This window comes from Dendropsophus ebraccatus, chromosome 1, assembly GCF_027789765.1.
Source record: "Dendropsophus ebraccatus isolate aDenEbr1 chromosome 1, aDenEbr1.pat, whole genome shotgun sequence".
NCBI classification, from domain to species: Eukaryota; Metazoa; Chordata; class Amphibia; order Anura; family Hylidae; genus Dendropsophus; species Dendropsophus ebraccatus.
The window spans coordinates 223,283,251-223,421,321 of record NC_091454.1 but is presented as its reverse complement, the minus strand read 5'-3'; the positions used below and the strand labels follow the sequence as shown (position 1 = coordinate 223,421,321).

The 138,071-nt window shown below is 45.7% G+C and overlaps 12 protein-coding genes and 1 pseudogene across 20 annotated transcripts in view; 2 read left to right on the top strand and 11 right to left on the bottom strand.

The window, feature by feature from the left end:
* Nucleotides 1-49,001: 49,001 nt before the first annotated feature.
* LOC138785219 (olfactory receptor 5V1-like) lies at nucleotides 49,002-49,949 on the bottom strand. Its single transcript, XM_069960907.1, has one exon. It carries the CDS (start codon nucleotides 49,947-49,949, stop codon nucleotides 49,002-49,004), a length of 948 nt encoding a protein of 315 aa, XP_069817008.1.
* A 5,083-nt stretch (nucleotides 49,950-55,032) lies between these two features.
* LOC138785213 (olfactory receptor 6F1-like) lies at nucleotides 55,033-55,998 on the bottom strand. Its single transcript, XM_069960892.1, has one exon. It carries the CDS (start codon nucleotides 55,996-55,998, stop codon nucleotides 55,033-55,035), a length of 966 nt encoding a protein of 321 aa, XP_069816993.1.
* A 3,371-nt stretch (nucleotides 55,999-59,369) lies between these two features.
* Nucleotides 59,370-61,484, bottom strand: LOC138785205 (olfactory receptor 6C74-like). Its single transcript, XM_069960880.1, has 3 exons — nucleotides 61,400-61,484; nucleotides 60,421-60,527; nucleotides 59,370-60,326 (listed from the first exon to the last, which is right to left on the bottom strand). Exons 1-3 carry the CDS (start codon nucleotides 61,482-61,484, stop codon nucleotides 59,370-59,372), a joined length of 1,149 nt encoding a protein of 382 aa, XP_069816981.1.
* A 4,215-nt stretch (nucleotides 61,485-65,699) lies between these two features.
* Nucleotides 65,700-66,617, bottom strand: LOC138785198 (olfactory receptor 10J4-like). Its single transcript, XM_069960868.1, has one exon. The coding sequence runs from the start codon at nucleotides 66,615-66,617 to the stop codon at nucleotides 65,700-65,702; it is 918 nt and encodes a 305-aa protein (XP_069816969.1).
* Nucleotides 66,618-74,097: 7,480 nt separating this feature from the next.
* Nucleotides 74,098-82,273, bottom strand: LOC138785195 (olfactory receptor 6F1-like). The gene is made up of 3 exons (XM_069960855.1): nucleotides 82,171-82,273; nucleotides 81,719-81,810; nucleotides 74,098-75,045 (listed from the first exon to the last, which is right to left on the bottom strand). The coding sequence occupies exons 1-3, from the start codon at nucleotides 82,271-82,273 to the stop codon at nucleotides 74,098-74,100; spliced, it is 1,143 nt and encodes a 380-aa protein (XP_069816956.1).
* Nucleotides 82,274-83,735: 1,462 nt separating this feature from the next.
* Nucleotides 83,736-84,665, top strand: LOC138785192 (olfactory receptor 6Y1-like). The gene has a single exon (XM_069960840.1). It carries the CDS (start codon nucleotides 83,736-83,738, stop codon nucleotides 84,663-84,665), a length of 930 nt encoding a protein of 309 aa, XP_069816941.1.
* Nucleotides 84,666-92,621: 7,956 nt separating this feature from the next.
* Nucleotides 92,622-93,575, top strand: LOC138785185 (olfactory receptor 10R2-like). The gene has a single exon (XM_069960826.1). The coding sequence runs from the start codon at nucleotides 92,622-92,624 to the stop codon at nucleotides 93,573-93,575; it is 954 nt and encodes a 317-aa protein (XP_069816927.1).
* A 494-nt stretch (nucleotides 93,576-94,069) lies between these two features.
* Nucleotides 94,070-99,037, bottom strand: LOC138785180 (zona pellucida sperm-binding protein 3-like). Its single transcript, XM_069960812.1, has 9 exons — nucleotides 98,864-99,037; nucleotides 97,970-98,088; nucleotides 97,470-97,573; nucleotides 97,217-97,394; nucleotides 97,027-97,147; nucleotides 96,259-96,350; nucleotides 96,048-96,181; nucleotides 95,389-95,475; nucleotides 94,070-94,128 (listed from the first exon to the last, which is right to left on the bottom strand). Exons 1-9 carry the CDS (start codon nucleotides 99,020-99,022, stop codon nucleotides 94,070-94,072), a joined length of 1,053 nt encoding a protein of 350 aa, XP_069816913.1. The 5' UTR covers nucleotides 99,023-99,037.
* A 6,899-nt stretch (nucleotides 99,038-105,936) lies between these two features.
* LOC138785173 (zona pellucida sperm-binding protein 3-like) lies at nucleotides 105,937-110,406 on the bottom strand. Its single transcript, XM_069960799.1, has 8 exons — nucleotides 110,089-110,406; nucleotides 109,746-109,864; nucleotides 108,770-108,873; nucleotides 108,515-108,692; nucleotides 107,955-108,075; nucleotides 107,263-107,354; nucleotides 107,017-107,150; nucleotides 105,937-106,178 (listed from the first exon to the last, which is right to left on the bottom strand). The coding sequence occupies exons 1-8, from the start codon at nucleotides 110,239-110,241 to the stop codon at nucleotides 105,937-105,939; spliced, it is 1,143 nt and encodes a 380-aa protein (XP_069816900.1). The 5' UTR covers nucleotides 110,242-110,406.
* Nucleotides 110,407-114,232: 3,826 nt separating this feature from the next.
* LOC138766855 (zona pellucida sperm-binding protein 3-like) lies at nucleotides 114,233-117,848 on the bottom strand (annotated as a pseudogene).
* A 3,063-nt stretch (nucleotides 117,849-120,911) lies between these two features.
* On the bottom strand, nucleotides 120,912-124,029 carry LOC138785169 (zona pellucida sperm-binding protein 3-like). The gene is made up of 8 exons (XM_069960786.1): nucleotides 123,820-124,029; nucleotides 123,482-123,600; nucleotides 122,678-122,781; nucleotides 122,425-122,602; nucleotides 122,234-122,354; nucleotides 121,576-121,667; nucleotides 121,363-121,496; nucleotides 120,912-121,168 (listed from the first exon to the last, which is right to left on the bottom strand). The coding sequence occupies exons 1-8, from the start codon at nucleotides 123,970-123,972 to the stop codon at nucleotides 120,912-120,914; spliced, it is 1,158 nt and encodes a 385-aa protein (XP_069816887.1). The 5' UTR covers nucleotides 123,973-124,029.
* A 5,058-nt stretch (nucleotides 124,030-129,087) lies between these two features.
* LOC138785163 (zona pellucida sperm-binding protein 3-like) lies at nucleotides 129,088-132,208 on the bottom strand. Its single transcript, XM_069960771.1, has 7 exons — nucleotides 132,174-132,208; nucleotides 131,514-131,617; nucleotides 131,261-131,438; nucleotides 131,070-131,190; nucleotides 129,737-129,825; nucleotides 129,518-129,651; nucleotides 129,088-129,329 (listed from the first exon to the last, which is right to left on the bottom strand). Exons 1-7 carry the CDS (start codon nucleotides 132,206-132,208, stop codon nucleotides 129,088-129,090), a joined length of 903 nt encoding a protein of 300 aa, XP_069816872.1.
* Nucleotides 132,209-132,560: 352 nt separating this feature from the next.
* The window catches only part of LOC138766282 (zona pellucida sperm-binding protein 3-like), a 13,075-nt gene continuing 7,564 nt past the window's right edge, over nucleotides 132,561-138,071 (bottom strand). For all 9 annotated transcript variants that reach the window (XM_069943806.1, XM_069944136.1, XM_069944209.1 and 6 more), the window contains exons 4-9: nucleotides 138,003-138,071; nucleotides 137,811-137,931; nucleotides 136,741-136,832; nucleotides 136,519-136,652; nucleotides 136,207-136,339; nucleotides 132,561-132,622 (exon numbers count right to left, since the gene is read on the bottom strand). The exon at nucleotides 138,003-138,071 is cut by the window's right edge and continues 109 nt beyond it. In XM_069943806.1, coding sequence (XP_069799907.1) covers nucleotides 132,619-132,622; nucleotides 136,207-136,339; nucleotides 136,519-136,652; nucleotides 136,741-136,832; nucleotides 137,811-137,931; nucleotides 138,003-138,071 — 553 coding nt within the window. In that variant the 3' untranslated portion in view covers nucleotides 132,561-132,618. The remainder of the gene's footprint in view (nucleotides 132,623-136,206; nucleotides 136,340-136,518; nucleotides 136,653-136,740; nucleotides 136,833-137,810; nucleotides 137,932-138,002) is intronic.

The window sequence follows — 138,071 nt, the reverse complement described above, 5'->3', positions numbered from 1 at the left end:
TTTAGCGTTCAGGTTCGAGTTAGCATTCGAGCGCTTTTTTGCCAACCAATCCGTGCCAGAAACGTCATGGTGTAGGGGTCTCATTGGCTGCTAAAATCACATGACCTAAAAGTCACTGTGCTGCGTTCTGGATGCCATTTTCAGCTCACTGTGCTAGATAGAGTGCTCTCTCAGTGTCTCATTCCATGCTGCATGCTGGCATTTCAATTAGACAGATAGGTAGTGAGATTAGTGGGGTGTTTAGCAAGGTTAGTCTAGCATATTTGCAACAAGCATTTTCCTGTTTATAGACAGCATTGCAGTCACAGCAATACTTAGCTTTGGTATTGCAGACTGCATATTGGATTTGACAATTTATACATAGTGCCCAAAAGTGTATTTTGGTTCGCTCACATCTGTTATACAGTAATAAACATACATCTCATTTGTGTACATGCATTTGTTTAGTAATTGCAACTGTATTCCTATAAGCTAAAAAACGTCCTCTGTCCTTCACCAAAAATACAAAATACTTGACATCTGTTATACAGTAATTAAACTTACATCTGATTTGTGTACATGGATTTGTTCAGTGATTACAGTGGTATTCCTATCAGCTGACATACGTTCTTTGTCCGTCATAAAAAAAATACGGAATACTTCACATCTGTTATACCCAGTAATTAATCGTACGTCTGATTTTTGTACGTGAGTGGGTAGATCTGTTGATTTTTTTTGTTGTTGTTGTATCTTCTAAGATTTCATACCTATCTTGTGAACATGGTGAGAACCAGAGATGGTAGGCGAGCAATATCAGGTGTGGGAAGGGGAGATAGAGGTAGTGCACAAGGCACTGCTTCTAGTGCTCCGGCCAACATACAAGCAAGAACATCGTCAGTAGCAGGACCATCAGGCCTGTCCTCTCTTGCTAGGTTTCCTGTGCGCCTTATTAATGAACAGCGTTTTCAATGTGTTCTTCAGTGGTTATCGGACCCTGAATCAAGCGCTTTGACCTCCTCTTCCTCTCAGTCACGGCCACAAATGTCATCATCATCATCGTCAGTCCAACTGGAAGTAAACATGGGTAGAATGTACAATATCCAGGCCACTAAAAATAATCCACATTCTGAAGAGCTCTTTGACCACACAATGCAGTTGGGGTCAGAAGGCGGTTCAAAAGATCAAGAGGCCAAAGAGGATGATTTAGTCTGCTCTGATGCCCATATGCTGATGCCCTCAGAGGAGGATCAGGAAGCTGGTCTGTCGTCAGAAATACAGAGCGGTCAGCAGTGCCTGTGGTTTCTAGCCCGCAGTTTGAGGATGTAGACTGTCAGATAGAGGAAGTCACCTGTGATGATGATGACATTGTGGATCCAACGTGGAGGATGAGGTAGTTACAGTGCGGGTCCGACTTATGAAAGGGAGAGGGTGGTCGCACAAGTCCGCTGATATTACTGTGCCAGCCATGGTCAGTGGTGGCAGTGGGGAGACCGGCACTAGGTTTTCGCTATCGAAGAAGTCCCGAACCTGTGAAGCCTGGGCCTTTTTTAAACAAGCCTCTGATTCTCAGACTGAGGTGATATGTTGTATTTGCCGGCAACGGAAAAAATGAAAAGTGTTTAAGTACCACGAGCATGAACAGGCACATACAGGGAATGCATGAATTGCTGTGGAATTGTCACTCGGAGTTAAAAGGCCACACAGGTCCTGGGTTTCCAACTACCATGATAACTGCTGCCTCCTCCTCCACTTCCAAGCCAAAGCGGCCCTCTTCTGCCGATGTGTCGGTGCAGGACAACCAAGCACCATCTCCACTCAAAGATACTGTCGGCCGCTCCCCACCGCCACCAACACGGATGACACCTTCTCCTTCTACCAGTGTGACCTGCACAGCGTACAGCTGCTAGTCCAGCAGCCAGCCTTCTGTGTACCAGGTGTGGGAGCATAAGGAACGCTTTCACCCCAACCATCCCAAAGCCAAAAAACGTAATGTCGGCATTGCCAGGCTGTTAGCTTTGAAAATGTTGCCTTTCCGCCTGGTGGACACAGATGGCTCCTGCCAGGGCCGTCTTAACAGCATTATGGGCCCCTGGGCAGAGGTGCGAATTGGGCCCCAGCCCCCGCGGCCGCCGCCATCAAAACCCCCCCCATCTTTGCAACCCCGCCCCTAGCCAGTACAATTACGTACAATAAAAAATACAAATTATTGTTAACATAAACTTTAATTCACAACACAGTCTCTCAGCAGCGCAAAAACAAAAAATAACCGTGCGTGCCGCCTCACCAAACCAGACCAGGTTGGCTTCAAAGTATCCAAAAAACGCAATGGAGACAGCACTTCCAACAGCAATCTGCAGGGCAACATGTCTCATATATACAGAGGGGCAACAACATGACTATTATATATGAGAACCATGTTGTCTCCCTGTATGTATACTGTATAATACAATATACAGGGAAACAACACGGCTTATATATAGAGAAGGGCAAAACAACATGTCTCATATATACAGAGGGGCAACAACATGACTATTATATTATATATGAGAACCATGTTGTTTCCATGTATACAGAATACAGGGAAACAACATGGTTCATATATAATATAATAGTCATGTTGTTGCCCCTCTGTCTATATGAGACATGTTGTTTTGCCCTTCTCTATATATATGCCAGATAACAAGCAACAAATATTACCACCGCATACTGACTAACACCACCGCTGCTACTGACTAATCCACTGTACACAGATCACTATCACCTCATCCAGTCATATAGAGGTACCCAGCTCTACACAGGTTCTGTACACCATATACATTACAGTGCAGATACATCAAGTGACTCACAGGGGACGTCTTCTCTGATCGGAGTTCTTCCCTTTTCATCTTCTTCTCCATCTTCCCAGGGCCGTTATGAGAACTTCTCCGAGCCACGAATCCACAGAATCTGCCAGACAGACATATTAGGCTCCACATTCTGTCACCATCCTCATCTCTCTACACACTGTACATCTGTATTGGCCCCTTATAGATATCTCCCACTGTATTACCCCCATATAGATGGCTCCCCCCTGTATTACCCCCATATAGATGGCTCTCCCCCTGTATTACCCCCTTATAGATGGCTCCCCCCCTGTATTACCCCCTTATAGATGGCTCCCCCCCCTGTATTACCCCCTTATAGATGGCTCCCCCCCTGTATTACCCCCTTATAGATGCCCCCCCCCCTGTATTACCCCCTTATAGATGGCTCCCCCTGTATTACCCCCTTATAGATGGCTCTCCCCCTGTATTACCCCCTTATAGATGGCTCCCCCCTGTATTACCCCCTTATAGATGGCTCCCCCTGTATTACCGCCTTATAGATGGCTCCCCCCTGTATTACCCCCTTATAGATGGCTCCCCCCTGTATTACCCCCTTATAGATGGCTCCCCCCTGTATTACCCCCTTATAGATGGCTCCCCCTGTATTACCCCCTTATAGATGGCTCCCCCTGTATTACCCCTTATAGATGGCTCCCCCCTGTATTACCCCCTTATAGATGGCTCCCCCTGTATTACCCCCTTATAGATGGCTCCCCCCTGTATTACCCCTTATAGATGGCTCCCCCCTGTATTACCCCCTTATAGATGGCTCCCCCCTGTATTACCCCCTTATAGATGGCTCCCCCCTGTATCCCCCCCTATAGATGGCTCCCCCTGTATTACCCCTTATAGATGGCTCCCCCCTGTATTACCCCCTTATAGATGGCTCCCCCCTGTATTACCCCCTTATAGATGGCTCCCCCCTGTATTACCCCCTTATAGATGGCTCCCCCTGTATTACCCCCTTATAGATGGCTCCCCCCTGTATCCCCCCCCCGTATAGATGGCTCCCCCGTATTCCCCCCTTATAGATGGCCCCCCCTGTATCCCCCCCTATAGATGGCTCCCCCGTATTCCCCCCTTATAGATGGCTCCCCCCTGTATCCCCCCCTATAAATGGCTCCCCTGTATTCCCCCCTTATAGATGGCTCCCCCCTGTATCCCCCCCTCGTATAGATGGCTCCCCCCTGTATCCCCCCCTATAGATGGCTCCCCCCTGTATCCCCCCCCTCATATAGATGGCTCCCACCTGTATCCCCCCCTATAGATGGCTCCCCCCTGTACCCCCCCCCCCTCGTATAGATGGCTCCCCCCTGTATCCCCCCCTATAGATTGCTCCCCCCTGTATCCCCCCTCTCTTGTACAGATGGCTCCCCCCTGTATCCCCCTATAGATGGCTCCCCCTGTATTTCCCCCCTTGTATAGATGGCTCCCCCCTGTATCCCCCCTATAGATGGCTCCCCCCTGTATCCCCCCCTATAGATGGCTCCCCCCTGTATCCCCCCTATAGATGGCTCCCCCGTATTCCCCCCTTATAGATGGCTCCCCCCTGCACAGCAGATAAAAACAAACAAACACCCAACTCACCTACCAGCGCTCCCCCGTCGCTGCTTCCTCTCCTCTTCTGCCCCCGGCTGATGCGTCGCTCCCTGGGGGATTCTCAGGGAGCGCACACATCCGGAAGCTCAGTGTGCGCCCGGGCCGGGACTTCCGGTACAGGAAGCCCCAGCGACGCGCACTGAGGTTCCGGATGCGTGCGCTCCCTGAGAATCCCCCGGGGAGCGACGCATCAGCCAGGGCCGGATTTCCTCTTGCGACCGCAAGCAAGAAAGTGCTTGCGGTCGCAAGAGAAGGGGAAGGGGGGGGGCGTGCAGGGCCGTCTTACCCATTGGGCATGGGAGGCGGCTGCCCGGGGACCCCTGCGTCCTAGGGGACCCCTGCCCGCTGTGACAGCGGGCAGGGGCCCCCTAGGACGCAAGGGCCCCCGGGCAGCCGCCTACCATGCCCAATGGGTAAGACGGCCCTGGCTCCTGCCACATTGTGGCCCTGTCATGTCCTCAGTATCAGATGCCTAACAGGCATTTATTTGCAAGAAAAGCTATCCCTGCCCTGTCCCAGCACGTTGCAGAAAATATCTCAAGCACGTTGGCTGCTCTGTGTCCACCAAGGTCCATCTGACTACAGACACATGGAGGAGACGATGCCCTTATCAGCATCACCGTTCTGGTGATATTTTTAGTGGAACAAGCGTTAGGCACTCTGCGGCAGCAGGTCTCAGCAGTGATGGAAGAGGGGTAGGCAGACACGGAACCTTACTCACTGGAGGATGCAGAGGACCCAACTGTTTCACAGTTGTATAGGTCTCCTTTAGGCACTGGTTCTAGGTCAAGGGCGGGTGCAGGTCGGCAGTAGAATGCATGAGGCTAGCCAGGTCTCTGGTGACGGTCAGGAGGAAAAAGTGGAGGAGGATTAGGAGGCAGGGGTGGACACCACCGGTACTGATTCCCCTTCACTGCTAAGAGGTTGTCACAGATTACAGGGGGAGGAGCAGGAGGAAGAGGAGGATGAAGATCCTGTTAGTGCCCCTCGACCCCGAGGCTTGGGAGATCCCGGTAGCATCTCACACGAGTGCTTGGATGCTACATTACTTCCAACATGATCCACGCATCAGGGCAATAAAAATGAACAGCGATTACTGGGTGGCAATCCTCCTTCATCCACGGTACAAGACCAAAGTGAGCAATTTCCTTTCACCCACAGAACTTGATAGTAGAATGCAGGATTTTGAGACAGTGCTCATTGACCAACTCGAGACATCTTTTAGGTCTTCACATTCTAATGTCATGGTGGAACAGCGTCAGCAACGCGGCAGCAGTAGAATTAAGTAGCCGCAGCAGGCAGTATGGCAGAACCCTACTTTGACAATCAATTTTTACCACCTCACCAACGCCGACAAGGTAAGGCAGCATTTTGACACACAGAGACCGCCTTAAGATCATGGTCCATGACTATCTGCGCATTAACATCGATGTTTTTGGACTTGGCCTTGACCCATTCAACTTCTGGCTGTCCAAACTGGATGAAAGGCCTGAAATGTTATCTTGCCCAGCAGCCAGTGTTATCTCGGAACGCACATTCAGCACAGCTGGCGGGGTGATAACTGACCAACTTATCCATCTATCCACTGACAATGTGGATCGTTTGACATTTATAAAAATGAATCAAGCGTGGATCTCTGACCATTTAGTTGCCCCAGTTGCTGATGTGACTGACTAGTAAACTGTAGCATGTCTTCTTGACAATGTGAAATACACATTTCCACTACACTACATATCACGTCTGTAGTTCCTATGCCTGCTGCTTCTAAAAATTGGATTCTACTGCTGCCCACAGCTAGTGTTCCAAGTGTTACAGCTGAATGTATTTTGAAAAATACACCAGTATGAGCTTGATGCGCACTGCATACACCTCTTTCTCCTCATCCTCTTAGGCCTCCAAATGGTTATTTTTTAAATGCCTCCATCTCTCCTGCCATGTTCTGCTGCATAATTTAGTTGAACCGCAACCTCCGTGTTCCCCGTTGGGCTCTTCTCACTGCAATCAATTTAACCAATTTTTCATGAGTGTGTAAAAAGCCCATTTTTGTCAGTCTGCATTGCAGAATAATTTTTTTTAAAATTAATTTAAACATCTGTTAGATTAATCAGTCAGGTACAGAGGAGTTGGTGGTTAAATTTTTTCTGAGTGGGCAAAAAGCCCATTTTTGTCAGTCTGCATTGCAGAATAATTTTTTTTTTAATTAATTTGAACATCTGTTAGATTAATCAGTCAGGTACAGAGGAGTTGGTGGTTAAATTTTTTCTGAGTGGGCAAAAAGCCCATTTTTGTCAGTCTGCATTGCAAATGTTTTTTTTTTTTTTTTAATTATTCTAAACATATGTTAGATTAATCAATCATTGTTACAGAGGAGTTGGTGGTCAAATTTTTCCTGAGTAGCTAAAAAGTCCATTTTGCTCAATTTACATAGCTGAATAATTTTTTGAAAAATCAATCTCTTCATCTGTTAGATGTATCGATGTTTCGTACAGAGGAGTTCCCAAGTATTTTTTTCCCATAGACTATAATGGGATTCGATAATTGTTCGAATATGCGAATATCGGGAGCTATTCGATTCGAATTATCGAATATTTCACTATTCGCTCATCTCTTTCATTCTTAAAGTCAAATTTCAGGCTATAAGTTGCTCCATGTTTGCAGTTTACTCTTCTGTATGATAATTACAGTTTCTCCTACTAATACATATAGTTGTCAAAATTAACCCGAAAATCTCCCATTGACTTTAATGGGGTTCGAGTTCGAGTCAAACTTCGAACCGAACTTCACTATTGTTTGAGGTTTGACTCAAACCCGAACATTTTACTGTTTGATCATCACTAGTAGCTAAGTGTCCGGGGGTGTCCCTGTTACCTGCACTGCGCGATAGGATATATAGGCCTATGGTACTTGCTGCTTAGTTCCTTGTGCTTCCAGATACTGCCCTGCTTAGATGTGTTCTTGCGTGGGTCAGGGTGTTCCTCTGTGACCTCTCCCTTTAAAATGCATAGCACTCCATAGTAGATATAGTAGAACTTGTGAAGGAACTGGTTGTCTTTTGCTGCATCTATACAGTGCGGTGTCTACACTAGACTGCTCTGAACTGACTTCTCTCACACTGAGCTAACTAACTCCTCCTACAGGGGGTGAGTGTGTAGAGAGCAGGGATAGGTAGAAAGAGAGAGAGCACCTCCTAGTGGTTAGCACAAAACACATGGTACAACAGAAACATTAACCCAATACTGACTTCAGCTGTGCATATAATAACATAGGCATATAGAAAACACTGACATCTAGTGGCGAAACTTTAGAATACCTCATCACCACTTTAACCTGAAATGAGAACTTTGCAACAGGTGCATAAGACACTCAATAGAGGGACACCACATTAACCTTAGAAGAATATGTATGGAGCCTTGCACAACTTATTCTGTCTCTATTGCCTTAAAGTGGTTTGCCGAGTTGTTTTTCTTGTCCCCTATCCATATCATAGGGGACAAAAATGAGACTGTGTGTGTGTGTGTGTGTGTGTGTGTGTGTGTGTGTGTGTGTGTGAGCCCTCTGGGGATTTCTAGAACGGTGCCCTGACTTCCCGTACCTGGTTCAGCTTATTCTCTCTATAGCTTTATGAAAAATATGTTTGGGGCCTTGTACAGCTTATTCTCTACTCTTTATCTATATGTTTGAGGCCTTTTCAGTCTATTCTCTCACTATAGCCTAAGAAGAATATATATGTGGCCTGGAACAGCTTATTCTTTACTCTATTGCCTTTAAAGAATATGTATGGGACTGGGTACAGCTCATCCTCTCCTTTAAAGCCATAAAAGAATATGTTTGGGGCCTTGTACAGCTTATTCTCTTACTATAGCCTTAAAGTGGTTTGCCAAGTTATTTTTCTTGTCCCCTATCCATATGATAGGTGACAAATATGAGATTGTGTGTGTGTGTGGGGGGGGGGGGGTCCGACCTCTTAGCCCTCTGGGGATTTCTAGAATGGTGCCCTGACTTTTTTTTTTAATTGAGGCTTGGGTGGGCACGTGACCCGCAGTTCCATTCATTCTCTATAGATTCAACGAAATCAGCCGGAATTGTGTGCTCGGATTACTTGGCAAGGGGGATCTTTACTTGTTTGGTCTTAATGGACCCAAATATTTATAATATTTATAAACTACCGTTCTGATCTCCTGGTTCCTCAAGCTGTAGACAAGAGGATTGAACAGGGGAGGCACCAGTGTGTAGAGGACAGACAGACCCTTGTTCAGGTCTATGGAATTATCTCTTGGTGGGAAAATATAAATGGACGTCAGTGTCCCGTAGTACGTGCACACGATGATCAGGTGGGAGCTGCAGGTGGAGAAGGCTTTATGTCTTCCAGTGCTGGAGGGAATTTTAAGGATGGTCCGAATGATAGAAACGTAGGTGACTATGATAAATATGAATGGTGACAGAAGAAGGGGACATGACAGCACAGCAGTGACCAGCTCTATGGCAGACGTATTGGAGCAGGACAACCGTAGAAGAGGAGCGATATCACAGTAGACGTGGTTGATGGTGTTGAGGGCACAAAATTTCAAGTTCCTGACGAAAATATAAACAAATAGAGTCAAGCTAACCCCCAACAACCAGCAGGAGACGACCATCTGAAGCTGACGAGTGAAGGTCATCATGGTGGCATAGTGTAATGGTCTGCAGATGGCCACACAGCGATCAAAGGACATGGCCGCCAACAGCAGACACTGAGCAATGGTTGGAACACCTAATAAGTACAACTGAGCTATACACCGGGCTACCGATACTCTTCCTCCTCCCACCAGGATCAGCCATAACATGTTGGGCACAATGTTACTGGTGAACAGGAGTTCAGACAAGGACAACTGGCTGAGGAAGAAGTACATGGGGGAGTGGAGGCTCCTGGTGACCCCGACCAGGACAATCACCAGGACATTAGCGGTCAGGGCCATGATGTGGACGATCAGGAACAGAGTGATTGTGATTGTTGATTGATTTCTGTTGTCCATTCCCTAGAGGGCAAAAGATGGAAGAAGATCAGAGTAGCCTAAACTATATCGTCTCCTATTCTTTTATGCAAACCTCAGACCCAATCTGCAATAGGAAATTTAAAAACTGTATTTGTGCAAGATTTCTTCAAGACCATAAGGGTACATGCACACTACGGAATCCTGACGGAAAACTTGTTGCGGATTCCGCAGCTCGCACCCGCTCGTGCGGAAAATGGAATCCGTGGGTGCATAGAATGGGTTTTCCGTTAGGATTGCGTAGTGCGCACGTACCCATACCAGTCATTATCACCCGTGTGTGAGTATAGGAGTGCAGACAAATGCAGTGTCCTGGTACCTGCTTCCCAACTACTTCATGGATAAGGTTGTCGTGTGACAGGAATACCTTGCTTAATATTAGTGTTTAGGTATGTCCTGTGTATGTGCTGCTGCTTTACTTGTCACACTGCCGGATATCATTAGTGCAAGTGCTAACGTTTCTGCTGTGTGTTTACCACACCCAGTGTCACATGTATGGAAGATGCTTTGGTCACATGATGTATATCAACCAGTAAGTGAAGTCCCTAATCTAGCTCTTTAACGTCAAAAGGGGTGGAGTTAAATCTGTGTAAACCTGTCCGACGTATGGCCAGTGCATGTATGCTAGCTCAGCTCCTGCTAGTCAGACCATTTAGTAAGCTGTAAGTTTTCTCAGTATCCTGTGTAACAATGTATGCAGAAAGAGACAAGCAAATAGGAAGATATTCCGGGACAAGTTCCAGCTCCTAAAGTTGCTTCTGAGCTCTACCTGGTAGTCTGCAAAGGTCAGGCCAAAGAAGATGATCTTCTCTCAAAGAGACATGTTCTCTCTTCAGGGCCGGAACCTGCCACCAACCAGTCCACACTGCTAGGATAAGCTATATGTTCTACAACCTTCTTCTTATGGTCCAAGGTTGGATAATTTGCTCAAGGGCCCTCTGGTATTTACCATTTTTCTTGGAGCTGCAGGGAGCGGCACAGAGATCAAAGGCAGCCGGTGTATAAGCCGAGTGCCAAGCAAACAATTGTAACATTTCTAATGTAAATTCGCTCAACTCTAGTGATATTATAGGAACGTTGTAATGTAAAATTGCTTATCTCTAAATATCACCATACTACAGTGCCCCCATAATATTACTGCACTACAGTACCCCCATATCACCATACTACAGTGCCCTATAATATTACCATACTACAGTGCCCCCATAATACAGTGCCCCCATAATATCACCATAGTACAGTGCCCCCATAATATCACTATACTACAGTGCCCCATAATATCACCATAGTACAGTGCCCCCATAATATCACCATAGTACAGTGCCCCCATAATATCACCATACAATAGTGCCCCCATAATATCACTATACTACAGTGCCCCATAATATCACCATAGTACAGTGCCCCCATAATATCCCCATAGTACAGTGCCCCCATAATATCACCATACAATAGTGCCCCCATAACATCACTACTACAGTGTCCCCATAAGATTACCATAGTACAGTTCCCTCATATTACCTTAGTACAGTGCCCCCATAATATCACCATACTACAGTGCCCCCATAATATTGCCATAGTACAGTGCTCCCATAATATTACCATAGTACAGTGCCCCCATAATATCACAGAGCCCCCAGCAATATGACGGGCTGACTCTGATGAGACAACTCTGTGACATATGTGAAACCCCATAGATTTTTATAGGTGCTTTATAATGACCCATAACATGGCCTTGAGCATGAAGTCTCCATCATTTCTGGACTTGGGGGTGGTAGTGGTAATTTCCGCTGTAAGTTCAGCTGTGTCTCTGTCCTGTGACTATGTTTGAGAAATAAAGTTGGCTGAGATTAACTTTGGTGAGTGCCGCAGCTCCTTTCTTCTGCTGGAATACTTTACGTTGAGTATAGCAATGCAACCAGGGACATGGATGTAATAAATGTAACAGACTTTACTTAGAAAACTTGGCAATAAATCTCCGCTCGGTATCCCACTTTCCTCAGTGTGTTAATGCGATGTCTCACACGCCTTCACTCTCTGTTCAAAGAATTAAAATGTCAGTTTATCGAGCGGAGGTGCGCAAGGCGCAATGACGTATTGAGGCAGGCGGGATTCTGAGCGGAGTCTGCAGAAGGGGCTCCTCATGGAATATCACCTGTTTACTAAATGTGAACAGGCCCTAATTGTACAATTTCTGGAAGATATAACAGCAGTTTATCAGCTGGAATGCTAAGGTATGCCTAATATTCAGCATAGAAAAATATGGATGGGGCCTTGTACAGCTTATCCTTTCCTCTATAGTCTTATGAAGAATATGTATGGGGCCTTGAACAGCTTATCCTCTCCTCTATAGTCTTATGAAGAATATGTATGAGGCCTTGTACAGCTTATTCTCTCTCTATAGCCTTATGAATAATATTTATGGGGCATTATACAGCTTATTCTCTCTCTATAGCCTTATAAATAATATGTATGGGACATTGTGCAGCTTATTCTCTCTTCTATAGCCTTATGGAGAATATGTTTGAGGCCTTGTACAGCTTATTCTCTCTCTATAGCCTCAGAAGAATATGGATGGGGCCTTGTACACTTTATCCTCTCCTCTATAGACCTATGAAGAATATTTATGGGTCCTTGTACAGCTTATTCTCTCTCTACAGCCTTATAAAAAATAGGGTTAAGGCCTAGTACAGCTTATTCTTTCCTCTTTAGCCTCACGAATAATATGTATGGGGCTTTGTACAGCTTATTCTCTTTCTATAGCCTTATGAATAATATTTATGGGGCCTTGTACAGCTTATTCTCTTTCTATAGCCTTATGAATAATATTTATGGGGCCTTGTACAGCTTATTCTCTCTTCTATAGCCGTATAAATAAAAATATGTATGGGGCCTTGTGCAGATTGTTCTCTCCTTTATAGCCTTATGGAAAGTATGTATGGGGCCTTGTACAGCTTGTTCTCTCCTCTATAGCCTTATAAATAATATGTATGGGGCCTTGTACAGCTTGTTCTCTCCTCTATAGCCTTATAAATAATATGTATGGGGCCTTGTACAGCTTGATCTCTCCTATATAGCCTTATGGAGAATATGTATGAGGCCTTGTACAGCTTATTCTCTCCTCTATAGCCTTATGGAGAATATGTATGAGGCCTTGTACAGCTTATTCTCTCCTCTATAGTCTTATGGAGAATATGTTTTGGGCCTGGTGCAGCTTATTCTGTCTCTATCACCTTAAAGGGGTTTGCCAGGTTATTTTTCTTGTCAGCTATTAATAGGATAGGGGAAAAATATTACATTTTGGGGGTCCAACCTCTGGAACCTCGGAGATCTCTAGAACACTGCTCCAACTGTTTTGAAAGGAGTCGCCAGAGACAGCCAAATGGACCTGTACCTCCTCACTAGCTGACTACAGACCCGGAAGCCATACCTCACGATCCTAATGGATAGAACCGGATAGGGTCCGGACGTCTCTTTATCCAGCCAGGCACATCTAGGATGGAGAGAGCCCCTAGATATACAACATCCTAAGGTACACAGCTATTCCCTAGGTTCATCCAGCATCCTAGCTCACACGGCAACTTCCTTTATACATCTACTCGTCTGGGACAAGATATCTGCACTGCCTACAGTGACCTTCCCTACCTCTGATGATGTCAGTAAAATAAATTTTGACCCACTAACTCCCTGAGGAACCCAGCACCACTGACTGCGGGAAACGCGTCGGAAACAGGGTCAAAAACAAGTCCACACATCGTTGGCTTGACCATGCAAGATGTCCAATACTTTGTAACAATTTATAATCATTGATTGCTAGAAGGGTATACATCCCCCCATATATCTAAACATTCGAGGTCACATGTAACCACATACCCATATACTTTTCACAATACATCATCCCTTTAGGGTATGTAGGGATAGTCGCGCCTGGCCTAGGGGACGCCCACACGAGGCGGTCTACAGTAGTTATATGCAGGGACTCATCAGGACCTAGGCCCAAGTATCCTTAATCATCCACAGAGAGCACTGTGGATTCGTTTGTAATGTTCGTCCATTCATGTAACTGATTTTACAACACTAAATAAAAGCTAAGTTTTATCATACTTACTGTCAACCACATTGTCACTTGAATACTCTAAACTTAGTTTAGGCACCTGTCGCAAAAGCCGTGTACTTCAGCATAGCGTGGGGATAAAGGGGTATGTAAGTTTCACCACTAGATGTCACTATGTATTACTATGTATGTATTGCACAGATGTAGTCACTATAGGGTTACTGTCTTATTATGTGATTCTGTGCACCAATGAGAGATACTCTTTTCTTCCTACCTCTCTATTGTCTTTTCTTGGCACACTTTTCTTCTTCACCACTCACAGGGACAGTTACACACCCTGTAGGAAGTCGTCACATGGGTAGAGGAAGTGTAGCGTCAATTAATTTTCCCTCTGATTCTCTGAGGAGTAAGACACACACAGACCCGGCATCTCTGCTGTACTTAGTCAGGGCCTGGCTCTGCCAGGTTCCCTGTCTGAGACAGATGAGCTGTGGTAGTGGACACAGGTGTGGAGAACACAGAGACTTTCTTTCTAAAAGCTACACTTACTGAAAAAATGCAGTGCTAAACAGCTAAGGAGGACAAGTCAGAGATCATCCCAACCCACACCAAGAACCTTTCTTAACAGTGCAGGATGGTATCCTAGACAGAGGAACTGACCCGGATAGAGCAAAGCCGTATCCAAGGCCTACGTACTGTATCTTGCATCTCAGGTGACACCGTGACACACTCTGACACTTTGCTCAACTCAGGTAACCAGGACTGGGGCTTTTGTCACTCTCATAGGACGGGTAACCCGACACTGCAGGGCAGAAGGTGGTTTAGCGACACTCAGGATCGACACACAGGCACAAGTATTCTTCTCACAAGTATTTCTTCTTTAAGTATTTCTATTCACAAGTTCCGGCAGAGCACATTACTAAACTTTGTTGGGGCTCTCCCGACAAACTCCTCTCCACTCCTCTGAACTCTCCTATCCTACCTCAGCGTGTCAGCATTTCTCAGCACAGATTAAGGGAAGGCAAGTCTCTACCTCAGAAGCCACTCGATACCCTACTATCCTGTATTACAAGAGACTTGTCAGTAAAGATCAGTTTATTAATTTTACTGGGACTCAGTGAGAATTACATCAGCACCTTTACACACCGCCTACACTGTACTTGGGATATTTTCCCCTTTCTGTGGGTAGCGGTGCAGACAGTCCAGGTGGGTCATCTCCCCACTCTGGACCACCATTATAAGAGCCCAAGGGACCCCTCACAGCCCGGCAGGTCACCAACCATTGGGATCAATACAGCCAGGCACAAAAACTAAAAGCAGGTATACCATCACACCTGTGTGCTGAGCACTGGCATCTACATACGACTACATCCTCACTGGCTGAGCTATATTTCAACCACCGACATAACATCATCCCAGCGGTTGAGCGCCGGATCACCCAGTGCACCACCATATCTGTGACATACAGTACAGACCGAAAGGTATGTCAAATCTTAAAGCTGTTTGTGTTAGCCATAGGCATCCTGTACAGCACCCTATAGCACCTCCATATGGCACTGCTTCCATTGTAGAGATTGTTCTAGAATACCTCTATAATACAGCATCTGTAGAACAATTACTGACACCTCTCTATACTTCTGTAAGAAGCCGCTATACGATATGGGCCCATAGATTTTTATAGGTGCTTTATAATGACCCATAATATGGCCTTGAGTATGAAGTCGCCATCATTTCTGGACTTGCCTCCCCCCTGCCCACAGCAGCTGCCCCATTGGACCTATGATCAGATCTGGCCGTGTTCACATGGAAGGTTATAGATCAGCTGATCCCAGGTAATATCCAGGCATAGGAATAGAACATAGACCCTGCAGCATCTTACCTGACATAAGACGTATCATCTATAGTTACACAGATGAAGCCACTTTATACAATGACAAGACCCTCCTCCTCCTCCTCCTTCGCCTCCTCTTTTCCTCCTCTGCAGCCCGCACTATTGTCAAGAGGATTAATATCGGCTCTATATTCTACAACAAATGTTTTAATTGTAATAGGGATGTGTATTGCTTCATAGTGCTCTAAATTAAATGAGTATTTTTTTTTTTTACACAGGGGGCATGACGTCAGCAGTCTTCCTGCTTTACTGACCCACTGCACAGTCTCTAGTCTGCAGGGAGTCTGCTCCTCCTCACACTTATCCAGATCAGGAGAGAGAAGGGGGGTGGGGGTGCACTGATAATAGGGGTGGTAGTGGTAATTTCCCAAAGTTCGGCTGGAAAACTTTACCTTTACAATAGCAAAGCAACAAGACACACAGACGTAATAAATGTAACAGACTTTACTTAGAAAACTTAGCAATAAATCTCCGCTCGGTATCCCGCCTGCCTCAATGTGTCAATGCAATGCCTCACGCGCCTCCACTATCCACTCAAAGAATTAAAATGTCAATTCATTGATTGGAAGCGCGTAAGGCATTGCATTGACACACTGAGGCAGGTGGGATTCTACAGAATTCTGTCTGTTTTACTCAGTGCGAACAGTCCCTAAGTTTATCAGCTGGAATGCTGAGGTATTCCCTAATGTTGAGCATAGAAATATATAAAGAGGTCCTTGTACAACTTATCCTATGCTCTATAATCTAATGAAGAATATGTATGGGGCTTTGTACAGTTTATTCTCTCTCTACTCTCTCTATAGCCCTATGAAGAAAATGGATGGGGCCTTGTACAGCTTATTCTCTCTCTATAGCCTTTTCAAGAATATTTTTGAGGCCAAGTACAGCTTATTCTCTCCTCTTTAGCCATGGAAAAATATGCATGGGGCCTTGTACAGCTTATTCTCTCCTCTATAGCCTTATGAAGAATTTGTATGGGACCATGCACAGGTTATTCTCTCCTCTATAGCCTTATAAGAATATACATGGGACCTTGTACAACTTATTCTCTCCTCTATAGTCTTTGAAGAATATGGATGGGGCCTTGCACAGCTTATTCTCTCTCTATAGCCTTATAAAGAATATGTATGAGCCTGGTACAGCGTATTCTGTCTCTATCGCTTTAACCCATAGCTGCACCAGGACGTTATTGAACGTCCTCGTGCCGCTATGGGAGTTCAAAGGGGGGTCGCGCGGCGACCACCCTCTGAACTGCCGCGATCCCGGGTGCCGCGAGTAGCCCGGGCTCGCGGCTATTAGCGGGCACGGTCCGATCGCCGTGCCCGCTAATTAAGTACTTAGAAGCAGCTGTCAAAGTTGACAGCTGCTTCTAAATACTTGCTGTTATACATGCCTGGTGGTCTAGTGGGGGGATCGCCCCCCTGCGGCGCGATTGCGGGGGGGGCGATCCCCGCATCCATCCCGGGCCGGGGTCTGCTCCGTAATGGCGCTGATCCCGGCTCGGCATTCTATTGCTTTTGGCTGCAGCAGCCAAAAGTAATAGAACACCGATCTCATGGATTCATGCAGTATAACTATACTGCATGGATCTCTATGAGAGATCAGAGTGCATATACTAGAAGTCCCCCAGGGGGGGAATAACCCTAACCCCAGGGGGGGAATAACCCTAACCCCAGGGGGGGAATAACCCTAACCCCAGGGGGAATAACCCTAACCCCAGGGGGGCTTCTAGTATATGTGTAAAGTAAAAGAAAAATGTATTTTTAATAACACAAAATCCCCTCCCCTAATAAAAGTCTGAATCACCCCCCTTTCCCCATTTTATAAATAAAAATAAATAAATAAATTAATAAACAAACATGTTTGCTATCGCCGCGTGCGTAATAGCCTGAACTATTAATTAATCATATTCCTGATCTCACACGGTAAACGGCGTCAGCACAAAAAAATCCCAAAGTGCAAAATTGCGCATTTTTGGTCGCATCAAATCCAGAATAATTGTAATAAAAAGCGATCAAAAAGTCATATATGCGCAATCAAGGTACGGATAGAAAGATCATATCATGGCGCAAAAAATGACACCTCACACAGACCCATAGACCAAAGGATAAAAGCGCTATAAGCCTGGGAATGGAGCGATTTTAAGGAACATATATTTTCTTTAAAAGGTTTTAATTTTTTACAAGCCATCAAATCAAATAAAAGTTATACATGTTACATATCGTTGTAATCGTAACAACTTAAGGAACATATATAACGAGTCAGTTTTACCCCAGGGCGAACATAGTAAAAACAACCACCCCCCAAATAAAAAAAAAAACATTTTTTTTTTCAATTTCACCACACATATAATTTTTTTCTGGTTTCCCGGCACATTTTAGGCAAAAATTACATCTGCCTTAGCAAAGTACAATTAGTTGCGCAAAAAATAAGGGCTCATTTGGGTCTCTAGGTGGAAAAATGCAGGCGCTATGGCCTTATATACACGAGGAGGGAAAAACGAAAACGCAAAAATGAAAACTGGCTGTGTCCCCTAAGGGTTAAAGGGGTTTGCCAAGTTATTTTTCTTGTCTGCTATCCATAGCATAGGGGACAAATATTAGATTGTGGGGGTTCAACCTTTGGGCCCCCCGGAGATTTCTAGAATAGTGTTCCAACTGTTTTGAATGGAGTTGCCGGAGACAGCCAAATGGTTCCCACGGATTACTGCGGCAGCTCCATAGAAACCCATAGGTGGGCCGCATGCCATAGCTGGGTCATGCACCGACCTGAGACTCCTTTCAAAACAAAGGAGATGAAGAACCATTCTACAGATTGGGCCCTCTCCATGAATACATATTTGTCCCCATCCTGTGTATAGGGGACAAGAAAAAATAACTCGGCAAAGCCCTTAAAGTGTAGCTATAAATTCTACTTTGCTGGGGGGATCTTTACTTGTTGGGTCTTAATGGATTGAAAATATTTATGAATGGCGGCTTTGATCTCCTGGTTTCTTAAGCTGTAGATAAGAGGATTAAACAAAGGAGTCACCAGTGTGTAGAGGACAGACAGACCCTTGTTCAGGTCTATGGAATTATCTCTTGGTGGGAAGATATAAATGGACGTAAATGTTCCATAGTACATGCACACAATGATCAGGTGGGAGCTGCAGGTGGAGAAGGCTTTATGTCTTCCAGTGCTCGTGGGAATCTTGAGGATGGTCCAAATGATTAAAATGTAGGTGACTATTATCAATAAGAATGGTGACAGAAGAAGGGGACATGACAGCACAGCAGTGACCAGTTCTACGGCAGACGTATCGGAGCAGGACAACCGTAGAAGAGGAGCCACATCACAGTAGAAGTGGTTGATGGTGTTGAGGGCACAAAATTTTAACTTCTTTACAAAAATATATACAAATAAAATCAAGATGACCCCCGACAACCAACAAGAGGCGACCATCTGAAGCTGACGAGTAAAGGTCATAATGGTGGCATAGTGTAATGGTCTGCAGATGGCCACATAGCGATCGAAATACATGGCCGCCAAAAGCAAACACTGAGCAGCAATTGGAATGCCCATTAAGCAGAACTAAGCTATACACCGAGCTACCGATACTCTTCCTCCTCCCACCAGGATCAGCCATAACATGTTGGGCACAATGTTACTGGTGAACAGGAGTTCAGACAAAAACAACTGGCTGAGGAAGAAGTACATGGGGGAGTGGAGGCTCCTGGTGACGCCGACCAGGACAATCACCAGGACATTTGCTGTCAGAGCCATGATGTGGACGATCAGGAACAGAGTGAATACTAAAATCTTAGCATTCTGAAGGTCTCCAAATCCCACGAGGAGAAATTCTGTGATTGTTGATTGATTTCTCCTGTCCATTCCCTACAGGGCAAAAGATGGAAGAAGATCAGAGTAGCCTCTACTCTAGTCTACAAGTCTCTGTAGTACTAACTATACTAAGTGTGTCAACTATTCCTCAGACCAGACCTGTCTATAACTGTAAGGCACCTGGCTGCAGCTACCCCCCCCCCTTAGTGCTCTGCAATAGGAAACCAAGGGCATAAAGCTCCATCTCAACAAAATGAGGTGCGTAAGGCTCCATCTCGTTATCACTAAAGAGTGAGTATAGGGCTGGGAGTCCCGATACCCGTTTCCCAGCTACTTCACATATGAGGTTGTTATGTGTAACACCTTGCTTACCATTTTATACGGTGTTTGCATATTGTATATTGTTTGTATGTGCTGCTGTTTTAATTATCCCACTGCTTAACATCATACATAGAAGGGTCACCTCAGTGCAAGGGTTAATATTTCTGCTGTGTCTATACCAAACCCAATAGGGAGATAGTCCTGGACGAGTTCCAGCCTCTGAGGATTAACCTGATCGTTTGTAAAGATCAAGCCAAGGGAGAAAATGTTCTCTCTGTATAAAGAGACATGTCAGCTCTTCAGGGCCTGAAACAGCTAAAAGCAGGTCACTTCTCCACTACTACACTGTGAGGATAAACTTTATAATTAACAAACACCTTCTACTAGTCCAGGGTTGGGTAATTTGCTCAAGGGGCCCCTGGCGTTGTTTTCTCCTCAGGTTTCCAGTCAGTGATGGTACTGATGGGCTTCCACCTTGGCTGATTACACTCCTGCATACTTAACCCAAGGTATCATGTGACAGATTTGCAGAGTTCTCCTTAAAGTACAAATGCTTCTTCTTAACCACAGTCAGCCAAACTGTGAAGATCCTCATAAGCAGTTTAGTCTAATTGGACTTCAAGTAGATACGAAAACTATAGCAGTTAAGCTATACATCTACCAAAGTGCCAGTACCCCTTTCCGCATAAGGACACACCAGCACGTCCATTGTTTCCCCCCTGTTCCAGCATATGGACATGGTTCGGATGAACCCGGGACAGAAGCTGTAGTCTATATGAGAGAGGGGGAAACATGAGTAGGAATCGCGGACCTTAAGTGGGATCCTATGTGGAATTATAGGCCTATATTCTCTGTCAAAATTCTAAATCTACATTCCATGTCAAAATTCTACACCTAAATCCTATGACAATATTCTGTGTCAGAATGTAGGCATAGAATGTTGATATAGAATTTAGGTTTAGAGTGTTGATATAGAATGTAGGTTTAGAATGTTATGCCAACATTCTAAGTCAACATTCTATGACAAAATTCAGTGATGGCATAGAATCCTGGCCTAGAATGCTGACCTAGAATGTTGGCTTGGAATGTTGGCTTCAAATGCTTGTTTGGAATGTTGACTTAGAATGCTGGTCTAGAATGCTGGTCTAGAATGTTGGCTTACAATGCTGGCATAGAATGTTGGCTTAGAATGCTGGCCTAGAATGTTGGCCTAGAATTCTGGCTTAGAATGTTGGCTTAGAAAGCTGGCTTAAAATGCTGGCCTAGAATGTTGGCCTAGAATTCTGGCTTAGAATGTTGGCTCAGAATGTTGGCTCGGAATGTTGGCTTGGAATGCTGGCCTAGAATGCTGGCTTGGAATGTTGACTTGAAATGTTGGCTTAGAATGCTGGCCTAGAATGTTGGCTTAGAATGCTGGCCTAGAATACTGGCCTAGAGTGCTGGCCTAGAATGTTGGCTTGGAATGCTGGCCTAGAATACTGGCCTAGAGTGCTGGCCTAGAATGTTGGCTTGGAATGCTGGCCTAGAATGCTGGCTTACAATGTTGGCTTGGAATGTTGGCTTGGAATGCTGGCCTAGAATGCTGGCCTAGAGTGCTGGCCTAGAATGTTGGCTTGGAATGCTGGGTTAAAATGCTGGCTTAGAATGCTGTCCTAGAATGTTGACTTAGAGCGTTTTCTTAAGGTGCTGGCTTCTATGACAGAATGTAGGCTTAGAATGTTGACATAAAATGTAGGTTAAGAATGTTGATAGAGTGAGATTTATCAAATGGAGTAAAATATACACTGGCGTATACTGCCCACAGCAACCAATCACAGCTCAGCTGTCAGCTCCTGTAAAATGATAGAGGAGCTGTGATTAGTTGCTGTGAGCAGATTAATCTGGGCCATAATGTTGGCATAGAATGTTGACATAACATTATAACCTCTTAGTGACCACTTATACACCTTTTTAAGGCAGTTATTAAGGTGCTGCAGGCCTCCTGTGCGGGGATCGCAGGAGATCATCTTTCAGCAGATTAACTCCGATCCTGATAGATTTACACGCAGCTGTCAAATTGTGACCGCAACATGTATACACTCTCTAGATCCATACTTCCTATCGGCATCCGGGTGGTGTTGTCTCCCATGTTGATCGGTCTCCATAGCAGCTGCGGGGCCCTGCTAAGGATGCCTGTCTGCAGCATGGCCCGGTACATTGCCTGTGGGCATTTTTCTGACAGGCTGAATTAATCCTGTAACATACTGCACTAGATGAGTAGTACAGTGTATTACAGTAGTGATCTAATGATCACAGGAAAAGTCCCCTTTAGGGACAAAAAAAGAAAAGTAAAAAAAAAGTACATAAAATTAAATGTCATAAAATTAAATCCCCCCATCTCCCCAAATAATTTTTCAATTCTCTTTTTCTAAATAAAACACACCAATTTTTGTAAAAAGTACCCCTGCTAGGTATCTCCACCTCCATAAGGGCCTTAACGATAACATTATTTTATCATTTATCCCGAACCGTGAACGCAGTAAAAAAAATAAAAAAAGATAAAGAATTTTAGGACTTTTGTTTTTTGTTAATCGACTCCCCCCAAAAAATGGTAAAAATAAATAAAGAAATAAAAAAGTTATATGTATTCCAAAATGGTGCCAATAAAAAGTTCTACTTGCTGTGCAAAAATAAGCCCTTATGTGGCTATGTTGATGGAAAAATAGGAAGGATATGCCACTTGGGAGGCAACCATGAAAAAATGAAAACATTGACTTGGTCATTAATGCCCAGAATGTATGTTGGGGAAGGGGTTAAACCTACATTTTATGACAACACTCTATGTAAACATTATTCAGTATGTAAACATTTCATGTCAACATTCAACATATTAAACCTACATTTTCAGCCTATTTTCTCAATCAAAAATCTATGCCAACATTCTATGCTTACATTTAGTGCCTACATTCAACATTCAATGCCTACATTCTTTGCTTACACTCTAAGCCAACATTCTATCTCATCATTTAGTGCCTCTATTCTATGCCTACTTGATATGCCAACATGCTATAACAGCATTCTATGCCAACATTTTATGCCTACATTCAATGTCTACATACTATGCCAATATGCTATGCCAACATTCTATGCCTACATGCTATGCCAACATTCTTTGCCAGTATGCTATGCCTATATGCTATGCCTATATTCTATGCCTACATGCTATGCCAACATTCTATGCCAGTATGCTATGCCTGTATTCTATGCCAACATGCTATGCAGTGTCGGACTGGCTACTTGGGGCCCACCAGGGAAAATGATCCTGGGGGCCCACCAATGAAGAACCATTGGTGCTGACCCAATTCTATGCTGATTGATCCGTGTCCACAACTAGTCAAACTACAACTCTCAGAATGCCCTACACTTATGAAGCTCTCAGGGTATACTGGAAGTTGTAGTTCCAGAGAGGAGAATCCTTTAACAACTGAAGATCCATCAATAAATCTACAGTACCAGATATTAGAGGATTTTCTATTCAGATATACTACAACTCCCACCATATCCTGAGGACTGTGTGCTGTCAGTAAATGCTGGGAGTTGTAGTGTTTGCAGCTGTTGTAGTAGGAGGATCCTGGGTGCATTGTACACTGGATGCTGAGTGGGAGACCAGAATACACAGAATAGTTCTGTGGGGGCTGAGTGTATGGAAGTGACCCCAGCACTAATAGCACTAATAGGGGATAGAACAAAAAAAAAATTACACACACACATATATTTTACATATATATATAATCTTGTTGCTATATTATGACCATACAGTCACACTGTTACTGACCAAATAAAAAAAAAAAAGACCAATGTTATTACCAATGTACTACTCCAATACAGCAATGTAGTGCTGGCCTATACAAGCATATATGTATCCTGTTTGTAGGCTGCATGGTACATATATGCTTATATAGGCCAGCACTACATTGCTGTATATACCTATATATATATATATATATATATATATAGGCCAGCACTACATTGCTGTATATACCTATATATATATATATATATATATATATATATATATATATATATATAGGCCAGCACTACATTGCTGTATGTACCTATATATATATATATATATATATATATATATATAGGCCAGCACTACATTGCTGTATATACATATATATATAGGCCAGCACTACATTGCTGTATATACACACACACATATATATATATATATATATAGGCCAGCACTACATTTCTGTATGTACCTGTATATACACACCCTGCAGAGTCAGTCAGACATACACATATATACCCTCTGCACCCCACACACATTATGCCTGTATACACACCCTGCAGGGTCAGTCACATGCACACATATATACCCTCTGCACCCACACACATTATACCTATATACACACCCTGCAGAGTCAGTCAGACATACACATATATACCCTCTGCACCCCCACACCTTATACCTATATACACACGCTGCAGAGTCAGTCACATACACATATATACCCTCTGCACCCCACACACATTATGCCTGTATACACACCCTGCAGAGTCAGTCATACATACACATATATACACTGCACCCCACAACTTATACCTATATACACACGCTGCAGATTCAGTCACATACACATATATACACTGCACCCCCACACCTTATACCTATATACACACTGCAGAGTCAGTCACATACACATATATACACTGCACCCCCACACCTTATACCTATATACACACGCTGCAGATTCAGTCACATACACATATATACACTGCACCCCCACACCTTATACCTATATACTCACTGCAGATTCAGTCACACAAGCACACATATATACACTGCACCCCCACACCTTATACCTATATACACACGCTGCAGATTCAGTCACATACACATATATACCCTCTGCACCCCACACACATTATGCCTGTATACACACCCTGCAGAGTCAGTCATACATACACATATATACACTGCACCCCCACACCTTATACCTATATACACACTGCAGGGTCAGTCACATACACACATATATACACTGCACCCCCACACATTATACCTATATACACACACCCTGCAGGGTCAGTCACACATACACATATATACACTGCACCCCCACACCTTATACCTATATACACACTGCAGTCAGTCATACATACACATATATACACTGCACCCCACAACTTATACCTATATACACACGCTGCAGATTCAGTCACATACACATATATACACTGCACCCCCACACCTTATACCTATATACACACGCTGCAGACTCCGTCACACATATACACACTGCACCCCCACACACTATTATATCTATATACAAACACTGCACCCCACACACTATATCTATATACACACACTGCACCCCACACACTATTATATCCATATACACACACTGCACCCCACACACTATTATATCCATATACACACACTGCACCCCACACACTATTATATCCATATACACACACTGCACCCCACACACTATACCCCACAAACTATTATATCTATATACACACACTGCACCTCACACACTATATCCATATACACACACTGCACCCCACACACTATTATATCCATATACACACACACTGCACCCCACACACTATATCCATATACACACACTGCACCCCACACACTGCACACCACACACTATTATATCCATATACACACACTGCACCCCACACACTATTATATCCATATACACACACACTGCACCCCACACACTATTATATCCATATACACACACTGCACCCCACACACTATTATATCTATATACACACACACTGCACCCCACACACTATTATATCTATATACACACACTGCACCCCACACACTATATCCATATACACACACTGCACCCCACACACTATTATATCCATATACACACACTGCACCCCCCACACACTGCACCCCACACACTATTATATCCATATACACACACTGCACCCCCCACACACTGCACCCCACACACTATTATATCTATATACACACACACTGCACCCCACACACTATTATATCCAGGGCCGGACTGGGACTTAAAATCAGCCCTGGCAATCAAACCCCAGCAGCCCACACACCATATCATGGAAAGCCGTGTAAAATATGCGATGTAGCAAATTCTGCTTTATTTAGCCGTTAAAGGGAACCTGTGGGGTCTATACCAGGTACACAGCTGTAGATCCCAGCGTACAGATAAGGGACTGGATCTTTAGTCCAGTGTAAACTTCTATAATCATTATTTTCATTACCAGCTGAAGTGTCACAGAGGTGGAGCCACAGCAGCACCTTCTGCCCCCGCCTGCTCTGACTGATGGACATATAGGGTGCTGCCGCTGCTGTTCTGAAACGTTAGTTAGTAATGAAAAGGACAATTATAAAAGTTTACACTGGACTAAAGTTCAGTGATATCTCCCTCACATCTGTCTGCTGAGATCTATAGCCCTAGACCTGGTATGGACCTCACAGATTCCCTTTAAAGGAGAAAAACATGGCCACTTTCTTCCAGAAACAGTGACATACTCTTTTTCAGTTTGTGTAAGGTATTGCAGCTCAGTTCCATTGAAGTGAATGGAGCCAAGCTGTAATACCACACACAGTCTGAGGACAGGGTGGTGCTGTTTTTGGACAAAAGTTACTATATTTTTTAAATCTCTTTTATCCTGACTATATCTGCACTCCATATAATGGTGGTATAAGTAGTAAGGTTTTAATTATTAAAATGTGTCTGCTGGTTGTGATCTCTTGTGTAATCAAAGCTACATAATAAGCTGCTAGATAGCCATTTCCTACTGGGTATCTATCTATCTATCTATCTATCTCTACATTATCAGTAGGGCCCCAGGACAAGTTTTAGGATACATATTGGAAACATAGGTAAGAATTTTCTGTGCATGATACTCTCATAGTTAATAACACCAGTAAGCAAATATCAACACACTGTACACGTTACTGCCATACTGTTACTAAGCAAACCCACCAATATTGCCAATACTACCAGTATATAAGTAACAAATAATATCACCACACCATGAGCACGGCCATTACCACCACATAATGACTAATACCACTACACTGTGACTGAATACAATCCACTATATGCAACACTTATATTACCAATAATACCAGAATACACAGGACGAGAAATACCATACCATACCTACCCTCACCATACAGTGACTGGATAATACCACTATACCATCACACCATGCCCACTACCCTCACCATACAGTGACTGGATAATACCACTATACCATCACACCATGCCCACTACTCCCACCATAGTGTGACTGGACAATACCACAATACTGTCATCAAATAATAGCCACTATATAAAGACCAATATTCTACCACAGCAGTGACCATAGAACACAGGTGTCACACTCCGGCCCTCCAGCTGTTAGAACACTACAAATCCCAGCATGCCTGGACAGCTAAAGCATGTTGGGAATTGTAGTTTTGCAACACCTGGAGGGCTTGAGTTTGACACCCCGATATAGAGGTAGATCCCAGCTGTGTAAAGGTTCTGCAGACTTTGTAAGTGATAGTAGTGCAGTTACATCATGTGACTCACAGTAGGCGTCTTCTCTGCATGAAGAGACGTCCACTTTTCCTTTTCTTCTCCATCTGGCTCCGGCCATCATGAAGGCTTCTCTGGCCATGACTCCTCTCCACGGGATCTGCCAGACAGACATTTTAGGCTTCATGCTCCAGCAACATCCTCATCTATACATCCCTCCATATAGAATAGCCCCCTCTGCATCCCCCATATATAATAGCCCCCCTGCATCCCCCCATATAGAATAGCCCCCCTGCATCCACCAATATAGAATAGCCCCCCTGCATCCCCCCATATAGAATAGCCCCCCCTGCATACCCCCATATAGAATAGCCCCCCTGCATCCCCCCCATATAGAATAGCCCCCCTGCATCCCCCATATAGAATAGCCCCCCTGCATCCCCCAATATAGAATAGCCCCCCTCCATCCCCCAATATAGAATAGCCCCCCTGCATCCCCCCATATAGAATAGCCCCCCTGCATCCCCCATATAGAATAGCCCCCCCTGCTGTACATCCCCCATATAGAATAGCCCCCCTGCTGTACATTTTCCCATATAGAATAGCCCCCCTGCATCCCCCTCCCATATAGAATAGCCCCCCTGCATCCCCCATATAGAATAGCCCCCCTGCATCCCCCTCCCATATAGAATAGCCCCCCTGCATCCCCCATATAGAATAGCCCCCCTGCTGTACATCCCCCCATATAGAATAGCCCCCCTGCTGTACATCCCCCCATATAGAATAGCCCCCCTGCATCCCCCCATAGAGAATAGCCCCCCTGCATCCCCTCATAGAGAGTAGCCCCCCTGCATCCCCCCATATAGAATAGCCCCCCTGCATCCCCTCATAGAGAATAGCCCCCCTGCATCCCCCCATATAGAATAGCCCCCCTGCATCCCCTCATAGAGAATAGCCCCACTGCACCCCCCATATAGAATAGCCCCCCTGTAAAGCCCCAGACAGACAGCCACCACCCCCCTGCATCACAGCATAAAAAATAGCCGCCCTGCATCCCCTCATAGAGAATAGCCCCCCTGCACCCCCCATATAGAATAGCCCCCCTGCATCCCCCCATATAGAATAGCCCCACTGCATCCCCCCATATAGAATAGCCCCCCTGCATCCCCTCATAGAGAATAGCCCCCCATGCACCCCTCATAGAGAATAGCCCCCCTGCATCCCCTCATAGAGAATAGCCCCCCTGCATCCCCTCATATAGAATAGCCCCCCTGCATCCCCCCATATAGAATAGCCCCACTGCATCCCCCCATATAGAATATCCCCCCTGCATCCCCCCATAGAGAATAGCCCCCCATGCACCCCTCATAGAGAATAGCCCCCCTGCATCCCCTCATAGAGAATAGCCCCCCTGCATCCCCTCATAGAGAATAGCCCCCCTGCATCCCCTCATAGAGAATAGCCCCCCTGCATCCCCTCATATAGAATAGCCCCACTGCATCCCCCCATATAGAATATCCCCCCTGCATCCCCTCATAGAGAATAGCCCCCCTGCATCCCCTCATAGAGAATAGCCCCCCTGCATCCCCTCAGAGAATAGCCCCCCTGCATCCCCCCATAGAGAATAGCCCCCCTGCATCCCCTCATAGAGAATAGCCCCCCTGCATCCCCCCATAGAGAATAGCCCCCCTGCATCCCCCCATATAGAATAGCCCCCCTGCAACCCCCATATAGAATAGCCCCCCTGCAACCCCCATATAGAATAGCCCCCCTGTAAAGCCCCAGACAGCCAGCCACCCCCCCCCCCTGTATCACCGCATAAATAATAGCCCCCCTGCATCCCCTCATAGAGAATAGCCTCTGTAAAGCCCCAGACAGCCATCCCCCCATATAGAATAGCCCCCCTGTGGAGACCCCCCCATATAGAATAGCCCCCCTGCATCCCCCCATATAGAATAGCCCCCCTGCATCCCCCCATATAGAATAGCCCCACTGCATCCCCCCATATAGAATATCCCCCCTGCATCCCCCCATAGAGAATAGCCCCCCTGCACCCCCCATATAGAATAGCCCCCCTGCATCCCCCCATATAGAATAGCCCCACTGCATCCCCCCATATAGAATATCCCCCCTGCATCCCCCCATAGAGAATAGCCCCCCATGCACCCCTCATAGAGAATAGCCCCCCTGCATCCCCTCATAGAGAATAGCCCCCCTGCATCCCCTCATATAGAATAGCCCCACTGCATCCCCCCATATAGAATAGCCCCACTGCATCCCCCCATATAGAATATCCCCCCTGCATCCCCCCATAGAGAATAGCCCCCCATGCACCCCTCATAGAGAATAGCCCCCCTGCATCCCCTCATAGAGAATAGCCCCCCTGCATCCCCTCATATAGAATAGCCCCCCTGCATCCCCTCATAGAGAATAGCCCCCCTGCATCCCCTCATAGAGAATAGCCCCCCTGCATCCCCTCATAGAGAATAGCCCCCCTGCATCCCCTCATATAGAATAGCCCCACTGCATCCCCCCATATAGAATATCCCCCCTGCATCCCCCCATAGAGAATAGCCCCCCTGCATCCCCTCATAGAGAATAGCCCCCCTGCATCCCCTCAGAGAATAGCCCCCCTGCATCCCCCCATAGAGAATAGCCCCCCTGCATCCCCTCATAGAGAATAGCCCCCCTGCATCCCCCCATAGAGAATAGCCCCCCTGCATCCCCCCATATAGAATAGCCCCCCTGCAACCCCCATATAGAATAGCCCCCCTGCAACCCCCATATAGAATAGCCCCCCTGTAAAGCCCCAGACAGCCAGCCACCCCCCCCCCTGTATCACTGCATAAATAATAGCCCCCCTGCATCCCCTCATAGAGAATAGCCTCTGTAAAGCCCCAGACAGCCATCCCCCCATATAGAATAGCCCCCCTGTGGAGACCCCCCCATATAGAATAGCCCCCCTGCATCCCCCCATATAGAATAGCCCCCCTGCATCCCCCCATATAGAATAGCCCCCCTGCATCCCCTCATAGAGAATAGCCCCCCTGCATCCCCCCATAGAGAATAGCCCCCCTGCTGTACATCCCCCCATAGAGAATAGCCCCCCTGCATCCCCCCATAGAGAATAGCCCCCCTGCATCCCCCATATAGAATAGCCCCCCTGCATCCCCCCATATAGAATAGCCCCCCTGCTGTACATCCCCCCATATAGAATAGCCCCCCTGCAACCCCCATATAGAATAGCCCCCCTGTAAAGCCCCAGACAGCCAGCCACCCCCCCCCCTGTATCACCGCATAAATAATAGCCCCCCTGCATCCCCTCATAGAGAATAGCCTCTGTAAAGCCCCAGACAGCCATCCCCCCATATAGAATAGCCCCCCTGTGGAGACCCCCCCATATGGCCACATGTGAAGGGGTTAAAAAAAAAAAAAAGAAGAAGAACATTCTCACCTCACCTCGCTCCCAGCAGCTTCTTCCTCCTGGTCCCGGATCTTCAGTCTGCAGCTTCTTCTCTATGCTGCAGCGCGGCGGCGGCGTCTCTCCTCACAGGCCCTCAGCGGCGCGTCAGGGAAGTGACGTCACCGCTGGGGGCCTGGCAGAGGTGCCTGCAGACGTGCCTGCGCGCGGCACGTCTGCGACCCCGGGCCGGCCCTGACAACTTTCAGCCGCGAAAACCGGCCCGGGGGGGCACATGCCACAGGAGTGACTGGCAGGGCCGGGGGCCAATTATGGCTCCCTGGCTCTGTCAGTCAGAGCCCGGCCACTGCAGACTGTGAGCGTTCATCTTGAACGCTCACAGTTAAAGGGCCAGGGCACCGGCCCTCTGCAGAGGCTGAATGAATAGCGCAGCGGCCGGCTGCGCTATTCTTGCAGCCTTTGCTGAGGGCCGGTGCACATGGGGGGCAGGACCGGCGGCCCCCGGACTGGTAATCCTGGCAGCCCAGCGGGCATTTGCCCGCTTTTCCAGATTACCAATCCGGGCCTGATTATATCTATATACACACACTGCACCCCACACACTATATCCATATACACACACTGCACCCCACACACTATATCCATATACACACACTGCACCCCACACACTATTATATCCATATACACACACTGCACCCCCCACACACTGCACCCCACAAACTATTATATCCATATACACACACTGCACCCCCCACACACTGCACCCCACACACTATTATATCCATATACACACACACACTGCACCCCACAAACTATTATATCCATATACACACACTGCACCCCCCACACACTGCACCCCACACACTATTATATCCATATACACACACACACTGCACCCCACAAACTATTATATCCATATACACACACTGCACCCCCCACACACTGCACCCCACACACTATTATATCCATATACACACTGCACCCCACACACTATTATATCCATATACACTGCACCCCACACACTATTATATCCATATACACACTGCACCCCACACACTATTATATCCATATACACACTGCACCCCACACACTATTATATCCATATACACACACTGCACCCCCCACACACTGCACCCCACAAACTATTATATCCATATACACACACTGCACCCCCCACACACTGCACCCCACACACTATTATATCCATATACACACACACACTGCACCCCACAAACTATTATATCCATATACACACACTGCACCCCCCACACACTGCACCCCACACACTATTATATCCATATACACACTGCACCCCACACACTATTATATCTATATATACACTGCACCCCACACACTATTATATCCATATACACACACTGCACCCCACACACTATTATATCCATATACACACACTGCACCCCCCACACACTGCACCCCACAAACTATTATATCCATATACACACACTGCACCCCCCACACACTGCACCCCACACACTATTATATCCATATACACACTGCACCCCACACACTATTATATCTATATATACACTGCACCCCACACACTATTATATCCATATACACACTGCACCCCACACACTACTATATCTATATACACACACTGCACACCACAAACTATTATATCCATATACACACACTGCACCCCACACACTATTATATCCATATACACACACACACTGCACCCCACACACTATTATATCCATATACACACACACACACACACTGCACCCCACACACTATTATATCTATATACACACACTGCACCCCACACACTATTATATCCATATACAGTACACACTGCACCCCACACACTATTATATCTATATACACACACTGCACCCCACACACTATTATATCCATATACAGTACACACTGCACCCCACACACTATTATATCTATATACACACACTGCACCCCACACACTATTATATCCATATACAGTACACACTGCACCCCACACACTATTATATCTATATACACACACTGCACCCCACACACTATTATATCCATATACAGTACACACTGCACCCCACACACTATTATATCTATATACACACACTGCACCCCACACACTATTATATCCATATACAGTACACACTGCACCCCACACACTATTATATCTATATACACACACTGCACCCCACACACTATATCCATATACACACACTGCACCCCACACACTATTATATCTATATACACACACTGCACCCCACACACTATTATATCCATATACAGTACACACTGCACCCCACACACTATTATATCTATATACACACACTGCACCCCACACACTATATCCATATACACACACTGCACCCCACACACTATTATATCCATATACACACACTGCACCCCACACACTATTATATCCATATACACACACTGCACCCTCACACACTATTATATCTATATACACACACTGCACCCCACACACTATTATATCTATATACACACACTGCACCCACACACTATTATATCCATATACACACACTGCACCCCACACACTATTATATCCATATACACACACTGCACCCCACACACTATTATATCCATATACACACACTGCACCCCACACACTATTATATCTATATACACACACTGCACCCACACACTATTATATCCATATACACACTCTGCACCCCACACACTATTATATCTATATACACACACTGCACCCACACACTATTATATCCATATACACACACTGCACCCCACACACTATTATATCTATATACACACACTGCACCCCCCACACTATTATATCTATATACACACACTGCACCCCCCACACTATTATATCTATATACACACACTGCACCCCCCACACTATTATATCTATATACACACACTGCACCCCCCACACTATTATATCTATATACACACACTGCACCCCACACACTATTATATCTATATACACACACTGCACCCCCCACACTATTATATCTATATACACACACTGCACCCCCCACACTATTATATCTATATACACACACTGCACCCCCCACACTCTGCACCCCACACACTATTATATCTATATACACACACTGCACCCACACACTATTATATCCATATACACACACTGCACCCCACACACTATTATATCCATATACACACACTGCACCCTCACACACTATTATATCTATATACACACACTGCACCCCACACACTATTATATCTATATACACACACTGCACCCACACACTATTATATCCATATACACACTCTGCACCCCACACACTATTATATCTATATACACACACTGCACCCACACACTATTATATCCATATACACACACTGCACCCCACACACTATTATATCCATATACACACACTGCACACCACACACTATTATATCTATATACACACTGCACACCACACACTATTATATCCATATACACACACTGCACCCCACACACTATTATATCTATATACACACTGCACCCCACACACTATTATATCTATATACACACACTGCACCCCACACACTATTATATCTATATACACACACTGCACCCCACACACTATTATATCCATATACAGTACACACTGCACCCCACACACTATTATATCTATATACACACACTGCACCCCACACACTATTATATCTATATACACACACTGCACCCCACACACTATTATATCCATATACAGTACACACTGCACCCCACACACTATTATATCTATATACACACACTGCACCCCACACACTATATCCATATACACACACTGCACCCCACACACTGCACACCACACACTATTATATCCATATACACACACTGCACCCCCCACACACTGCACCCCACACACTATTATATCCATATACACACACTGCACCCCACACACTATTATATCCATATACACACACTGCACCCCCCACACACTGCACCCCACACACTATTATATCCATATACACACACTGCACCCCACACACTATTATATCCATATACACACTGCACCCCACACACTATTATATCCATATACACACTGCACCCCACACACTATTATATCCATATACACACACTGCACCCCACACACTATTATATCCATATACACACACTGCACCCCACACACTATTATATCCATATACACACACTGCACCCCACACACTATTATATCCATATACACACACTGCACCCCACACACTATTATATCCATATACACACACTGCACACCACACACTATTATATCTATATACACACACTGCACCTCACACACTATATCCATATACACACACTGCGGAGTCAGTCACACATCACACATACAGTATAGTCACCCTGCACCTCCCATTACCACTATACCTGTGGAGCTTTTTCTCTTCGGACCCCAGGACAGCAGAGGGGGGAGGGGGAGCTGACTGACCTCTGCCTGACTGTTCAGCAGCCACATCTGACCCCCTGGACGCTGCTGATAAGATCTTCTTTCCCTTCTGTCCGAGCAGGAGGCTGGTGAGGAGAAGAGCAGCCAGAGCTCCTGTCACAGCTGCAGCCTCCTGCTCCTGCACATCCCGACACCAGCATCTATGGCAGGCCCAGGGTGAGGAGGACCAGCGTGCAGGGGCCCACTGAGGGCCCTAGGAGAGCTGCCCACAGATCTGCCTGTATCAGGGGGCCCTGGAACTTGCTGTCATCTGGCTGGGAAACATCACCCAGGGCCCAGTCAGATGACAGCAGCACACACCTAAGGCTGCTCTGCAGGGGCCCACCAACAGGCAGGAAGGGGGAGGGGCCCACCGGGGAAACCCCCGGCTCCCCGGTGGCCCAGTCCGAGCCTGATGCTATGCCAACATTCTATGCCAGTATGCTATGCCTGTATTCTATGCCAACATGCTATGCCAACATTCTATGCCAACATGCTATGACAACATGGTATGTTAACATTCTAAGCCTATTTTCTTTGCCAACATTTTATGTCAATATGACCTCTGACCATATAAGTAACTGTTCCTGTTCTGCACATTTTTACTTTCCTTTATTCCTGACGGTGTGGTTTACATATTTTAGGAAGTGGTTTGCAGTGTAACCCAGTACAGCACAATTCACCACAGTCTTTTTTTCCCCATAACTTCTTTACTAAGCAGCGTACTTGACACAGGTCCAAGATGGTGCCCGTCTCCTACCTGTGTCCTGTATATTGAATGTATATAATGTGTGGTGTGTATTCTCTAATAGCAGTGTTAGCAAAGGAGGGTTACACACTGTCACACACACTTACACCTAGATGTTAGGCAGCTTGTCATCGTTGAGTTTGGTCCCTGGACCCATTATGGCTCCCAATCTAAGATTACCTGTAAGTGTTAGCGTGTGGGAAGAAACTGGAATATTCGGAGGTAACCCACACAAACACGGGAAGAACATACACACTCCCTGCAGATGTTATTCTTGGTGGGATTTGAACCCAGAGCCCCAGCACTGCAAAGCAACAAAGCTAGCGCCGAGCAATCATGCTGCCCAACCCATGGCTCCAAAAAGCAGCAAAATGAACAAAATCCCTGTGCTGGGAGCGGCAATGTGATGGGTGCTAGGAACAGCAATGTGATGGGTGCCGGGAGCGGCAATGTGGTGGGTGCTAGGAACAGCAATGTGATGGGTGCCGGGAGCGGCAATGTGGTGGGTGCTAGGAACAGCAATGTGATGGGTGCCGGGAGCAGCAATGTGATGGGTGCTAGGAACAGCAATGTGATGGGTGCCGGGAGCGGCAATGTGGTGGGTGCTAGGAACAGCAATGTGATGGGTGCCGGGAGCAGCAATGTGATGGGTGCTAGGAACAGCAATGTGATGGGTGCCGGGAGCGGCAATGTGGTGGGTGCTAGGAACAGCAATGTGATGGGTGCCGGGAGCAGCAATGTGATGGGTGCTAGGAACAGCAATGTGATGGGTGCCAGGAGCGGCAATGGGACGGGGGACGGGGGACGTGAGTGGCAATGGTATGGTTGCCGGGAGCAGCAATGTGACGGGTCTGTGACAATTGTGAAATCATGAATCTGCTATCCCACCCCTAGTCTAAGCAATAGGCATCCTGTACATCACCCTCTCTATACTTCTGTAAGAACCTTGAATACCCAGTGATTGGAGACCCTCACGGGACCCTCGTCCTCTGTGGCCCCTGCTAGTCTCAGGAGGCTCATTACTGGTTTTATGTTTATTCTACAACCAATGTTATAATTATCTCTTTATAATGAAGTGGGGTATTTTCAGAACGCCCAAGGGGGTCGAGGGGCATTGCATCCACAGTCTTTGTGATCGGGAATAACTATACCTGACTCACTAGACTCCAAGGTGCAATAATCTGCAGTTCAGCATTGTAGCTACGCTACTCAATCATCTCTGGACCTGATGACACAAGTCAGGAAACACTCTATCACTGTCATCATCTCCCAGTGCTTTACAACACAACAATACAGAACAACATCTCTACAGATGGTGGAGCCCACCATAGGGAACCACCAGTATTATTTGGGCATGGGAGACCCCCAACATGGGACACTCACCTGCACCCAACAGAGAACTGATTGTATCAACAATTATAAAGAACGAACTGGGTCATTCAGACTGGAAGATGCTTCATTAGGTCACCAAGATGGTGGAGGTCCAGGCATGTGCCCTATATGACCTCCTTATAATATGGTCCTAATGGGGTTAAGACAGACAGTGGTGGAAAAGGATTGGAGACCAACATCAGAAATACCGAGCCCAAAATGAATACATACGTGTTCACGACTCCATTAAAAGAAAGAGACTGGAAAAAAGTGGGATTCATGATAAGGGAGCAGGGAGGACTTCAAGATACCATCAGTGCTGGCAGTGTGTGGACCTCTTGTGCCAATGGTACTGTGATGGTGTGCCAACACCAAGACTTCTGGTACCAATGGTACTGTGATGGTGTGCGGACACCAAAACTTCTTGTGCCAATGGTACTGTGATGGTGTGCTGATACCAAGACTTCTTGTGCCAATGGTACTGTGGTGGTGTGCGGACACCAAGACTTCTTGTGCCAATGGTACTGTGATGGTGTTCGAACACCAAGACTTCTTGTGCCAATGGTACTGTCATGGTGTGTGGACACCAAGACTTCTTGTGCCTATGGTACTGTGATGGTGTGCAGACACCAAGACTTCTTGTGCCAATGGTACTGTGATAGTGTGCGGACACCAAGACTTCTTGTGGTGATGGTTGTTTGATGGTGTGCAGACCTTATAGAAGGAAAGACCCACATAGAAGGTGATGATCCCAGGTAATACCTGGGTGTAAGCTTTCAATGTAGTCCCTGCAGCATCTTACCTGACATGAGACCAGCTGTATTGAATACACTTGCACAGGTGAAGCCACTTTATACAACCTAGAAAGACCCACCTGGGACCCTCCTCCCCCTCCGCCACCATCACTAGCCTCGTGAGTCTCATTACTGGTTTTATGTATATACTACAACTAATAGAATCATTATCTCATTATAGTGAAGTGTATGGTTTACAATGCTCGAGACTTGATGGTACTGTGATGGTGTGTGGACTCCTTGACTTCTTGTGTTCATGGTAGTGTGATTGTGTGCAGACCTGTAGACTTCTTGTGCTGGTGGTGCTGTGATGGTGTGCAGACCTGTAGACTTCTTGTGCTCATGGTAGTGTGATTGTGTGCAGACCTGTAGACTTCTTGTGCTGGTGGTGCTGTGATGGTGTGTGAAATTATGGACTTTCTGGGTGAAGCCTTAATTTACCTTTGAGGACCATTGTGGATTAGCCTTAACAGGCAGACAGCTAGCAGGTAAACAGCCAGGCTTTCTTTCACTCTCTCCTGCACATTGCACTTGATAAGTCCCCACTCCCCCAATAAACACACTTCTTGTACACTGTTCTGATCTAGCTGTTACTAGAGACAGATATCTCCTAACAACAAGCAGTGGACAAAATGTTGAAGAGACACCTAGCGGCTAAGACTTTAAGAAACTTGTTTGAAACAACAATAAGCCCGTAAATATTTTCATCTAGAGGGCTACAGAATACAACTTCTGAGCCTCCTCCATCCCTTTGGTAACTTTAGGATTAAGTATACAGTGATTTGGGAGCCTATGGATTAGCTGAGCAAGATGATGAGCATAGTCGTGTTTTAGGTCATCAAAGATGATGTCACAGAGGAATCTTGGAATCTATTGGTTCTTTAGGGCCCCCCTTGTGCTATGTCAGGTGGTTAGAACACATTGTTCCCTTGGTGTTCAGAGTAAAGCTATGCAACCAGACACATAGATATAATAAATGTAACAATCTTTACGTAGAAATTGTCCAATAGTACAGTCTCTGGGAGATATTACAGCAGTTTAGCAGCTGGAATGAGGAGTCAGCCCTTACACAGAGCAAAGGAGAATATGTATGGGGACTTGTACAGCTTATTCTCTCTTCTATAGCCTTATGGAGAATATGTATGGGGCCTTGTACAGCTTTTCCTCTCCTCTATAGCCTTATGAAGAATATGTATAGGGCCTAGTACAGCTAATTCTCTCTCTCTAACCTTATAAAAATATATATGGGGCCTTGTACAACTTATTCTCTCTATAGCCTTATTAAGACTATATCTGGGGCCTTGTACAACTTATTCTCTCTCTCTCTAACCTTATGAAGAATATATATGGGTCTTTGTACAGCTTATTCCCTCTCTAACCTTATGAAGAATATATTTGGGGCTTTGTACAGCTTATTCTCTCTCTATAACCTTATGAAGAATTTACATGGGGCCTGATACAGCTTATCCTCTCCTCTATAGCCTTAGAACAATACGTATGGGGCCTTGTACAGCTTATTCTCTCTCTCTAACATTATGAAGAATTTGTGTGGGGCCTTGTACAGCTTATTCTCTCTCTATAACCTTATGAAGACTGTGAATGGGGCCTTGTACAGCTTACTCTCTCTATATAACCTTATCAAGAATATGTATGGGGCCTTGTACAGTTTACCCTCTCCTCTATAACCTTATGAATAATCTGTATGGGGGCTTGTACAGCTAATTCTCTCTTCTATAGCCTTTGAAGAATTTGTATGGGGCCTTGTGGAGCTTATTCCCTCCGCTTAAGCTTTATGAAGATTATGTATGGGGCATTGTACAGCTTATCTTCTCCTTTAAAACCTTTTAAGAATATGTATGGGGCCTGGTACAGCTTCTTCTCTCCTCTATAGCCTTAGAAAAATATCTAGGGGGCCTTGTACTGCTTATTCTCTCCTATATAGCCTTCAAGGATGTTTGCCAAGTTATGTTTAATTTCCCCCTATCCACAGCATAGGAAACAAGCATATTATCAGCACTGGTCTGTCTGAGAATGAATGGAGCTGCAGGTCACGCACCAACCTGCGGCTCCATTCAAAACAAAGGAGTCAGGGCACCATTCTAGCAATCCCCGGGAAGGAGGAGGGCAGAGATTCTCATGTTCTCATACTTTTTAGAAAATGTATCAGAACATGACTTCTCATACTATTTAAATTTAGACTTTTTACCCTTTGGACAGAAGTAATAGAGTTGACACCCCAACTTAAGGAGCAACACCATCTATCAGTACGGTATTTATTAATATTAATATTATCATATTCTCTTGTTATAACATTGAATTGGGTTTAGGCAGGATATACTTTGCCCCAGATATTCAGGAGATGAAGGTGGGACCATGCATATGTTCTGGTGATGCCCTAAGCTTACACGGTACTGGGAGGGAGCTGCATCCATGATACATAAAGAATATATAGTCACTTTACAGAATAACCCTCTAATATTTATCCTTATGTAGGTGGATAATCTTCATCTGAGACAGCATGAGAGGCTAGCAGTTGTCCCCATGCTTTTAATGGCAAGGAGAACCATTGCACGATTGTGACCAAAGCGTGATCCACCAGAGGTCGGCAACAATGAGAGACAAAGTGGACCGGCACTACCATTTGGTGCAACAAGTGAGAGAGGCAGTCTATCATGCAAGAAAAAGGGGTGCTCTTCCAATCAGGAAGTAAACCATGTGATCCAGTAACAAAAGGAGAAAAATGGAGGCACTCACCGCATAAAGTCTTCTTCATTCAAAAATCATATTAAAAAAACAGAGTTGCTAGCAGTTGCGGCTGGGATGCCAGACAACATTAAAATGTTTTAATGTTGTCCAGCGTCCTTGTCGTCTGAAAGCAACTCTGTTCTTTTACGATATGATTTTTGAATAAAGAAGACTTCATGCGGTGAGTGCCTCCATTTTTCTTCTTTTGTTACTGATCCACCAGAGGTGTCTGCTTTTATTGCTAAGATAGGAAGGCATACCTATGAAAAGCGTGAGAAAATGTGGGTGCGGTGGCTTGACACCCCAGGTTTGGCACCACTAGCCCTTACTAGAGAGCGATCTGTCCCTACACCCTCAACCTGAACCCCACTATAAGATGCCCCAAACACCTCTAACACCTTTGTATAAACCACACTGGTAGGGAAGGCTTATGGAAAGATGCTTCGTCACGGGTTTAACAGGTGACTACAGCAGAAATGTGGAGATGCTTTAGAAAAATATATAGTCCACATTTAGCAATTCTGTGGAACATGGTCAGAATCACAAGGTTACAGCATGGACGTAAGGGGTTTAAAATGACACGGATCGTTCAAGGATTGAAAATATTTAAAAATGATCTCCTGGTTCCTCAAGCTATAGATAAGAGGATTGAACAAGGGAATCACCAGTGTGTAGAGGACAGACAGACCCTTGTTCAGGTCTATGGAATTATCTCTTGGTGGGAAGATATAAATGGACGTCAGTGTCCCGTAGTACATGCACACAATGATCAGGTGGGAGCTGCAGGTGGAGAAGGCTTTATGTCTTCCAGTGCTGGAGGGAATCTTGAGGATGGTCCGAATGATAGAAACGTAGGTGACTATGATAAATGAGAATGGTGACAATAGGCAGGGAAATGTCTCCACTGCAATGACCAGCTCTACGGCAGACGTATCGGAGCAGGACAAGTGTACAAGAGGAGCGATATCACAGTAGAAGTGGTTGATGGTGTTGAGATCACAAAAATATAACTTGCTTAAGCAAATATTCACAGAAAGGGCCACAGTGAACCCCAACAACCAGCAGGAGGCGACCATCTGAAGCTGACGAGTGGAGGTCATAATGGTGGCATAGTGTAATGGTCTGCAGATGGCCATATAGCGATCGAAGGACATGGCCGCCAACAGCAAACACTGAGCAATGGTTGGGACTGCCAGTAAGTACAACTGAGCTATACACCGGGCTACCGATACTCTTCCTCCTCCCACCAGGATCAGCCATAACATGTTGGGCACAATGTTACTGGTGAACAGGAGTTCAGACAAGGACAACTGGCTGAGGAAGAAGTACATGGGGGAGTGGAGGCTTCTGGTGACCCCGACCAGGACAATGACCAGGACATTAGCTGTCAGGGCCATAATGTGGACGATCAGGAACAGAGTAAAAACTACAATCTTGACATCATGGAGGTCTCCAAATCCCACAAGGAGAAATTCTGCGATTGTTGATTGATTTCTCTTGTCCATTCCCTAGATGAGAGAACATGATCAGAAGATATCAGGCCAAAGAAATACAAGTAGCCGCAAAGTTGCATGTCATGTGGTCCAAACCATGTCCTCGCGTGTACAATAGCTGACCAATGTCACATCAACATTAAGCAGCTATTGGACATGCAGAGCAAACCACCATCCTCATGACATGCCCCCCTCCTGTTCTCATCTCGGAAAGTATACGTCTGAGACGGGCAAGGAGAGGAAGTGAAGCAGAACCGTTAAGACTTTTCTGCTCTCCAGACAACCCCTTTAAAGTGACTCTGTACCCACAATCTGACCCCGCCAAACCACTTGTACCTTCGGATCAGATAGCTGCTTTTAATCCAAGATCTGTCCTGCGGTCTGTTTGGCAGGTGATGCAGTTATTGTCCAAAAAACAACTTTTAAACTTACAACCCCATGCCCTACGGGAGTATCCGTGCCCTAACTTTGCACCACCCCTCCGTCCCTCCTCCCCGCCCTCTTCATCATTAGGAATGCCACTGGAACATTCTCTCCATGCTGAACATTGCACAGGTGCTTAACGATCCAGCCCACGTGCCGAGCTGGCACAGGTGGGGAATAGTAGGCAATCTGCCTGGAGCATTCCTAATGATGAGGAGGGCGGGGAGGAGGGACTGAGAGGTTGTGCCAGCCTAATGCATATACAATCTAGGCCACTCCTGTAGGGCACGGGGCTGCCAGTTTAAAAGTCATACAGCTCTATCCTATAGTCACATAGCTCTACCCTATAGTCACACAGCTGTATCCTATAGTCACACAGCTCTATCCTATAGTCACACAGCTCTATCCTATAGTCACACAGCTCTACCCTATAGTCACACAGCTCTATCCTATAGTCACACAGCTCTATCCTATAGTCACACAGCTCTATCCTATAGTCACACAGCTCTATCCTATAGTCACAGCTCAGCAGGATATAGGATAGAGCTGTGTGACTATAGGATAGAGCCATGTGACTATAGGATAGAGCTGTTTGACTATAGGATAGAGCTATGTGACTGCTGAGCTGTGACTATAGGATAGAGCTGTGTGACTATACGATAGAGCCGTGTGGCTATAAAGTACATGTACCCTCCATATACACACATACAGTACATGTACACTCCATATACACATATGCCATACATACCTCATATACACACACAAACAATATGGGGGGGGGGAGGATTTATGAAGACCGGCAACATCTTACCTGACATAATCTGTACATCCAGAGATCAGATGAATTACATTACAGAAAAGAAGCCACCTTATATAACAACACTAGACCCTCCCGTTAGCCGCCCCCTCTGCCATCACCCTCACTATAGTCAGGAGAGTTATTACTGGTGTTATCAATATTCTAAAACTATTAATAATCTGATGATTATAAAGGTTATGGATTTGTTAATATTGAAACGTAATGCCTGGTCTGTTCTCTTCCTAGGTCTTTAGTTGCTTAGTTTCTCTTCTATAGATTGTACAGTTTGCAACATGAGCTCCATTTTCTCTATATACTTGTACAAATGCACATGTGAGCATGTAACAGGGTAGTTGAACAGTTTCTCCTCTCCTCAAGGTTATGGATTTGTTTATATTGAAATTACAAGCCTTGTTCTTGTTTTGTACCTATTGTGGTAGTAGCTATAATCTCTTCATAGGTCTATATAAAAAATGTATTTGCTTAGTTTCTCTTCTACAGCCAGTTTGCATCATGAACTCCGTTTTCTCTATACTTGTCCACAATCTATATAATATTGCGGTGAGCACAAACTCAAAGGGAACCAAACCAGAAGAACCTGCTGGGGGGAACAGTGGTGGATTACCTGCACCATGGTTCAAAGGCTGCTCCCCCCCCCATGTCATATCTATAGTTCACACAGGGGCAGGCCACTTGCTTGTAGCTCCTCTTACAGGTACAGAAGCTTTTAGAGGCAATGGGGAAGATTTATCAAACATGGTGTAAAGGGAAATTGGCTCAGTTGCCCCTAGCAACCAATCAGATTCCACTTTTTTTACATGAAAAATGAAAGGAGGAATCTGATTGGTTGCTAGGGGCAACTGAGCCCGTTTCACTTTACACCATGTTTGATTAATCTCCCCCAATGTCTCTCTGTTTGTAGCTTGTCCATCTTGCAGGCACTACAGGAACATTTAATTTGGCTTGGACTGCAGGTTCAGAGGCCCTGGAGGTAAAGTCTTCTCCTTTTGCTTGACCTTAGACTAGAAACTTCACTCTCAGGTTTAGCTCAGAGAAAATGTCACAAGGCTAGAACTAATACTTCACACTAAATACATGAGAAAACTTAGCTAAATAGCTGACTGACTGATGTGAGTAGCAGGAGCCAAGCTAGCGGATGCATCCACTGGCTCAGACAAATTTTAGAATCACCCTTATCCTGTTTAACATTGAGCTGGATTAGGGACTACTCTTAGTAGTTTAGAGAAGCATGTGACCAAAGCATCTTATTTTCATACATGTGTGGTAAAGACAGAGCAGTAAAGCTAACCCTTGCACTTACAATTTACCTCACTTTATACTGTTTGGCAGTGTGATAATTAAAAATAGCAATACACACAAAGAACATAGGAAATCCAAACCAATAACTTTAGGCTCATTAGAGGCCTCTTTGCCTGTCAATCAACCCCTGCAGAGCATGCTGACAGGCAGAGAGCCATGACTAGTCACGGCTCGACCACCGCCCAGATGGCACTCCAATACACTGTGCGACAACTTTTTACTGGGATATAAAGCTACTAGAGATGAGTGAGTAGGAAAATATTCGAAGGTTCGAAATTTGATTAGAATAGACCAGGATGCCCTACTGTTCGATTGAATAACATTAACGTCAATGGGAAAAAATGCTAGTTTCTTGGAAACCTAAATTCGACCACTTGGAGGCCACCAAGTCCATAATGTCACCTTTAGAAAATGATGCCAACACTCCTCTGGAATAAAACTAGGAAAGCAGGGAAGCGGTATTACATCACTATCACAGGGAGCGGTATTACACCACTATCACAGGGAGCGGTATTACACCACTATCACGGGGAGCAGTATTACACCACTATCACAGGGAGGGGTATTACACCACTATCACAGGGAGGGGTATTACACCACTATCACAGGGAGGGGTATTACACCACTATCACGGGGAGGGGTACTACACCACTATCACAGAAAGCAGTATTACACCACTGTCACATGGAGAGGTATTACACCACTATCATGGGGAGCGGTATTACACCACTATCACGGGGAGCGGTATTACACCACTATCACGGGTAGGGGTATTACACCACTATCACAGGGAGCATTATTACACCGCTATCACCAGGAGCGGTATTACACCACTATCACAGGAAGCAGTATTACACCACTATCACTGGGAGCGGAATTACACCAATATCACAGGGAGGGGTATTACACCATTGTCACAGGGAGCAGTATTACACCACTATCGCAGGGAGCAGTATTAGCAATAATACCGCTCTCTGTAATAGTAAATATTTAATTCCAAGAGCAAATTGTCATTCTAATATTGATTTTTTTAGTTTACAATAACAAAACTGAAGCAAAAAAATTATGTTTCATATAAATATACTGTAAATAAATATATATATAAAATATATATATTTTTCCTTTATTTACAGTATATTTATATGAAACATCAATTTTTGCTTCAGTTTTGTTATTGTAAACTAAATATACCAATTTTAGAACAAAAATTTGCTCTTGGAATTAAATATTAACTATTACAGAGAGCGGTATTATTGCCGGGGAACGCTAATACTGCTTCCTGAAATAGTGGTGTAATACCGCTCCCTGTGATAGTGGTGTAATACTGCTCCCTGTGATAGTGGTGTAATACCGCTCCCTGTGATAGTGGTGTAATACCGCTCCCTGTGATTGTGGTGTAATGCCGATCCCTGTGATTGTGGTGTAATACCGCTCCCTGTGATGGGGGTGTAATACTGCTCCCTGTGATAGTGGTGTGATACCGCTCCCTGTGATAGTGGTGTAATACCGCTCCCTGTGATAGCAATGTAATACCATATAATGTAATACCAATAACATAGTAACATAGTAAATAAGGTTGAAAGTACACAAGAGTCCATCAGGTTCAACCTAGGGAAATTCTACTGTGTTGATAAAGGAAAGGCAAAAACCCCTATGAGGCAGACGACAATTGCCCCATCACAGGGAGAAAACTCCCTCCCGACTCCAATGGCAACCAGAATAATCCCTGGATCAACGTATCACCGGAAATCTAATGCCCATAACTTGTAATATTACATTGTTCAAGAAAAGCATCCAGGCCTCCCTTGAACTTATTTAATGAATCGGCCATGACAACATCATGTGGCAGAGAGTTCCACAGTCTTACCGCTCGTACAGTAAAGAACCCGCGTCCATGCTGATGATGAAATCTTCTTTCCTCTAGACGTAGAGGATGCCCCCTTGTCATGGTTACAGACCTAGGGGTGTGATACCGCTCCTTGTGATGGCGGTGTAATACCACTCCCGTGATAGTGGTAATAATACCACTATCGATAGAAAACAAATCTTTGAAGTAGTGCAATACTCGATTGAATAGGTACTCCATCGAGTATTGCTCACTCATCTTAAAAAGCTACCAAGCAAGCAACTCTGACATGGTGGGAGACCTGTCTACAAGATGTGTGCAGCATCCCTGGGAGCTCAATCAACACAAATGTACTGACTGGTTCCCTTTAACATAAAAGCCAGGGCAGGAAGGCTGGTAGAGACCCTGTAGGTCACCAGGGTGGTGGAGGCTTCAGATGTTCCCCACAGCATCCGTACAATATGGCCAGTTATGGACTTTACCCCCCCAATGACACAACCAATTGTCATTTAAGCATTTTCATTGTGGGCCATCATACATGTATCTATCATAACTGGATGGATCCTAAAACAACATTGAGGGAACGTCCATTCTCCTGACAGGTGGTGATACTGGTTGTATCACTTTGCTTCTCACTCTGAAAATAACCTTCATCTTTAGGGTGACCCATGGTTATTCTTCACTTCTGCTCTAGTAAGACCATCATCTTCAGGATTCTAGAAATAGACTCTCCAACCCTAAAGCCAATTCATATCTAACCCGGTCAATGATAGAAATTCACTACAGTGAGAGCATGATATGACTTTATATTGATAGACTCGCATCCTAAGTTTTTATTTCTTTCCACACCCTTAAAGGAGAAGTCTGACCACAGGACTTTTTTTTCCCAAATGCTGAGGCAATGGTGCTGGAGGGAATATTAAGAATGGTGTGGTGTCCCACCACGGGTGTTTCTTGTACCACACCTGTTGCAAAAGCCCTTCACTTAAAGTCAGCTGTTGATGAAGGTATTTATTGGTTTTACCACTAGATGTTAGTTTTGTATGTGAACCTGTATCTATTGCACATCTGTAGTGAACAATGGGTTACTGCTCTTTCCATGTTATGTATTTTGCTGACCAATAGAGATACTCTTCTTTTCTAACATATTCTTTTGCACACATTCTTCTCCACCACTCACAGGGCCCCTTACACCCCTGTAGGAAGTAGTCACTTGGTGGGAGGAAGTGTAGCTTCTGTTTCCCTCAGATTCTCGTGGGAGGAAGACACTCACAGAGTAGGCACCCCTGCTGCAGCTAAGCCAGGGCCTGGCTCTGCCAGGACCCTTGTTCGGACCCCAGAGACTTTCAGTTCAGACCCCAGAGACTTTCAGTTTCTTTAGTCTAACAATTTCCACTATGCAGTGTTAGACGCTACAAAAAGGACAAGTCGGGGATCAATCCCAGCCCACGCCAAGAACCACTCTACACAGTGCAGGGCGGTATCCTAGCTACAGAGGAACTGACCCGCATAGAGCAAAGTTACCGTAACTAAGGTCTATGTACTCTACCTCGCAGCGCAAGTGACACTGGAAAATTTTGGACACTTAGCTTCACCCAGGTTACCACGACTAGGGCTTGTGTCACTCTAGTAGGACAAGTAACTCGACACTGTAGGGCAGAAGGTGGTCAGACAAGACAGTCTAAACACAGGCACAAGTATCTCTCTCTCTCTCTCTCTCTCTCTCTCTCTCTCTCTCTCACGTATCTCTCTAAAGTTCCGGCAGAGCACATAACTACCTTGGGTTGGTCCTCCGTTGACAAACTCCTCTCCTCTTCTCTTCACTGCTCAACTCTAAACTCTCCCACTACCACTATATCTACCTCTTATATCAGCACTTATAGGTATCTCTCAGCACAGATCCAGTGAACAGAAGCTGGTATCAAGTTATTTACTGCCAAAGTGTTCTGTATGCCAAGAGACCGTCTAGTAAAGCCGTTATAATTATTCAACATGGACTCAGCACCTACACACCTCTACTACACTCCTTGGGTCATTTTCCCCCTTTGTGTGGGTGGCGGTACTGATATTCCGTGTGGGTCAATTTCCAGTCAGGACTACCGTGACAGGAGCCCAAGAGACCCTTCAGAGCCCGGCAGGTCACCGACCATTTGGGGACATAAACCGGTAATATATAAAACAGGTACCAACATCACACCTGTTTGCTAAACTAGCATTGGTGTCACGACAACCACCATCACTAGCCGTACACCACAAATTGGCATCACAGTGAGCTCAACTACTGGCCAAGCACCCCAATGGTCCGAATGATAGCAATGTAGGTGACTTTGATAAATATGAATGGTGACAGAAGGACGGGAAATGCCTCTACAATAATGACCAGATGTAAGTGGTTAAAAAAATGGATGTAAGAAGAGCCAAGGTGACCCTCTACAACCAGCAGGGGGCGACCATTTGAAGCCGATGAGTGGAGGTCATAATGGTGGCATAGTGTAATGGTCTGCAGATGGCCATGTGTCGATTTAAGGACATGTCTAAAGTAGGAGACCAAGAAATTTATTATATATGACTTTATATCTCTGGACTTTTGGCTAAAATCATTTCTCTGCTTTCCATTTCTTGAAAGATTGAATATAGTTAAAAATGGCGGCTCTGATCTCCTGGTTCCTCAAGCTGTAGATAAGAGGATTGAACAAGGGAGTCACCAGTGTGTAGAGGACAGACAGACCTTTGTGCAGCTCTATGGAATTATCTGTTGGTGGAAACAGATATATGAATGTCAGTGTCCCGTAGTACGTGCACACAATGATCAGGTGGGAGCTGCAGGTGGAGAAGGCTTTATGTCTTCCAGTGCTGGAGGGAATCTTGAGGATGGTCCGAATGATACAAATGTAGGTGACTATGATAAATATGAATGGTGACAGAAGAAGGGGATAAGTCACCATAGCTACGGCCAGCTCTACAGTACAAGTACTGGAGCAGGAAAGTTGTAGAAGAGGAGCGACATCACAATAGAAGTGGTCAATGGTGTTGAGGTCACAGAATTGTAACTTTCTTAAGAAAGTATATAGAAAAAGAGCCAAGATGACCCCCAACAACCAGCAAGAGGTGACCACCTGAAGCTGACGAGTGACGGTCATCATGGTGGCATAGTGTAATGGTCTGCAGATGGCTATGTGTCGGTCAAAGGACATGGCCGCCAACAGCAAACACTGTGCAGCGCTTGGGATACACAATATGTGGAACTGAGCTATACACCGGGCTACCGATACTCTTCCTCCTCCCACCAGGATCAGCCATAACATGTTGGGCACAATGTCACTGGTGAACAGGAGTTCAGACAAGGACAACTGGCTGAGGAAGAAGTACATGGGGGAGTGGAGGCTCCTGGTGACCCCGACCAGGACAATCACCAGGACATTAGCTGTCAGGGCCATGATGTGGACGATCAGGAACAGAGTGAAAACTAAGATCTTGAAGTTGTGGAGGTCTCCAAATCCCAAGAGGAGAAACTCTGTGATTGCTGATTGATTTCTCTTTTCCATTCTCTAAAGGCCAGAAGACAGAAGAAGATCAGAGGATACATACAGTATATGTACATTCCATATACACACATACCATACATACACATTCCATATACACACATACAATACATGTATATTCCATATATACACATACCATACATACACATTCTATATACACACATACAGTACATGTATATTCCATATATACACATACCATACATGCACATTCCATATACACACATACAGTACATGTATATTCCATATATACACACATCATACATGCACATTCAATTTACACACATACAGTACATGTACATTCCATATACACACATACAATACATGTATATTCCATATATACACATACCATACATACACATTCCATATACACACATACAATACATGTATATTCCATATATACACATACCATACATACACATTCCATATACACACATACAGTACATGTATATTCCATATATACATACCATACATACACATTCCATATACACACATACAGTACATGTATATTCCATATATACACATACCATACATGCACATTCCATATACACACATACAGTATTAGTGTCACACATTCTGCTTATTTACAGTCACTATTCAGCTCCATACAGGCTTCCACATATCTATTATGTGCAATTCCATACTGCACAACGTCTCGGCATTGTCATATGTTATTGCTCTCTGTACACACGTCCCACAATCTCTCTATTGTTATCTCATATAAGATCCCACATGAGAAAGCAAATGAATATGAACCCTGCAGCATCTTACCTGAAATAATCTGTACATGTAGAGATGAATTACATTGCAGAAAAAAGCCACATTATATAATAACACGAGACCCTCCAGGGATCCTCCTCTGCCGCCGCCCTCTCTATAGTCAGGAGATTCATTACTGGTTTTAGCCATATTCTAAAGTTATTAATATTCTGATAATTATAAAAGGTTATGAATTTGTTCATATTGAAACTTAAAGCCTTGTTCTTGTTCTTTCTTTGTCCATAATATGGTACTAACAACAATCTCTTCATGGGTCTTTATTAAAAATTAAATTGCTTAGTTTCTCTTCTACAGCCTGTACAGTTTGCGACATGAGCTCTGTTTTCTCTATATATTTGTACAAGGTCTATATGATATTATGGTGTGCTAGAAATTATCCAACTTTAACCTCAAAGAAGGCTGTAGAACTTTGAACTTTTCCTTAAAGCATGGACTGGAGCAATAACTTGCTTTGGGAAGTGCTGGAGTTGACTCCAGACAGTATTTCTTCCTTGTAGCTTGTCTTACTTGCAGGTACAGAAACTCTCAGAGACCAGATATCTCTATTTGTAGCTTGTCCGTCTTGCAGGCACTACAGGGGTGTTAAATTTGATTTGGACTGCAGGTTCAGAGGCCCTTGAGGTAAAGTCTTCTCCTTTGGCTTCACCTTAGACTTGCAACTTCACTGTCAGATTGAGCTTGGAGGCAACATCACAAGGCTGAAACTAATACTTTAGACTAAATACTTGAGAAAACGTACCTAAAAATCTGACTGATTGGTCTGAATGGCAGGAGCCGAGCTATTAGACATGTGCAGTGGCTCAGTTGCTCAGGGTGTGGGTTGGAGGGTATGCCCTCCGGGGAGTTTTTTGTTTGTATTGGGAGAAAACTTGTTTTGTAAAAAAAATTTCAATAAAAATAATTTTGATTAAAAAAAAAAGTTTCTGCAAGTAAACTGTTCTACTTTTCAAGTGTTGGACTCTGGCCTATTTTTGCACACCCGCACCTATACACACCTGTACACACTTGGGTTAAACCTATCTCTGCAGGTGGGGTGCCAAACTGTCCAGGGTGGCTCCTATACCACTCCGAGCAGTGTGGGATCAAAATATTAAGGTGCTAGAACACTCTTTCTAAGTAGCCTGTTCTTGTAAATACTATTCCACTATGTATTACATGCAGAAGTACTACAGGCAGGGCCGTTTCTTCCACCGGGCGGGCCGGACGACGGCACGGGGCGCCGAGAGTTAGGGGGGCGCTGGTGGCTCCCCGGGACCTCACACAGCCTGGGTTGGATAGCGCACCACGCGCCCCCACACCCAGACCGTCACCCGGCCGCCCGGCATCTCGCCCCCCCGGTCTGTCAGATGAGCGGCACGGGACGCTCATGTGAGCGACAATCCCGTCTGCAGCTGCCGCGACCGTGCTCATGTGACTTGCCCCGGCCGTCCCTGCTCCTCACCTACTGCCCGCACTCCTCCAATCAGAGCGGGAGCGTGGGGCCGCTGCGGCCGGCCGTGGCGAACACGTTGATTGGCTGCGTGCACCACGGCCGGCCGCAGCGACCCCACGCTCCCGCTCTGCGCTGATGGGAGGAGTGCGGGCAGTAGGTGAGGCGCAGGGACGGCCGGGGCAAGTTACATGAGCACGGTCGCGGCAGCTGCGGACGGGATCTGACAGACCGGGGGGGCGAGATGCCTGGCGATGTGCACTACTCTGAGAGGTGAGAAGGCAGCCATCTATGTAATATGAAGTGGGGTAATGTGTATGTGTGAGGAGAAGGGGGGTCAGGGGGATAGTGTGTGGAGAAGGGGGGTCAGGGGGATAGTGTGTGGAGGAGGGGGGGTCAGGGGGATAGTGTGTGGAGGAGGGGGGGTCAGGGGGATAGTGTGTGGAGAAGGGGGGTCAGGGGGATAGTGTGTGGAGGAGGGGGGGTCAGGGGGGATAGTGTGTGGAGGAGGGGGGGTCAGGGGGGATAGTGTGTGGAGGAGGGGGGGTCAGGGGGATAGTGTGTGGAGAAGGGGGGTCAGGGGGATAGTGTGTGGAGAAGGGGGGGTCAGGGGGATAGTGTGTGGAGAAGGGGGGGTCAGGGGGATAGTGTGTGGAGGAGGGGGGGTCAGGGGGATAGTGTGTGGAGAAGGGGGGTCAGGGGGATAGTGTGTGGAGGAGGGGGGTCAGGGGGATAGTGTGTGGAGGAGGGGGGGTCAGGGGGATAGTGTGTGGAGGAGGGGGGTCAGGGGGATAGTGTGTGGAGAAGGGGGGTCAGGGGGATAGTGTGTGGAGAAGGGGGGTCAGGGGGATAGTGTGTGGAGGAGGGGGGGTCAGGGGGATAGTGTGTGGAGGAGGGGGGGTCAGGGGGATAGTGTGTGGAGGAGGGGGGGTCAGGGGGATAGTGTGTGGAGGAGGGGGGGTCAGGGGGATAGTGTGTGGAGGAGGGGGGGTCAGGGGGATAGTGTGTGGAGGAGGGGGGGTCAGGGGGATAGTGTGTGGAGGAGGGGGGGGGGTCAAGAGGATAGTGTGTGGAGGAGGGGGGGGTCAGGGGGATAGTGTGTGGAGGAGGGGGGGGCAGGGGCATAGTGTGTGGAGAAGGGGGGTCAGGGGGCATAGTGTGTGGAGAAGGGGGGTCAGGGGGGATAGTGTGTGGAGGAGGGGGGGTCAGGGGGATAGTGTGTGGAGGAGGGGGGGTCAGGGGGATAGTGTGTGGAGGAGGGGGGGTCAGGGGGATAGTGTGTGGAGGAGGGGGGGTCAGGGGGATAGTGTGTGGAGGAGGGGGGTCAGGGGGATAGTGTGTGGAGGAGGGGGGTGGAGAAGTAGGGGTCAGGGGGGATAGTGTTTGGAGGAGGGGGGTGGAGAAGGAGGGGTCAGGGTGGATAGTGTTTGGAGGAGGGGGGGTCAGGGGGATAGTGTGTGGAGGAGGGGGGTCAGGGGGCATAGTGTGTGTGCTGGAGGGGGGGCGCTTTTATCAAGATTCGCCCTGTAGTCAAAATTACCTAGAAACTGCCCTGACTACAGGTCACTTGTAAACATTGACTGTCATAGACACTCACTCATCTTACTACTGCACCGGCTGGAGCTGTCCCTACGTACGTTTCGCCGTATTAGGCTTCTTCAGGGAACAAGCTGATCCGGCAGTAGATCAAAGCTCCAGGCCATCGCAGGTAGCTGTAAGGAGATTGTTCAGATTGTGCCAGGAATAACTGAGCGTAGTCGGTCCATTACGGTAATAGGTCCATTGACATGTTATGTAAGTGTAGCACAAGGATGAATGACTAGACACCGTCCTTGCAATGAATGTTTAATGGTTACAAAGGCTCAGATACAGGCTGGAGACACTATTGTGGCAATGTCCCGGTACTCCTCCCTCTGGTACTACACCCCTGTGCAAGGTAACCCTACATTGTATGTGGACGTGAGATCCAACCCCCTCCCTCACAACAGAACGGTGCACCCACCAGACACTGCTCCACCTGATCTACTTGCTACTTAATAACTGGGTTTAATAAATCAGCCAGGGGCAGGAAGCCTGGTAGAGGCCCTGTGGGTCACCAAGGTGGTGGAGGCCAAAGACACAGCTTCCTTTTATGCATCCTTAATGAGCTTAACCCTCATTTTTTTCAGTTTTATAATTTTAATAATCTATTATAACTTGATAGGATCCTAAAACAACATTGAGGGACCCTCCTTTCTCCTGACAGGTGGGAGCCCTAGAATTAAAGGAGTTGTCCGGCGTTCTGTATTATTTTATATACTGCTGGTGGTGCATAGAAAACAATAAGCATGTTATCCTTACCTCTCCATGCTTCCTCGGTGTCCTCTTCTGGTGCAGTGCCTCCACTTTTGCAGCAAACTTGTTTTGGGAGTGACAGCCCCTCAGCAAATCCCTGTCTGAGATAGGGACCGCGCTATGGCCAGTGATTGGGCTATCACTCCCGAGACAAACTCGTCTTGGGTGTGAAGGCTCTGCAGACAATGGTGGAGACCAGTGTCACCAAAAGAGGACATTATGGGGGGAGGTGGGGTGTAGATGTAAGGATACCATGTGTATTGTTTTATATGCACCAGCAGCAGTATATTAAAAAATACCAAACTCTAGACAATCCTGTTAAGTGATGTATGCACTATCCATACAGATAGTGACTACCCGGGGTATAAGTATCTAAAGATAGATAGATAGAACAGGTCTGGACAGTGGGAGGGCCCATAGGATCCAAGGATGGTGAAGACCCCAGACACATGCCTCTTGGTTTTAGTAAGACCATCATTTCCAGGACTCTAGAAACAGACTCTCCAACCCTAAAGCCAATTCATATCTAAGCATATGACTTAATATTCATAGACTTTTGTCTTTAGTTTTAATTTCCTTCCACACCCTTAAACATTGAATATATTTAAAAATGGCGGCTCTGATCTCCTGGTTCCTCAAGCTATAGATAAGAGGATTGAACAAGGGAGTCACCAGTGTGTAGAGGACAGACAGACCCTTGTTCACATCTATGGAATTATCTCTTGGTGGGAAGATATAAATGGACGTCAGTGTCCCATAGTACATGCACACAATGATCAGGTGGGAGCTGCAGGTGGAGAAGGCTTTATGTCTTCCAGTGCTGGAGGGAATCTTGAGGATGGTCCGAATGATAGAAATGTAGGTGACTATGATATATATAAATGGTAACAGAAGGACGGGAAATGCCTCTACAGCAATGACCAGCTCTACAGCAGACGTATCGGAGCAGGACAAGTGTACAAGAGGAGCGATATCACAGTAGAAGTGGTTGATGGTGTTGAGGTCACAAAATATTAACTTACTTAAAAAAATTGATGCAAAAAGTGCCAAGGTGAAGCCCAACAACCAGCAGGAGGCGACCATCTGCAGCTGATGAGTGAAGGTCATAATGGTGGCATAGTGTAATGGTCTGCAGATGGCCATATAGCGATCCAATGACATGGATGCCAACAGGAAACACTCTGCAATGGTTAGACTGGCCAGTAAGTAGAACTGAGCTATACACCGGGCTACCGATACTCTTCCTTCTCCCACCAGGATCAGCCATAACATGTTGGGCACAATGTTAATGGTGAACAGGAGTTCAGACAAGGACAACTGGCTGAGGAAGAAGTACATGGGGGAGTGGAGGCTCCTGGTGACCCCGACCAGGAGAATCACCAGGACATTTGCTGTCAGGGCCATGATGTGGACGAGCAGGAACAGAGTGAACACCAAAGTCTTAACATTCTGGAGGTCTCCAAATCCCACGAGGAGAAATTCTGTAATTGTCGATTGATTTCTCTTGTCCATTCCCTAGATGGCGAAAGGTGGAAGAAGATCAGAGGACATTAGCTCCCTACTACTGGTCTGTCTACAATATGAGACCAAGCACTGAAAATGCCATTCAACAAAGCCCTGTCCCACCTATCAGCCCACAATCGAAATGATTCTCCAGTCTGATCACCCATGTGTGAGTCTAGTGTGAGCGGGCCTGGGGGAGGTGTGTAAACTGAGGCCGATGTAGTTGTGGTCTGGTCACAGTTTTATTCATAGCTGCTTACCTCCTCCTCAACAAAAGAAGATATACTGTATTATTCAAAGCAGTAAAGGCAGCACGTAATAGAGAAGACCCAACAAAATGCAAAGAACAACTGTGCTCGGTAAACATTTCAAGTAAATAAGGGAAAACAGTGACAACAGGTGACATGGGGATGGGTGATCATCAAGAGGCTCCACTAGTCATAGGGTGGTATTCATACATCATGGATTTTACTAATTCAAATAAGGTCAAGAATATGATCTGAGAGTCAGTTCCTTTTTTTTACTTTAAGGGTCAAATTACACCATGGAAATCGTGTGGAATTACAAGCGGAGTCAGCGCCACGGACCCCGCTTGAAGTTTTGCCTGCTCCATTGATTGAATAGGATGTCTCACCCGCCCTCCGCCGTCCACCCCAAGTAATGGACATGATCGATTCTTTGGGCGGACAGCGGAGTGCGTGTGAAACATCATATTCAATTAAAGGAACAGGTGCGACACGCATCCCGCTTGAAATTCCAGCTTCTGCACGAACCGAAATCATACTATACTTCTGACCAGACATGGTCTCAACCCCCCTCCCCCCCCCCAACAAAATGGCCAAAAGTCACAGTTTTGTTTCAGTTCAAGGAGCTTCTGGTGACATATAAGACATATGTACTAAACCCTCTATATACATCCGTAAGATATTGGACCGTAGTGGCTCACAAATTTAGTTGGAACATAAAAATGGCCTCCATAACACAACATATAGATACCTCAGATTTACCTGGTGTAAATCCTTTGGACGCACCTGATTCACCTAGGTGACAAATTTAGTGCAGATTTGTCTAGTTGTTTGGCCGTGCATAAAGAACGGACATTCATTCTTACATAAGGTATGTATATAGACCCTGCGGCATCTTACCTGACATGATGTGTACAGCTGGAGACCAGATGTATTGTACTGAATTACACAGATGAAGCCACTTTATATAATAACACAAGACCCTCCTGGGACCCTCCTCAGCCTTTCCGCGATAGTCAGGAGATTCATTACTGGTTTCATCCATATTCTACTATTATTAGAAATCTGATGAATGTGAGGAGAATTTATATTGATTCAGACGTAATCGATAACAGTCACATAAACATTATAATAAATTGTAGATTGTATATGTATGAAGTAAATCTAGTTAGTTCATTGCCCACAATGGCTCGGTCAGCAGGGGGTAAAGAAGCCCATGACTATATACAGTACAGCCAATCTTCAGGATTTTAAGCAGGCCTATCTTATCTCCATAGTCCTTTCCAGCGTTGAGATATAAGCTTTGTTGATAATATGTAAATGAGGCTTAAAAGCCCAGGGGGTGTTCCTTAGCACAGTAAGAGCCCAGGTAGGTCCAGCCCATCTCCTCTTATTCCCCACCTCTATGCCTGCCACATCTTCCCCCCTTTGATTGACAGCAGGCACAGAGGTGGTGAGTAAGTGGACATGGGCTGGACTTACTTGGACTCTTTATGTAGTGGGGAACGCCTCCTGGGCACTTGACCCTCATTTACACATTAACAAAAAGGCTGACATTTTGGTTCTGAAAAGGATTATGGGGATAATAAAGGTATGCCTAGAACCCTGAGGACTAGCGTTATCTAGCTATGGCTCTATCTACCTTATGTACAGGGTGTATAACTGCTGACAGGACCTCTTTATGTTTATTAATCTTAGTTGCATATTGTTGTATTGAGTAGGGGACAGGGCAGCCATGAGCTGAGCCCAACTCACCCATTTTACATCCTACTTGAGTGGCACATTCCATCTGACGACACACTCTATCAGGAGAAACAGGCACAAGTCACAATCCAGGCACACACTAAAGATATAGAAGACGGCCAGTGATGGCGCTCCACCCAGTCATGGAACGTGTGCATAGACATTTTTGTGTTACTGCATTTCTGCAAGAGCCAAACTTATTTTCTCACGTTTAGCCCTTTGATGGTTTGTTTCTTGCTGATTTATGGTGTAGTGCCCCAGTACGGGTGGTTATTTCCTGGTGGGAGGTCTTCTTCTTCAGTCAGTAGATGGTGGGAAGAGAGACACAGACAACAGAGAGAGGTCCTACTGCACTGAAGCTGGGCCTGGCCCAGGGCAGGACCCTTGTCAGGGACTATAGACTTAAGTATTCTGCTACACACAGTAGTAAAGTCTTGGGGTGCATACTACCTCACAGGGCGGCCACCAACATTGTGGAAGCAGAAGGCGGTAAGGTAAAAATTAAACGTGAGAGCGAGTATTTTTACACTCTTCAGCACTACTACCAAACTACTCTAAACTATCTTAGCTGCTTTTCCTATTCTTCACTTCTGTCACGTGCTCTTGAAGTTGTTAATATTTTAGACTCGTATTGACTTGTATAGTCCACCAAGGTGGTGGAGGCCCCAGTCAAGTGTCCTTCCAATATGGTTCAAATGGGCTGAAGGTATGGGCCCGTAGGAAGCTTTGTAGTGTCTGCTGGTGTTTCCCCTGTGTTGAATGATTGTGTAAAGGAAAATAAGGAAAGAAGAACATCCATGCTTGTCTCTTCACTTGGATGGAAGTGGAAGAAGATGTTCTTTATATGTGACCAGTGACATATGTAAAGGAAATACAACAGTTACCAATTCATCCCTTGTAGTGATGGTGGGAGATATGGTGTGTCGATTACTGAAGTAGTGATGGTAGAGAGATGGTGTGTGGACCTCTGGACTTCTTGTAGTGGTGGTGGTAAAGAGATGGTGTGTTGATCCCTGGACTTCTTGAATGATGGTAGAGTGATGGTGTGTAGATCTCTGGACTTCATGTAGTGGTGGTGGAGAGATGGTGGGTGGATCTCTGGATTTCACTTGCCATTGTGTCTCAATCGAACTTTATACCTGTAGTATCAATTTGTGACATCTAGCTCAAGGTTTTTGTGTGTAATTTCATCAATATCACCAACATATTCATCTCTAAGGCTATCTAAGACCTGGGCTAGCTTTACTTCTGCATTATTAAGACTATCATCTCCAGGACTATATGAAATGGGTCCTCCTGTCCTGGGGTCAAGGCTTCAATCATCATACCATTGCTTATAAGACTAAATCAGACTAGATCACAAAAAAATACTATGGTAAAAACGTTTTATGACTATATATCTTTGGACTCCACTGGTTTCCACAAAAATGTAATACAACTAAAAATGGCAGCTCTGATCTCCTGGTTCCTCAAGCTGTAGATTAAAGGGTTGAACAAGGGAGTCACCAGTGTGTAGAGGACAGACAGACCTTTGTTCAGATCTATGGAATTATCTCTTGGTGGGAACAGATAAATGAATGACAATGTCCCGTAGTACATGCACACAATGATCAGGTGGGAGCTGCAGGTGGAGAAGGCTTTATGTCTTCCAGTGCTGGAGGGAATCTTGAGGATGGTCCGAATGATAGAAATGTAGGTGACTATGATAAATGAGAATGTTGAAAGAAGGACGGGAAATGCCACCAAGGCAACGACCAGCTCTACAGAAGATGTATCGGAGCAGGACAATTTTAGAAGAGGAGCAATATCACAGTAGAAGTGGTTGATGGTGTTGAAGTCACAAAATTCTAATTTGCTTGAGAAAATGTACAAAAAAACGGCCAAGATGAACCCCAACATCCAGCAGGAGACGATCATCTGAAGCTGATGATAGGAGGTCATAATGGTGGCATAGTGTAATGGTCTGCAGATAGCCACATGTCGATCAAAGGACATGGAAGCCAAAAACAAGCACTGAGCAATGGTTGGAACAGTCAAAAGGTACAACTGAGCTATACACCGGGTTACCGATACTCTTCCTCCTCCCACCAGGATCAGCCATAACATGTTGGGCACAATGTTAATGGTGAACAGGAGTTCAGACAAAGACAACTGGCTGAGGAAGAAGTACATGGGGGAGTGGAGGCTTCTGGTGACCCCGACCAGGACAATCACCAGGACATTAGCGGTCAGGGCCATGATGTGGACGGTCAGGAACAGAGTGAACACTAAGATCTTGACATTATGGAGGTCTCCAAATCCCAAGAGAAGAAATTCTGTGATTGTTGATTGATTTCTCTTGAACATTCTCTAGGTAACAGAGAATATGTTAGATTAGTAATATATGTAGATTAGTGGAAATCAGGCCAAAGAAATACAAGTAGTCTTAATATTAAATGTGTACCAGGAGATCAGCCAAGATCTTGTCCTCCTTCTTACAAAGCTCAGACCATATCTGCCTATATCTGTTAGGCACCTGGCTGCCGCAGGAGCTCTCCCCAACTACTCTGTCTGTAATAGGAGACCAAGCACACCAAGCTCCATCTCAACAAAGACTTACTGCAATGCCCACCTGTTCCCCAAGTCCTACGGGAAATCCTGTTGATGCCCAAAAACATGGCAGAAGGGAAGAGTATGGTCACCATTTTTATACTCAAGGCAGCTATTATTAGATATTAGACAGCCACAATATTGAGACTGTGACAGCCCCAATGCCCCTATAAGAGGGTAATTCAGCATGCTATTGGTTAGAGCTACGGTATTCCCATAACACCGATTAGGCCAATAACATTTCCATACATCACTCCCGCAAGAGTGTCAGCCATGGTGCCTCTTTAACAGTAACACATAACTTACCACAGTGCCCCCATAACAGTGACAGTATCAATGCTAATACAACTGTTTTAGTCCCATTACCCCATAATAGATTCTCGGTACACCTATACCAATGACCTTCATATAATATTATCATATCACAAAGTTCCTATAAGTAGCAGTTGTAATGGACTCCAATGACCGCCAGCCATACTCTCTATAATACACTAGTCATAGAATTCAGTTATCTGATCCCTGATCCTCCTATTCTGACCAGTTGAGGACAGATAGTATGGAGCTTCCCTCTATGAATGACTTGGGAGTGCATTATGATGTGTTACCCTCGGCAGAGGAGATGGTGGAGACCACACAATGGAGAAGACAATTAGAACTGGTAAAAAACGTTCAGTGTTGGAGAGGACAAGTAACCAGAGGATGGTGATCGGGGGGCTCCTCTGTCATGGATTATTCATTGATTCTTACTACCTCTATTGTACTGAAGAATTAGATTTTAAAGAGTAACCTTTTACGGGGGGACAATTATTGGTCTAATGAACGCTTGTAGGAACCTTCGTTCTTGATACTTGTTAAAGTGCCAGCAATAAGGATGGGAAATGCCTGGTTCTTAGTTGGGATAAGTTCACACATCGTCATTATTCGAAGCCAAATAATGTCCGTTATTTTGCAATGACGTCCGTGATTTTAAAATGATGAGCGTCCAAATAGAGTGTGTGAACCTAGCTTTTGTTTGTCAGCTGATTCAGTTATTTATGCAGGCCTGAAAATCATTGATGGCCGGCTCCACATTGCCCTGTGTAAATGGGGGAGGATGAAAGTAATAGGCAGTACTAGTTATCCAGCGATCACTCCTGTGGCCCTGCCTGCTTACAGATTCAGCTCCTTAAATGAGCAACAATCTAATGGATGACTGCTGGTTTCGTGCATGTGTCGTTGATCTAAAAAAAACAAAAAAAAACATGACTTTGGTCTTCAAAAACCAACACCTCGCTTCTGTATTATATTCTAGTTTACCCCATGCACTTCAGTGGAGCTTAGCTGCAGTACCAGACACAACCCCTAGACATGTGTGTCGCTGTTTCTGTAAGGGGTTTTCCCAAGGAACTCCCAGCTCAGGACTCTGTATGTCGGTGTGAGAACAGAGATCTTTAAGAGTCGCTCCCACTGCTGCGATCTGTGTTACATAGGTAGTGTACCATCTGGAAAGCTGATATCAGACTATCACAGAGGCTTAAAGCTAAGTGCCATACGGCTCTGTTATGTGGCCCAGTGCATGAAGCCTAAAGGTTTCTGAACTTAAATCCCCCCCCCAGATCTAAGTTATGCTGATCCTTCAAATGAAAGAATACTGATCCAATTTGACTGAAGGAAAAGGTAATGCACTCCATATACCGTTACTGTAATAATAGAGTTTCCCTATCGTCCCATTGGCATTACAACGTATGGGGGGTATTATCGCCCCTGTGAGCCCCTGGGACGAAGGAATATTTTAATGAAATGAAAAAAGTAAACTTTTATTCCCCTCCTCCAGGAAGTAAATAGGCCCCACCTCCCCACACACCTCAGTCTTTTTTTTCTTCGTTTCTGACCAGCCCTATGGGGCAGGTACATACCTGACGCCTATACCTCCCTCCATTTGAACCTCTGGAAGAAGCAGATTATAAATACCTTTCTTTAAAAGTTACTTTCTTGCTGGCAATTACATCTGCCAAGAGGGTGGGGGAGCTACAAGCACTGGGATCCTCCCCATTCTGCGGTTTCTTCCTGGATTCCTCCCAAAGGTGGCAACCTTTGCTAACATTAATCAGCCTATCATATTACCAGTTTTTTCTCCTGCCGGAGCAGCCCGAGACGAACTGAATCTTTCCCGTCTGGACGTATCATGATCTATCAGAATTTATCTGAACAGGGTGGCCTCCTTCCGCAAGCAGGAAAACTTTTTTATTCTCTTTTCAGGACAGAACAAGGGAAAAAAGGCTTCCAAACCAACTATATCCCGATGGATCTGTGATACCATCGCTCTATGTTATTCTTCTGCCGACCTAACTCCTCTGGAGTTCACTAAGGCCCATTCTACCAGGGCGGTAGCTTCCAGTTGGGCCGAGCGTGCCTCTGTACATTGGAGGATATATGCCAGGCGGCAACCTTGTCGTCTCTTTCAACCTTCGTAAAACACTACAGATTAGAGTCTATCCTGGCAACCAGAACAGCTTTTTCAAGATCTGTGCTATCTGCAGCTGTAATTGAGAACCCACCCAATGAGGAGCATTCGTGCTAATTCCCCATACGTTGTGATGCCAATGGGACCATAGGGAAGCGAAAATTATTACCGTATTTTTCGCTTTATAGGACGCGCCTTTTGATAAGACGCACCCCTGATTTTAGGGGGGAAAATGGAAAAAAAAATATTTTGTTCATTGTCACAGTTTGGAGATAGCAGCAGTGTGATTGGTGCCAATCCCCCCATATAGTGCCCCACATAGTAGCCAATGCCACCATATAGTGCCCCACATAGTAGCCAATGCCTCCATATAGTGCCCACATAGTAGCCAATGCCCCCATATAGTGCCCCCATAGTAGCCAATGCCCCCATATAGTAGCCAATGCCCCTATATAGTAGCCAATGCCCCACATAGTAGCCAATGCCCCCATACAGTGCCCCCATTGTAGCCAATGCCCCCATACAGTAGCCAATGCCCCCATACAGTGCCCCCATAGTAGCCAATGCCCCCATACAGTGCCCCCATAATAGCCAATGCCCCCATACAGTGCCCCCATTGTAGCCAGTGCCCCCCATAGTAGCCAATGCCCCCATACAGTAGCCAATGCACCCATACAGTGCCCCCATAGTAGCCAATGCCCCCATACAGTGCCCCCATAGTAGCCAATGCCCCCATACAGTAGCCAATGCCCACATATAGTGCCCCCCATAGTAGCCAATCCCCCCCTGCGACCAGAAAAACAACAAACAGGCTACTCACCTGTCCGCCGGCCCCAGCACCTCCTCTCCCGACACTCCGGTCTCCTGTCATCCTCCGGCACAGGCAGCGGGGGACAGAGAGACTGCCTGTGCCAGAAGTGTCCTGCAGCCGCTGCAGAACACTTCCGGGACACAGGCACCGTCTCTGTACCCCGCTGCCTGTGCCGGAGGATGACAGGAGACCGGAGTGTCGGGAGAGGAGCTGCTGGGGCCGGCGGACAGGTGAGTAGGACAGCGTTCCCCTCCGCCCGCCCAGCCCGCCCCCTCCATCGCCGCTTAGCCGATCAGGAGCCCAGGAAAGTGCTGCTCATTGCACTTTTCCGGGCTTCTGATCGGCTCAGCTGAGCGGCGATAGAAGGGGCGGGCGGGGCGGGCTGGGCGGGCGGAGGGGATCGCTCAGGGCCGCTCAATATGCATATACATAGTGAGCGGCAATACAGGGGGCGGGCGGGACGTCTTCCATGCGGTGCTCGGCACTGCTTGGGAGCCGTCTTCGCTGTATAGGAGGCACTTGGTTTGTCCTCCCACTTTGGGAGGAAAAAAAGTGCGTCTTATAAATCGAAAAATACGGTATGTTAATTTGTTTTCCCTGAGACCCATTGGCATCACAAGTCACCCTCCCTAGTTATGTCCGTTATAATTGACTGAGGTGTGTGGGGAGGTGGGGCCTATTTATACTTCCTGGAGGAGGGGAATAAAAGTTTACTTTTATCATTTCATTAAAATATTCCTTCGTCCCAGGGGCTCACAGGGGCGATAATACCCCCCATACGTTGTGATGCCAATGGGTCTCAGGGAGAACAAAGTAACATAATAATTTTCGCTATCAACTTCTTACCTGACATGATGTGTACAGTTGGAGACCAGATGTATTGTATATAATTACACAGATGAAGCCGCTTTATATAATAACATGAGATTCCACCTGGGACCCTCCTCCTCCTTCCTCTACTGTCAGGAGATTCATTAGTGGTTTCATCCATATTCTACAACTATTAATAATCTTAATGTGGAATGAATTTATTCATGTTAAAACAGACTTAGAGGCTAAGGACACATTTTTTATTATTCATGCTTTGTACATACTGTATTATGCTGCATGTTCTCCATAGGTCTTTATTAAAAACTGTGATTAGTTTCTTTTCTACGGCCTGTACAGTTTGCTGTGTGAGCTCTATTTTCTCTCTTGTACACAGCCTATATGGATGAATTGTTTCTGCCTCCCTCTCTATCCACAGCCGATGTGAGCTGCCCCATCCCCTTTCCCTATACTGAGCTGGTGTGTAACTTCCTCCCTGACGTCAATCTGATGGACTTACCATTCTCTGAGTAGAAGTTAAATTCTAGGAAATATTTAAAAATGTCTTTTTTGGGCACAGATGGGGCTGTTTGGCCTTAAAATATTCGCAAGGGGAATTTTTGCGAATATTTTTTTTGCCCTGGCCCCATCTGTGCCACCTTCGCGATAGGGGCGGAGAGGGGGCGTCACGGGGTGTGTGGCAGCACGCAGAGGGGGTGCAGGCTCTGAGTGCGCCGCATTTATCATTTTTTCCGTGGAAAAATGATACTGAAACCTATGAGCTCTGAGCTGGTGTAGGTTTCAAAATTTTTGCACGGACAGGCTCCGTGGAATAGGGATTTATGTAGCAATCGGTCTCTACATAAATCCCCTGAGCTCCGGAGTTGAGGGGACATTTGTAAGCCCGGTGTAAAAAACGCCGGACTTCATAAATGTCCCCCATAGTGTATTCTCTGATTTGTTCTATAGCTAAATCCATGTCTAAAACCTGTTTACACTTTATGTGACCAAGCATATATTATGTCTTTATATCCAGTCCATACGTTTAGTTTGTTTTCCATACCCTTTAATGTTAAACATATTTCAAAATGGCGGCTCTGATCTTCTGGTTCCTTAAGCTGTAGATAAGAGGATTGAACAAGGGAGTCACCAGTGTGTAGAGGACAGACAGACCTTTGTTCAGGTCTATGGAATTATCTCTTGGTGGGAAGATATAAATGGACGTCAGTGTCCCGTAGTACATGCACACAATGATCAGGTGGGAGCTGCAGGTGGAGAAGGCTTTATGTCTTCCAGTGCTGGAGGGAATCTTGAGGATGGTCTGAATGATAGAAACGTAGGTGACTATGATAAATATGAATGGAGTCAAGAGGACTGGGAAGGAGACCACAGCAGTGACCAGCTCTACGGCAGTCGTACCGGAACAGGACAACCGTACAAGAGGAGCGATATCACAGTAAAAGTGGTTGATGGTGTTAAGGTCACAAAATTTTAACTTGTTTAAGAAAATGTATATAAAAAGGGTCAACATGAGCCCCAAAATCCAGCAGGAACCGACCATCTGAAGTTGATGTGTGAAGGTCATAATGGTGGCATAGTGTAATGGTCTGCAGATGGCTGCATATCGATCAAAGGACATGGCCGCCAACAGTAGACACTGAGCAATGGTTGGAACTCCCAATAAGTAGAACTGAGCTATACACCGGGCTACCGATACTCTTCCTCCTCCCACCAGGATCAGCCATAACATGTTGGGCACAATGTTACTGGTGAACAGGAGTTCAGACAAGGACAACTGGCTGAGGAAGAAGTACATGGGGGAGTGGAGGCTCCTGGTGACCCCGACCAGGACAATCACCAGGACATTAGCGGTCAGGGCCATGATGTGGACGATCAGGAACAGAGTGAAAACTAAAATCTTAGCATTCTGGAGGTCTCCAAATCCCACAAGGAGAAATTCTGTGATTGTTGATTGATTTCTCTTGTCCATTCCCTAGAGGGCAGGCAGGAATTAGTCAATTAAATAAAATAAGTCAAATTTGTACTTGATGTGTCCCAGGACACTAGACCAGACCTGTCTATGGCTGTAAGGGAACTGGCTGCAGCACAAGACTTCTCCACTACTCTATAATAGGAAGCCAAGCATACAAAGCAAACCCCAGTGTATCGTCTAAACGTCAGCCTAAAATAGGAAATATTAGCAAGACCTCTGCGAGATTTCTATGTTAAGTTAAAGATATGTCATAGTTTCAGTTTAATTTTCTTGGACACATTTGAAAATGTCTTGTTTGTATTATTATGGTGCAAGCAAAAGTCTTTATTAAACATTTTGCTTAATTTCTTTTCTAAAGCTTTTGCAGCTTTGGGGTCCTTACTGTCTCTCTACACTTGTACAAAGCCCCTGTGATTGCCTCTTTTGTATGCCCCCCTCCCTGTGTTAGCTATTGTTCTTTTATCAGCTAAATAATAGAAAATTTTAATAAAGACTATTTAAAAAGTTGCTTTATTTTGTATCCAGGAAATAAGTAAAAAAAAAAATCAGTGCAAATATGTTCATGGCCTTTACGTTCTAAAGACATTCTTCCCTAAAATCTTGCAGAAGGTAAAGGTATACTGACCATTTTGTGCTATTTTACATTTTATAAAAATGTACAAAATATAAATAAAGAAAATTACAATCAGAAAATTACAAAAAAGATTAATTAAAAACAAACGACAGAGACGATTAGCCGATATCATTCATGTGGGCTGATCGTTGCCCTCTATTACGCAGGACGATTATCGTCTGTAACGGCCTATAATCGTTTAGTGTAATAGGGCCTTAACTGAAAAACCAGATGGGAGGCCTACTGGTCGAATAGTCTGATACTGCTCTGTTTATTAGGCCAATTGATCAGCATTAATCAGTTGATCTCATCTTTTAATTAGTTTTAAAAATCAGTGTTCATTGGCTGCACATTGATACAGCAATTGTTGGCGTAACCCCACCCACATGGTATTCCAGCTGCGGAATTGGCTCCTCAACCCCTTCCCAATCCACTGAATTTCCTCCTCACCCTCACACCAATAGGTGGATTCATGTTTGCTGGACAAGTTTTACAGGTAATGTATCACAAAAACATTTTTTGCAAAAAGTTTTCCACCTCTGAAGCTGTGAGCTGATTTTTTGCTCCCCAGTCTGTAGCTGTTATTAACACTTACTTGTGACTTTTTGATCACTTTTTATACCTTGTGTTTTTCTTTTATTTTGTGATATGACTAAAAATCTGCAATTTTGGTGTTTGCTGGTTTTTTCCTCCTCCTTTAAGCCGTTGACCGTGCAGGATCAGGAAGGAGATAATTTACTGGATATGAAGATGTTTTAATAATATTGACTAGATAGGATGTTTTCGGGGCTTCCCTATTTGGCTGGATACAGTGGTGTGTGAGGGGTCCCGGCTCCGGGAGGTCAGACGGAGCACATGGAATGGAATGAGTTTGTCTGGTTGTTTTTGCTTCTTCTCAAATGTATAAAATACAATGTATATACCTCTGCCAGAAACTGGGGTATTGTTTGGCCCAGCAGTTTCCAAAGGTGCCTTATTATAGATGGATACAACAGAGATTCATAATATGGCCCTGTGCATGAGGCCTGAAAGGGAACCCCCGAGCCTGTAATCAGCTGCACAACCAGACCTATCATGAGCTGCCTGATCAGACTTATCAGCTGCCAACTAGACCTACCATGAGCTGCCTGACCGGACCTATCATGAGCTACCCAACCAGACCTATAATGAGCTGCCTGACCGGACCTATCAGCTGCCCACCCAACCTACTATCAGCTGCCCACCGGACCTATCATCACCTGCCTTACTGGACCTATCATCACCTGCCCCAAGGGACCTATCATCACCTGCCTTACTGGACCTATCTTCAGCTGCCCAACCAGACCTATCATCAGCTGCCCACCCAACCTATCATCAGCTGCCCAACCAGACCTAATCATCAGCTGCCCAACCAGACCTATCATCAGCTGCCCACCCAACCTATCATCAGCTGCCCAACCAGACCTATCATCAGCTGCCCACCCAACCTATCATCAGCTGCCCAACCAGACCTATCATCAGCTGCCCAACCTGACCTATCATCAGCTGCCCAACCAGACCTATCATCAGCTGCCCAACCAGACCTATCATCAGCTGCCCACCCAACCTATCATCAGCTGCCCAACCAGACCTAATCATCAGCTGCCCAACCAGACCTATCATCAGCTGCCCACCCAACCTATCATCAGCTGCCCAACCAGACCTATCATCAGCTGCCCAACCAGACCTATCATCAGCTGCCCACCCAACCTATCATCAGCTGCCCAACCAGACCTATCATCAGCTGCCCAACCAGACCTATCATCAGCTGCCCAACCAGACCTATCATCAGCTGCCCACCCAACCTATCATCAGCTGCCCAACCTGACCTATCATCAGCTGCCCAACCAGACCTATCATCAGCTGCCCAACCAGACCTATCATCAGCTGCCCAACCAGACCTATCATCAGCTGCCCAACCTGACCTATCATCAGCTGCCCACCCAACCTATCATCAGCTGCCCAACCTGACCTATCATCAGCTGCCCCACCTATCATTAGATTGTCCATGTCTTCTTGGAAGACTATCTGAGACTACAGATAACATTGGGGTGTAAGATGTAAACGCGGCAGTATCTTACCTGACATACTGGAAATGTATTGTAATCAATTATAGAAGAGAAGCCACATTATATAATAACACCAGACCCTCCCGGGACCCTCCTCATCCCTGTCCTCCGCCGCTCTCACTATTGTCAGGAGACTCATTACTGCTTTGTCTGTATTTATTATTTTGTCATTGTGAAGTGAATTACCCACATCGATGTAGACGCTTTCCTTGTACAGGGTGGTGGTGGCCTCCTAGTTCCTCAGAGTGGTAGAGACCCAATATGGCCCTGGTGGTCTTAGGTTAGAGGGTGGTGGGAGTGATTTCTTGTGTCTGCTGGAGTTTCTATGACTATGTGAAGGGAAGCTAGAAATTTGGAGCAGTGAAGCAGAAACATTGAGCTGTGGCCCCAATAGATGAGCCAAGAGGGGGTGTGGGGGTACAATAACTGGATACATGGAGGAACTTCATACTCGCCAGTCACGCACACATTTAGACTGCAATACATACTGAGTGTTTTACACCCCTTCAGGCTTTGTAATCACATGGTCCTATAGTGTGATTAATAATTGTCTCTGGGTGTAGCGCACCTTCTGTTCCAGTCTTGAAGAGGTGAGACCTCTTGCAGTCATACCACATGGGAGTTGGTCTGCAGTGGTGGCATAAGAACCATTGGTAACTTCTGCATAGGCTATGATAGTGTATACAGAATAAGAGACCCATGATGGGGCTTGTGAAGACAATGAGTGGGGACAGGGTATCATGGGAAGACAAGGCCTGCCAACATGAGACAGGTGACCAGCCATATTGGAGACAACAGAAGAGAAATGCCATCATGAGGAAGCCATGTCCTGTGTTAGTGAGAAGCCCTGTACAGTAGATGTTAGGCAATGGGACCTGTAGGGATACCAAGCCACAGTATAGCTGATTCAGAGTGTGGTGTGTGCTCGACCGGTCACTTGCTAGATGATACTGTGTGACGCCACTTCTGTGGTGGTTGGTCGGAGTATAACTCCAGATGTTAGTTTGTCGTGACGCCATGCCGGTTGGGCACACAGGTATGGGGGCACACCAGTTTTTAGTTTTAAGTGGCTAACTATACCCTTTCCCCTGTGATCGGTGACCTGCCGGGCAGTGATGGTGTCATGAATGTGCCTGGGATGAACTCCGTGCGCCCCTCAGCTCGTGCTGCGCGGCTGAGATGGCGCTGATATTCAGTGTTTTGTATGTCTTGTGCAGTAACCTGAACCCTGTCTGAACACTGGCCTATTTCTAGTATTGTGTTCAGCCCCACCCGTCTGCTGTGTGCTCTGGCTATTAAGGAGTTATGGTGTGTTTACACAGACAGATTTATCTGACAGATTTTGGAAGCCAAAACGAGGAACAGACTATAAACAGGGATCAGGTCATAAGGGAAAGACTGGGATCTCTCCTCTTTTCAAATCCATTCCTGGCTTTGGCTTCCAAAATCTGTCAGATAAATCTCTCTGTGTAAACGCACCCTAACACTGCTGCCAGTTCTGATCCGCAGGTGATTCTGTTTGGAACCAGGAGCCTTGTCCAATAGGGGGCTGAAACTGTCTCCTTGTTCCCTATAAGTATTTGGCTGAGACTCATTCTAGTGCCGGATATTGAGCTTGTCTCTGCCTGGTTCTGTTTCTGCTACTCTTGCTATATTTATTCTGACCCTTTTGCCTGTATTTGTGACCATCCCTGCTTGCTGCCTGCCCCTGACCATATTGCCTGTTTATTGACCTTGCTTTTTGGATTGTGTTTTTGTACTGTGCTGCCCGATTGTTGTGACCCGGACTGTCAACCATTCTTTATTGTGTTTTGTCTGTCTGTCTTGTCTTTGTGTCCCACGAAGCCAGTACAGGGACAGCCGCCAAGTTGCCCGCCGCCATCTTAGGGCGGATTGCGGCAAGCAGGTAGGGAGAGTGGGCGGGGTTCAGCGTCAGGGCTCACTGTCTTGTATTGTCCTGCTGTCCGGTTCCTGACAGATGGGGTCCCTTGGACGCTTATCACTGTGGTCCGGAGTGGAGTTGTGACCCATCTGGACTATCGGTACCGTCACCCACAGAAAGGGGAGATGAGGGTGCAATTGCTGTGTAGGTGTTTGAGTAATAATCACTGAGTCCTGTTACAATAAATAAACTTGTTTTTTTCTTCAATACAATAGTAGACAATAACTTCTGACTTGATAATATACTTTGGACTTGGCTGACAAGACTTGTGCTGAGAGCTTGAGAGGTAGTATAGCTGTACTTGCTTAGTAAGTTCAGAGAAGTGGAGTGGAGGATGTCACGAGAGTCCCAACGCAAGTAGTAATGTGCTCAGCCGGAACTTTTAGAGATAAGAGAAGTAGAATACTTCAGAATAGAGAGAATACTTGTGCCCATGTTTTGACCGTTGTCTTTGCACCACCTACGTCGGGTAACCCGTCCTCCTAGGGTGACACAAGCCCCAGACCCTGTTTCCTGGGTTGAGCAGAGTGGTCAGAATTTCCTGGTTACACCCGCACCGCGAGATAGAGTACGTAGGCTTCTAGCAACTTTGCTCTATCCGGATCAGGATACTGTCCTAGATATGCTCACGGCGTGGGCTGGAATGATCCCTGATTTGTCCTTTCTGTGAGCGTTTAGCACTGGATAGTGTGTAGAAGTGCTGCTTTCAAGAAACGGGTGCCTGTTCTTCCCATGTGTATTTGTCCACTACTTCGCTTCAGACTACACTGGAGTCGTCCTCTCCCAGGGGACCTGGCATAAGACAGGGCCCAACTTGACTTGACTGCTGAGTTCTGGCTTGTGTCCTCTCTGTACAGGAACCAGACAAAGACTGACTAAGTGTGGGTCTACACTTTTTCTCCCCATGTGACAACTTCCTACAGGGTATGTAATACCTGTTGTGAGTGGGATAGAATAGAGTGCAAAAGAAGAAAGAGAACAGAGATAGGTGGAGAAGAGAAAAAAGCTCTCATTGGTGCACAAATCACAAAAAAACACTTGTAACAACATGTAAGTACAAGCTATACATGCTAGCAACATCTAGTGGCAAAACTTAGGTACAACTTCATTACCACTTTGACTTAGAGTACAGGCTTTTGCGAGGGGTGTATAAAGTAGCAACACCCATGGTGGGACACCACAAGAGGACAGAGACAATTTGTCACCAGTGAATCGGTGATAATCATGAAAACCCAGGAGTACAAGTCCAAGGAGCTACTACTGCAATTATTTCTTCCACTCTGCTGATCGAGAGAACCAAGTCAGTTATCCAGCAGTGATAAGAGTGTATACAAGTCTCATTCCAGGACCTGCAGGGCCTCTGGCCGGGTCTGGTAATATAAACTGGCTGAAGAGGTATGAAGGAATGATGGGAGTTAAGGGCGGCAGGAACAACTCAGTCATTATTTGTACAGCACCCCGCCTTGAGCATAGTTAAGCTGTGTAAAGGATCACTATATGAGTGCTGATCTAGACGGGGGCAGATCGGCGCTATGGGGGCTGGCAGTGCATCTAATGGTCTCACCGGACCGTGGAGCACACAACTAAATGCACCACTATGGTGCTGAGGTAGAAGGTAAGACACATACTGTCCTCCTCAGCATCTCCTGTGCAATAGGGACATATAAGCAGATTACATTTGTCTAATCTGCTGATGGTTCTCCTTTAACCCTCCCTCGTAATGCCTCAATAAATAGCGATCGCCACCCCAACAATGTTGTTGCAGGGTGCTGATCCGTTACTATGGCACCTGAAGCCTTTCATTAGGCCTCCATGCATATGATATTAAGGGCCCTATTACACTAAACTATTGTTGGTCGTACTTGGCTGATTACCGTTGTTGAAAGGCAATGGTCAGCTGACATGAACAGTATCGGCTGATCGTTGACTTTCACCATGTTCTAAAATCCCAATCATGATAGCAATGGTTTGCTGCACATCACCCCAAGTAACAGGAGCGCCGGCAGTAAACCGCCGCTCTCTTCTACGGGTCACCTGGACAATCAGCCCGTCCTGGACAATAAATGAGTGCCCATCTACCACATTGGTGCTCATTTACATTACTAACCAGGCTATGTAATGGGGCAGATGCGAAAAAAATATTAGCAAAAATACCCTTTGCGAATATTTTTACGCCAAACAGCCCAATCTGCGCCTAAAAATGCATTTTCGCCTTTTCATAAATGTCCCCCATAGTCTGTTCTATTTAGTTGATGAGATCTTCTCTATTAAGTTGAGATCTTTTTTTTGGTTAAGGAGATCTTCTCTTAGATTAAGAAGATCTTCTCTATTAAGTTGAGGAGATATTCTCGATTAGGTTTATGAGATCCTCTTTATTAGGTTGAGGAGATCTTCTCTATTAATTTGAGGAGATTTTCTCTATTAGATTAAGAAGATCTTCTCTAATAAGTTGAGGAGATAGTCTCGATTAGGTTGATGAGATCCTCTTTATTAGGTTGAGGAGATCTTCTCTATTAATTTGAGGAGATCTTCTCTATTAGATTATGAAGATCTTCTCTATTAAGTTGAGGAGATATTCTCGATCAGATTGATGAGATCCTCTTTATTAGGTTGAGGAGATCTTCTCTATTAATTTGAGGAGATCTTCTCTATTAGATTATGAAGATCTTCTCTATTAAGTTGAGGAGATATTCTCGATCAGATTGATGAGATCCTCTTTATTAGGTTAGGGAGATCTTCTCTATTAATTTGAGGAAATCTTCTCTTTTAGGTTAAGGAGATCTTCTTTATTAAGTTGAGGAGATCTTCTCTATTAGGTTGAAGAGTTATTCTCGCTTATGACTTTTGCCACAGTTTCAAGATGTGAACATATTTCCTAATGGCGGCTCTAATCTCTTGGTTCCTTAAACTGTAGATTAAAGGGTTGAACAAGGGAGTCACCAGTGTGTAGAGGACAGATAGACCTTTGTTCAGATCTATGGAATTATCTCTTGGTGGAAACAGATAAATGGATGTCAGTGTCCCATAGTACATGCACACAATGATCAGGTGGGAGCTGCAGGTGGAGAAGGCTTTATGTCTTCCAGTACTGGAGGATATCTGGAGGATGGTCCGAAAGATTAAAATGTAGGTGGCTATGATAAATACAAATGGAGTCAAGAGGATTGGAAAGGAGACCACAGCAGTGACCAGCTCTACAGCGGATGTACTGGAACAGGACAACCGTAGGAGAGGAGCGATATCACAGAAGAAGTGGTTGATGACATTATGAAAGCAAAATTCTAACTTGCTTAGGAAAATGTAAACTGGAAAAGGAAACGTGAACCCCAACAACCAGCAGGAGGCGACCATCTGAAGCTGATGGGCAAAGGTCATCATGGTGGCATAGTGTAATGGTCTGCAGATGGCTGCATATCGATCAAAGGACATGGCCGCCAACAAAAAGCACTGAGCGATGCTTGGAACACTCAATAAGTAGAACTGAGATAAACATCTGGACACCGGTAGACGACCTTCTCCCACCAGGATCAGCCATAACATGTTGGGCACAATGTTACTGGTGAACAGGAGTTCAGACAAGGACAACTGGCTGAGGAAGAAGTACATGGGGGAGTGGAGGCTCCTGGTGACTCCGACTAGGACAATGACAAAGATGTTAGAAGATAACGCCATGATGTGGATGGTCAAAAAGAAGATGAAAATAAAAATTCTGAGGTTTTGGAGGTTTCCAAATCCCAAGAGAAGAAATTCTGTGACTAGTGACTGATTCATCTCATCCAATCCCTGGAAACCAGACAACAGAACCCATGATGAGACCATAGATTTATATATGGTTTTCTAAAGGATATTAGGTCAATACAGGACTGATTGTAGGGAGGGGGGAGAGGGCTTAAGACTGGTCCAGTAAGACCACATACTTTTTAATGGGTGCCATGTTGTGTCTACATACGACTTAAGGCTGTAATACTGCCTAAGCCCTTACATAAACATCTATCCATAGAACAGACTTCCCTTAGATACCGAGTTGGCCACGTATGGAATTGCCCTCCACTATGAATATAGCAATTCTTGGCAGATAATATGTACATGTCGGGGTTAACCTTGAGATGCTTCAATTACTTCCTAGTCTAGATCCTTCCTTTTCAAAACTAGACACCGGTTCTTGGATTCTATCTTCTATATTATCTTCCGCTGAAGTTGTAACTAAACTTGTATGCAAAATCATTGCCTGAGCATAGCAGGCCTATAACCACCAGGGTAAAGAACAAATCAGTTTCTAGCATGTTAGCTGCTATGTGGCCCAACTAATGGTTTGGTGCAAAGAATGATGACTGTGGTCAGTGGGAAACTCAATGTCTGAGTCAAAGAGCCATGGATTTTCTATACTACTATAGTTGGAATTGAGGAAACCTTACACAGGCACTAGCAAAAAATGGTATGTGATTCAATTTCTCCTATAACCTGAAGAGGTGGGCTTGGGGGTCCGTTCCTATCTGGCTAGATATGCATCTGTAGAAAAAACGGATGCTGACCCTGGTTACGATTCATATATTGGCATAGGTAGTAAATATACCGGGTAACGAATCCTACCTGACATGATGTATAAGAGCAGGAGACTTGTTTTTATACAATGACTACTCATTTTATACAGTCAGAGCAGATCCTCGGGGGAGGGCTACGTATTATCTGTAGACTTGTTAGTGCTTATTTTTATTTTATTATTGATGGAGTTATTCCTGGTTATTTTGCTCATATTCTCCCAGGCTTAGTATTGTTATTATTTTATATCAATGTTATTTTATCTGTAACACTATAACTGGTCTAAAATAATGGGTCAGGGCTAACACCTATTGAACTTTTTGGACGTCCTCTGGGTTTTCCATTTAGGTCTGTAGCAGGATCCATTGCTGGTCAGCAGCAGGATCAACAGGAGTACCAGCTGGCTAGACAGCCATTTTTTATGCCTGACTCCCCATTCTTGACTGGTACGATTGGTATCCACCATGTGAAGCCAACATCCAGTAAAGTTCATGGAAGAGCTCAGATTTTAAGAACTCCCATCAAGGGCATCAATGATCCAATGATAACTTGTAGATCTGTAGAGGGATCCGTGGGTTATGGGTTCTTCAGTAGGAAAGACATTTGAAGGTCTGAGGGATCGACCATAGTCTAGTAATGGCAACTACAAAATAATAAGTGATTTTTACCTTTGGCACGGAGAGTAGTTTCCTAATGATTCCTGATGATTGAAGATCGGCCAATGTTATATCCATCCACAAGAAGGGGAGGAGAAGAGAGCACAGTAACTGCAGGCCACTTACCTGACATCTGTAATGGATCACCTAAGAATCTCTTAAACTGTTCCCCATAAAGAGTTAATAAGGTCTGGATTAGAGATGAGCACACTTTTCAAAAATTCAGTTAAGCGGTCTAGATGAACTTTTTCCGACCATATTTTAAATAAACCGCTCTAAAACAGCTAAACGATTGCAGTTATTTACCTGTTTTAATGTGGTTCAAAGTTCACTCATCTATGCTTACCTGTCTGCGCACCCCGGTGTCCTTCTTCTCCGTTCTTTTCCTCTGTGACAGCCAGTTCAGCCAATCACTGGCCGCGTTGCTGGCCCGTCCAAGTCAGCCAGTAATTGGCTGTGTGGGCTGTCACTGTCCCCACTCAGCCAGTCACTGGCTGACTTGGACGGGCCAGCAATGCGGCCAGTGATTGGCTGAACGGCTGCCACTCTAGAGATAAGAGTGACAGCCTGCTCTGCCAATCAATGCTCATGGCACTGTCCTGTCTCAGTCAGTGATTGGCTGACCCGGAAGAGGACACCAGGGGAGTATGTACAGGTGAGAAAACCCTTTTTTTGTTGTTGTTTTTTTCATGTGCGGCCGCCATCTTGCCGAACTTGTTCCAAACTTCGCAAAAAGTTCAGTTAGGTAGTGACTAGAGATGAGTGAACCGGGTTCGAGTCGATCCGAACCCGAATGTTCGCTATTTGATTAGCTGGGGCTGCTGAACTTGGATAAAGTTCTAAGGTTGTCTGGAAAACATGGATACAGCCAATGACTATATCCATGTTTTCCACATAGCCTTAGGGCTTTATCCAACTTCAGCAGCCACCGCTAATCAAATGCCGAAAATTCGGGTTCGGATGGACTCGAGCATACTCCAGGTTCACTCATCTCTAGTAGCGACCTCATTTTTTTTGCAACGTTCAGAACGATTCTGGGTTCAGGGGACTCGGCTCACTCATCTCTGGTTTGGATCAATCCCTGGATAGTTTGGTGGATTTGTGGTTGTTGTTTCTGTGTTTCAAGGCTGTTGGCCACGGTTGGTTACAAGTTCAGGTCACTAAAGCTTTAAAGGGGTTACCCGTAGAGCAGTAAAGGTCCTACTTCTTCTGCTCTCCTGCGCTGTACATCCTCCTTCTGGAAGATGATAGCTTCCGAGAAAAGAGTCTGTCGGTACATGTTGTGGGTGATGTTCAAAAGTTGGCCCATGTAAACAATGTTGGGTTGATATGGGGCAGTTATTGGACATTGGGCATGGTTTCATACTCGTGCAATGCTTGCAGCCTGCACCCACCCGCCCTTGTCTCGAAAGTCATCATTCAAAACGGCCAGGGGGAGGAAGTGCAGTGCCCGACAGAAGAATAGGTAGGACCCTATCTGCTTCCCAGGTGACCCCTTTAACACAGTACTAACTACTGGGACACCAAGTTTAGTAGATACTTTGCATTGGATGAACTGTAAGGGCTTTTTCTTTCGTGACTGAGAGCAGTTTGGGATGCTATAAAACATTGCCCTAAGACGAATTCACTAGAATGCTCTCAATAAAGACACTGAACAAGCAGCGGGCTGGTAATAGCTGAGATTTTTCTTACTAGTTTTAGCCATTTGCATTTCTCCTTGTGCTTGTTGAATTTATCAAACATTGCTCACGTCTTGTCTTATTCACCTGGTCCAGACCAGACGCAGGCCTTCGCCAATAGGTGGGAATTGAAATTTTTTTTTGCCCACATGATAAATAAGGTGCAAATCCTGGATTGTGAAAATATTTAGGCAAATACATTAGAGAGAGAACAACACAACACAGAGACTATAGAAAAAATGGATTCTAAGAATTATTCACACATCGAAAATCCGTAAGTTCGTAAGTGCCAAAAAATGGGTACAACCAGCACTTATTCACCAAAAAATAAGCGCAGAGCCCTTGATAAATGTCCCCAAAGGAATTAGTTATTAGAGACTGAACAAGCAGAGGATGGTAGAGATGTCAGAGCGGGCAATGGCCAAAAATGAAGACAAGTAAAAGCTTTGGGTAAAATGGAAATCACTAGTACAAGCTCTACACAGACTCTGAACAAGCAGGGATGGTGCCCAAAATGTAATTCACGAGAGAAAGCTGTGTATGGACAATAATTAGCACATATCACTTTCCCGACAATGTAGGTCACTACAGACACTGAACAAGCAGGAGTGACAGTGCCTAAGCAGAGAGATTATTATCAGTGCCAGTTCAAATGTTTTCAATCTCACGGCCCCCAGAAAGGTCAGTAACTGGTGGGACTGGCACTGTCAGGGTGAGACGAGGTCAGGAATGGAGGAACCCTGCCTCCAGAGGAAGCAGGCCAAGGCCAGAGGTAGGAGTGTACCCAGGAGTAGGCCATAGTATGAATATCATCAATGACTTCTCTATACTGACACTGAGCAAGCAGAAGAATTGGGTGCCACAAAAGAAATAAATAGAGAAAACTCTAAACAAACACTGAACAAGCAGGAGAGGTCAGTGCCCAAATTAAAACTGAGCAGAGAATTCTCTATGACACTGAACAAGCAGGATAGGCTTAAATGTGGCTGGCCAGATAAAGATTTATACAGACACTGAACAAGCAATGTAAATATAATTGAACTCAGAAGGTTCTATAGACCCTGCACATGAAAAACAGAGTCAATGCCTAAAATGTAACCAATGAAAAAGAGGTCTATACAGATACTGAACAAGCATGGCCAGGTTACTGCTCTTATATGGTGTTTAGGAGTTTTTGTGATGAGTAATAAAGAGGTTGTTCACCAATTTTTATTTTTTTTTTACTTCTATTAAAAAATCTCCAGTCTCCCAGTACTTATCAGCTGCTGTATGTCCTGCAGGAAGTGGCGTATTCTTTCCAGTCTGCAGAGCAGGAGAGGTTTTCTATGGGGATTTGCTGCTGCTCTGGACAGTTCCTGACATGGACAGAGGTGGCAGCAGAGAGCACTGTGTCAGACTGGAAAGAATACCCCACTTCCTGCAGAACATACAGCAGCTGATAAGTACTAAAAGATTGGAAATTTTTGTAATAGAAGTAAATTACAGATCTCTGGCACTTTCTGGCACCAGTTGATTCCAAAGATTTTTTTTTTTTTTTTGAGAAGTAAATGAGTCAGGGAGTCCATACGGCCCATTATCATTGTGGGCTCCATAGAGTTACATGGTGAGTACAGAATAGACAGACAGTATAATGAGAGCAGTAAGGGCCTCGCTGGGGGACTCTGGGACCCCCGTATCTCCCCCGGAGGATCTCATCTCTCTATATAACCCTGTCATTGTAGGAAACAGCACTCGCTCCTCTACAGAACAGCAGTGCGGCAGGTGAAGGTTTTTACATTTTGCTTGAGCTAAACATGGACGTCCTACCACGGCACCGCTATGCCAGCGTCTCCTCCGGCAGGTGCGAGGCTCAGGTCACGGAGGGGGAGCGGTGGGCGGCCATGTAAATATGTAACTATATTCAGGGTGGCCTCACACCTACCCGATCCGCTGCAGATCCCCTCTCAGAATACATACGTAGGACTGTCATACCGCTGCCAGTATGTAAGTTAACCCCCCGCCAGCTGGAACATATACATTGCCTGCTCCACACTCCATCTTGCTTCAGGGGCTCCCGGCATCTGAAAGTCCCGCTCAGCCAATCAGTAAGTCCCGCTCAGCCAATCGGGGGAAGCGACATCCAGAAGCAAGATGGAGTGTGGAGCAGGCAATGTATATGCTCCAGCTGGTGGGGTATGACAGTCCTACGTATGTATTCTGAGAGGGGATCTGCAGCGGATCGGGTAGGTGTGAGGCCACCCTGAAAGCCATGGAGATCAGCGTCTGCTATCTGGGAATATCAGGAAGTATAGGGAGAGGTCAGGTATATACTATAACATATAACGTCCTGGCTATTATACTGGGAATACGAGCTCATTGTATTTATTTTTATTGTATTATATTATTTTATCAGGATAATTTATGTAAATGACAGTGAGGGACCGCGGCACTTCTGGTGAAGATGTGGAAGCCGGCCGGCAGGGGGGGGGGGTAGGTGAGTACTTGCCAGATGGTCTCCTGTCATCTCTGCTGCCGGGCGGTGGCGGTATTGGGCAATCCTCCACCACACTAGGACATGTCCTATTTTTTTCGTGATCCGAGACCTGCGGCGAGGATCACGTGAATGAACTGATTGGTTTGAATGGTTCCTAAAATTGTCCATGGTTGCGGATCCCCTGAGCACAGACAATGTTATGGGACGCGTGAATACAGCCTTATTCCTCTCCTCACATGGTTACTATGGTCTGGAAACTGCTGAAGGTTTGCTACAGTGGGGCAGGATTGCAGGATCCTACCACAAACGGCAAATGACGGCCACTGTTTTTTTTTTATTTTATTTTATCCTCAATGTAAATACAAAGTACAAAACAGAAAAATTTCCACAATTTCTAAACACCCCCCCCCCCTTCTCCCAAATTCTACCCCGCCCCCACTCTGCTGAGCGAGCTGGAAATAAACAAAAAACAGTTTTTACATAATGGCAATTATTTTCCGGTAAATGACGGCCGTCCACTAAATTTCAGCAGTGTGTGAACATCGCCTCTCTGTGTTTCCAAATCCACTCCTTATTTTGGTTGCAAAATACTGACCAACGGAGCGACTGATCACTAGAACGCAGAGGAGAAGTGTATGGCTGAGCACTACTCCTCCCTGCTCTATACACATGATCAGAGACAATCACATACGTGTGGTGACTGCGGGTGCGACGGTGCTGCTACACCCCCGGTGTGGAAGAGACACGGCCAGCCTCTTGCCAGATAGTGAGGTGTGACGCCAGCTCTATGGTGGTTGGCCGAGACACAGCCGAGCCTAAGGATGTTGTGTGGTGACGCCAGTGCCAGTTGGCACACAGGTATGGGGGCACACCTGCTTTTAGTTTAAAGGGCCGGCTGCACCCTGTTCCCCTGTGGACAGTGACCTGCCGGGTTGTTGCGGGGTCCCTTGGGCTGTTGTCACGGTAGTCCAGAGTGGCGTAGTGACCCACCCGGACTATCGGCACTGCCACCCACAGAAAGGGGAGATGACCCAAGGAATGTATGTGTACTGTGTTGGTGCGGGTGAGGAATTACAGAGTCTCGTAATCATAAATAGAATCTGCTTTACTTGGGAAACACTTGCGTGCAGCAGGTCATACAGCTTTGCATTGAAATAATACTTTATACTTAGTAAGACACTTGATAAGTTAATATCCAGATCTGCAATGAGCAGATAGGGAGTAGTACAGTCTTGTGGACTGAGTTGCGTGCTGAGAGTATAGAATCAGAAGAGCAGAGAGGACGATGTTGTAAGAATCCCAACGCAAATAGTACTGTGCTCTGCCGGCATGTTGGAGGAAGAGATACTTGTGCCCGTGTTTTGACTCTTTTGGTCTTTGCACCACCTATTGCCCACCAGTGTAGGGGGACCCGTCCTAGTGGGTGACACAAGCCCCAGACCTTGTTACCTGGGATGAGCGGAATGCTGAGGGTTCCCTGTTTACAGCTGCGCTGTGACATAGAGTTCATAGGCTTCTAGCAACTTTGCTCTATCCGGATCAGTTCCTAGCCTTGCTTTACCGATACCATCCGATACCGTCCTGCACTCTGACTCTCCTTGTCCACGGCGTCGGTTGAGATGATCTCTGACTTGTCCTCTCTTGTTAAGGGTCTTACACTGCATAGTGCTGAGTAGAGTTACTTGAGAAGAAAAGGTTAGCTTCATGTGCCTGAGTCTGCTTCTAGACTGCACACTGAGACTGGGGACCAGGCTGAGGGCCAGAGTCCAACTGCACTACTATAGAGAGCGTTCTAGCTTGTGACCTTCCTCTACAGAGTCTAGTGACTAAAGACCCTACACTTCCTCTAGCCATGTGACTTCCTATCTCCACCTCCCTATAAGGTGCGCTGTGAATGGATGAAGAGTGCATATGTAAGAAGTAAAGAGAAATAATAGGATAGAAGAAGAAAACACGCTCATTGGTCTACAAATCCATGTGACATACAAACAAACGATAACCCTTGCAATACTACAGCTGTGCAGCAACTAAGTACATAAACTTACAATAGCGACATCTTGTGGCCAAACTTTAACACTACTACATCACCACTTACGTACAAAAAGTACAGGCTTTTTCGAGGGGTGTAACTACTGGCAACACCCATGGTGGGACACCGCTTACGTACCTGTTGCAATTGGGATTTTTTTTCGGCTGCTAACAGGTCTCATTGCCTGTCAATTCCCCTGCAGAGCACGCTGACAGGATAGAGAGCCGTGACTAGTCACAGCCCAGATGAGTAGTTCACAGCTCTCCCCCTGCCTCACGGTCTTAAAATGCATTTTACTGCACATGAAGCCCACGAAGCCCGGAACCCCAAACACCACGTGAGAGCCAGCTGCCAGGTGGGTACACAAATGGGCTGATTGGTTCCCTTTAGGTCTGTAATTCTCCTGCTTATATGTAGATAACGTTGGGGCTTCTAAGCAATAAGACCAATGAGATGTGAGTTAATCCCCTCTGGGGCTGTGAGCGCTATAGATTGAGAGATTTAATGGGTTAATGGCAGGCGGCTGTGTGATCGCAGCTGATCTCCGGCTCCTGGCACATTAATGTGTGCTAGGCTGTTCCCACTGAAGCAGCCCCACACACATCCCTAATGCATGGGGCCTCGGCAGTAGGAATATGTATATAGCCGTATGGCTGATGTGAAGGGGTTAATACTCCCATTGATCTCAACAGGACCTTCCATGCAGGAGAGCTCAGTAAAGTGGTGTCACGTCCTTTTCCAGTCTTGTTTAGTTTGATGGCCTCCAGTTTACCTGAACCCAATGTAACTGAGCTCTCCATTACTCATTCTGTCTCTATTATTTGATTCTAGCTCCAACCAAGAGCATCACCAGGGCCTGATGTGCTGTCAAACCCAGAACTCATGGATCAGGACAATCTTCTGGTGGATCTTATCAACTTAAACCATTACCATTCCAACTTCCATTCCACTAATGTTTAGGTCTACGACTAAAGCTATGACCATGTACCAGCATGTCATCTTCCCATTGGCCAATGACTTTTCCCTGGATGTAACATTTTTAGAGATTCCTTATAAAGGCTCTTGACCAGAACGTTGTTTCTTCTGGCCTCCGGGAAATGGATGTGAAGAATCAGACGGTGATCACAGAATTTCTTCTTCTGGGATTCGGGAACCTCAAACACTTCCGGATTCTGACTTTCCTCATCTTACTGGCTGTTCATATCATGGCTTTGTCTGGAAATATCCTTGTTATTACTTTGGTTGCGGCCAAAAAGAGTCTCCATTGTCCCATGTACTTCTTCCTCAGCCAGTTGTCTCTGTCGGAGATCTTGTTCACCACCAACATTGTGCCCAATATGTTGCGGCTTATACTGGAAGGTGGAGGAAAAGTCTCTTTTTTTCAGTGTGTTTTCCAGCTTTATTTATCATCTGTCCCGACTGTCGCTCAGTGTTTGCTATTGGCGGTGATGTCCTTTGACCGGCACGTGGCCATCTGCAGACCATTACACTATGGCAGCATTATGACCTTCACAAGGCAAATCCTGATGGTCGCCTCCTGCTGGATGTTGGGCATAGTCTTTGCCATTGTTCTATATATTTTCCTAAGGAAACTGACTTTCTGCCACCATTACATCATCAACCATTTTTTTTGTGACATTGCTCCTCTGGTTCAGCTCTCTTGTTCGGATGCGTCTTCAGTTGAACTAGTCACATCTGTGTTTGCCTATCCCATTATTTTGTCTCCATTCCTGTTCATCGTGGCCAGCTACATCTCCATCCTGCAGACAGTCCTCAAGATCCCCTCCAGCATAGGGAGACAGAAAGCTTTCTCCACCTGTAGCTCCCACCTGACCTCGGTATGTCTCTATTATGGGACGCTATCCTCCATATACATATTTCCATTGAAGGAGAAGTTCATCAATGCAAACAAGGGGCTGACGTTGCTTTACGCCTTGGTGACTCCTCTGTTCAACCCCCTGATCTACAGCCTGAGGAACCAGGATATTAGAAGCGCCATTATAAGTTTGTTTAAATTACACATCTAGACAGGATACGAGCCCATTGGCGCAATTCCTTTGGTCAACCTATTAAAGGGAACCTAGAAGAAACCTGGCAATGCTAACCTGTTAGTATGAGCAGATCAGCGCCGTAAAACTCTGAGATGAATGCTGTGCCTTGTTTGTAAATCATTGACTCGGTTCCCAAGATATTGCTCTAAAAATATTATATGTAATTGAATCCTTGGTGCACTGGTGGTGGTCCCAGAACCCTCAGTATAACAATATCCCTGCCCACCAATGACGAAACGTCTTCAATATTCATGGTGATGAAGCTGTGACATCACTCCCAGTCAGTATCATCCTAAGTATTGGTGAAGCGGCATCACTGGCAGGCTGGGAAAGCAGTGAACTGGGGGCACCATGACCACCTTCAGGGCTCCAAGAAAGCTCATTTGCATATAATATTTTAGAGCGATATCTCAGGAACGAGACCACCAATGTACAAAAAGAGAACAGTGTTCATCTCAGACCTGCAGCGCTGATCTGTCCATAGTAACAGATTAGTATGGGTAAGGTTTGTACTTGATTCCCTTTAAGGATGGATTTCTGTGATCTATCCCGTTACCCCCAGTTTTCAGTGTCCCCTATGTACCGTTTTCCCTACAATCATGTAGAGCAACATTCTTCCACTTATGACTCTAAGGATGTTGCAAAACAATGCCCCACCTCCCAGCCAGCCCTGGCCATAGAATATTGGGAGTTGTTGCCATATGCCATGTGGAGCCACAGGTTAGTAACTGCTGACATAGCAAGTTTTAGGTTAGAGGTCATCGAAACAATCTGACCATACTCAAAAGGGTTTTTCACTGCCACACTAGTCCACAGGAAGTCCTTGGTATTACAGCTCAGACTTATTAACGTTAATTGAGGACATCTGTAATACTACACACCACCAATGTAGAAAGATAGTAAAAAAATAAGTCATGGAGATTCATGACTTACACCAATGAACATCTTGGACCATAACTTATCATGAATGGTGCCTCAAAGTTCTAAAGGAGACATTGTAGGGTAAGGCCTAAGTCATAAAAAGGACAATCTGTGTTACATTGTCTATATTGCAGATGTAATACCCAGTCCTCTCCCACACCCCATGGAGGTACTTATATTTCACCCCAGAAGGGGGTTGTTGTGGGCAGTGGATGTTGCAGCTGATACCAGACAGGGACTTGTACGTTGGTATGACCGGCTGACCAAGGGAAGCTGGTCATACAAGAAAAAGAGACACATGGCCAAGAGAAAGAAGCCCAAAAACCCTGAGAGGAGAGGAGACAATCCTGGAGCAGCAGAACATTTGAAGACAATGCAAGTTCGTAGAATAGTAACTAACTATTGCAATGTAATGCAATAAGAAAAGGGTGGATAACGCTGGTGTAATGGCCCAGAAAGGTGTTTATTGTCAGGCGTCTGGAGATGTATTGTTGCTATATGTAACCTTAGACTGTCTGTATTGGGACCTATAGATTTGCTGCTTTTTCCTAACTCTCTTATGGAGATAGTGTTTTTAGTCATTTATTTATTCAATATGTTGTTATTTATTAATCGCTAATAATACAAGTGTTGAGCTTGATCAGTGCTCCTCCCCTTCAACCTATCACACTCTAGTGATTGGCCAGGGGAAAGCTAGCTCCGCCCACCTTCTACCCAGAAGGGCTGTGCGGTCTCCTCAGTGACAGTTGGTAGTCTGGCATTGCCAGAGTCCCATCTAACCTCCCTACATCACCTCAGTAATCCTGTCAGACTCCATCCTCAGCCCCCTAACCTGTTTCCTGTCAGCCATAAGGACTAATACGTGTCTTCAAAGTCTCAGCAGGACGTCCTCTGTATTTATTAGTGCCTGCTGTCGGATTGGTGAAGTGATAGAGGGTCTCCCATTCACCGTCCACATCTTCCTGGCTTCCAAGTCAGTGTGTCCATGCGTCTTCCTCCTACATGATAGTGAGCGTCAACAGCGTCAAGTCTTTTCAGTAACGTCAAGTACCTATTCACATGTATCCTTATAAAGGCTGGAAAACTGCAAAGTCCCTGGAACAGGTCTGTCTACTTGAAACCCTATTTATCTACCAAGTCTAAGCTATAGTAACCAAGGTAACCCTCCCCCTGAAGCTAAGGACTCTGATCAAGCCAACAGTTTCCTGTCATCAGATGCCCCTGTATTGGATTGTACATAGTTATCCTTCAAGTAAAGCCTTAATATACTTTCACCGCTATTGTGTGAAGACTTTTATTAAAAATTATATGTCCCTGTGTGTATGCTGAAGAAGACCCCCTCGGACCCCACCGTGACAGGAAGGTTTCAGAAGGTAAACCCTAAGGTTGCACTACACCACCCAGCAACACAACCCCTCAGCATATCACCGCACAACACCAAAGGGACATTATACTGGGACTTTCAAGCATGCCAGTATCTGTGGCAGCCGAACCCCAATGATTGAACTGTGTATTTCTGCAGCCGTTGTATATTGCATATTATAGGTGTGTGCTAGTTGTCACTTGAAATAGTGGCATATCATAATCATCATCATCATCATCATCATCATCATCAACAACTGTGGCTCATAGTTATAGGTGTTTAGTGGAAACTGTTTTACAACCTGTTGCAGCACTCTTTATAGGTTTTATTGGTATACTTGTGTTGTGCGATATGATTTGCTACATGTTTCTTCTGATGGACCCATCACCTTTTTACCTCCAAATATAAATCTAATAACTTGTTTTATTCTTACTTGTAAATGTGCAATGAGCCTGGAAAGGGTGTTCCCAAGTTGACCACTGGCAGAGGTGCCCCCATGAACTAATAATGCCCCCAGAGGTGCCCCCATATACTAATAATGCCCCCAGAGGTGCCCCCATATACTAATAATGCCCCTAGAGGTGCCCCCATATACTAATAATGCCCCCAGAGGTGCCCCCATGAACTAATAATGCCCCCAGAGGTGCCCCCATGAACTAATAATGCCCCTAGAGGTGCCCCCATATACTAATAATGCCCCCAGAGGTGCCCCCATGAACTAATAATGCCCCCAGAGGTGCCCCTCATGAACTAATAATGCCCCCAGAGGTGCCCCTCATGAACTAATAATGCCCCCAGAAGTGCCCCCATGAACTAATAATGCCCCCAGAGGTGCCCCCATGAACTAATAATGCCCCCAGAGGTGCCCCTCATGAACTAATAATGCCCCCAGAGGGGCCCCCATGAACTAATAATGCCCCCAGAGGTGCCCCCATGAACTAATAATACCCCCAGATGTGCCCCCATGAACTAATAATGCCCCCAGAGGTGCCCCATATACTAATAATGCCCCCAGAGGTGCCCCCATGAACTAATAATGCCCCCAGAGGTGCCCCCATGAACTAATAATGCCCCCAGAGGTGCCCCTAAAAAAACAAACATCCTACTCACCTAATCGGCGCTGTGTGGCTGCAGGGATCCGCTCTTCCTCCTCTTCGGGCTCCATCTTGCGAGCCGCAGGGACGGGACTTCCGGCAGGCGTGATGACGTCACATGCTCACGCCTGCCGGAGAGGTCACGGCCCGGCCTCCCATAGGCTGCCGGCACTTCATACCAGCAGCCTATGGGAGGCCGGGCCGTGACCTCTCCGGCTGGGAGAGAATGCAGGAGTAGGACGCTGACAGGTCCTGCTCCTGTATTCTGATCGCTTTAATGTTCCGCCCGCTCATAGTGCTCACTGTGGAACATCAAAGCGATCAGTGCATCCCGAGAAGCTGCGCGGCCGCAGCTTCTCGGGATGCTCAGAGACAAGTGGCAAGGGGGACCGTGCGGGCCCCCCTAGCGTAGGGGCCCGGTCGCCATGGCAACCGCTGCGACCCCTATAGCTACGCCACTGACCTGGGTCATGACGTGTCAGGCCCCCTCAGCCAGTCAGCCGCCTGACTTCTCCTTTAAATTAGTATCAGTGTGGGGTCCATAGAGCAAGACCACTTCAACCATAAGGCAAATGGTATACCATTTGGTATAAGGCTCTGGATACCAGCTGAAACTTGGCAAGACCCCATCACCATCGCCACTTACATACTGTGGGTGATGCCAGAAAGGAACAAATCTCACTCTTCCCCAAAGGCTGAATGAGTCCAAGAGAGCAGAGAGTGATGTCAAGATGTTGGAACCTATGGGAGAATTCAGAAGAAAGAGCCTGCTGGGTGGGAGAAGACAGGAAGAAAAATTAGGATGAAGATCAAACTTGGAGTGGAGCAGAGATGAAGGCGGGCGCACTGTGGGGAAGACAGAGGACGAAAAAGGTTACAGCTGCATCCAGAGAGACACGGCCCTGCATGGGTGTAGTAGTGGTCTAAGGAGCATAATGGTGGGTGTAGTAGTGGTCTGGGGGCATAATGGTGGGTGTAGTAGTGGTCTGGGGGCATAATGGTGGGTGTAGTAGTGGTCTAAGGAGCATAATGGTGGATGTAGTAGTGGTCTGGGGGTATAAAGGTGGGTGTAGTAGTGGTCTGGGGGCATAATGGTGGGTGTAGTAGTGGTCTGGGGGCATAATGGTGGGTGTAGTAGTGGTCTGGGGGCATAATGGTGGGTGTAGTAGTGGTCTGGGGGCATAATGATGGGTGTAGTAGTGGTCTGGGGGCATAATGATGGGTGTAGTAGTGGTCTGGGGCATAATGATGGGTGTAGTAGTGGTCTGGGGGCATAATGGTGAGTGTAGTAGAGGTCTGTGGGCATAATGGTGGGTGTAGTAGGGGTCTGGGGGCATAATGATGGGTGTAGTAGTGGTCTGGGGGCATAATGATGGTGTAGTAGTGGTCTGGGGGCATAATGGTGAGTGTAGTAGGGTCTGGGGGCAAAATGGTGGGTGTAGTAGTGGTCTAAGGAGCATAATGATGAGTGTAGTAGTGGTCTGGGGGCATAATGGTGGGTGTAGTAGTGGTCTGGGGCATAATGATGGGTGTAGTAGTGGTCTGGGGGCATAATGATGGGTGTAGTAGTGGTCTGGGGGCATAATGATGGGTGTAGTAGTGGTCTGGGGGGCATAATGATGGTGTAGTAGTGGTCTGGGGCATAATGGTGGGTGTAGTAGTGGTCTGGGGGCATAATGATGGGTGTAGTAGTGGTCTGGGGGCATAATGATGGGCGTAGTAGTGGTCTGGGGTCATAATGATGGGTGTAGTAGTGGTCTGGGGGCATAATGATGGGCGTAGTAGTGGTCTGGGGGCATAATGATGGGCGTAGTAGTGGTCTGGGGGCATAATGGTGGGTGTAGTAGTGGTCTGTGGGTGCAGTGGTGATTTAGTCAGAACCCATACATAACACCCCCCAGTGCCTCCATTACTCACACACTCTGCTGCTGCTGCTGATTCCTCCCCTGTCCCGACTGCTGCTGCTGCTGAGAGGGAGGAGGAGTCACACACAGATGCTGCCTCAGGCTCCGGGCCTTCAGTGAGGGAGGTCATGTGATCTCTGCAGGGGAGGTCATGTGATCTCTGCAGGACCCAGAACTTACATGTAAATGAGCAGGCCCAGCCGATGCCTGCTCATTCTGCATGTCAGTGACAGGGCCGACAGGGGCAGCAGGGGGCGGGGCTTCCCGGGACAGGAAGAAGAGGAGGCCGCACTGCCCTGCAAGTGAGACAGCCAGCCTGTAACCTCCTGATGCTGCAGGGCCGTTTGATTGGCTGGGCAGCATCAGGAGTTTACAGGAGTTGGGGGAAGGAAGTAGCAGTGTATGGAGGAGGTCCGGACCGGCCCATGGAGGGGGCGGCCCCTCTGGCATTTGCCAGAACTGCCCTATGGCCAGTCCGGGCCTGGTTGGCCCCCACCAGCAGAGAAAAGCAGCAACCGGGCCCATAGTATGCACCAACTCATCAGCCCAACGCTTTCTCCCTGTAAGAATGAGCAATTTGGTGCACTGACACCTCTACAACTGTTTTGGCCCACCACCATGATTGTTCTCAACTACTAAATATCCGGTTGGGTGGGGCCCACTCATTAAACCTTTTCTCGGAGCCATCAATGTATTTAAACTTTAAGCTCTGCCATAGAGTTACATGATACGCAGTTGTAAAGAATAGAGTACTGATTGTCTCAGTTGTGGGACTCTGGGACCTTCCTCCCCCGAGGTTCTTATCTCTCTATATAATCCTGTCACTGTACCTACACTTCTGATCCTCTACAGTACAGCAGCATATCAGGTAAGCGGTGGGAAACCCTGAAATAAAGATTTAAAAAATTTTTATTTCTACCCTGTGCTAGATAAGAATTGAAACCATTCACCATCTCCCTCTCTGACCCCTTGAGTCCTGGGCTCCACAACATATATTATGTGGTATCTGCACCCAGATCTCAGCAGCAGATCCTGTGCAGTGTTTGGTGCAGTCTCAATGGATCCAGCACATCCCATAGATGATCGATTGGATTGAGATTTGGGAAATCTGAAGGCCGAGTGACCACCTTGATAGGTTTGTCATGTTTTTCATTCCTGAACAATGTCTGCAGTGTGGCCAAAGCATTATCCTGCTGACGGCTGCCATTAGGGGGTCCCACTGCCAATAAAATATTTAGGTACTATAGGTGTTACGTGTCACAGCAACATTCACATGATGCCAGAACCCAAGGTTTCCAGTAGAACATTGACCATAACAATATCTGCACTAGTTTGACTCGATATCTGGTGGCGCCCCACCCATTAAACTTACAACATCTCTTAACACTACATTGACTATTATTACTGCTACTTGTGCAGATCAAGGTACAGTAAAGACCAGAAGTTTGGACACACCTTCTCATTCAAAGACTTTTCTGTATTTTCATGACTATAAAAATTGTAGATTCACACTAAATGCATCAAAACTATGAATTACACATGTGGAATTACTGTATATACTTAAAAAAAAGTGTGATACAACTGAAAATAGGTCTTATATTCTATGTTCTTCAAAGTAGCCGCCTTTTGCTTTGTTACTGCTTTGCACACTTTTGGCATTCTCATGATGAGCTCCATGAGGTAGTTACCGGAAATGGTCTTCCAACAGTTTTGAAGGAGTTCCCAGAGATGCTTAGCACTTGTTGGTCCTTTTGCCGTCACTCTGCGGTCCAGCTCACCCCAAACCTTCTCAGTTGGGTTCAGGTCTGGTGACTGTGGAGGCCAGATCATCTGGCATAGCACCCCATCACTCTCCTTCTTGGTCAAATAGCCCTTACACAGCCTGGAGATGTGTTTGGGGTCATTGTCCTGTAGAAAAATAAATGATGGTCCAGCTAAATGCAAGCCGTATGGAATAGCATGCCGCTACATGAAAATACAGAAAACTCTGATGGAGAATGTGTATCCAAACTTTTGGTCTGTACTGTATGTGCTGGCTTCTAGGTCCGAGCTTCTATGCTCGGACCAGCTGGGCTCTACACTACATAAGAAAGGTAAGGTCACTATGTTTAATATTTTAACTCAAGACAAAACAAGAGAGTAAATCTATACCCTCCTTGACATGTTTCTGTAGAGAACCAGCTTGATAAGTAGAAAGCAGCCATTTTTTATCATTCTCCACAATGGGTCCAATAGAAAAATGGACCGAGTACAGAATACGCTGGCTATTCATTTTAACTGGTTTCATTGCTTTGAATGTGTAATGTCTAAATTTACACAACATTTCCATTTGTGGGGGGAGAGGTGGTGTGGAGCACATGCATGGTCATCACGGCTGTACAAGTTGTTTTGTTGTGTTGAGTTGTGATGATCTGCATAAAGTAATCTGCAAAAATATTAGTTGGGATTCTTTCGGATCTACTCCATGTTCCATGGTGGCTTCCAGTTTACTTGATCCCAGTATCACTGAACCCTCAGTTACTCATTCTGTCTCTTAATACTTGGTTCTAGGCCCAACCCAGCCCAACTCTAGAAGAACCTACATAGTACAGGATGATTTTTTTTGGTAGCTCCTGTTGACCTGAAGGTAGCTTCTATTGTTCTCTAGGAAATGGATGAGAAGAATCAGACAGTGATCACAGAATTTCTTCTTCTGGGATTCGGGAACCTCAAACACTTTCGGATTCTGACTTTCCTCATCTTACTGGCTGTTCATATCATGGCTTTGTCTGGAAATATCCTTGTTATTACTTTGGTTGCGGCCAAAAAGAGTCTCCATTGTCCCATGTACTTCTTCCTCAGCCAGTTGTCTCTGTCGGAGATCTTGTTCACCACTGATATTGTGCCCAATATGTTGCGGCTTATACTGGAAGGCGGAGGAAAAGTCTCCATTTCTCAATGTATATTTCAGTTTTATTTATCAGCTGTTCCAACCATCGCACAGTGTTTGCTATTGGCAGTAATGTCCTTTGACCGGCACGTGGCCATCTGCAGACCATTACACTATGCCAGCATTATGACCTTCCCACGCCAAATCCTGATGGTCGCCTCCTGCTGGATGTTGGGCTTCTCTTTGTCCATTACTATATATGTTGTCCTACGGAAACTGACTTTCTGCCACCATTACATTATAAACCATTTTTTTTGTGACATTGCTCCTCTGGTTCAGCTCTCTTGTTCAAATGCGTCTTCAGTGGAACTGGCTACGGCTTTGCTTGCCTATCCCATTATCTTGTCTCCATTCCTGTTCATCGTGTCCAGCTACATCTCCATCCTGCAGACAGTCCTCAAGATCCCCTCCAGCATAGGGAGACAGAAAGCTTTCTCCACCTGTAGCTCCCACCTGACCTCGGTATGTCTCTATTATGGGACGCTATCCTCCATATACATATTTCCATTGAAGGAGAAGTTCATCAATGCAAACAAGGGTCTGACATTACTTTATGCTTTGGTGACTCCTCTGTTTAACCCCCTGATCTACAGCCTGAGGAACCAGGATATTAGACATGCCCTTTACACATTTGTCCGAATATCACATAGAGACAAGAGTTTAGCACGTTTCTGATCCTTTCTTTCCTAAATCCCTGTTCCCTATTGTAGTATGTATAGGGTTCAGTAATGGAAAGCCTTCAGGAAAGCTGGTGAGAAGACTCTCCACTTGTACCTTGAAAACATGGCTGAACAATCTAATAAAGTGATAGATAATTCAACTTTTACTTGACGTCAATACTACATTTACCAGATCAGTTGGTCGTATCATGGCTGCAATACTAGAAACAGACCTTAATATGAGTAGTCTATGAGATTTGGGGGAAACAGCAACCACCTTCCAAAAACCATACCCCACCTGTCCACTTTGTGATTGTGTGGCTCAGACACACATACTGAGCTGTAATACCTAAAAATCGCCCATCTTTGAGGTTTATATGTTCTCATAACATGGGCCCCATGGCTTTCACAAATATAGCTTTTGTCTGGTATTGAGTGGGATCAATCCCCCATCAAACTAAAAGGACATTATATAATGCCCCTAGATGTTACACTAATATGGGGACACCATTAGTTTAGAAACCACAAGCATTTGTGATCAATAACATTGGCCATTATGGACAAAGACTCTACAATGGAATATAACAGTCTCAACTAAAAGACAATTGTAATAAGAATACCAGTAGTCCATGCATGGTTAATTCCTCCCTTACTGCTCTGGCTAATCACAGACCACCAACCTTATTTGCTTTACCAGGATACAGTGCTAGAGAAGGTGCACTGGAATGAGCAGGCTGGCACTGACGGGCTGAGGATTTACACAGTACATGTGAGATAAAGGGGTTACTGATGCACTGTGTTTTCAACATGTTTTGTGATCAGAAAGAAAAGAACCAGCAAAGCAAGGAAGGTGTATCAGAGAGCCATTGTAGCATTCACCATCTGTTGCATAATTGTTGGGTGGTTACATAACTTTTTGGATGGTGTAAATTGCATACTTTTGGCACTTTAAAGATTATTCTTCATAATTATCTCTTCCGTCACTCTGGGGATAGTGGTGGCATTATTTTTGCAGAGAGTATTTTTGAATTTAACCTGCTATTATTGCACAGAAGACAGAATGAGTGACATCACTGCAGTGACATTACTCTGGCACTCATTACTGCTGAGCACTTCCTCTATATTCACGGGAGGAGAGTTGGATCAGTGCACTGAGGGTAATAGCCCCACCCCCCAAACTACATAGTTGTGCAAGATTTAGGCTAGGTTTACACTACATTTTTGAAGTCTTTTTACAAAAACGGATACGTGTGAATCCATTTTACCATTGACTTCCATTATAAAAATAATGGAAACACGCCAGTGCCATACACTGATGCACACAATGGACAGATTACAAAAATGTGTGAACCTAGCTGTAGGCTGAAGCTAGCAAAAACTGTGCCAAGTACAAAAGGTAATCCCTGCCCTTATTCTCTGTCATTTGTCTTGGGCTGTCTGTTAGGACAACCATCACCTGACGGACAATGGCCAGAAGATTGCAGAGAAGAGAAAAACACCCAGTTGCCAAGAGTCTGCAGCAGTTTTGTCTGAGGTAGAGAGTGTTGTCTATAAAACAATTTACATGTATTAAGGCCCTATTCCACGGAACAATTATCGTTCGTATTCGGCCGATAATCGTCCGGTGGAATAGAGTGCAACGATCAGCCAACATCGTTCATGTCGGCTGATCGTTGCAGTGTTGAAAAACAAGCGACTGATATAGCAGCGATCTGCTGCCGTTGCTCCGTTGACTAGGAGCATCGGCAGCAGACGCTGCTATATCCTATGAGCTGCCCGGACGATCAGCGATCCCCCGGGCAGCCCCCCGCCGCCCCTCCTGCACTCACCCGCTGGCTGCAGCCGCGTTGAATAACGGCGGCAGCGAACGGGGAGCAAACTAGCGCTGAGAGCGCTCGTTTGTTCCTCTAAACGACCTGTGGAATAGGGGCATTAGAAGGTCACATGAAGTTAAGGTGTTTGGTTTTGCTTCTGTGTTCCTACAGTTAGTGTGGAGGAGGTGTCCCAATTTGTCCACATACATGGGTCACAACATCTATATGGACAACAGAATTCTTAAATGGGTCTAACAACAACTGTCGTATGTGACCAGACTACTAGGGAAGTTTCCTTTATCAAGCCAGTGACCAAAAGAAGCTAATAAAACCCAAGAAAGTTTTTCTTTTTATTTAGCAATTGGTGAAAATCTTTTCAAAATACATTTTCCAACCACAGTAAAAGCAACAGCAACCACCACACAGGTGACAGAGCCGACGGCCACCAGCACCCACAGCTGGAGAGGTTCCTGGCCTGCACCCATCCTGGAAGCTTGGGCAGTTCCTGCTCTGGACCCCTGGTCCAGTTTAGCTCCAGTGACTAGAAGAGGACCCAGTGTGGCCAGGCCGTGTTCCTCCACCCGAGAACCTGCTGAAAGAAAATTGTTCGTATATATAGCTGCGATTCTCTTGAAGACTTTTGTCAAACTTGTGCAAAATAATTAACTCCTCACCAACATCTCTCTTCCCAAGTCCTCTTGGCCTTCCAATGTATGAGCCCCATGCTGATCTCGGGCCTGTAGGAGCAGCACAGTTCCCGGTGGCACAGCACTGGCAGATCCCACTAGAACCTTCCACAGGTGACCAGCTAGAAGAGATTAAAGATCAACTGAGTGTCCCCACCATTGACATATCCAACTCTAGGGTTGTTTATACAGGGTCTACCTGCTGGAGGCCTTGTTGTAGGAGCAGGCCTTATTCATTGGATCAGGGGTCTGGTCGATGGCAGCAGCTCTCAGGGAACAGGTTATGTAGATCTAGAACAGATGTACAGTACAGTTTGTCTCCTCAATCATTCTTAAATAGAATAAGCAGCATCCATAGCAAGACTATTAGGTCATCAAGCTGGACTATCATAACTCCTCTAGGCAAAGATCCATGCAAAGTCCCAAGCAGCCAACTCATGGTGCAGGCCAGCTCTTAGGCTTGCCACATGGTAGTTTTATAAATGTATGCAAGCTCAGATTTGCCACATTTATTGAGAGTCAAACCCCTCATTACAGCAAGAGACATGGGGCAGAGATTTAGTTGCAAGTATGCAAGTCTTGACAAGCCTTTGTGCCCACTGTACCAAAGTTTTAGGCAACCTGAAGTTGGTGTAAAAGCTGCAAGTCTGCTGAATGTTGTACCAAAAAATAAATAAAAAAAAATAAAACCCAATTTACTGAAGTGGCTAGTGTACCAACCAATGGAATACAATAAGTCAAATAGCAATTAAGCTCTTACATGTAGCACTAGCAGACTGCTGAGAACACTTAAAGTACCAGTAGTTTTTAGGTGGCCCTCGTCTCATTGTAGCCTACAGTTAGTAACTCAAACGCTGGTCATGGCGAACCTTAAGAAAACCCAATCTCTTCGAGTACGTGCTCATGCTAGTGTTCGGATCACAGATCACTACATGTATAATGTTATGTCAAGACAAAAAGTTCTTACCAGAGAGACGGCACTGTCCGTGAACCTGAAGGCATCCACTATGAAGCGAAGCGTGTCTGCTTGAGGTCTTGGAGTAACAAAGACTGAAGAGGAATCTTCTTGCATCCCGTCCATCAAGCACCTGTAGGAGAGATGAGCTGTAGACAATATGCTCTTTAAGGCTTGGACAATATTAATGGGAGTAACTCACCCATTGTTAGAGATGATCTCATAGCGAGGAGTGGAGGTGACATCTGGGGTAATGGTGGCCACACAACTGTCCACAAACAGGATCATCGGGGCATGGTTCTGAGTGTCCAGAGAGGCTTCTATGTAGAACATGTCACCAAGTTGGAAGACCAGTGATGGACTGGGAGAGCTCCAGTCGGCTGGAGAGAAGATACTTGAGGATTAGTATAGGCAAGGAGACAGAACTACCACCCTAATACTAGAAAGCTTCTTACCAGTCATGAGACGCAAGGAGAAGGCCAGCCGCTCTTCTGAGGTCACGGTGCTGCTGAATGGGATCCATGTTGGCTTGATGGCCTTACTGCTCACATTACCATGTCTAGAAAGGTTGAAGAGTTCAGAGTTTCACATTAGAAACACAAATACATGTTCTGGTCAACCACGGGTGGACAAGCGGGCAACATTTGGCCAAGGCCAGTCAATACAAAGATTTCATTAATCATTTAATGAAGTACACTAGGAAGGGTTACATTAGTGTACTAATCGCATTTGGGTCAGAAGTGTGCTTAATGCTCTCTATACATTACCCAACAGATCACCTAATAGAATTAGGACTCATATGTGTAAACCGAGAATAAGTACACTGAATAGATGAAAACTTTTCTAGAGAGCTTAATGGCTTCATGACCTAAACCAAAAATCCTCATCTTACCCATAGGGCAAATGCAACACCACCACTAAAAGATCTAGCTATGGACCATTGGCCTAAACTTACCGTGGATAGAAACACTGGATGGGAACCACAGCTGGGTTGGACCTGGTAATTGGCACATTGTTAGAGGAAGTAGGGACATAGCGCAGGTTGATGCTGTAGATCAGCCAGTCTTGGGTCATCTTGAGAAAGGAACAGTTAGTCAAAAGGTTTCACAAAGCCTCAGAGAAATTACTAATTCAAAGTTCTATGAGAATACAATACGCTAGTGATGTCACCACCAGTAGTCCACACAAACGGCCAGAAGTAGATAAATTGCCCATGTTCTCATGTTGTGATCACCAAGTTTCACCACTTAGAGATATCCCAAATATATAATTGGATACAGAGAGGCAACATCCCTTTGGACACAAGATGTAGCCTTAAAGGAGTTATCCAGCACTACAAAAACATGGCCACTTTTCCCCCTACTGTTGTCTCAAGTTCAGGTGCAGTTTGCAATTAAACTCCATTTACTGCAATGGAACAGAGTTTTGAAACCCCACCCAAACTGGAAACAGTAGGTGAAAAGTGGCCATGTTTTTGTAGCGCTGGATAACCCCTTTAAGGGTTGAAGTGCCACATCTATGTGTAAAGCCACACTGCATCACAGGTACCCAGTGTATATGAGGGTACTAGTGGGGGTGGGGGGAGTAGCAAAAATGTCTCCCCATTACACTATAAAGTCATTATGGCCAGTCAGGCTTTGTGTCCAGTGGTCTGTTTGGTTCCATCTGTAAGTGCTAGACAGCAACCACAGTGGAGGCTCTAAATTGAGTCTATGATTCAGTGTGAACCTGAACACCATCACATAGCCACTTTACTCTCCTTAATTGCCAAGTAGTATCACTACATGCAGCCAGTGACCATTTGGTTGTTCCATTACTGACCTCCCACCCTCCATTCCCAGTCTCTTACCTCCAAGTTGCTACCACAGTCTTGAAGACCATTTTCAAAGATCACAGTAGTATCTGAACTCTGGGACCCAGCAGTACAGGGTTTGGTTCCTAGGGTCAGGTCCGAGGGCTTCACCAGCTTACCATTACCATAGAAGTCTCTGTTCACCATCACCACCATTTTGTCCTCACCACACTGCACACTGATAGGGGAGGATGAGGGTTGTAGTGCAAGCTGTCGGGGGAAATAGTCTCTTCCAGGAAGCCTGGAGCCCCATCCATATACAGGCTGAGCACCTCTCAGGGCCCCAAACCCAGAGACTGAACGGGGCTGAGACCAAGGATTTGCTCTGGGAGAGCCCAGTCTAGAGGCAGATTGTCCAAGTCCTCTAGAAGATCCCCATCCAGCCTGGTTACTCCTCAACCAAGTGTCATACTGGCGCCGGGGTCTAACCGAGGAGCTGCTAAAGCCTGGTCCATAGAGCAGAACCACTAAGAGCCAACTCCACCTGATCCACAGCTCCATCCTGACTGCAAGACAAGTCACACAAGGAGAGGGTGGAGGAGGCTGAGCTTTATACCCTCCCCCATTACACAGTCATACCTTCCTATGGAGCACTCCCAGGTGGCCACCTTCTCCACCTGATGAGAAAAATGAGGAGCTGAGGTGGTGGTTTTCAGACTATGTTTACATTGAGTATCTGAGAGAAAATCTACAATAGAGAGAGGGGATTTTTTTTGTTTTGGACCCAGTCCTGGCTAAAAATATCCAAACAAAATCCTTAGGCTCAGTCCCGCTGTAGCAGAAGCTCCATTAAAACACTGTCGAAAAAATTCTGCATACAACATTTTTTTTTTTGGTCCCAATAGATTCCATGAGGCTGAACAGGACTTGGTGTTTTCTAAATAAAAACTTACTAAAAATCACCAGAATTGGCACATGGTGCTTTTTACAAACATTGTGGCCAGATGTTGGTGGAGCGGCAATGGGAAAACATGAAACCCAGTCCCCACATGACATATTTTTCAGTGTGTTGCCATTTTTCTCCAGTAGACCTCTACAAGGGTAGGTTCACACTACGGAATCCGCACAGATAAAATCCCGCTGCTCACGGCCGCACGCCTTTCCAACGGCCGATCTCGCAGTTTTTTTGGGGGGGTTTGGGGCAGTTTTTCAGCCCCCCCCCCCCCCCCCCCCAAAAAAAAAAAAAAAAAAAGATGGATGTTAGCAGTAAACCTGATCCCGGATCCCACTGATCTCTGCAGGGTCCTTTCAACTCTGTTCATGTCCATTAGTGCAGTTGCCCATTTGGCTTCATTCGCCAGCACTGAACAGCAACTGCGAGGAAACCTCTGACACAGTGTAAACTGGGCCTAATAGAAGAACCCAACAACACCACAAACCAACTGCATTCATACACTTTTGTTGGTAATACTGTGTATATATGACCTAGCACCTTTAAGTTTTCACTACAGGTCATAGCTGAAACCCCAATAACATGTTGAATAATTAAGTAATTCTTGTGTATATCACTCACTGCTGCTGATTTTATGGGGGTATAATCTAGCCTAAGGGGGTATGAATTGGCCTAAGCCAAAATATACCCGGGGTAAAATCTAGCCTAGGCCATTTTAACCCCAGGTATAGTCTGGGGGTATAGTCTGGCCTGTTACACCGGGATTATGAGATATTGGATATAACGTTCTCAGGTTATGCTCCCACAAAGTATTTTCTTCTTTTAGGCATAAGGCATTTTATAATGTCAGGCGTAACTTGCGCAATAATGGCCGTCATTATGAAATAACGGCCATTCCTGTCTGCCATGAACCTTGGCTTGCAGAGGACACGGACAAGGCAGAGGAGCTTTGGAGTGAGCCACTTTCATTCTTACTTATGGCATTCTATCACAGAGGGAGCTTGGTGTCACGTGACTGTTCCCTGCTTCCATGGTAACCCCAATGGCCATCAAGCTTTGGCTGGGAATACCATGTGACTTCCTCTCTGCCTCAGTCCTGTCTTCCACCTTCAGGGGGACAGGTTGTGTGTGTGTCCTCTCTCCACTGTTGAGAGAAAGACATGTGCTCTGCTGCAGCATTACTAGAAGTGTTCATGGCTGTGTCCTTATTCTCAAGTCTCAAGATCCTCATCTATACTAAAAATCTGGGTGCCGTTCTTCAGTCGTTCCTCTCATCATCTTCTCTAATCATCAACAGCAAGTATTCATCTCAGTTTCATTCCGCCCAGCATCTCAACTTCAGTATCACTACTACTCCCATCATTCAGTACGCTATCATCACAGCCTATTGCAGCATCACCCATTACTCTGCTTTATTCAAGTCTGCCTTATACCCGGTTGCATCCGGAGAGACTGTTATAATAAATACACAACTACCGTTGTTTCTGAACCTTGGCATTGGTGTAATTATTGGTGCCCTGACACCGGCCTCCGCTTGGTCAGGTTCCCGGTCTACAGCTGCTATCCCTCGTGCCAATACCGTGACTACCATTAGGCAAGCGGCTAACCGGGTCCCTACCCAGTACTACCACCTTCTACTACCCTCAGCGGAGTGGCCTAGCGCAAACTTGCCGTCACGAACAGGATTCAAACTATGTTGTGCAACTCGTAGTACCCCTAAAACTGTACTACAACTCCCAAAAGGACTTTGCCTGGGGTGGTGTTGCTAAAAGTGGACAGTTTGCTGCCTTATCATGGGGTTTATGGATGTGCCCCGCGACCTCTTTGCGGCCCTCCCATGGGGGCCTACTGCCCAGGAATTGTTTGCTGTGCCATACCCCAGAGAGGAGGGGGTTAACCGCCACGCCGCCGAAGCGCGGGAACCACCAGGCGCCATAGACTCTGCTGCTGCCTCCACTGATTGGCTACATCAGGCCGCTGACGTCACAGTTGCTGGGCAGATTGGGGAGTCAAGCTTTCTGCCCTCTTGCTCCTCCTCCGTTCTCCTGAAAAGCCCGCCAGTGCGTAACAAAATGGCGACCCCCGAGGAACATTTGCCTGCCAGAGAGCGTACCGCCACGCAATCCTGCCTGCCTGCTAGCACTGCTCCCATCCTATAGCGACACCAGCTGGGGCGCTGCCACATCGGATGACGGGAGTCGTAACCGGGCCTCCACTCCGACCTCCGCTGATCCGAACAAGGAACTTACGTCTGAGACCAGTACCTCCCCGGGGCACGATCACTCCAGTGCCTCCGACTTCGCCTCTTCTACTGGAGGATCCTTTTCACCGGACAGCGAGCTAATTGTAAGTGGACCGTCCCTGCTGTCCTCAGTCCCCGGCTCTAAAGGGGAGACCTCTGCCAAGGCCTCAGTATCCCCGGGTCTGTGGCGGCCTCCAGGGCGTGATTCGCTGCCCCTGCCGCAATGGGTGCTCGGGCGTGGGCCTAAAATTATGCAGCTGATTGAGGACATTCAGGAGGCCCTCGCTGCCCTGCCGCCTGTCACTACAGCTGCAACCGCTATGCCTACCGCTGCTCCTGCAGCTCCCACTACAGCGGGCTCGTCCACTACAGCTACCAGCGCTGCTGCTCCCACCGCTGTGGCTAAAGCCGCTACTTCCACCACTACAGTCACCTATCATGTGGCCCCTATCATCTCTCCTATCACCACAGTGACGCCCAGCATTGTGGTTACCACTGCATCTAGTGAAGCTTCTGCTCCAGCACCCTCACATTATTACTATCCGTGGGAGAAGAAGAAGAAGTCGTCTGCTGGGGGCCCTCCTGCCTCCTCACAATAAGTCCGCTACAGAGACTTGACACCCTGAGTTTATCCACAGTTTTCACTGTTATATTCATTTCCTGTGTGACTATTATGTTTCAAGTGTGGAAGAGTTCATCTGCAACGTTTAAGATTTGTACCTGGTTTTCCTAAACAAGTTTCCTTGCTTATTGTCCAGCCATGTGCTGAAGAGACACTCTAGTTGTTATGTTGTTCTTCAGTGCCTGTCCCAGAGCCTTAACAGGGATGATAGTCTATATTGCCAAAAGAGACTCTACCAAAACAGAGACACTCATTCAGTTATTCCAAAAACACTTTCCAAAGAGTATGTGATTATAAAGGTTCATTATTGCACTTCAGTAGTCAGAGTATATTTTCGTGTCAAAGTCAGATATTTTTCTCCTCCTCTGAGTAAGAAGCTAGTTTATATGTGTATAGCCTCAGAGAAAGTATATTTTCCAAAGAGTGTATTTCCTAAAGGGTATTCTATTTTTCACATATATTGTATTATTGTGTTATCCACTGGAAAGATTTTTTTTTTTGAGCCAGTGTTCCTCAAGACCTCACAGTGTTCTTGTCTTCTATGTTTCCCTTTCTTGTTTCTCCATTGTTCGTTCATCCCTGTTCTGTCCTAACACACCATAGTTGCTACACATAATGATACTCAACATTCACACTTGTTCACACATATTGCACCTTGGGCACCTTTTCGTGTATATGGTCTATTAAACGATTGCATTGTATAAATGAGTGTTATGTATGTCTGGGGCTCCAATGTATGCTTGCTTTTATTATTTTGTCCTTTTCTCTTCTAGGTGTCCCAAGTCACTTCACACAGACACCCATTACACAGGTCTTCACGTTCTTTTCCAGTAGGGTAACGTATTTTATTGAAAACCTACTGTCCAAACTGTCTGGAATTTGAGGGTCACCCGACAGCAGTTAAGTAGTCCTGGCTCACATGTCAGATGGTCCACGCGCTACCTGTAACCAGAGTACGTTAGGCACCCCTAGGTGAAGTCCTGCCACTAGGGTTTTCCTTTCTCTTCATATTTTCTCTTGTCACCTGCGCCTTGAGCGTGGGACACACACACCTACATACTTACATTCCTTTCTCTTGTTTAGTCGTCCTGTCCATCTGTGTTTCAATTATCGAGATGCTACCTCAACTTCAGATTAGCCGAGGTCGGCTCATTCTTAGTGGGGAGGTATGCAGTGTCCCAGAACAGAGTTTCTCTTATTATTTCTCAAAAGTGTATGTCTATATCTGGGTCAGTCAGTATTTTATTATCTCTGTTCTGGAAAGTTATGGTCCACTGCAAACTACTTTTTATGTCACCCCTCTCAGTATTCAGGTCTGTTGTTTCACCTATTTCTTGTATACATTCAGTTCTATGTGCCTAATGGTGTGATGATGCAATGGCTTGGTGTCACGTCACTGTTCCCTGCTTCCATGGTAACCCCAATGGCCATCGAGCTTTGGCTGGGAATACCATGTGACTTCTCTGCCTCAGTCCTGTCTTCCACCTTCAGGGGGACCGGTTATGTGTGTGTCCTCTCTCCACTGTTGAGAGAAAGACGTGTGCTCTGCTGCAGCATTACCAGAAGTGTTCCTGGCTATGTCCTTATTCTCAAGATCCTTATCTATACTAAAGATCTGGGTGATATCTTCAGTCGTTCCTCTCATCTTCTCTAATCATCAACAGCAAGTATTCCTCTCATTTTCATTCCGCCCAGCATCTCAACATCAGTATCACTACTACTCCCATCATTCAGTACGCTATCATCAAAGCCTATTGCTGCATCACCCATTACTCTGCTTTATTCAAGTCTACCTTATCCCCGGTTGCATCCGGAGAGACTGTTGCTACAAGTTACGACCGTTATAATACACAACTACCGTTGTTTCTGAACCTTGGCATTGGTGTAATTATTGGTGCCCTGACTAAGGACAACGAAGGATTGCTTGGCCTCCGCTTGGTCAGGTTCCCGGTCTACAGCCAATATCCCTCGTGCAAATACCGTGACTACCATCAGGCAAGTGGCTAACCGGGTCCCTACCCAGTACTACCACCTACTACCCTCAGCGGAGTGGCCCAGTACACTCTGATAGGCAGTGATTCTAGAATAGCCCCTGTAAGCCCCTTCATCATCAACTACAGAGACCTTCCAGCTTCAAGGTGCGTGCAGATTGAGAAATCCATAGACTCGTTCTACGGTCAGGCAAATTCTGACATCCACCCAAAGAATTGACATGTCAATTCTTCGGACAGACAGCAGAATCGACCTGACCATAGAACGAAGTCTATTGCACGGGAGGAGATGCAAGAGACTAAAACAGCAGGTTATTGGCATGGATTCCGTAGTGTGAACCCACCCCTATGCAGTACAGGTACTAACTGGGGAAGTAAACTACAGGACTGCTATACCCAACATTGTTCCCCCCCAAAGTTTCCCCTTCTGTGTTCGAAAAACACAACCCTGTACTAACTGCAAACCCCCACTTACTAAGTTTGTTGCTATTCGTCCCCCCATACTAAATTCTCTTAGCAGTTCCAGCTGCTTTTGGGATGGGACTATGCAGTAGAATATCTTAGATGGAGGGGGCACCTTTTGGCTCCCCCACCATCTTAAAGGGATTATCCAGCGCTACAAAAATATGGCCACTTCTCCCCCCCTCTCGTCTCAGTTCAGGTGGGGTTTGCAATTAAGCTCCATTTACTTCAATGAGGGGGGGGGGGGGAGAAAGTGGGCATGTTTTCGTAGCACTGAATAATCCCTTTAATAGGTCACTAAACCCAAAATGGCAGATATATCCATCAGAGCAAAACAGCCAGGGACCCAGGGATTTGTGGCTCAGGCACCATGAAAGCCATCAATGGTTCTATTAAAAGGAACACTCCTGAAGTTATGTCTAAGAGCCATGAAGACTTGTTTTGGGGGGTCAGAGTAGTAATCTCCAGGTCCTGTTACACCACCATACTCATTTCCCAGGGTCCTATTACATTGGGCATTGTGACCTGTGTAATAGGGCTAGTGAGCAGTCGACTCAAATGATCAGTTGTACAACGTGCGGTGTAGTGGAGGATACAAGGATGTGTTATGGCCAATTGAAGCAAAACCACTCAATGATCTACAATATCCATGTTTATCAAGCAGCTCATGCACCAACTTATTGCCCTTGCTGTAGGAACAGCACTGGTTCCCAACAAACCTTAAAACATTAACTTGAAGTCAATGAAGCCAAGCTAACAGGGAAGACTGATGTGTCCAGGGTGGCTAGAATCCTGCATGCTGTACCTCAATATTAAAACAGAAGAATGACACCTGATTATCTATCCAAAATGTGTTTATTTCTACACAGATTCTTTAGCAGTAAACCTCATCAGAAGACATTTTCCCACCACAGTAAGGGCAACAGCGACAACCACTGTAGTGACAGAGCCGATGGCCACCATCACCCACAGCTGGAGAGGTTCCTGGCCTGCACCCATCCTGGAAGCTTGGGCGGTTCCTGCTTTGGCCCCCTGGTTAGGCTTAGCTCCAGTCACTAGAAGAGGACCCAGTGTGGCCAGGCCGTGTTCCTCCACCTGAGAACCTGGCAGAGGAAGCAGCAGTTACTACCAGATTAAGAAAATTCATAGCACATTCTAGAACAGTCTAGACTTGGTTAAAGAAGGCAGCTAAGATGATAAAAGTCATGGGCATAGAACATATCATGCTGTGGTCAGATTAGTCTATTATGAAACTGCTCAGCCTCTTATTCCAGAATATGTAACAGCTTATTGTTAATGGCAAGACAACCCCAATACAGATATGAAGTTCACTAAAAGCCCCCTCAGCTAATTTAAAAAAAGTTCCCATTTCCAAATAGTGTGTACCAGCCCACCATGGAACGCATCTCTCACCTGGGATGGACCCTACACCAACTGGCCTCTTCTTGGCCAATAAGCCTATATTCCAAGGCCACAGTTAGTGTAGGGTCCATCCTTGGTATGAGGCCTCTCATGTGGGATGGTACACATTACTTGCAAATGGCAGATTTTAGTTTAGTGATTTTCATATCTGTATTTGGTTTGTCCTGCCATTAGGCATGAGCTGTTGGTTTTGTCTGCAATTTCAGCCATAGGAACATGCCCAAGTGTGAATAGTGTTGCAGGAGAGCTAACCAAGTTGGCCTGTAAAACAAATAGGTCATGTCCAACATGCAGCAAAAGCTTTGGCTATCTAGGCAGGATGGGAGTTGTACTTTTGCAATAGCTGATAGTAACAGACTGGGTATCCATGCAATGGATTAAGCTAATGTGTGGAACACTACAGCCAGGACAAGGTCATGTCCTCTTGGCTTCTGGAGAGTTTTGACATTTTAGAGCTGATGAACATTACCACTGCCTTGAACTATCCAAGGGATCATCTCAGTGACATTAAGATCTTACCAACATCTCTCTTCCCAAGTCCTCTCGGCCTCCCAAAGCTTGAGCCCCATGCTGATCTGGGGCCTGTAGGAGCAGCACAGTTCCCGGTGGCACAGCACTGGCAGATCCCACTAGGGCCTTCTATAGATGACCAGCTAGAAGAGATGGGTGATCATTGACAGTGTTTGAGAACCAAGACTCAACCCTAATCTAAGGTTGTATAGCCATTTGACCAAATATATATTTACCTAGTGGTAGGGATCTTACCTGCTGGATGCCTTGTTGTAGGAGCAGGCCTTGTTCACTGGATCAGGGATCTGGTCGATGGCAGCAGCTCTCAGAGAACAGGTGATATAGATCTAGGAGGATATATACAGTACACAAAATACAATAAGCATTGTCCTTGGAAAAGTTGGTCTAACAAGTCAGTGCAGTGCCACCAGATATAGCAGGACAACACTACTAGAAGCTGCAGAGACTATTCTAGAGTTATGGTGTGGATATATTATATATGCTCCATTAGATCTATACAGAGATCACCTGTGTAAGATAGCCAGAGCAAATATGCAAGTTGTGTTGTCCAGCGATTAGCCAGTCTGTTAGCCATGACACTTACAATGCCAGTTGCTAGGTGGCACCTTAGCTCACTGCTTGAAAGAAAGGCAAGGCCAAGTAAAGTCTACAGCAAGACTTGTGGCCATGGCTACAACTTATATATAACACCCTTAAAGCGGTTTTCCAGGCTTACAGAGGCAGTGTCACAATAGTCCAGAAACCATGCCACCCCGAGTTGGGTCGGGTTTTGCAGCCAAGTTACAATTAGTTAAACAGTAATAGAAAACACAACCTGAAGATGGTTGAAGAGGTGCTAATTTTATGTTCGGACTAAAGCTAAGAAATATTACTAGGTAGAACCTAAATGAGTATGGGTTTCGTCTGACATTATGACATGTCTTTACCAAGGAGGCAGCACTGTCCGTGAACCTGAAGGCATCCACTATGAAGCGTAGAGTGTCTGCTTGAGGTCTTGGAGAAACAAAGACTGAAGAGGAATCTTCTTGCATCCCGTCCATCAAGCACCTGTAGGAAAGAAGAGCTGTAGACAAAAGGTTCCTTGAAGACTTAGGGCCCTGTTCCACCGGGCGATCGTTCAGATTATCGTTAAATCATTTGAATCTAAACGATAATCGTTCGATTGAAATGCAGTTAACGATTAATGGCCGAACAAGAAATCGTTGATCGCTTTATAAGACCTGGACCTATTTTTATCGTTGCTCGTTCGCAAAACATTCGCATTGAAAACATTGTTCGCAATAGATACAAACGCAATAGCGAATTGCAAAGAAAAAACGATCACAATTACGATCATAAGTAACGATTATCGTTCCATGGAAATGAGTGAATGTTTTAAGGTCTCACAATAGCAGTAGTTTTGAGATCGTTAATTGTTAACGATTATGCAAACGATAATCATCCAGTGGAATAGGGCCCTTAGACAGTATTGATGGGAGTAACTCACCCATTGTTAGAGATGATCTCATAGCGAGGAGTGGAGGTCACATCTGGGGTAATGGTGGCCACACAACTGTCCACAAACGGGATCATCGGGGCATGGTTCTGAGTGTCCAGAGAGGCTTCTATGTAGAACATGTCACCAAGCTGGAAGACCAGTGATGGACTGGGAGCACTCCAGTCCACTGGAGAGAAGATACTGGAGGATTAGTATAGGCCGAGAGACTCAGAACCACAACCCTAATACTAGAAAGCTTCTTACCAGTCATGAGACGCAAGGAGAAGGCCAGTCGCTCTTCTGAGGTTGCGGTGCTGCTGAATGGCATCCATGTTGGCTTGATGGCCTTACTGCTCACATTACCATGTCTAGACAAGTAGTTAAGTGAGCTACATTATACTAAATTCATGCATCTGACATCAAATCTACAGAAAGACAGGCTTAAAGTGACTGTACCACCAGGCCCAGGCAGAAGCACAGGAGGCAGGCCGACCCACCCTTTAGAAGGAGGAAACCCTAGCCCCTGTATGATAAGGTTCAATTGATTCTAATGGAGTCACATCATGGAGGGGCTGGGGTTTCTTCCCACTTAGGGCCCTTTTACACAGAAAGATTATCTGCCAAAGACTTGAAGCCAAGGCCAGGACTGGATTTGAACAGTAGAAATCTCAGGTTATCCTGTATGACCTGATTTATAGTCTGTTCCTGGTTTTGGCTTCAAATCTTCAGCAGATGATAATCTGTATAAAAGGGCCAGCCCACCTCCATTGCTTCAGCCTGGGACCGGTGGTACAGTCACTTTAATGCTAGCCCTAGGAAGGCCAGAACTCCCATCTCTTATGAAGGGAGTGCACACATGTCCTTGGATAAGATCTGACTTCTTCTAAATGCAGTTTACAAAGCACATAAGGTTCTACGGAGCCAGAGAGGCGGTAAGACACCACCATCTGCCCTCAGGTTGTGTCTGGTATTACAACTCCACTCCATAGATGTTAGAGACAAGTTGTAATAGACTCAGTCAGGGAACAGGTGTGGTGCTGCTTGAGGGAAGACAGACATTGTAATTTTAGGTAAATCCATTTAAGAAGCACATAAAACTCTTACAGCCAGCCATATTACAGAGGAATGGTCAATGATATAGCACCCATATAGACAACAGAACTCCTCTAGAAACCATGCCCTCGTGAGACACCTTATCCCAGCTCTCCACAAGATCTAGCTATGGAGCATGCCCACTCACCGTGGGTAGTAACAATGGATGGGAACCACAGCAGAGTTGAACCTGGTGATGGGCACATTTCTGGGGGAGCTGGGGGTGTAGCGCAGGTTGACGCTGTAGATCAGCCAGTCTGGAGTCATCTGGAAGAAAGGTCACAGTAAGGTTACACTATAACAAGTGTCCATTTCATATAGTGGGAGTTGTAGTTACTACATAGGGGAAACAGGAGGATAATGGAGAATCAGAAGATTTGGATCATATAGACAAGACATTGTCACGAGCAAGAGTCTCGGAAGCCCAAGCGATCACATAGTAAGATCTACTCTAAAACCACAAGTCTAATAGGATTTCTCTGCTCACTCACCTCTAAGCTGCTCCCACAGTCTTGGAGATCAGCTTCAAACATCACATTGGGGTCAGTAGTCTGAGCTCCAGGGGAGCAGGAACCCAGGGACAGGTCTGAGGGCCTCACCAGCTTACCATTACCATAGAAGTCTCTCTTCACCATCACCACCATCTTGTCCTCACCACACTGAACACGTATAGGGGAGGGTGAGGGTTGTAGTGCAAGCTGTCGGGACTGATACTCTGCTCCATGACTCCTGGAGCCCCATCCGTATACAGGCTGAAGACTTCTCGGAGACCCAACACCAGAGACTGAGTGAGACTGAGACCAGGGGTTTGCTCTAGGAGAGCCCAGTCTAGAGGAAGATTGTCCAAGTCCTCTAGAAGACCCCCATCCAGCCTGGTTACTCCTCCACCAAGTGTCATACTGGCGCCGGGGTCTAACCGAGGAGCTGCTAAAGCCTGGTCCATAGAGCAGAACCACTAAGAGCCAACTCCACCTGATCCACAGCTCCATCCTGACTGCAGGACAAGTCACACAAGGAGAGGATGGAGGAGGCTGAGCTTTATACCCATCACACGGCCATCCTCCACCTGATGCCTTATTACACTCAGCTGGGCCTCCCCACCACCACATCTGATGAGGAGACAGCCATTAGGAGGAGTCATACTAGGAGCAGCCTCCAGTTCTTTGGGTCTATTCACATTAAACATCTAGTAGTGATAGTAAAGTCTCATGTCACTATTGAGCACAGAGGTCGAACTGTTCACCATAGGCTATATCCACGTTTTTCAAGACTCTTCAGGGCTGCATCCAGATTCTGCGTTTGGGTAAGGCTGGGTTCACACTATTGGGGAGATTTATCAAACTAGTGAAAAGTAGAATTGTCTTAGTTGCTCCCGGCAACCAATCAGATTCCACTTTTTTTTCCTCACAGATTCTTTGAGAAATGAAAGGATCTGATTGGTTGCTAGGGGCAACTAAGACAATTCTACTTCACACCAGTTTGATAAATCTCCCCGTTTTTCCTATCCATATATGTTTTATGTAAAAAGCGGATGCAATTGTGTGCCATCCGTTTGGATCCGTTTTTTCTACTGACTTCTATTATTTAAAAAAAAAAAAAAAAAAAACAGATCAAAACATTTTTTTTTTTTAAACGTATGCAAAAATAGCATTGACTATGTTTTTCTGTCCGTTAAAAGTAACCAATTAAAAACGGACACGTTGAACGGATAGGTCATATTGGTCATGTTTACGCATAGCAGCCAATCTCAGTACGGTCTCCATCTTCTTAGAGCCGTTTATATTGGAGTTCAGGCAACAACGGAACTCGATTGGATTTTATTAATATTTTATTACAATATATTGCTGTGACCTCCTGGCCTGGGATGAAAGTCAACCTTTCAGATTAATATGGGTACGGCTCTGTTCACATTGAATTAGAGGCAGAGTCACCTTTAAATTACCAGACAAAAAAAAAATGCACATAGTATTTTTGTGTCTCGGTTATTCTTAGTTAATCATGTTCCCTGGGCTCCTACTGTGGAATCTTGGGGCCCTGTGCTTTGCGGCCAGTTGATTGGGTGAGAGTGTTGTCACTGCTGTGGTGAGGCCATCTTGGAAGTATAGGTGGGGGCATTTAGCGGGGAACCCCCAAGAACATGTTAAAGGGGTTATCAAGTGCTACAAAAACATGGCCACTTTCTCTTGTCTCCAGTTCAGCTGTGGTTTGCAATTAAGCTCCATTCACTTCAATGGAACTGAGCAGCAAAACCCCGCCCAATCTGGAGACAAGAGTGGGGCTGTCTCTGGAAGAAAGTGGCCATGTTTTTGAAGCGCTAGATAACCCCTTTAATCTTACTAGTCAGGACAGACGCATGGCATGCAGCCTAAGGGTACATTCACACATCCACAGAATTCTGTCCATACACGGCCGGTGCTCTGTGAACCGGACCTCGCGGCTCCAAGCATCATTAATACGTTGGGGGCTCCTACTCCGTACTAGTGCAACATTTTAAACCGTTTAGGAGCTCCTGACATAATTAATCGTGATGCTTGGAGCCCCGAGGTCCAGTCAGCAGAACACCGGCCGTGTACGGACAGAATTCTGCAGACATGTAAGTGCCCCCTTGGGGTATGTTCCCACCACAGAACATGCACTAAAATTTCAAACAGAGGCCATGCTTGAAGTTCCTCCTGTCCCATAGATGTCAATTCTTTGGGTGGACGGTGGGTTGAGCTTGAACTTTTGACACGTTTTCCGTAGTGGGAACATACCCTAACTGAGCTCAGTACCCGTTCTGCTCCTGTCACCAGAGTGGCCCCCTCCCATTTTTAATAAATCTGCCAAATTGAGATCTTCATATGGGGTCCCCCCATGGCTTACAACTTTAACATGGCCCCTAATAAACAGCCAAGTGTCTTTATGGCGATGTGAAACCAGCTCTACAGCAAAGTTGGTCTCGACTAGTGACCCATCAATTCTGCCATGCAAAGGGAAGCAGTCTTGCATCAGTCACCTGGTCACCGAGTCGCAGCATTGCCACTTTTTTTTTTGCAGTTTCCTTTAAACTATTGTCAGAAAAGTCCCTCCATTTTTACTCTTTGGTGATATATGACAGATATAAGGGGGGGAAAAAAAAATATATATATTAACCAGAGGGGAGCTAAACGCACAGTGGATTTGCCAACTTGGTGGCCATCATTGTAGTAATGCGAGCCATCGGCATATATTTTCTTGTTACTGACTGTGGGAGCCTGATGAAAATCAAAATGGCAGCTGTGACTGTAAACACGCTTCTATTACTATAACCATTAGTAGGCATATAATATACACCAAAAAAGAAATTGGGTAAAACTGTAAATTGGTCTAGAAAAGCCGACCTTAACATATTCCAGACACTGTTTCTGATGTGATTGTGTGCAGAATAGTCAGCACCGAGCAGGCTGTTCAGCATAAGTACCGTCCATGTTGGATAAAGTCGTGTGGCAGCTAACCAAGAGTAGATCATCCACCATCTCCAATGGCAGACAGCCACAAAAGAAAACGAATTCAAATGCCCTGGTGCATGACTGTCAGGAAGATGAGAAGAACCCCAAAATGTGACTTTACACAGTTACTCAGACGTGATTCAGGTCTAGGCTAACGACTTTCTAAGGAGCTGGAAGAAGGTACTGGTCTAGTGTCAAGACACATTGCTCGTCATTTTGTGGATGTCTATGAGGGCAGCTGTATGGTGACGGATAGCTGACCCCCACCAAGTTTCACACAAAGTAGCGTTGGACCTACAAGAAAACAGTCCTGAGAGGTTATTATTATAGGTGTCTGTCTAAAACAGATATTAAGACTTACTACACCATGTAGCACCCCTATTGTTCTTCAGGTTTTTCTCAAATCTCCAATGACAGAACACATCCATAGGGCTACATAGTGATTGGAGTTGTGTAGTTACCACCACGTGAGTCGAACAACTCCCATTCACTTGGCTGATCACTTGCAGAACCAGGCACATCAGCTTACAGGCTCCATTGTACACACACACACACACACAACTTTGATGACCATGTTAGTCTTCCATAAGAGTCCTGAGTAGTGACTGGTTCCTAAGCCACCTCCTTCATTGGTGCCCATTGTGACAGAGCCCTAAAGCAACTTTATGCACAGTTATTACCCTACAGCCCACTCCACAGCAGTAGGTATTAATAGGAAGTCTAAATTTGTTTCTTAGTTGCAGAGTCGTGTGGCCATATGGTGTACACTTTGTATAGACATGCAGCGGTGGTAAAGCCTATGACAATCAGATTCTAAGTCCAAGTATGTGGACTACAACCCTTTGAGTGACAAGACCCCACATAGAGCTATCTGTATGGTGTTCAGATCCAGACTCATCCACAACTGCAGAAGTCTAATAGATTGTACCCCACACACACACCTTGTAATTACTGTACGTAGGCCCCCCACTAGCCTACATAAATAGCCGGTCACAGCAGACCAGACATGCAAGTGTGCATGTACCCCAAGCCAAAAATTCATAAGTGGAAAATTGTGCTTAAATATGTACAGTAAGAGCTCTGACACATTCATCCCTATAGAGGACACTTTCTATTCCCCAAACCCATCCCAGTGAACGTTACTTCAAGAGCCATTTACACCAGGATATATCAAAACGTATTTATTTCTACACAGATTCTTTAGCAGTAATCCTTCTCAGAAGACATTTTCCCACCACAGTAAGACCAACAGCGACAACCACAGTAGTGACAGATCCGATGGCCACCAGCACCCACAGCTGGAGAGGTTCCTGGCCTGCACCCATCCTGGAAGCTTGGGCGGTTCCTGCTCTGGACCCCTGGTTAGGCTTCGCTCCAGTCACTAGAAGAGGACCCAGTGTGGCCAGGCCGTGTTCCTCCACCTGAGAACCTGGCAGAAGAAACAGACCTCCCATTTCAGATACTCTCTAGGTATTGAACACCATGTAAAAATTAAAGAATCCTCTATCCATGCATTGGGATTTTTTTTTTTTTTGGGGGGGGGGGGGGGGGTGAAGAGCTGGAGAATGACAACTGCATTACTCACCAACATCTCTCTTCCCAAGTCCTCTCGGCCTCCCAAGGTACGAGCCCCATGCTGATCTGGGGCCTGTAGGAGCAACACAGTTCCCGGTGGCACAGCACTGGCAGATCCCACTAGAACCTTCCACAGGTGTCCAGCTAGAAGAGATTCAGACAATTCTTAAGTGACCACCACCACTATGTAGTTTCTCATTCAGCCAGTCATACAGGTTCCTACCTGCTGGATGCCTTGTTGTAGGAGCAGGCCTTGTTCACTGGATCAGGTCGATGGCAGCAGCTCTCAGGGAACAGGTGATGATGACACACACACACGCACACGCACACGCACACGCACACGCACACGCACACGCACACGCACACGCACACGCACACACGCAAATATGCAAGTTGTGTTGTCCACTGATAAGCAGTGAGCTAAGGTGCCACCTTGCAACTGGCATTGTAAAATAAGGCAAGGCCAAGTAGAGTCTACAGCAAGACTTGTGGCCATGGCTAGAACTTTTATACAAAACCCTTAAAGCTGTTTTCCAGGCTTACAGAGGCAGTGTCACAATATTCCAGAAACCACTCCACCCCGAATTGGATCGGGTTTTGCAGCCAAGTTACAATAAGTTGAACTATAATAGAAAACACAACCTGAAGATGGTTAAAGAGGGTGTTGCTAATTTTATGTTCGGTCTAAAGCTAAGAAATATTACTAGGTAGAACCTAAATGAGTATGGGTTTCGTCTGACATTATGACATGTCCTTACCAAGGAGGCAGCACTGTCCGTGAACCTGAAGGCATCCACCATGAAGCGAAGAGTGTCTGCTTGAGGTCTTGGAGAAACAAAGACTGAAGAGGAGTCTTCTTGCATCCCGTCCATCAAGCACCTGTAGGAGAGAGGAGCTGTAGACAATAGGTTCCTTGAAGACGTGGACAGTATTGATGGGAGTAACTCACCCATTGTTAGAGATGATCTCATAGCAAGGAGTGGAGGTCACATCTGGGGTAATGGTGGCCACACAACTGTCCACAAACAGGATCATCGGGGCATGGTTCTGAGTGTCCAGAGAGGCTTCTATGTAGAACATGTCACCAAGCTGGAAGACCAGTGATGGACTGGGAGCACTCCAGTCCGCTGGAGAGAAGATACTGGAGGATTAGTATAGGCCAGGAGACAGAACCACCAGCCTAGTACTAGAAAGCTTCTTACCAGTCATGAGACGCAAGGAGAAGGCCAGCCGCTCTTCTGAGGTCACTGTGCTGCTGAATGGGATCCATGTTGGCTTGATGGCCTTACTGCTCACATTACCATGTCTATAGAAAAAGTTACTAGTGAGCTACATTATACTAAATTCATGCATCTGACATCAAATGTGCAGAGAGACAGGCTTAAAAGGACTGTACCACCAGGCCCAGTCTAAAGCACTGGAGGCGGGCTGACCCACCCTTAGTGGAAGGAAACCCTAGCCCCTGTATGATAGGGTTCAATTGATTCTAATGGAGTCACGTCATGGAGGGGCTGGAATTTCTTCCCACTAAGCGTGGGTCGGCCCGCCTCCATTGCTTCAGCCTGGGACTGGTGGTACAGTCACTTTAATGCTAGCCCTAGGAAGGCCAGAACTCCATCTCTTATGAAGGGAGTGCACACATGTCCTTGGATAAGATCTGACTTCTAAATGCAGTTTACAAAGCAGATAAGGTTCTAAAGGAGCCAAAGAGGCGGTAAGACACCACCATCTGCTTTCAGGTTGTGTCTGGTATTACAACTCCACTCCATAGAGCCAAGTTATAATACCAGACTCAGTCAGGGAACAGGTGTGGTGCTGTTTAAGGGAAGAGACATTGTAGTCTTAGGTAAATCCATTTTACCCTTACAGCTAGCCATATTATAGAGCAATTGTCATTGATATAGCACCCATATAGACAACAGAACAGAACTCCTCTAGAAACCATGCCCTTGTGAGACACCTTATCCCAGCTCTCCACAAGATCTAGCTATGGAGCATGCCCACTCACCGTGGGTAGTAACAATGGATGGGAACCACAGCAGAGTTGAACCTGGTGATGGGCACATTTCTGGGGGAGCTGGGGGTGTAGCGCAGGTTGACGCTGTAGATCAGCCAGTCTGGAGTCATCTGGAAGAAAGGTCACACAATAACAATAACAAGTGTCCATTTCATATAGTGGGAGTTGTAGTTACTACATAGTGGAAACAGGAGGATAATGGAGAATCAGAACATTTGGATCATATAGACAAGACATTGTCATGAGCAAGAGTCTCGGAAGCCCAAGCGATCACATAGTAAGATCTACTCTAAAACCACAAGTCTAATAGGATTTCTCTGTTCACTCACCTCTAAGCTGCTCCCACAGTCTTGGAGATCAGCTTCAAACATCACATTGGGGTCAGTAGTCTGAGCTCCAGGGGGGCAGGAACCCAGGGACAGGTCTGAGGGCCTCACCAGCTTACCATTACCATAGAAGTCTCTCTTCACCATCACCACCATCTTGTCCTCACCACACTGCACACTGATAGGGGAGGATGAGGGTTGTAGTGCAAGCTGTCGGGACTGATAGTCTGCTCCATGACTCCTGGAGCCCCATCCGTATACAGGCTGAAGACTTCTCGGAGACCCAACACCAGAGACTGAGTGAGACTGAGACCAAGGGTTTGCTCTAGGAGAGCCCAGTCTGGAGGAAGATTGTCCAAGTCCTCTAGAAGATCCCCATCCAGCCTGGTTACTCCTCCACCAAGTGTCATACTGGCGCCGGGGTCTAACCGAGGAGCTGCTAAAGCCTGGTCCATAGAGCAGAACCACTAAGAGCCAACTCCACCTGATCCACAGCTCCATCCTGACTGCAGGACAAGTCACACAAGGAGAGGATGGAGGAGGCTGAGCTTTATACCCATCACACGGCCATCCTCCACCTGATGCCTTATTACACTCAGCTGCCCCCCCCCACCACCACCACATCTGATGAGGAGACAGCCATGAGGAGGAGTCATACTAGGAGCTGCTTCCAGTTCTTTGGGTCTATTCACATTAAACATCTAGTAGTTATAGTAAAGTCTCATGTCACTATTGAGCACAGAGGTCGAACTGTACACCAAAGGCTATATCCACGTTTTTTAGGACTCTTCAGGGCTGCATCCATATTCTGCGTTTGGGTAAGGCTGGGTTCACACTATTGGGGAGATTTATCAAACTGGTGTTAAGTAGTAGTGCCCCTAGCAACCAATCAAATTCCACCTTTCATTTATCAAAGAATCTGTGAGGAAAAGTAAGGTGGAATCTGATTGGTTGCTAGGGGCAACTAAGACAATTCTACTTTACACCAGTTTGATAAATCTCCCCCTGTTTTTCCTATCTATATACGTTTTATGTAAAATGCGGATGCAATTGTGTGCCATCCGTTTGGATCCGTTTTTTCTATTGACTTCTATTATTAAAAAAAAACAAAAACAAAAAAAACAGATCGAAACATCTTTTTTTATTAACATATGCAAAAATAGCATTGACTATGTTTTTCTGTCCGTTAAAAGTAACTAATTAAAAATGGACGGATAGGAACGGAACGCATAGGAAAAACGTAGTGTGAACCCGGCCTCACGATGCTGAACCCGAACAGTTCAGCCTCTCCGCTCACTACCAGTCACTATATACACGGTATTGGTCATGTTTGCGCATAGCAGCCAATCTCAGTACGGTCTCCATCTTCTCAGAGCCGTCCATAATGGAGTTCAGGCAACAACGGAACTCGATTGGATTTTATTAATATTTTATTACAATATATTGCTGTGACCTCCTGGCCTGGGATGAAAGTCAACCTTTCAGATTAATATGGGTACGGCTCTGTTCACATTGAATTAGAGGCAGAGTCACCTTTAAATTACCAGACAAAAAAAAAATGCACATAGTATTTTTGTGTCTCGGTTATTCTTAGTTAATCACGTTCCCCTGGGCTCCTACTGTGGAATCTTGGGGTCCTGTGCTTTGTGGCCAGCTGATCGGGTGAGTGTGTTGTCACTGCTGTGGTGAGGCCATCTTGGAAGTATAGGTGGGGGCATTTAGCAGGGAACCCCCAAGACACCACAGGAGGACCCCAGGAGAATGATTAAGTAAGAACAGCATGTGTTATTTTCTATGTAGCCCCCCAGCACTATTGCAAAAAAATTCAAATGGCCTTTACACCTTTAAGACAGGTATCGAACATGTTAAAGGGGTTATCCAGTGCTACAAAAACATGGCCACTTTCTCTTGTCTCCAGTTCAGCTGTGGTTTGCAATTAAGCTCCATTCACTTCAATGGAACTGAGCAGCAAAACCCTGCCCAATCTGGAGACAAGAGTGGGGCTGTCTCTGGAAGAAAGTGGCCATGTTTTTGAAGCGCTAGATAACCCCTTTAATCTTACTAGTCAGGACAGACGCATGGCATGCAGCCTAAGCAAAAATTAAGTTAATTTGTTTTCCCTGAGACCCATTGGCATCACAACAGATGGGGTTAACTCGCCCCTGCGAGCCCATGGGACGAAGGAATATTTAATGAACATAATTAGCCTAAGCTTTTAATCCCCTCCTACGGAAGTATAAGTAGGCCCCGCCTCCCCAGTATCATCAGTCTAATGACAAGAACACCAAAAAAAGGGAGGGAGCCTTGTGATGCCAATGGGTCTCAGGGAAAACAAATTAACTTAATTTTTGCTTCCCTATCGTCCCATTGGCATCACAACAGATGGGGAACTAGCAAGATATCCCCAGGGTGGATTACTCCAGAGCAGCGGCACTGAGCACAGATCTGGCGAAGGCTGTTCTGGCTTCAAATTTTGTATTCAACCTATAACGAAGTAAAAAAGACTGATGATACTGAATACACATATATACAGGCCTTTGAATTAGAAGCATTAACATATAAAAGTATAGAGTTCCTGATAGGGTTAATTTTGAAGGAGTGATGAACTGTGTCTCACAATTTCTAATCAAGCTTTCAAGGACATTTTCAGAAGAAGCCAGACGTTTGTTACATTTGGGCCCTGGGAATTATCCTTTATTATCAGCGCAAAGAATGTTTTGATTTAACTTTCTCACACGTTATACCACCCTGACTGTGCCGAACAGGAAGCTAATGACCATTTATGGACTGACCTATCAGAGTGTGACATGTGTCTTGTGACTTGGAACCCCACCTGTATTGAATTTTTACATACTTTATATGAATACACTACAATATGTGTAGTACCGCCCCATTTTCTGACTATAAAATGTGATTACCATAATAAAACTTGGGGCCATTTTATCCAGGCTTATAATCGCGATACATTGTCTTATCTGTGTCCGTGATTTATTATCTGTGTCCGTGATTTATAAGTGACGAGTGGTAATACTGCAGGTTACAACTCTAGATATATTTAAAAACCATCCTTTATCCTGGGTTTTTGACTTTTTCTCCATAGAGAGGGGTCAACATCTAAATTTAACCTTAAGGTCTAGGCTAACGACTTTCTAAGGAGCCGGAGGAAGGTACTAGTCTAGTGCCAAGACACATTGCTCGTCATATTGTGGATGTCTGTGAGGGCAGCTGTATGGTGACGGATAGCTGACCCCCGCCAAGTTTACAGTTCACACAAAGTAGAGTTGGACCTACAAGAAAACAGTCCTGAGAGGTTAGTATTGTAGGTGTCTGTCGAAAACAGATATTAAGACTTATTACACCATGTAGCACCCCTATTCTTCAGGTTTGTCTCCAATGACAGAACACACGTGAGTCGAACAACTCCCATTCACTTGGCTGATCACTTGCAGAACCAGGCACATCTGTTAACTTACGGGCTCCATTGTACACACACACACACAACTTTGATGACCATGTTAGTCTTCCCTAAGAGTCCATAAGAGTCCTGAGTAGTGACTGGTTCCTAAGCCACCTCCTTCATTGGTGCCCATTGTGACATAGCCCTAAAGCAACTTTTTGGACAGTTATCACCCTACAGCCCTCATCCACAACTGCAGAAGTCTAGTAGAGTTGTACACAGCCCCCACCCACCACCTTGTACATAGGCCCCCTCACTAGCCTACATAAATAGCCGTCACAGCAGACCAGACATGCAAGTGTGCATGTACCCCAAGCCAAAAATTCATAAGTGGAAAATTGTGCTTAAATATGTACAGTAAGAGCTCTGACACATTCATCCCTATCGAGGGCTCTTCTATTCCCCAAACCCATCCAAGTGAACGTTACTTCAAGAGCCATTTACTTCCAAGAGCCATTTACACAAGGATATATCAAAATGTGTTTATTTCTACAGATTCTTTAACAGTAAACCTTCTCAGAAGACATTTTCCCATCACAGTAAGAGCAACAGCGACAACCACTGTAGTGACAGATCCGATGGCCACCATCACCCACAGCTGGAGAGGTTCCTGGCCTGCACCCATCCTGGAAGCTTGGGCGGTTCCTGCTCTGGACCCCTGGTTAGGCTTAGCTCCAGTCACTAGAAGAGGACCCAGTGTGGCAAGGCCGTGCTCCTTTACCTGAGAACCTGGCAAAAGAAACAGATGTCAGATTAAAAAACTAAAATTTGTTACAAAACCAAGACTCATCATGACCTCCCATTTCAGATACTCTATAGGTATTAAAACACAATGTAAAAATTAACCCTAAAGAACCCTCTATCCATGCATTGGGATTTTTTTTTTGGGGGGTGGGCTGGAGAATGACAACTGCATTACTCACCAACATCTCTCTTCCCAAGTCCTCTCGGCCTCCCAAGGTATGAGCCCCATGCTGACCTGGGGCCTGTAGGAGAAGCACAGTTCCCGGTGGCACAGCACTGGCAGATCCCACTAGGGCCTTCTACAGGTGACCAGCTAGAAGAGATTCAGACAATTCTTGAGTGACCACCACCATTATGTAGTTGTTCATTCAGCCAGTCATACAGGTTCCTACCTGCTGGATGCCTTGTTGTAGGAGCAGGCCTTGTTCACTGGATCAGGGATCTGGTCGATGGCAGCAGCTCTCAGGGAACAGGTGATATAGATCTAGGAGAGATATATATATACACAGTACACATACAATAAGCATTGTCCTTTGAAAAGTTGTCTAAGACAAGACAATGCAGTGCCACCAGATATAGCAGGACAACACTACTAGAAGCTGCAGAGACTATTCTAGAGTCGTTATAGTGTGGATATATTATATATGCTCTATTAGAACTATACAGAGATCACCTGTGTAAGATAGCCAGAGCAAATATGCAAGTTGTGTTGTCCACTGATAAGCAGTGAGCTAAGGTGCCACCTTGCAACTGGCATTGTAAAACAAAGGCAAAGGCCAAGTAGAGTCTACAGCAAGACTTTTATATAACACCCTTAAAGCGGTTTTCCAGGCTTACAGAGGCAGTGTCACAATATTCCAGAAACCATGCCACCCCAAGTTGGGTCGGGTTTTGCAGCAAAGTTACAATAAGTTGAGCTATAATAGAAAACAACCTGAAGATGGTTGAAGAGGGTGTTGCTAATTTTATGTTCGGTCTAAAGCTAAGAAATATTACTAGGTAGAACCTAAATAAGTATGGGTTTCGTCTGACAGTATGACATGTCCTTACCAAGGAGGCAGCACTGTCCATGAACCTGAAGGCATCCACTATGAAGCGAAGAGTGTCTGCTTGAGGTCTTGGAGAAACAAAGACTGAAGAGGAGTCTTCTTGCATCCCGTCCATCAAGCACCTAGAGGACAGATGAGCTGTAGACAATACATTCCTTGAAGGCTTGGACTATATCGATGGGAGTAACTCACCCATTGTTAGAGATGATCTCATAGCGAGGAGTAGAGGTCACATCTGGGGTAATGGTGGCCACACAACTGTCCACAAACAGGATCATCGGGGCATGGTTCTGAGTGTCCAGTGAGGCTTCTATGTAGAACATGTCACCAAGCTGGAAGACCAGTGATGGACTGGGAGCGCTCCAGTCCGCTGGAGAGAAGATACTGGAGGATTAGTATAGGCCAGGAGACAGAACCACCAGCCTAGTACTAGAAAGCTTCTTACCAGTCATGAGACGCAAGGAGAAGGCCAGCCGCTCTTCTGAGGTCACTGTGCTGCTGAATGGGATCCATGTTGGCTTGATGGCCTTACTGCTCACATTACCATGTCTATAGAAAAAGTTACTAGTGAGCTACATTATACTAAATTCATGCATCTGACATCAAATGTGCAGAAAGACAGGCTTAAAAGGACTACCACCAGGCCCAGTCTAAAGCACTGGAGGCGGGCTGACCCACCCTTAGTGGAAGGAAACCCTAGCCCCTGTATGATAGGGTTCAATTGATTCTAATGGAGTCACGTCATGGAGGGGCTGGAATTTCTTCCCACTAAGCGTGGGTCGGCCCGCCTCCATTGCTTCAGCCTGGGACTGGTGGTACAGTCACTTTAATGCTAGCCCTAGGAAGGCCAGAACTCCATCTCTTATGAAGGGAGTGCACACATGTCCTTGGATAAGATCTGACTTCTAAATGCAGTTTACAAAGCAGATAAGGTTCTAAAGGAGCCAAAGAGGCGGTAAGACACCACCATCTGCTTTCAGGTTGTGTCTGGTATTACAACTCCACTCCATAGAGCCAAGTTATAATACCAGACTCAGTCAGGGAACAGGTGTGGTGCTGTTTAAGGGAAGAGACATTGTAGTCTTAGGTAAATCCATTTTACCCTTACAGCTAGCCATATTATAGAGCAATTGTCATTGATATAGCACCCATATAGACAACAGAACAGAACTCCTCTAGAAACCATGCCCTTGTGAGACACCTTATCCCAGCTCTCCACAAGATCTAGCTATGGAGCATGCCCACTCACCGTGGGTAGTAACAATGGATGGGAACCACAGCAGAGTTGAACCTGGTGATGGGCACATTTCTGGGGGAGCTGGGGGTGTAGTGCAGGTTGACGCTGTAGATCAGCCAGTCTGGAGTCATCTGGAAGAAAGGTCACACAATAACAATAACAAGTGTCCATTTCATATAGTGTGAGTTGTAGTTACTACATAGTGGAAACAGGAGGATAATGGAGAATCAGAACATTTGGATCATATAGACAAGACATTGTCATGAGCAAGAGTCTCGGAAGCCCAAGCGATCACATAGTAAGATCTAATCTAAAACCACAAGTCTAGTAGGATTTCTCTACTCACTCACCTCTAAGCTGCTCCCACAGTCTTGGAGATCAGCTTCAAACATCACATTGGGGTCAGTAGTCTGAGCTCCAGGGGGGCAGGAACCCAGGGACAGGTCTGAGGGCCTCACCAGCTTACCATTACCATAGAAGTCTCTCTTCACCATCACCACCATCTTGTCCTCACCACACTGCACACTGATAGGGGAGGATGAGGGTTGTAGTGCAAGCTGTCGGGACTGATAGTCTGCTTCATGACTCCTGGAGCCCCATCCGTACACAGGCTGAAGACTTCTCGGAGACCCAACACCAGAGACTGAGTGAGACTGAGACCAAGGGTTTGCTCTAGGAGAGCCCAGTCTAGAGGAAGATTGTCCAAGTCCTCTAGAAGATCCAGCCTGGTTACTCCTCCACCAAGTGTCATACTGGCGCCGGGGTCTAACTAAGGAGCTGCCAAAGCCTGGTCCATAGAGCAGAACCACTAAGAGCCAACTCCACCTGATCCACAGCTCCATCCTGACTGCAGGACAAGTCACACAAGGAGAAGGTGGAGGAGGCTGAGCTTTATACCCATCACATGGCCATCCTCCACCTGATGCCTTATTACACTCAGCTGGGCCTCCCCACCCCCACCACCACCACATCTGATGAGGAGACAGCCATGAGGAGGAGTCATACTAGGAGCAGCCTCCAGTTCTTTGGGTCTATTCACATTAATCATCTAGTAGTTATAGTAAAGTCTCATGTCGCTATTGAGCACAGAGGCCGAACTGTACACCATAGGCTATATCCATGTTTTTCAGGACTCTTCAGGGCTGCATCCAGATTCTGTGTTTGGGCAAGGCTGGGTATACAGTATGTTTTTTATATCCATTTAACATATACGTTTTATGTAAAAAGCGGATGCAATTGGTAGCCATCCGTTTGGATCAGTTTTTCTATTGACTTCCATTATTTAAAAGAGATAAAACAGATCGAAACATCGTTTTTTTAACGTATGCAAAAATAGTGTTGACTATGTTTTTCTGTCCGTTAAAAGTAACCAATTAAAAACAGATACGTTGAACAGATAGGAAAAACGTAGTGTGAACCCGGCCTCACGTTGCTGAATCCAAACAGTTCAGCCTCTCCGCTCGCTACCAGTCACTATATACACGGTATTGGTCATGTTTGCGCATAGCAGCCAATCTCAGTACGGTCTCCATCTTCTCAGAGCCGTCCATAATGGAGTTCAGGCAACAACGGAACTCGATTGGATTTTATTAATATTTTATTACAATATATTGCTGTGACCTCCTGGCCTGGGATGAAAGTCAACCTTTCAGATTAATATGGGTATGGCTCTGTTCACATTGAATTAGAGGCAGAGTCATCTTTAAATTACCGGACCAAAAAAAAATGCACATAGTATTTTTGTGTCTCGGTTATTCTTAGTTAATCACGTTCCCCTGGGCTCCTACTGTGGAATCTTGGGGCCCTGTGCTTTGCGGCCAGCTGATCGGGTGAGTGTGTTGTCACTGCTGTGGTGAGCCCATCTTGGAAGTATAGGTGGGGGCATTCAATGGGGAACCCCCATGACACCACAGGAGGACCCCAGGAGAATGATTAAGTAAGAACAGCATGTGTTATTTTCTATGTAGCCCCCCAGCACTATTGCAAAAAAATTCAAATGGCCTTTACACCTTTAAGACAGGTGTCGAACATGTTAAAGGGGTTATCCAGTGCTACAAAAACATGGCCACTTTCTCTTGTCTCCAGTTCAGCTGTGGTTTGCTGTTAAGCTCCATTCACTTCAATGGAACTGAGCAGCAAAACCCTGCCCAATCTGGAGACAAGAGTGGGGCTGTCTCTGGAAGAAAGTGGCCATGTTTTTGAAGCGCTAGATAACCCCTTTAATCTTACTAGTCAGGACAGACGCATGGCATGCAGCCTAAGGGTACATTCACACATCCACAGAATTCTGTCCATACACGGCCGGTGCTCTGCAGACCGGACCGCACGGCTCCAAGCATCATGATTAATACGTTGGGGGCTCCTACTCCGTACTAGTGCAACATTTTAAACCGTTTAGGAGCTTCTGACATAATTAATCGTGATGCTTGGAGCCCCGAGGTCCAGTCAGCAGAACACCGGCCGTGTACGGACAGAATTCTGCAGACATGTAAGTGCCCCCTTGGGGTATGTTTCCACCACAGAACATGCGCTAAAATATAAAACAGAGGCCATGTGGCATACTCTGCTTTAAGTTCCTCCTGTCCCATAAGGGTACAAACCCACACACCGTATACGCAGCAAATACGCAACAAATACGCAACAAATACGCAGCAAATACGCAGCAGTTTGATGGTGAAGATTTAATGCTGAGTTCAGTTATTTAGATCTAATCTGCTGCGTTTTTGTTGCGTATTTGTTGCGTTTTTGCTGCGTATTCGCTGCGTATCGCAGCAGTAAATACGCTGTGTATACGGTGTGTGGGTTTATACCCTAAATGTGTAAATTCTTTGGGTGGACGGTGGGTTGAGCTTGAAATTTTGGCGCCTTTTCCGTAATGGGAACATACCCTGAGCTCAGAGCTGGGGTAAATTTTTAGGTACAGTTTATTGTACCCCTGCCTATCAAAGTGCAGTCAAAACGTGTACCCGTTCTGCTCCTGTCACCAGAGTGGCCCCCTCCCATTTTTAATAAATCTGCCAAATTGAGATCTTCATATGGGGTCCCCCCATGGCTTACGACTTTAACATGGCCCCTAATAAACAGCCAAGTGTCTTTATGGCGATGTAAAACCAGCTCTACAGCAAAGTTGGTCTCGACTAGTGACCCATCAATTCTGCCATGCAAAGGGAAGCTAAGGGCCCTATTCCACTGGACGATTATGGTTCAGATTATCGTTAAATCGTTCGAATCTAAACGATAATCGTTCGGTTGAAATGCAGTTAACGATTAACGACCGAACAAGAAATCGTTGATCGCTTTATAAGACCTGGACCTATCTTTATCGTTGCTCGTTCGCAAAACGTTCGCATTGAATAAGACATCGTTCAATCGTTCGCAATAGATACGAACGCAATAGCGAATAAATAGCGAAGAAAAAACTATCGCAATTATGATCATAAGTAACGATTATCGCTCCATGGAAATGAGTGAACGTTTTCAGGTCTTTCGCAATAGCGGTCGTTTGAGATCGTTAACGATTATGCGAATGATAATTGCCCGGTGGAATAGGGCCCTAATGGTACTTTTACACGGTGCGATAATTTGCCCGATCGCACGATTAACGATTTTGAATGAACAATGTTTTTTTTATAACGATCAGCGTTTAGACGGGACGATACATTGTACGGAAGATTCGCTATGCGATCATTTTGCGATCGTTTAAGCCTCACACATAGGTGAAATCGTTGAAAGAATTTTTACACTGAACGATCTGCGAATTTTTTGCGAACGATCAACAATGATTTAAGAACATGTTAAAAGATCAAAATGAATGATTTCTCACTCGTCGTTTGATCGGTTGCAGCGTTTACACGTACGATTATCGTTCAAATTCGACCATTATCGTGCAAAAACGAACGATAATCGTCCCGTGTAAAAGGACCATAAGTCTTGCATCAGTCACCGAGTCGCAGCATTGCCAGGACTTTTTTTTGCAGTTTCCTTGAAACTATTGTCAGGAAAGTTCCTCCATTTTTAATCTTTGATATATGACAGATAAGGGAAAAAAATATATATATATGGGAAATTATATATATATATATATATATATATATATATATATTATAAAACCAGAGGGGAGCTAACGCACAGTAGATTAACAACTTGATGGTCATCATTGTAGTGGTGCGATCCATCGGCAAACATTTTCTTATGCATGACTGTGGGAGCCTGATGAAAATCAAAATGGCGGCAGTGGCTGTAAACAAGTTTCTATTACTATAACCACCATCAGTAGGCATATAATATACACTTGAAAATAAATGTGGTAAAACCAAGTTAATTGGTCCAGAAAAGCTGACCTTAATCACATCAGAAACATTGTCTGGAATATGTTGTGTGCAGAATAGTCAGCACCGAGCAGGCTGTTCAGCATAAGTACCGTCAGTGTTGGATATAGTCATGTGGCAGCTAACCAAGAGTAGATCATCCACCATCTCCAATGGCAGACAGCCACAAAAGAAAAACTAATTCAAATGCCCTGGTGCATGACTGTCAGGAAGATGAGGAGAACCCCAAAGTGTGACTTTACACTATTACTCAGACGTGATTCAGGTCTAGGCTAATGACTTTCTAAGGAGCCGGAGGAAGGTACTGGTCTAGTGTCAAGACACATTGCTCCTCATTTTGTGGATGTCTATGTGAGGGCAGCTGTATGGTGACGGATAACTGACCCCCGCCAAGTTTACAGTTCACACAAAGTAGCGTTGGACCTACAAGAAAACAGTCCCTTGAGGTTAGTCTTATTAGGTGTCTGTAGAAAACAGATGGCAAGACCTACTACACCATGTAGCACCCCTATTGTTATTCAGGTTGGTCTCAAATCTCCAGTGACAGAACACATCCATAAGGCTACATAGTGATTGGAGTTGTGTGGTTACCACCACGCGAGTCGAACAACTCCTATGCACCTTGCTGATCAGTCGCAGAACCAGGCACATCTGTTAGCTTACGGGCTCCATTGTACACACACACACACACACCTTTGATGACCATGTTAGTCTTCCATAAGAGTCCATAGTGGCAACTGGTTCCTAAGCCACCTCCTTCATTGGTGCCCATTGTAACAGAGCCCTAAAGTCACTTTATGCACAGTCATTCCCCTACAGCCCACTTCCCCCCAGTAGGTATTAAGTAGGAAAGTCTAAATTTCTTAGTTGCAGAGTCGTGTGGCCATATTGTGTACACTTTCTATAGACATGCAGCAGTGGTAACAGAATCTGATGATTGTCATAGGCTTTAAGTCCAAGTATGTGGACTACAACCCTTTGAGTGACAAGACCCCACAGAGCTATCTGTATGGTGTTCAGATCCCGACTCATCCACAACTGCGGAAGTCTAATAGAGTTGTACCCCACACACACACTGTAATGACTGTACGTAGCCCCACCCCACCCCCCCCCTAGCCTACGTAGCTAGCCGGTCACAGCAGACCAGACATGCGGAAAATTGTGCTTATGTACAGTAAGAGCTTTGACACAGTCATCCCTATCAAGGACACTTTCTATTCCCCAAACCCATCCAAGTAAACGTTACTTCAAGAGCCATTAACACGAGGATATATCAAAATGTGTTTATTTCTACACAGATTCTTTAGCAGTAATCCTTCTCAGAAGACATTTTACCACCACAGTAAGAGCAACAGCGACAACCACTGTAGAGACAGAGCCGATGGCCACCAGCACCCACAGCTGGAGAGGTTCCTGGCCTGCACCCATCCTGGAAGCTTGGGCGGTTCCTGCTCTGGACCCCTGGTTAGGCTTAGCTCCAGTCACTAGAAGAGGACCCAGTGTGGCCAGGCCGTGTTCCTCCACCTGAGAACCTGTCAGAAGAAACAGATGTCAGATTAAAACTCAAATTTGTTACAAAACCAAGACTCACCATGACCTCCCATTTCAGATACTTTATAGGTATTGAACACCATGTAAAAGTTAACCTTAAAGAACCCTCTATCCATGCATTGGGCAATTGGGGGGGGGGGGGGGGGGGGGGGACAACTGCATTACTCACCAACATCTCTCTTCCCAAGTCCTCTCGGCCTCCCAAGGTACGAGCCCCATGCCGATCTGGGGCCTGTAGGAACAGCACAGTTCCCAGTGGCACAGCACTGGCAGATCCCACTAGGGCCTTCTACAGGTGACCAGCTAGAAGAGATTCAGACAATTCTTAAGTCACCACCATTATGTAGTTTCTCATTCTGGATATTCAGCCAGTCATACAGGTTCCTACCTGCTGGAGGCCTTGTAGGAGCAGGCCTTGTTCAATGGGTCAGGGGTCTGGTCAATGGCAGCAGCTCTCAGAGAACAGGTGATATAGATCTAGAAAACAGTCACATCTTTAGAACCTGCAGCCACTTACAGGCATTTCATGGTCCGTACTGAACGTGAGAATGCCTGTATTAGACTTCTCCCCCTGCCCGGGCAGCATCTGTGGCAAGTCGCTGGGAGTGGGGGAACTGTACAGATATGCCCCATGCTGTAGTGTATCAGCCATGCGGCTCTGTCATTACACTGCGGTGCATATCTGTATAGTTCCCCCCCCCCCCCCCAGCAACTTCACAGATGCTGCCCGGGCAGGGGGAGAAGTCTGTTACAGGCATTCCACGTCCGTGTTCTATGAGGAACATGGAATGTGTGAATGCAGCCTTAGTAAATAAAGCTTTAGCAAATTAAAGTGTTTTTGTTAAAGGGAAACTCCAGCCAAAACATATTTAGTATGTTATTACACAAGTTAGACAAAACTCCATATACACAAGTTATGGGGAAACGCAGACAGTGCCATTTCCCTAATTTAGTAGATCAGGCAGGCTTCAAAGTCTCTAAAAAAACCTGATGTCACATATCAGGTGTAATTCACACGAAGTGCCCAGCAGGGGGCGCAGTATATGTAAGAGTCTATGTAGTGAGATGTTTTTACAGTACAATATTGTTTATGGAATGTGGGGAGCACGGACACTTGCAGCTCCCTCTCTCCCTGTGCTGCCCGTTGGGGAGTAGTTCAGTGTATTAGGCAGCATGGGGAGATGTTAGAGGCTTGGGCACCTCTCCCTCCCTGCTCCGTCAACCCCCCTCCCGGTGTGAGCGCTTCTCATTGGCAGTACAGGGAGGGAGGGGGAGATGCACATGTCCTTGCTTCCCAAATTTCATAAGAGTCAATAAAAGGAGATTGCTCAAAAAAAAAAAAAAAAAACCATCTCACTAACACTAAATAGACTACACCCCCTGCTGGTCACTTCATGAGAATTACATCTGATTCGTGACACCACTTTTTTTTTTAGAGAATCTGAAGCCTGCCTATCTGCTAAATTAAGGGAAATAGGATTATACGAGTTTCCCATAATTAATGTACATTAGGAATTTGTCTAACTTTGCTTATGTAATAACCGTCAAAACATATCTTTTTAAGGAGTTCTCTTTTAAGCATTTCCAATACATGTAACCAAGTACAGGCTCTTGGCTGCCTTTTTTTGAAGGATTGAAGGCCAATATGATGACGGTAGGTTTCCTCACTAAGTAACACACCAATATTAGGACAAGTTCGGATCACAAGCAAGATTTCTTACCAGGGAGACGGCACTGTCTGTGAACCTGAAGGCATCCACTATGAAGCGAAGAGTGTCTGCTTGAGATCTTGGAGAAACAAAGACTGAAGAGGAATCTTCTTGCATCCCGTCCATCAAGCACCTGTAGGAGAGAGGAGCTGTAGACAATAGGTTCCATAAAGACTTGGACAGTATTGATGGGAGTAACTCACCCATTGTTAGAGATGATCTCATAGCGAGGAGTGGAGGTCACATCTGGGGTAATGGTGGCCACACAACTGTCCACAAACAGGATCATCGGGGCATGGTTCTGAGTGTCCAGAGAGGCTTCTATGTAGAACATGTCACCAAGCTGGAAGACCAGTGATTGACTGGGAGCACTCCAGTCCGCTGGAGAGAAGATACTGGAGGATTAGTATAGGCCAGGAGACAAAACCACCAGCCTAGTACTAGAAAGCTTCTTACCAGTCATGAGACGCAAGGAGAAGGCCAGCCGCTCTTCTGAGGTCACGGTGCTGCTGAATGGGATCCATGTTGGCTTGATGGCCTTACTGCTCACATTACCATGTCTAGGAAAGAAAGAAATTGTACTAGGAGAGTGGGAACAAATCCTAGGACCCATATCAGTACATGGCCAAGTAATAGATACTTGCGCAAGTAAAAGGTACAGAGAAAAAAAAAAAAAAAAAAAAAAAAGAACTCAAGTCATAGCAAAATGAGTAGGGCTTAAACCGAGGTGGTTGAACCCAGGTAGGTAGCTAAGGAGTTTTGCAATAGATTGCTCTTTAAGGCAGGTATTGTAAGACTTAAATTCCCATCGTACTTGAACAAAGCTTTGTTTAGGTTGTCCAAACAATAGTTTTGCAACAGTTGGAGGGCCACAGGCACCCTATTCCTGCCTATGGGGTAACCAGTAGAGAAGTACAGTATTAGAATCTCCTTTGAGGCCCTTTTATTATTATTACTGTAGTTAAGAGAACGTGGGCCCAAAGGAAAACCCCTAACAGTGTCCAGTTTCTGGCCCAACAAGACATGCATACCGAAGGGGTGGGTTATCAATAGATGGCAGTCAGACGACCATTTGGCCCATGCAAAGATCCATAGAAAACAGTTACAGGGATTTACATGGAATAGCCACTTAGAGGGATCCCATGGACCATTTTCTTTATAGACCACCAAACACTAGTACAAGGTTTCTTAAAGTGACTACCACCAGGCCTAGGAAAAAGCACTAGAGGCGGGCCAACCCACCCTTAGTGGGAAGAAACCCCAGCCCCTCCAAGACATGACTCCATTAGAATCAATGGAACCCTATGATAGAGGGGCTAGGGTTTCCTCCCACTAAGGGTGGGTCGGCCCACCTCCTGTGCTTCTGCCTGGGCCTGGTGGTACAGTCACTTTAAAGGCTCCGTCAATTCCCTACAAGCCCCCCTCCCGCATACTATATAGACTCACCTTGGATAGAAGCACTTGATGGGAACCACAGCAGGGTTAAACCTGGTGATTGGCACATTGCTGGGAGAAGTGGGGGTGTAACGTAGGATGGAGTTGTAGATCAGCCAGTCTGGAGTCATCTGGAAGACATTAGTTACCTGGTTAATACTTTGGAAACAAGGGGGCAATATTAGCAGGCACTTCAGGTTTCTCTAAAGAGTTTTACGTAGATGAACTATCATTCTCTCTATAATATCTGACATTACAGATAAGGGGGACTTATTACATATAAGACAGATCACTGATTAACGTTACCAGGAAGGCCTAATGGAGCCATAAGACCTTGCACAATTCACCTGCTAGTGGTGTATCCATTCATCATATACTAGAAGCTATAGACACATCAACATTTGAGTGTAAACCTATTGAGAAGACATCTTCCCATGTCCTTCAGCCATCACTCACCTCTAAGCTGTTTCCGCAGTCCTGAAGACTGTTCTCAAAGACCACAACAGCATCTGTAGTTTCAGTTCCTGGGGTACAGGAACCCAGGGACAGGTCTGAGGGCCTCACCAGCTTACCATTACCATAGAAGTCTCTCTTCACCATCACCACCATCTTGTCCTCACCACACTGCACACTGATAGGGGAGGATGAGGGTTGTAGTGCAAGCTGTCGGGACTGATACTCGGCTCCATGACTCCTGGAGCCCCATCCGTATACAGGCTGAAGACTTCTCGGAGACCCAACACCAGAGACTGAGTGAGACTGAGACCAAGGGTTTGCTCTAGGAGAGCCCAGTCTAGAGGAAGATTGTCCAAGTCCTCTAGAAGATCCCCATCCAGCCTGGTTACTCCTCCACCAAGTGTCATACTGGCGCCGGGGTCTAACCGAGGAGCTGCTAAAGCCTGGTCCATAGAGCAGAACCACTAAGAGCCAACTCCACCTGCTCCACAGCTCCATCCTGACTGCAGGACAAGTCATACAAGGAGAGGGTGGAGGAGGCTGAGCTTTATACCCATCACACGGCCATCCTCCACCTGATGCCTTATTACACTCAGCTGGGCCTCCCCACCACCACCACCACATCTGATGAGGAGACAGCAATGAGGAGGAGTCATACTAGGAGCTGCTTCCATGCCTTTGAGTCTATTCACATCAGATATTTTAGTTGAGGTTCACATTACATTATTGGGGGTATCATCTTCATGCCATTCCCCATGTGGTAAAACTGACATGTTAATTATGTTCGTTGACTCTATAGTCACTGTCTTCATACATAGCTACTATCAGCCAACCACAGTGCAGTTTGTATTGTTCCAAAGATGACCAAACGAGGGTTCAGACATCTGCAAAATTGGGATATTGGGTTGATTAAAATTGCTTTTTGAAAAGTTGCCATAGAGTCTCAGCCTGAGATGAAAGCAGAACATGCTGGTTGCTGGTGGGGGGCTTGTTGGGTAACAATATGGCAGCCTACCTATAGTGAACCGACCGTACATTACCATATGGGGGCCCCATAGCAAAAAGACTGTACAGCCCCTCCCCCACACAGTGTTACATCATTCTCCCAGGCCAGTTGAGTATGCCGGTCCTGAGGGAGTACCATGGAGGAAGACCATGTTTCGCTGGGCCCCCTGCTGCACAGGCCCCATGATAATTGTGTGGTCTGCCTCCATGGTAGCTACACCAGTTATATAACAAACGGCACCAATGATAATTTTATAAATATGACACACAGATAAACTATTGGGGATGGCAGCTAGCAGGAGGGCTTCTGGTGTTCACTGGGTCACAGTGGCCAGAAGTGGTGATACCCTCCCCAAGACACAACGGCACGGAGTTTTGTGAATGGTAAGTGTGGGTGCACCAGACTTAAAAAAAATAATAGCACACAGAGTCCAGCACTCAAAGAAACAACTTAAGAACTTTAGTGCAATACAGGTGAATATCTTTACTTGGTAAAGGTGCTAATAGTGCTTGATGTAGTAGCTGACAGTAAGTAGAAGTGTTGCTTGACTGGATAGGTTCAAGAACTGTCTTAGGGACCCTGCCGAATTAGTGCAATACTCTGCAGTGATGGTGTGTAGGATAACCTCATACTCACGTTTGAATGAGACCGCCCTTTACCAAACAAGTCCAACAAGTGTCAGGTTTGGTATTACGAGTCCTAGCCGTGAATTACTGGGTGAAGCTAACACCTCAAGGTTCCCAGAGAAAGCCAAGCAAGTATCAGCGGAACACGTCAGCATGGGCTCTTTGTTCCACTGCGGATCAGTCACTGTAGATTGTCCTGATATTTTATTAGGGTCCCAGGTATAGGCAGGGCTGAACCCAGGTGCCAGTTCCCTTATCACCGCATAATGATTTTTCTAGTCTCATGAACAACTAAGGCCGTAAGCGCTCTTTTGTCCTCATTCCTTGTGGCTGCAGCGAGTGGGCGAGTCTGCCCGGGTGATCGCTAGATCGTCCATGCAACCCATAGGATATAGGGGCAGTCTGCTGCCGCTGCTACTATTCCACGGAGCGATGACAGATCGCTGCTATACAAGTTGCTTGTCTTTCAACATGTTGAAAGACAAATTACTTCAACGATCAACATGAACGATGTCAGCTGATCATTTCCTCCTATTCCACGGGACGAGGATTGTTCCATGGAATAGGGCCTTTAGAGCTCTGGTTCCCACCAAGGGCTCCGGCCATCTCCACCATCCCCCCCCCCACCAGAAACTTATATAGGAGTGACTGGATGTATTCTCCTAGTACTAGGGAACATACTAACAAGATGGAGTGTAATCGGTTGCGAGTATGTGTGGTACCTGTACCTGTAATGGTGCGTTTACACAGGCAGATTTATCTGACAGATTTTGAAAGCCAAAGCCAGGAATGATTTGAAAGAAGGACTCAGTCTTTCTTTATGACCTATTGTGTTTATGGTTATTCCTGGCTTTGGCTTCAAAAATCTGTCAGATAAATCTTCCTGTGTAAACACACCCTAAGACACCAAGTGAAGATAGTGTGGAAAAGCACCCATCATCCCCGAGTGTGGCACCTGACTGTTACTTCTGGACAGGTGACAAAACTTAGTGAAACATTCATACTGGAAGACTGCACCCATTACCAAGCCTTGTCTCCAATACTGAACCAATCTGATGGGAATTTCTTACTGAAAATAGTTTGGAACACATTTTCATAATATTTGTCACAAGCTTAGCCATGTCCAGTTCCCAGAGGCTACATGACACCTAGGGAAGCCCACCACCTACTACAGAGTGGTATATTCCTGTAACATGAAAATAGAATTCCCCCTGACCTGAGTAGGTGTCCTCTGCCCTAAATTACTTTATGGTACAGGAGCAAGGCCAAGTATTGTAATACACCACATCCAGAGTGGGGAGTATGTATAGAACACTATGTAAACCTCAGCCTAGTGTGAAAGAACTTGATCACTCATACTGTACAACTACATTAGACCCATAGGTGATACAGTCATCCAAGACCTATACAGGGACCAGGTCTTCAGCCAACATCGATGAAGACAACTTTTTTGGATCTCAATATCAGCCAAACTTTGCCCATATTGAAGTGGACGACATGAGTTTACAAAAATGTGTTTATTTCTACAGATTCTGGAGTAGATCGCTTCAGAAGACATTTTCTAACCACAGCAAGAACAATGACAACAACTACTGTAGTGACAGATCCAATGGCCGCCATCACCCACAGCTGGAGAGGTTCCTGGCCTGCACCCATCCTGGAAGCTTGGGCGGTTCCTGCTCTGGACCCCTGGTCAGGCTTCGCTGCAGTCACTAGAAGAGGACCCAGTGTGGCCAGGCTGTGCTCCTCCACCTGAGAACCTGTCAGAAGAAGCAAAAGAAGCAAAGTCAGATTGTAGATCAAAATTGACAGCAACTCTTTTAGCACAATCATGCTCACAATGCTTATACCCGTCAAGACCTGATAAGGTCAAGTCCAACACTTGAAAACCTTTATAATACCCAGCCTCTCCATGATAATGCATCAAATATTAACTCACCAACATCTCTCTTCCCAAGTCCTCTCGGCCTCCCAAGGTACGAGCCCCATGCTGATCTGGGGCCTGTAGGAGCAGCACAGTTCCCGGTGGCACAGCACTGGCAGATCCCACTAGGGCCTTCTACAGGTGACCAGCTAGAAGAGATTCAGACAATTCTTGAGTGACCACCACCATTATGTAGTTGTATATTCTGAATATTCAGCCAGTCATACAGGTTCCTACCTGCTGGATGCCTTGTTGTAGGAGCAGGCCTTGTTCACTGGATCAGGGGTCTGGTCAATGGCAGCAGCTCTCAGGGAACAGGTGATATAGATCTGGAACATTTAGCAGACATTGTCACCCTCTAGACCCCCCACTTACTTACTTTTAGTGATCAGGCTGTGTAATATGGCCCTTAACCTATAGTAATTTAATCTGCTAGACTGGCGCTTTCTTACAGAGCCCATTACACGGCTCTATCATGTAGCAAGGGCTGCACAGACATAGTAAGCAATGTCTGTGCAGCCCTATTGTAAAATATATACCTTAGAGGTGGTGTCCTTCAGCCGCTGGCACTTCTGAGTTGGTCTCCGGCTGAGAGGCCTGTCACTTCAATCACTGCCCAAGATTGCTCAGCCAATAACTGGCAGATTGTCACTTCAGGGACCAGCTCAGAAGTTCTCGTGGTGGCTGCAGGCAGAGGGTAGACGCAAGGAGGACACCAAGGAGCATGGAGAGGCATGTACATGTAGCGATGTGTGCCTGGTGGATGATCATTTTAGGCTGGAACAGTCAGCCAATGATTGTGTCATCAGTTGATAGTTCTTTATTATGGTCCATTTACAGGGAGCGATTATCGCTCATATTTTAACGACAACATTTGAGCGATAATCTGTGTAAACACAGCGATCAATCAAGCGACAAGTCGTTGATTGTGGTCTTTCAACGTGTTCAATTGCTTCATCTAAAAAGTCTCAGATTGATCCTATGTGGGAGATGGTCTTAAGCGATCTTAAATGATGTCTTCAAACTATTACCCTTTATCTAAATACTGTTATAAAAATCAAATCATTGCTGGAAAAAAAAAAAAAAAAATAAAAGTTGATAAGGCAAATTATCGCTCAGTGTAAATGGACCATTACACCAAACAATCTGCCAAGTCATCCTAGTTAGTGCTATTACACAGTGGTGATATGCCAAAGTATAGGCACTATTAAAAGCCTTGAGACAGGTTTTATGTTAGTCCCGATTTGTATATTGGATATTCCCACTATAGTGAACACTAAAGTCACTACAAGATCACTAGTCCTTACCAGAGAGACGGCACTGTCTGTGAACCTAAAGGCATCCACTATGAAGCGTAGAGTGTCTGCTTGAGGTCTTGGAGAAACAAATACTGAAGATGAATCTTCTTGCATCCCATCCATCAAGCACCTGTAGGAGAGAGGAGCTGTAAACAATGGGTTCCATGAAGACTTGGGACAGTATTGATGGGAGTAACTCACCCATTGTTAGAGATGATCTCATAGCGAGGAGTGGAGGTGACATCTGGGGTAATGGTGGCCACACAACTG

What these genes read in the sequence shown, in the direction of transcription:
- LOC138785173 (XM_069960799.1), bottom strand. Translation starts at nt 110,241, where the DNA reads ATGGTGGTGATGGTGAAGAGAGACTTCTATGGTAATGGTAAGCTGGTG. An exon ending in ACTGTGGGAGCAGCTTAGAG is followed by an intron (nt 109,865 to 110,088) that starts GTGAGTGAGCAG and finishes CCTTTCTTCCAG; the next exon opens with ATGACTCCAGACTGGCTGAT. An exon ending in CTCCTTGCGTCTCATGACTG is followed by an intron (nt 108,693 to 108,769) that starts GTAAGAAGCTTT and finishes TCTTCTCTCCAG; the next exon opens with TGGACTGGAGTGCTCCCAGT.
- LOC138785205 (XM_069960880.1), bottom strand. Translation starts at nt 61,484, where the DNA reads ATGACGATGTGTGAACTTATCCCAACTAAGAACCAGGCATTTCCCATC. An exon ending in AACAAGTATCAAGAACGAAG is followed by an intron (nt 60,528 to 61,399) that starts GTTCCTACAAGC and finishes CTCCTATTACAG; the next exon opens with ACAGAGTAGTTGGGGAGAGC. An exon ending in AGATCTTGGCTGATCTCCTG is followed by an intron (nt 60,327 to 60,420) that starts GTACACATTTAA and finishes TCTGTTACCTAG; the next exon opens with AGAATGTTCAAGAGAAATCA.
- LOC138785213 (XM_069960892.1), bottom strand. Translation starts at nt 55,998, where the DNA reads ATGGACAAGAGAAATCAATCGACAATTACAGAATTTCTCCTCGTGGGA.
- LOC138785219 (XM_069960907.1), bottom strand. Translation starts at nt 49,949, where the DNA reads ATGGAAAAGAGAAATCAATCAGCAATCACAGAGTTTCTCCTCTTGGGA.
- LOC138785169 (XM_069960786.1), bottom strand. Translation starts at nt 123,972, where the DNA reads ATGGTGGTGATGGTGAAGAGAGACTTCTATGGTAATGGTAAGCTGGTG. An exon ending in CTCCTTGCGTCTCATGACTG is followed by an intron (nt 122,603 to 122,677) that starts GTAAGAAGCTTT and finishes TCTTCTCTCCAG; the next exon opens with CGGACTGGAGCGCTCCCAGT. An exon ending in TACAACAAGGCATCCAGCAG is followed by an intron (nt 121,497 to 121,575) that starts GTAGGAACCTGT and finishes AATCTCTTCTAG; the next exon opens with CTGGTCACCTGTAGAAGGCC.
- LOC138785185 (XM_069960826.1), top strand. Translation starts at nt 92,622, where the DNA reads ATGGATGAGAAGAATCAGACAGTGATCACAGAATTTCTTCTTCTGGGA.
- LOC138785195 (XM_069960855.1), bottom strand. Translation starts at nt 82,273, where the DNA reads ATGCAGTGTAAGACCCTTAACAAGAGAGGACAAGTCAGAGATCATCTC. An exon ending in GACGGTATCGGATGGTATCG is followed by an intron (nt 81,811 to 82,170) that starts GTAAAGCAAGGC and finishes TGCTCATTGCAG; the next exon opens with ATCTGGATATTAACTTATCA. An exon ending in TGCACGCAAGTGTTTCCCAA is followed by an intron (nt 75,046 to 81,718) that starts GTAAAGCAGATT and finishes TCTGGTTTCCAG; the next exon opens with GGATTGGATGAGATGAATCA.
- LOC138785192 (XM_069960840.1), top strand. Translation starts at nt 83,736, where the DNA reads ATGGATGTGAAGAATCAGACGGTGATCACAGAATTTCTTCTTCTGGGA.
- LOC138785198 (XM_069960868.1), bottom strand. Translation starts at nt 66,617, where the DNA reads ATGGACAAGAGAAATCAATCAACAATCACAGAATTTCTCCTTGTGGGA.
- LOC138785163 (XM_069960771.1), bottom strand. Translation starts at nt 132,208, where the DNA reads ATGGTCCATGGGATCCCTCTAAGTGGCTATTCCAT. An exon ending in CTCCTTGCGTCTCATGACTG is followed by an intron (nt 131,439 to 131,513) that starts GTAAGAAGCTTT and finishes TCTTCTCTCCAG; the next exon opens with CGGACTGGAGTGCTCCCAGT. An exon ending in ACTTGGGAAGAGAGATGTTG is followed by an intron (nt 129,330 to 129,517) that starts GTGAGTAATGCA and finishes TTCTTCTGACAG; the next exon opens with GTTCTCAGGTGGAGGAACAC.
- LOC138785180 (XM_069960812.1), bottom strand. Translation starts at nt 99,022, where the DNA reads ATGGTGGTGATGGTGAACAGAGACTTCTATGGTAATGGTAAGCTGGTG. An exon ending in CTCCTTGCGTCTCATGACTG is followed by an intron (nt 97,395 to 97,469) that starts GTAAGAAGCTTT and finishes TCTTCTCTCCAG; the next exon opens with CCGACTGGAGCTCTCCCAGT. An exon ending in GAGATCATCTCTAACAATGG is followed by an intron (nt 97,148 to 97,216) that starts GTGAGTTACTCC and finishes TCTCTCCTACAG; the next exon opens with GTGCTTGATGGACGGGATGC.